The following is a 144179-nucleotide window of genomic DNA, read 5'->3' as shown; positions in this document are numbered from 1 at the left end:
CTCTGCCACTGTCAAGGAGCACTGAAGAATCTGGCTCCAGCTTGGCACAGGGCATTGTGCAGAGCCTGTAGTCCATGCTTTCCAAAGTGAAAGTGGTGACCAACTCAGTGAGGACACTTGTACACAACCGTAATGCAGCATTCGATGGTCAATGTCTCAGCTTCCATTGCAGCTCAGGCAGAAGCCACGCATAAGCTGAATAATATGAGGGTCGAGGGGGGCGGTGGGGAGGGAGTGGATGTCAAGGCCCTCGTGCCCTCCCCCATCCGGAAACCACCAGTCGGCTCCACACCAAGCAGCACCGAGCCATAAAGTGCTGCGGGGCTCATTAACCGCATCTGAGTGGGATGGCGGAAGTCCCGCCCTCTGGACCTGCCGGCCAAACAGATTAGATTGTGTCAGTGGCAGCTGCCAGGACTGCAGGAGAGGAGTAGATCCCAAGATCTAGGATCCCCGGAGAAGCTAAGTCTGGGATCTTGGGCCAGGAGGGCTTGGGAGTGTTTGGGACAGGGGCAGTGGGAGGGGAGGGTGTGGGTTTAGGAGAGATGGAGTGAGTAGGAAGGGGGTGTTCAGTCTAAGGTTGGGGGGGGCACCCCCTGATTGCCAAAGGGTAGCCCCAAAGAGCGACAACTGCCCCCCCCCGCAAAATCTTGCTTCCCACCCTTTAACCACTTCAGGTTAAAAGTCAGGCTTCCCACTCTTGCCCTGCTGCCCATGCCAAACATGTTATGGCAAACATATTATTAGGGTCAATAGGCTTGATAACAAGCCTAATTAACCCTAAACTGGTCATTTTAATTTGGTGGACGAGCTGCCGATTTCGGCACTTGTCCACTCCCCAGTATAATAGGAATGAGCTGCGGGTTGAGCAGGAAGGTGGTGGGATGGGTGCCCACCCTATTTTATGTGCCCCCCCCCCACCCCTCCCTGGCACAGGAAACACCCCTGGCGGGGGCATGTTAAATTCAGCCCAATATCTGAGTGGTTTGTTGGAAGTCAGCCTGTGGTCATGAGATCTCTGTTTCTTGCCATGCAAGTCCCACATGGTGCCATTGTGAAAACCTGGCTCGTGATTCATATGTTTTAGAATATAAATTTTAGTTTCGGGAATATGAATTTTAGGTTGGAGGTTAAAGTAGTAAATATAAGTATTAAAATTGATTGAGAAGCTGACATCTGATGTAAACACAATTCAAACCTACCTGGGTTTTATTACATTTAAAATGTAACCTATGTTTATATTACAATGTCAAAGCTGATAGTGAAAAAAAAATTGAACAATGATTAACCTATCTCTATTCTTGTAATGGAGCCAGAAGGTCTGGAGACAGGGTTGTAAACTACATTAGCAACACAAATTATTCATTTGGGTTACAGAATCAAAGAGTAACATTGAAGGTAAAATCATTTGTTTGTATTTCTGTTTGAACTATCCCAAAGCATGTCATGTTGCCATAGAGATGGTGATTCAGAGTTGAGCCTTGATTAGAAGTTTATTTTGTTTAATTTACCTGTACGTATTTGCTGACAGAAGAAAGCAGTTCAATTTGGGAACAGACAGAAGCAGTTGCAGCTTTGCTTTGATGTAGACTGCATATCATCAGGTTGAGGGAACTCACAGGTGATCATACTCAGTCAGGTCTACATTTCAAGCAGAGAAAATACCAACCTTATTGTTCACTGCATGGAATGCGATTGGGGCTCTATCGCAGTTTGGATTTTGTGAGGGAAAAGCAGCTGAAAAATTTGCTCTAGCTTACAGCTCATGTAAGAAATCTATGGGGTCCTCATAGAGCCTTGTGGCAGAAAGCAGTCAACAGAGTTAGCTTAGAAAGCTTTGGAAAGTAGTTGGGTATCTGCCAGCAACTGAACAAGGAGCTGAGGCATCTACAGTCATGAGTCTACAAAGAAAAGATGGAGGGTCGCAAGGCCAAAAAAAACTTAATGGAAGAAACCCCATATAATCGCACCTTGGAGGAATAGCTGGAACATTGAAGAGAGTTAAATTGAATTCTGGAGGGCTGTGGCATACTCGGGGGACAGGAACTCTGAGGAGAGTAAATTCGGAGAGTGGTGGCATAACTTTGGGTTGATCTCTGGAGAAGTGAATGCACCTTCAAAATTGTTGTGATATATAAGGGAATTCTTGGGGGGTGGAGGGAAGAATTCATAGTAATTATAAACTATGGTGTTAAGTTAATAGTGCTTGCTTTATTTAATGCTTATTATATACAATAGAGCTAGTTTTTTTTGTTTAAAAATATGAAATCTTATGGCATTATTCTATTAGTTGACTGTTGGGTGTTCAGAATTCTTTCTAAAGGCTAACAGCCCCTAAAAGGATCATAACAATTGGAGGCTCTTGCGGGATCGCAAATGTATAGACTGGTATGGGTACACTGGGATATTGGCTAAGAATTAAGCTAACAAGAATTCACAGTGAATGTTACTACGAGACAAACAGCAGAATGGCTTTTTCAGTGATAAAGACTTTTCTGGGGAGGGAAGATTTATCCCTGAGTGATTTGCAGCAATTAACCAAAGTTAGTTTAATATAATTAGCAGGAAAATTGAAGTTAGAGTTAAAAGCAGGTGCTTAAAAAAAGAGATATTGGATGCAATGGTACAATGTTTGGAATTGGAAGAAGAAAAGATTGACCCAGGTCCAATGCAGTTTGAGTTGGCTAGGATGCTGTTGCAGGTGAAGCAGCTAGAAATAGAAAACATGAGAAAAGGCAGCAAAGGAGGAAAGAGCAAAGCAAATGGAACTTAAAAATCTTGAATTAGAAGCTCAAAGAAAAAGGGAAGAAAAACAGTTTGCAATGGAAAAAAAGGGACAATTTACAGGGTGAAAGAAAAACTGGTTTTGTCTCCAGGTGGCATCTGCAGCACACGCATATGTGATGTCAGATGCTATTTTAGCGGGTGTGTGCAGGGAGCATCCACCAGATGTATACCGAGCTGCACAGCATGCCAACACTGCCATTTTGGAGCTCAGTACTTCAGCTAACACCCTTTCTCAACTATGCACCACTAGACATTCATTCAGTAGCAGGAAGACCTACAGTATTTAAGTATAATGTCTAGTACGTTTGCTCTTGTTGAACTGTTTTGTGGTTTCCAGAATTGATTAAAGTTGCTAAAGTCGACAGGGAGGGGTGTGGCATGTGCTGATAGACTTTGCCCTGACTTCAAGGATTCTGCACAAGCAACTTGTTCCCACCAGGGCTGCCAACCTTATATCGCTATGGGCCCACTGACTGGGCCTGCAGGTCAGGACCCCGCCCAGAATTCTTCATAGGGTGGCAAATACCAAAGCAGCCAATTAGGAGGCTGCCTCTTGGAAGGTTGCACTGGGAAGCATGCTGATGGCATGGTTGGGCTCAGGACACAGATATGAGCCTGACATTGGGGTCCAGATGCCCTCCGGAAAACCCAGCCCAACATTTCAGGCCTATGACTGTTCTGTTCAGCTGAAAGGGCACAGACCTGAAACGTTACTCTATTCCTTTCTCCACAGATGCTGCTTGACCTGCTGAATATTTCCAGTACTTTCTGTTTTTATTTCAGATTTCCAGCAAGTGGAGTATTTTACTTTTGTGTTGTTGTAGGATGAAGATAACATTGTCAGTAACTGTGAAGATGAACGTGGAGCTGATGATATTTGCAATACCTTCTAGTTTGCTATCCACTCTTGTATAAGGGAGGTCACAGAGGCTTTCCATGAAAAATGGAACAGAGTATATTTCATTCTCTCTTGCTCGAGAGCAACAGGCTGAGTGACCACGCGCTTCACAAGGATTACAGGCTTTCTCATGGTGCCATTGGCTGCACACAGGTCACTTTGCCAGTGCTGCATGTCATCGTCATGTCATGTACCAGACCAAAAGGGATTCCAATATGCAACACATCATGTAGGTCAATGCCCAATATCCTGGCAGCAGTCATGATTTCTTCATTCTGTGGCAGTTGCTGTTCCATCTGCATTTGAGCCACCACGATAAACCAAAAGGTGGCTACTATGCGACATGGGCTATCCACTGACGACATGGTTGATGAGTTTGATGTGCAGTCCATGCACATGTGCATAGCATACGCATAATAAAAGCCATGCTGCCAAAATGAAATGTGATAAAAGAGACCATTGCGATGCTTAAACAATTAATCTGCTGCCTGGACAGCTCTGTAGGAGCACTGCAGTACTCGGCAGATCGTGTGTCAAGATTTTTGGTGGTCTGTTGCATGCTGCAATAACTTCATCACCATGAGTTATACAGTGACTAGATGAGGAGGAGCAAGAGGAGAAAGGGAGGAGGCAACCAGCACAGCCCCATTCTAGCCGCACTATTTTTGATTGATTCATCCGAGTGAGATGCCAGTAAATGCAACCCAATTTCTCATTCAACAACAGTCCCACAGCTTATGTTCCCTCTATCATTGACCATCACAGTATCTGTTTGACCACAATGCAAAAATCAAAGCCACTACAAAATAAACATTCCAAACCAAATTTACAAATCACATCATGCCATAATGTATAGAAATGTCAACGATCTACTATTGACCATTCCCTCAGCAACTTTCTTCTGTGTGCCTCTTCCTGTCCTAGTGCTGTGTTCCCCCAGTATCTCCAGCATGGTTGGTGGAAGATTGTTGAATTTCAGTCGGGGAGACTATAAATGACCTTGCAAGACAGCTTTGTGCCTTGAGGTTCTGACTACAGACTGCAGAATATTAACATGAGGAGCAGCAGTCTGGGCTGGCTATCTGAGAGGCAACAGTAAGGACATTGGCAGAGTGGCAGTGGTAGGAGGACGAATGCTGATATCCTCAGAGAGGACGGCAGAGTTGTGCTCGAAGGAGCCATCGACACTCCCCCAGGGCAAAGCCTCAGCAATTCGATTAATCTGTTGTAGCACAGATTGCTGGACTACAAGCCTCTTTGCGCACTGGAATCCACTGCTATTATGGCAGCAGCCTGAGCTTGCATGACTTCAGTCCATGCAGGCATGAATTGCTTCAGTATCTGAGGAGTTGTGAATTGCACAGAACATTGTGCAAGTGTTAGTAACAATTCAGACATTTGACCTTATGATGGATGGAAGATTATTGATAAAACGGTTTCAGATGGTTGGGCTTCGGACAATACCCTGTGGAACTCTTGCAATGATGCCCTGGAGCTGAGAAGATTGGTTTCCAAAAATAACAACCATCTTCTTTTGCGCATGGTATGACTTCAGCCAGTGGAGAGTTTCCCTCTGATGCCCGTTGATGACACACTCAGCCAAATGCTATCTTGATTTCAAATGAATTTCTACCTCTATGAAATGTTGGAACAAAGAGTATCATCAATTATTGATGTTTTAGGCATGACTTGCACCAGTGGAGGAATAACAGCTCCACCTTGCCAGAAAACACAAGAAGCTGGATTTTTGTACATCAAATCGGGTTGGCATGGAGGTGGGCAACCAAAATAAATGGCGCTGACGGTTTGCATGCTGGGGTTTGCCACCTCCATTCCCAACCCTGCCAACATTCACCAGGATGAAAAAGGGAAGTCACCCACATCGTTAATTGGGTGTATTTCTATAACTAAGGAGCTTGTTAAGCATTTGCCTTCTAACATCCTGAGATTTTCGCAGTGGCAAGTGGTTGCTGGGAGCTGGGAAAAGCTGAAAAATTCCAGCTTGCGGGGAACAGGGTTGGCAACATTAAAAAAAAGTTTTCTGTGATTTAAAAAAGTGGAAGTTTTGAGGAAAATCTATGGCACAGCAATTAAATTTTGATAACACTGACCCTTCCCTACATTAATCCAGGCTCCAGCTCTCCATTTGTTCTGGCCATTTTGACAATGCAGGTTCTTTCCTTTTTAAAATCATTCACAGGCAGCAGCCACAGCAAACGACCTGCTTCCCTGGTGTCCTTCCTCCGCTCCTGCCTTCCCGGCCACTAATTGGACACCACTCCCAACCTTCACCATTTAGGCTTCTATCTTGACAAATCAGTTCCTGCTTCATGACTTGGAAATGAAACTGTTTCCTCCACAAAAATTCAGCCCAAGAAGTTTTAAATTCTTTTAATGATTATTAAAGTAGCTCAGTAGGAAACTGTGTCAAAAAGCTATTTATCAGACTATAAGTTGTTATCAGAGATAATGGCTCAGATTTTGCTGCACTAACAGTGAAGCTGTCCATGTTGGATGTTACCATAGGATAAAACTGACAGCACTCCTGGCGTCACCACAATCATAGATAAATGTGGAAATCTTGCTCCACCACAGGTTCCCTACACAGCCTTCTCTGATAGACAAGATGATTTGTGACTTGGACGGGAACATGCAGGTGGTGGTGTTCCCATGCATCTGCTGCCCTTGTCCTTCTAGGTGGTAGAGGTCGCAAGTTTTTGTAAGGAGGCTTGTAGCTGCTGCTGTCACTGACTATCAGTGGTGGAGGGAGTGAATGTTTGTGGATGGGGTGCCAATCAACCAAGCTGCTTTGTCCTGGATGGTGTCAAGCTTCTTGAGTGTTGTTGGAGCTACACTCATCCAGGCAAGTGGAGAGCATTCCATCACACTCCTGACTTGTGCCTTGCAGATGGTGGACAGGCTTTGGGGAGCCAGGAGATGAGTTACTCTCTGCAGGATTCCTAGCCTCTGACCTGACCTCATAACCACATATGGCTAGTCCAGCTCAGTTTCTGGTCAATGGTAACACCCAGGATGTTGATAATGGGAGGATTCAGCGATGGTAATGCCATTGAATGTTAAGGAGAGATGGTTAGATTCTCTCTTGTTGGAGATGGTTATTGCCTAGCACTTGTGTGGCATGAATGTCACTTGCCACTTATCACCCCAAGCCTGAATGTTGCCCAAGTCTTGCTGTGTATGGGCATGGATGGTTTCAGAATCTGAGGAGTCTCAAATGGTGCTGAACATTGTGCAATGTTGTTAGAGATATGCAGAAAACAGTTTTGGGTTCAACTTTTAAAAGTTCAAGCATGAATTGGCATATTTGGTTTTAATTTCATACAATATCATCTTAATTAGAAGTTGACAAGTCACTATAATGAAATATCCTCCACTAATCGATCCTCCATGTACTGTACTCCTCATCTGATTAAATTTTGGGAGGCTGAAACTATTGTTTTCTGTCTTCTGTAAAAGCTTTGCTCCCTTGACACCACTCTATCCTTCTCCCTGGCAACTGCCTGGATGAGCCAGATTGTTCACAACCCTAGTGCTGTATTTAATCCTGAGAAGAACTTCTAACCATACATCCATGCCATCACTAAGCCGGCATATGTTCCGTAACATTGTCCGATTGCATCCCTGCCTCAACTCATCTGCTGCTGAAACCTTCATCCATACCTTTGTTACCTTTAGACTTAATTATTTCAATGCACTCCTGGTAATGGAGTCTCCCACATTCTATCTTCCATAAACTCTACTAGAATCTGTGTCCTGATTCACAACTGGGGCAGAATTTTCACCTTAGCGGGCGGGGGAGCACCCAACCTGCTCGAGTATGAAATGATGCGCGATGACGTTGGGCGAGCATCCTGACGTCAATGCACAGACGCACAATGCTTCAGTTGGCATGCACGCATGGGAATCGGCAGCACGCCCGCCGACAATTAGAAGGCCTATTAAGGCCATTAAAGTATTAATTAATTCAAATTTTTCACTGCCAGTCTAACGTTATGATTGGCGGGCATACAAAAAGGCCAAGCAGCCTTTGCACTATTTAGGAAACCTCATCCACGTGCGGGATGAGGTTTCCAACAGCAAATAAAAATAAAATAAAAAAATTTATGTCTCATTGATAACTTGACCCTGCTCATGCAGCAGAGTCACATGAAGGGACATGTTTTTTAACATTTAAAAATTCTTTATTTTTGTTTTTCGGAATTCTTCATCTCCATGAGGCAGCTCTGTGCCTCAGGGAGCTTTTCCAATGCATACCTGTGCACATGCACAAAGTTCCCTGCCTGCCCTCCTCCCTCTCCTTCCCACCCCCACCCCCCCTCCCCCCACCCCAGGTGTGAAATGGTGGTCTGACCCCGATTGTGGGTGGCAGTCGCCTTCCTGACCACCCCCACCGAGCCCGCCTGACAAGGGAAAAATTCTACCCTTGGTTCCGTTCAGCCATTGCCCCTGTTCTCACTGACCTACATTGGTTCTTGATTAAATCACACATTGATTTTAAAATTAGCATCCTTCTCCTCAAACCCTCCATGGCCTTGTACCTCCCTATAGCCATATTTTCCTCCAGTCCCACAAACCTCCGAGATATCTGCATTCACCTAATTCTGGCTTCTTGAGCTTTGCCAATTTTAATTGCTCCACCATCGGTGGTCGTGTCTTCAGCTGCCAAGGCCATAAGTTCTGGAAACCCCTCCCTAAACCTCTTTGTCTCTTTATCTCTCTCATCTACTTAAAACTTATCTTTTTTTTTAACCAAGATTTTGGTCCTCCACCATAATATCTCCTCATGCAGCTTGGTGTCAATTTTTTGCTTTATAACACTCCTGTGAAATGCCTCAGATACTTGATTAGGTTAGAAGTGTGATATAAATACAGGTTGTTGTTATACTAATATTTCTGCAAAACACAGAAAAGTCCTAGAAGTTCCTGTTACTGGCAGGGAGCTTTCCCTCCTGACAACACAAATTGAATTCAGTCAGGCATGGTACATGATTTTCTGACCATGTATAACATGTAGCTGACTTTCCAAAATTGCTGCCAGCAGGCGAGGCTTCTGACTGACAGCCCAGAGTCAAAATATCTACCCTCATACTCAACCGGTTCCAAGAATATCAACAAGACAGAAATCTCTTATTGCAAATTTGTTTCTCAAATTCTGCTTCAGAGCAGTTCCGTGGCTCGGTTGATTAAGGCAGCATCTGGTTGAGATGCACAGATCAGAATATTTGGAAGCTTTAATTCCTGATCTGTTCTCAGTTAGCTAACATCAGCTGGAAGGACAGTAGGGACACAGCAGTTGGCTTCAGCGCCCTGGGCAAGGCAGGAAAAAATTAGGACAATTGCAAAATACTGTGAATGCTGGAAATCTGAAAAAAAAACAGAAAATGCTGGAAGTACTCAGCACATCAGGCAGCATCTGCAGAGAGAGACAGAGAAACTGAGTGAACAGCTGGATTTTATCAGAAGCTGGGAAGTCCCATGGCCAGGACCAAAAACAGGTCCCAAGCCTGGGCAAATGGACAGCAGACTCCAGGTGGGATTTTACCGACAGATCCCAGTTAAGAGGTCACTGCCTGAACAGCTGTCCAATTGAGGATAGTGGTCTGCCTCTCAGATCTGCCAGTTCAGTTGGAGGTGGCTGCTGCTGAAGCTGCAGGGAGAGGATGAGCGCATTTGCATTTTGAGCACCCATAAAGGACATGCAAGATTTTTATTTACTATACTGGGGACAGGCAGGCAGGCCTCAGTGATCAGACGGATGAAACCTCCAGCGGCAGTATTGGAGCCATGGGGGTAGCTGTTGCTGCTGGGGCTTCCTCCATAGACCATGGATTGATCATCAAGGAAGTGTCTCCTCCAGGATCCTGCTGTGAGGCCACCAAGATTTACTGGGCAGTGTCTTCACAGGGTGAGGGCCCATCCTGATGCCGGTGAAATACTGGAGGGGATGGTATGTGATTGTTAGTTGGCGAATTAATTGATTTGATTGGCAGCCTGCCTTTTGTTGGCAGGCAGCAGCACCACTGACATTCCTGCCATTGAGAATATCCCATTGCAGCGGGAATATGTCAGACTCCCCTCTCCAGGCCTTCCCCCGCCATTTTATGAAGCTTTCTGCCTTCCCACCCATCTCCAGAGAGCTGATAAAATTTAATATAATTTGAATTCAATAAAAATCTGGAATTAAAAGTCTACTGACATCCATAGAACCATTGTTGATTGTTGTGAAAACCCATTGGGTTCACTAATGTCCTTTAGGGAAGGAAATCTGTCACCCTTACCTGGTCAGACTCACAGCAATGTGGTTGATTCTTAAATGCCCTCTGAAATGGCCTAGCAAGCCACTCAATTGTAACAAACTGCTACATAGTCACAAGGAAGGAATGAAACCAGATGGACCAGCCGGCATCGAATTAGGCACCAGAAATGACAATGGCAATCGCAGACTGGTCGACCCTGCAAAGTTCTCCTTACTAACATCTGGGGGTTAGTGCTGAAATTGTGAGAACTGTCTGACAGACTAGTCAAGCAAAAGCCTGACATAGTTATCCTCTCAGAATCATATCTTACAGATAATGTCCCAGACTCCACCATCACCATCCCTGGGTATGTCCTGTCCCACCGGCAGGACAGACCCAGCAGAGGTGGTGGCACAGTGGTATACCGTCGGGAGGGTATTACCCTGGGAGTCCTCAACATTGACTCCAGACTCCATGAAGTCTCATGACATCAGGTCATATATGGGCAAGGAAACCTCCTGCTGATTACCATGGACCGCCCTCCCTCAGCTGATGAATCAGTGCTCCTCCATGTTGAACACCACTTGGAGAAAGCACGAAGGGCGGCAAGGGCACAAAATGTACTCTGGGAGGGGGACTTCAATGTCCATCACCAAGAGCAGCTCAGTCGCACCATTACTGACCAAGCTGGCGGAGTCCTAAATGATATAGCTGCTAGACTGGGTCTGTGGCAGATGGTGAGGGAACCAACAAGAGGGAAAAACATACTTGACCTCATCCTCACCAAACTGCCTGCTGCAGATGCATCTGTCCATAGAGTATTGGTAGAAGTGACCACCGCACAGTCATTGTGGAGACGAAGTCCCGCCTCCATATTGAGGATACCCTCAATATAGGTTTTGAGCAGATCTAGCAACTCAAGACTGGGCACCCTTGAGGTGCTGTGGGCCATCAGCAGCAGCAAAATTGTACGCTAATGCAATCTGTATCCTCATGGCCTGGCATATCCCCCACTATCATTACCATCAAGCCAGGGGATCAGCCTTGGTTCAATGAAGAGAGCAGGATGGCATGCCAGGAGCAACATCAGGCATACCTAAAAATGAGGTGTGAAACTGGTGAAACTACAACACAGGACTACATGCATGCCAAACAGCATAAGCAGCAAGTGATCAACGGTTCTAAACAATCCCACAACCAACGGATCAGATCTAAGCTCTGCAGTCCTGCCACATCCAGTCATGAATGGTGGTGGACAATTAAACAACTCACTGGAGGAGGAGGCTCCACAAACATCCCCATCCTCAATCATAGGACCAGTGCAAAAGATAAGGTGGGAGCATTTGCTACAATCTTCAGCTAGAAGTGCCGAGTGGATGATCCATCTTGGCCTCCTCCGGAGGTCCCCAGCAGCACAGATACCAGTCTTTTGTCAATTCAATCCACTCCACATGAAACAAGAAATGCTGAAGGCACTGGATACTGCAAAGCTATAAGCCCTGATAATATTCTGGCAGTAGTACTGAAGACTTGTGCCCAAGAACTTGCTGCACCCATTGCCAAGTTGATCCAGTACAGCTACAACACTGGCATCTACCTGGCATGTGGAAATTGCACAGGTATGTCCTATACACGAAAAGCAGGACAAATCCAACCCGGCCAATTACCACCACATTAGTCTACTCTCAATCATCAATAATGTAATGGATTGGGTCATCAACAGTGCTATCAAGTAGCACATGCTTCGCAATAACCTGCTCACTGATGCCCAGTTTAGGTTCCGCCAGGGCCACTCAGCTACTAACCTCATTACAGCCTTGGTTCAAACATGGACAAAAGAGCTGAACTCCTGGGGTGAGGTTAGAGTGACTGCCCTTGCCATCAAGGCAGCATTTGACAGAGTGTGGTATCAAGGAGCCCTGGCAAAACTGGAGTCAATGGGAATCAGAGGGAAACTTCTCCACTGGTTGGAATCATAAAGGAAGATGTTTGTGGTTGCTGAAGGTCAGTCATCTCAGTGCCAGGACATCACTGCAGGAGTTCCTCAGGGTAGTATCCTTGGCCCAACCATCTTCAGCTGCTTCATCAATGACCTTCCTTCCTCATAAAGTCAGAAGTGAGGATGGTTGCTGATGATTGCACAATGTGCAGCACCATTCACAACTCCTCAAACACTGAAGCAGTCGATGTCCAACTGCAGCAAGACAACATCCATGCTTGGGCTAAAAAGTGGCAAGTAACATTCGGAGCACACAAATGCCAGGCAATGACTATCTCCAACAACAGAAAATCCAACCATCATCCCTTGATGTTCAATGGCATTACCATCACTGAATCCCCCATTATCAATATCCTGGGGGTTACCATTGACAAGAAACTGAACTGGACTAGCCATATAAATACTGCGGCTACAAGAGTAGGTCAGAGGCTAGGAATCGTGCAACAAGTAGCTCACCTCCTGACTCCCCACAGCCTATCCACCATCTACAAGGCACAAGTCAGGGGTGTGATGGAATACTCCCCACTTGCCTGGATGAGTGCAGCTCCCACAACACTCAACGAGCTTGACACCATCCAGGACAAAGCAGTCCCCTTGATTGGCACCACATCCACAAACATTCTCTCCCTCCACCACTAATGCACGGTAGCAGCAGTGTTTACCATCTACAAGATGCATTGCAGGAATTCAACAAGGCTCCTTAGACAGCATCTTCCAAACCCAAGACCACTACCATCTAGAAGGACAAGGGCAGCAGATAGATGGGAACACCATCACCTGGAAGTACCCTCCAAGTCACTCACCATCCTGACTTGGAAATATATCTCTGTTCCTTCACTGTTGCTGGGTCAAAATCCTGGAACTCCCTTCCTAACAGCACTGTGGGTGTGCCTACACCACATGGACTGCAGCGGCTCAAGAAGGCAGCTCACCATCACCTTCTCAAGGGCAACTAGGGATGGGCAATAAATACCAGCCCAGCCAGCAACACCACATTCAGTGGATGAATAAAAAAAAATTCAGCCCAATGTTTTAGCTTGATCGCCTTTCATTAGAACTGGAGAGATGAACAACTTTTAAGTAAATGTAGATGGTTGAAATGATGGCACGGGGAGGAGAAAGCTGCAGCACAGAGGGATTTACAGGTCCTCGTGTATGAATCACAAAAAGCTAATACACAGGTTCAGCAGTTAATAGGGAATGCAAATGGAATGTTGACCTTTATTTCAAAGGGAATGGAGTATAAAAATAGGGAAGTCTTGCTAAAACTAAACAAGGCACTAGTTACACCACATCCAGAATATCTAAGGAAAGATATACTGGCATTGGAGGCAGTCCAGAGCAGGTTCACTAGGTTGATCCCATGTATGGAGGGGATGTTCTAATGAGGAGAGGTTGAGTAGGTTGCACCTGCACTCATTGGAGTTTGGAAGAATGAGAGGTGACCTTATTGAAACATATAAGATTCTTAGTGCCTTGAGAGGATAGATGCTGAGAGGCTTTTTTTCCTTGTGGATCGGAGGGCATAGTCACAGAGTAAGGGGTCGCCCATTTAAGACAGAGAAGAGGAGGAATTTCTTCTCTCAGAGGGTAGCCAATCTGTGGAATTCTTTACCGCAGAGGGCTGTAGAGGCTGGGTCGTTAAGTATATTCAAGGCTGAGATAGACAGATTTTTAATCAGTAAGGGAATCAAGGTTTATGGGGAAAAGGCAGGAAAGTGGAGTTGGGGATTATCAGATCAGCCATGATCTCATTGAATGGCGGAGCAGGCTCGATTGGAGGGTAGCTAATGTAACCCCACTATTTAAAAAGGGAGGTAGAGAGAAAACAGGGAATTGTAGACCAGTCAGCCTGACATTGGCAATGGCGAAAATTCTAGAGTTCATTATAAAAGATTTAATCACTGAGCATGTGGAAAACAGTGGCAGAATCGGTCAGAGTCAGCATGGATTTATGAAAGGGAAATCATGCTTGACAAATCTACTGGAATTTTTTGAGGATGTAACTAGTAGAGTTGATGATGGGGAGTCAGTGGATGTGGTTTATTTGGACTTTCAGAAGGCTTTTGACAAAGTCCCACATAAGAGATTGGCGTGTAAAAATAAAGTTCGTGGGATTGGGGGAAGTATATTGAGATGCATAGAAAACTGGTTGGCGGACAGGAAACAAACAGTAGGAATAAATGGATCTTTTTCCGAATGGCAGGCAGTGACTAGTGGGGTACCCTAGTTATTCATAATATAATAGTGACTTAGATGAGGGAACTAAATGTAATATCTCCAAATTTGCAGATGATACAAAGCTGGGTGGGAGGGTGAGCTGTGAGGAGGATGCAAAGATGCTTCAGTGTGATTTAGCCAAGCTGAGTGAGTGGGCAAATGCATGGCAGATGCAGTATAATGTGAATAAATGTGAGGTTATCCAGTTTGGTAGCAAAAACAGGAAGGCAGATTATTATCTGAATGGCTATAAATTGAGAGAGGGGATGTGCAACCAGACCTGGGTGTCCTTGTACACCAGTTGCTGAAGGTAAGCATGCAGGTACAGCAGGCAGTAAAGAAGGCAAATGGTATGCTGGACTTCATAGCTAGAGGATTCGAGTACAGGAACAGGGATGTCTTGCTGCAATTATACAGGGCCTTGGTGAGAGCACACCTGGAATATTGTGTGCCGTTTTGGTCTCCTTATCTGAGGAAGGATGTACTTACTATAAAGGGAGTGCAGTGAAGGTTTACCCGACTGATTCCTGGGATGGCAGGACTGACATGAGGAGAGATTGAGTCAGTTAGGATTATATTCACTGGAGTTCAGAAGAATGAGGGGGGATCTCATAGAAACCTATAAAATTCTAATAAGACTAGATAGGGTAGATGCAGGAAGGATATTCCCAATGGTAGGGGAGTCCAGAACCAGGGGTCACAGCCTGAGGATACGAAGTAGACCATTCAGGACTGAGAGGAGGAGAAATTTCTTCACCCAGACAGTGGTGAGCCTGTGGAATTCGTTACCACAGAAAGAAGTTGAGGCCAAAACATTCTATGTTTTCAAGAAGGAGTTGGATATAGCCCTTGGGGCGAAAGACATCAAATGATATGGGGAGAAAGTGGGAGCAGGCTATTGAATTGGATGATCAGCCATGATCATAATGAATGGCGGAGCAGGCTCGAAGTGCTGAATGGCCCACTTCTGCTCCTATGTCTTATGGTCTTATGAAGAAGAACAAAAGGGGAGGTCTGTGATTGGATGGGAAGCAGCAATGATTAAATGAGGATGGTGTGAGGCAAAATGAGGTTCCTATGAGGCAAGCATAAATAGGTCTTGAAGGGTGGAAATGGTTACAGCAGAATAGCAGAGGAGGGAAGAATGGAATATTTGGCAGAGAAAACTTCTTGTCCTGCCCAATAGTCAGCTGCTTTTCACCCATTTCAGGCAGGTAGCTGACTGACAGTATATGGGTGAACCTGAGTGTTAAAGCACCCAAAATTTCAAAGTTGGGTCTGCAAGTGCACTTTAACTCTTGCCCCACCTCCTGTCCATCTGAAACCAGCAAGGTGGGGCGGGGGGTGAGGGAGGTTAAAATTGATCCATCAGTTTGTTAGCTGTGTTTAGTTAAAAATCACATCCAACTTGGAAAATCGTGTCTTATCCATATTAGAGGGTGTGATTTTTGACACCATGGTCACTGTATAGCATTTACTGAACATCTGTTTTAAAAACCAAGATAGACATTGAACGTGATTCAACTACTCTGCTGGGCAGCAACGTTGTGGAGCAGTTCACCTGCACTTTGGCTAGACTGAAAATCAAGTGGTTTCTATAGCTGATGTGTGTTGCATTCAGCCAGGACACCGCCTATCCCATACACTTTAAAGCAATTGGCATTCTAATTAAAGCTGCAATTTTAAAAAAGAACATTGCCATTAACTATTTATTAGTTTTTAACAGATATTTAAATATTTCACTGGCAATTCATTTTGTTTGAAATCTATTTGTGTAGCTACACATCCTGTGTGCTTCAGTGTTTGTAATAAACGCTGATGTTTTCAATTACATGTTCCGGTGAGATATGTTCTGATAGTAAAGACATCACATCATCAGAAATGAAAGCAGTAGCATATGTGTAAAGAGAAAGCTGCATTTACTTTGTGTAACATGCACGATCCACATTTTGTCATTTTAAATTTAAATGATGAACAAATTATAATTGATCCCTGTGAATAAAAAGATGACATTTTAACTGACCATTTATTCAAACTCTGAATATAGTCTACCCCTCTCAGAACAACATTTTGCACAAGACCATGTATTGACCAATCATCACTTCAGTATATCTGTACAAACAACGGTTCATCAGTATTGTCTGAGTCAAGTTGACAATTTTCCTCATCCACAAGTTACATCAAAACAAAGTAATGTTCAAAGCATAGCAGCTATGATTAAATGGGTAACAACAAGTTTGATTTGTATTATATTAGAAAGCTAAAGACAAGAGGCCCAATTAAGGGTTTGACTGAAATATCTTTTTTTAGACTAACTTTCCTTTCCTCAGTTCTCTCGTAAATTGGCCCCATTCATTGTGACACAATGAGATACCTGCAGTAATCCCTTAGTAAAGTATTAAATCATTTTGTACCATGTTAATTCTTCTAATAAAATGTACTTCATCACAAAGAAATACGAAGACAGTGAAAATAAAGGATCCACAGTCCTTTATAGCATGTACACTAGAGTTTCTTTCACTATCCTACTGTACCAGCAGTTTTCTGCATGGTTAGAGCAAGCAATTTTAGTTTTGGAAATGGAAAAATTTGCATTGGAAGCTCCTTTTGTAGATGATTTAATTCCTTGTTTACTTTACAATTCCCCAGGATCTAAGATTTGGAAGCAGATTTGCTTTACAATTTAAAACGTAATAGTATGGATTTCCCAATGTGAGTGATCTGGCAGGGTTCAGTGGAATATTTGCCCAGTACCCAGCATAATTTCATGGTTTGGGTTATTAAGGAGTTTAAAACAGGCCCAAAGTGCACCAGTTTAGCACTGGAATGTTCTGCATCCAATCTGTACAAATATAAAGCCCACTGGAAAATTCATCAGACCTTTTATTTTAGGCGGTAACCCAAGAAAATAATTATAAATAATAACTTTCTGTGGAACCAGAAGGAGCAGAGATACTACCCCCTCCTACACCTCTACAGTCCTCATGTTCACACTGCTCTATTGCTCCCTCCACCATCCACTGGATGCACCAGCCCCTCTCCCAGAACTTAGTTGAGGCCCACTACTAACAAGACACACATCCTGACATTGGGCTACTTGTTGAGTGGGCTACTTGTTGAAGCACAGCTAGCACCAACAGTTCACCCTGAATATGTAGATAAAGCTCCAGGATCAATTTCCAGTGATCTTAGCCCTCTTAGGTCCAATTTTCTGTGTTGAAAAATGAGTCCAGATGAAAACCTATTTTATAGCTTTATTATGAAGGAAAGCAAATGAAGTAATGGGGAATATTAAAGTAGGAGACAGTATATGTTAGAAAATGCAGAGTACAATCTTTGGCAGATTGTACTAAAATATTGGTCTTAAAAGGGCTATTGATTGTGAGCGCCCATAGTACAGAGACACACCAGGTCCAGGTGACCCATAATATCTGACACTAAAGTCCAAGCCCTACTATGTCCATGTTGTGCAGTGTTATATGTTATGTTTGAAAAGGACCAGTGGCACAGAGGGCCTGTATACCTGTTGTGCAGTTGCCACATTGATGAGGTATTAGCAACATAGGCCAGGATTTTACAGTCCCGCCCCGACTTGTCTCCCTCCGGCATAGGCGGCAAACTCCATTCAGTTTAGCAGGACCGTAATATCCTGTCGGGTGCAAGGGGCTGTAAACTGCTGGCCATAATGTCGTATTAGCACCTAAAAAGTGCTGCAGTCGTTCAATGCCTGTATGAAACAGGTGTTGTATATAATGCTTCAAAGCCAGCAGTATTGAATCATTTCTGTGAAAGAACAGTTTGTTCTATTGATATGTGGGAGTAGCTAACTTTTGACTCATTGATTTCCCTGCTGCATTACATATCATTTTATTCTTTAGCTTCTCTAAGTTGTCTACTATCTAGGTGTTTGCCAAAGGAACTGACTTGTACAGAGAATATATAGTATGAGTATCCCACAGGAAATCAATCTCTATTAGCAGGTTCTGAAGGAGGTCCAGTGGAGACATCAGGGAAGATTTCCATTTGCATCTAAGGTGCTCACTGAGAAATTATCCATACATCATCAGGCACAGGCCAAAGTATTTGTACCTACACATGTTCATGGAGTATATTCTCAAAGATTAAAGCTTCAAAATTGCATTTTATGCAATTTTCTTAGCGTATAATGTTGGAAAACGCAACCATTTTCATTGAAAGAAGAATTTTAGACCCTTAGCGATCGACATTCTAAGATGAAACTCCCTGAGTAGTTTCACCAATCCCACATGCCCAGCTGGCATTCACACTCAAAAGGAAGATGTCAGAGAACCAACAGTGAAAGGTACATTACACTGGATGTTCCCCAAGAATATATCCTTGACTCCCTCCAATTTCTTACCACATACTGCCCCACAGCAACATCATCTGAAAGCACAGCGTTAGTTTTCATATATACATTGATAATACCTAGCTCTACATAACCAGCCCCTCTTGACTCTTCCACTATTGCTAAATTATCAGACTGCTTATCCGACATCCTGTCCTGGATGTGCAGAAATTTCTTCCAGGTAAAGAGTGGGAAGATTGAGGCCATCATTTTCAGTCCCTGCTCCAAACTCTGTTCCCTAGCTGCCAAGTCCATCTCTCTCCCTGGCTGCAGTCTGGGACTAATCCAATCTGCTTGCAACCTTAGAATCATAGAATCACAGAATGGTTACAGCACAGTAAGAGGACATTCAGCCATCATGTCTGTGTCAGCTCTCTGGAAGAGCTGCTTATCAAGTCTCACTACCCCATCTTTTCCCCACAGCCTTGCAAATTTTTGTCCAATTCTCTTTGAAAGCCACATTTGAGTCTGCCCCCACTACACGCTCAGGCATTAGATTCCATATCCTAACTACTCACTGCATAAAAACTTTTTTTTTCACGTCATAGAATCGCGGGGGAGAATTTTCCCCATGTTGGGCAGGCTGTGAAGGGACGGGTGCGGGCAGGTGTGGGCGGCGATTGGGTCCGTGCTGCCATTTTATGTGGGTGGGCCAATTAAGGGGCACCCAGCATAGTTCACAACTCCCGAGCATGGCGGAAGTGGGTGGGCGGCAGCGGGCGTGCACAGACCACTGGGTCCAATGGCAACCCGGCAGTCTGTTTAAATGAAGGCCTGGCAGCCTTTGCAAGGCTGCTCACAATGGCTGGGGGAAGAACACATCAGAGTGGTAATGCGCATCACCTAAGTCCAGAGGATAGGCCACTGGAACAGGCTAGTCCAGAGGATAGGCCATCGAGGCAGGCCAGGCCGGAGGGTAAGCCAGCGGGGCAGTGTGCCCCTCGTTTCTCTGATGAGTGCCTAGCAGCCCTCCTGGAGGAGGTGACAGCACAACAGGAGTTCCTTCTTCCAAGGGCCAGGAGGCGGAGGCCTCCCCACCTGACCAAACGTGTGGGAGGAGGTGGCCAAAAGTGTCAGCTCCCATGATGTGGTGCGGCACATATGGGTCCAGTGCCATAAAAGTTTCATGAGGTTTCCTAAAGCTAATACTAATGAAATAAAAACTTGATTTTGAAAATAAAAACATGTCCCATCTCATGTGACACAGTTTCATTAAATTTTTATAAAAACAAAATAACTGCGGATGCTGGAAATCCAAAACAAAAACAGAATTACCTGGAAAAACTCAGCAGGTCTGGCAGCATCGGCGGAGAAGAAAAAAGTTGACGTTTCGAGTCCTCATGACCCTTCGACAGAACTTGCGTTCGAGTCCAAGAAAGAGTTGAAATATAAGCTGGTTTAAGGTGTGTGTGTGGGGGGCGGAGAGATAGAGAGAGAGAGAGGTGGAGGGGGTTGGTGTGGTTGTAGGGACAAACAAGCAGTGATAGAAGCAGATCATCAAAAGATGTCAACGACAATAGTACAATAGAACACATAGGTGTTAAAATTAAAGTTGGTGATATTATCTAAACGAATGTGCTAATTAAGAATGGATGGTAGGGCACTCAAGGTATAGCTCTAGTGGGTTTTTTTTATATATAATGGAAATAGGTGGGAAAAGGAAAATCTTTATAATTTATTGGAAAAAAAAGGGAAGGGGGAAACAGAAAGGGGAAGGGGATGGGGGAGGGAGCTTACGACTTAAAGTTGTTGAATTCAATATTCAGTCCAGAAGGCTGTAAAGTCCCTAGTCGGAAGATGAGGTGTTGTTCCTCCAGTTTGCGTTGGGCTTCACTGGAACAATGCAGCAAGCCAAGGACAGACATGTGGGCAAGAGAGCAGGGTGGAGTGTTGAAATGGCAAGCGACAGGGAGGTTTGGGTCATTCTTGCGGACAGACCGCAGGTGTTCTGCAAAGCGGTCGCCCAGTTTACGTTTGGTCTCTCCAATGTAGAGGAGACCACATTGGGAGCAACGGATGCAGTAGACTAAGTTGGGGGAAATGCAAGTGAAATGCTGCTTCACTTGAAAGGAGTGTTTGGGTCCTTGGACGGTGAGGAGAGAGGAAGTGAAGGGGCAGGTGTTGCATCTTTTGCGTGGGCATGGGGTGGTGCCATAGGAGGGGGTTGAGGAGTAGGGGGTGATGGAGGAGTGGACCAGGGTGTCCCGGAGGGAGCGATCCCTACGGAATGCCGATAAGGGGGGTGAAGGGAAGATGTGTTTGGTGGTGGCATCATGCTGGAGTTGGCGGAAATGGCGGAGGATGATCCTTTGAATGCGGAGGCTGGTGGGGTGATAAGTGAGGACAAGGGGGACCCTATCATGTTTCTGGGAGGGAGGAGAAGGCGTGAGGGCGGATGCGCGGGAGATGGGCCGGACACGGTTGAGGGCCCTGTCAACGACCGTGGGTGGAAAACCTCGGTTAAGGAAGAAGGAGGACATGTCAGAGGAACTGTTTTTGAATGTAGCATCATCGGAACAGATGCGACGGAGGCGAAGGAATTGAGAGAATGGGATGGAGTCCTTACAGGAAGCAGGGTGTGAGGAGCTGTAGTCGAGATAGCTGTGGGAGTCGGTGGGTTTGTAATGGATATTGGTGGACAGTCTATCACCAGAGATTGAGACAGAGAGGTCAAGGAAGGGAAGGGAAGTGTCAGAGATGGACCACGTGAAAATGATGGAGGGGTGGAGATTGGAAGCAAAATTAATAAATTTTTCCAAGTCCTGACGAGAGCATGAAGCGGCACCAAAGTAATCATCGATGTACCGGAGAAAGAGTTGTGGAAGGGGGCCGGAGTAGGACTGGAACAAGGAATGTTCCACATACCCCATAAAGAGACAGGCATAGCTGGGGCCCATGCGGGTACCCATAGCCACACCTTTTTTTTGGAGGAAGTGAGAGGAGTTGGAGGAGAAATTGTTCAGTGTGAGAACAAGTTCAGCCAGACGGAGGAGAGTAGTGGTGGATGGGGATTGTTCGGGCCTCTGTTCGAGGAAGAAGCTAAGGGCCCTCAGACCATCCTGGTGGGGGATGGAGGTGTAGAGGGATTGGACGTCCATGGTGAAGAGTAAGCGGTTGGGGCCAGGGAGAGAAGGGAGTCAAGATAACGAGAAATGAGTTCTGTGGGGCAAGAGCAAGCTGAGACGATCGGTCTACCGGGGCAGTTCTGTTTGTGGATTTTGGGTAGGAGATAGAAGCGGGCCGTCCGAGGTTGGGCGACTATCAGGTTGGAAGCTGTGGGAGGGAGATCCCCAGAGGAGATGAGGTCAGTGACAGTCCTGGAAACAGTGGCTTGATGTTCAGTGGTGGGGTCATGGTCCAGGGAGAGGTAGGAGCTTGCTCCTGCCCCACAGAACTCATTTCTCGTTATCTTGACTCCCTTCTCTGCCTGGCCCCAACCGCTTACTCTTTACCATGGACGTCCAATCCCTCTACACCTCCATCCCCCACCAGGATGGTCTGAGGGCCCTTAGCTTCTTCCTCGAACAGAGGCCCGAACAATCCCCATCCACCACTACTCTCCTCCGTCTGGCTGAACTTGTTCTCACACTGAACAATTTCTCCTTCAACTCCTCTCACTTCCTCCAAATAAAAGGTGTGGCTATGGGTACCCGCATGGGCCCCAGCTATGCCTGTCTCTTTATGGGGTATGTGGAACATTCCTTGTTCCAGTCCTACTCCGGCCCCCTTCCACAACTCTTTCTCCGGTACATCGATGATTACTTTGGTGCCGCTTCATGCTCTCGTCAGGACTTGGAAAAATTTATTAATTTTGCTTCCAATCTCCACCCCTCCATCATTTTCACGTGGTCCATCTCTGACACTTCCCTTCCCTTCCTTGACCTCTCTGTCTCAATCTCTGGTGATAGACTGTCCACCAATATCCATTACAAACCCACTGACTCCCACAGCTATCTCGACTACAGCTCCTCACACCCTGCTTCCTGTAAGGACTCCATCCCATTCTCTCAATTCCTTCGCCTCCGTCGCATCTGTTCCGATGATGCTACATTCAAAAACAGTTCCTCTGACATGTCCTCTTTCTTCCTTAACCGAGGTTTTCCACCCACGGTCGTTGACAGGGCCCTCAACCGTGTCCGGCCCATCTCCCGCGCATCCGCCCTCACGCCTTCTCCTCCCTCCCAGAAACATGATAGGGTCCCCCTTGTCCTCACTTATCACCCCACCAGCCTCCGCATTCAAAGGATCATCCTCCGCCATTTCCGCCAACTCCAGCATGATGCCACCACCAAACACATCTTCCCTTCACCCCCCTTATCGGCATTCCGTAGGGATCGCTCCCTCCGGGACACCCTGGTCCACTCCTCCATCACCCCCTACTCCTCAACCCCCTCCTATGGCACCACCCCATGCCCACGCAAAAGATGCAACACCTGCCCCTTCACTTCCTCTCTCCTCACCGTCCAAGGACCCAAACACTCCTTTCAAGTGAAGCAGCATTTCACTTGCATTTCCCCCAACTTAGTCTACTGCATCCGTTGCTCCCAATGTGGTCTCCTCTACATTGGAGAGACCAAACGTAAACTGGGCGACCGCTTTGCAGAACACCTGCGGTCTGTCCGCAAGAATGACCCAAACCTCCCTGTCGCTTGCCATTTCAACACTCCACCCTGCTCTCTTGCCCACATGTCTGTCCTTGGCTTGCTGCATTGTTCCAGTGAAGCCCAACGCAAACTGGAGGAACAACACCTCATCTTCCGACTAGGGACTTTACAGCCTTCTGGACTGAATATTGAATTCAACAACTTTAAGTCGTAAGCTCCCTACCCCATCCCCACCCCCTTTCTGTTTCCCCCTTCCCTTTTTTTTCCAATAAATTATAAAGATTTTCCTTTTCCCACCTATTTCCATTATATATAAAAAAAACCCACTAGAGCTATACCTTGAGTGCCCTACCATCCATTCTTAATTAGCACATTCATTTAGATAATATCACCAACTTTAATTTTAACACCTATGTGTTCTATTGTACTATTGTCGTTGACATCTTTTGATGATCTGCTTCTATCACTGCTTGTTTGTCCCTACAACCACACACCCCCACCCCCCCTCCACCTCTTTGTCTCTCTATCTCTCCGCCCCCACACACACACCTTAAACCAGCTTATATTTCAACTCTTTCTTGGACTCGAACGCAAGTTCTGTCGAAGGGTCATGAGGACTCGAAACGTCAACTCTTTTCTTCTCCGCCGATGCTGCCAGACCTGCTGAGTTTTTCCAGGTAATTTCATTAAATTTTTAATGTCCTTAACTATTTCTTAAAAAGCGCTTCAATTTCCCTGAGGCAGCTCCGAGCCCCAAGGAGATTGAAGCACTTTTCCGCGCATAAGCGCGAACTGCGTGCGAGGCCCGGCTCTCCCTCCTCCCCCCGCCCCCACAGGTAGCGCTCAGGACTACCACTCGCGATCCACCCAGGGCGGGCCTTAATTGGCCCATCAGCATGAAATTGCGATGCGGAGCCAATCACGAGTGGCGGTCAGCTTCCCGACCATCCCCGCCTGCTCCCGCCAAGTCCACCCGATGACTGGAAAATCCTGGCCACTGTTTCTCGACTTCTCCTGGCTAGGTGAAAAATTTTACCCCTTCTCTGAATTCAAGCTAGCCTAGTTTATTTAAAATGCAAATGTTCCCTCTATACCTATGTTTACCTACTTAACATTTCAAACCTAGCTTATCTTCTGTTACATCAAAGTCTTCAGACCAGCTGCCTTTAATTCAGTTAAGCCACACAAACACATACACAAACATAGACACAGACCTCACTATTACTCTACTTCACCATAAATTCCAATAACATTATGAAAAATATTATATCTTCCTGACAGCAGCTGGTATGTGACCACCAGAAACGCATCCTGCAGGTGTATGCAAGGTTTTCAGATAGTGTGCACAACGCCTACATCCTGATTCATTGGCCCATCAGCATGAAATTGCGATGCGGAGCCAATCACAGATTCCTGGAGTCTTCCAGGGTCCACAGAGGCTGCAGGTATGGCTCCTCGGGGACAAGGGCTATCCACAGAGGCCATGGCTGATGACACCCGTGTGGCAGCCTCAGACTGCAACAGAGCGATGGTATCATGAGGCTCATCTGCAGCTCGCAACTTGGTGGAGCAGACCATCGGGATGCTGAAGATGAGATTCCGGTGCCTGGACCGGTCTGGTGGAACCCTGCAATACAGTCTGCAGAAGGTCATCATCATCGCCTACTACACCCTTCACAACCTGGTGCTGCAACGGGGGGAGGAACTGGCTGAGGAGGAGATGGAGGAGCTAGAGGTCTCTTCCAATGAGGAGGATGCTGCTAGGGTTGAGGGTGAGGAGGTCCTGGGAGGCGATGATGATGGGGATGAGGTCCTCGCTCTGGGTAGATGAGGCAGGCGCTCTCTGGAGGCCCTCATAGCGGCTAGAATTGTGGAGGATGATGACGACATGCAGCGAGGTGACCCATAGATCCTCAAATTGCATCTATGAATGTTTGGCTCCAGTTTGGCTTATGGCAGCACCAATAGCCTTAGTGAGAATGCTCCTGTCAAGGAGACCCAGTGGAGACCCTAATAGTCGCTCGATCGCAGGAAGATGATGACAACATGCAGTGAGCTTGCACCATAGATCTTCACATAGCTTCTGAGAATGTTTGACTCCTGTCTGGCCAAGGGCAGCTCACTTGCGCTCCATGATCAGGGCCATCTCAGAGACGCAGACATGAAACTTAAGACGCACCTGATGCTGTATCCATCTTCAGCACCTCAGCCCTTCAGATCGCAGATGGGGGCCAGCTCCATCTTAAAGGTGCTGAGAGCACACCGAGGGATTGGGAGATCGCTGTGGTGCCTGCCTGCCTGCTACATTCTGGCAGCAATGACCATCACCGCCGAGGTGCAGGCATCAATATGTTTCTGTGGAGTATAAGGCTGGACCATCATTGTGGTCTCAAGGCTGACAAAGCACAAGGAAGAGGCCCGGGACTGAGACACCTGCCTTTATCTTGTGCAGAAAGGTTTCACGTCTGAGTGACAGGAACACTGCTCATCAGAACAAGGAGCTATAGGCAGAGAGACATTCTTGGGAGTTTATTGACAATAGTGAATAGTATGTACAAGTGATTAACACCCGTGCCCAGGCTGTGCAACTAATTCTCCTTAACTTTCCTAACTCTGCCGCTACATCTTGGTGATCCCCGGACATCCACAGAAGAGGTGGAGGCAGCCTGCTGACTTCGATGGCCTGTTTGTGATGACCTTGGCAGGCGTCCTGTGGAGACCCGAGACTTTGAGGGTCCTGGCCTGCTTTTGGGGTCCTGCTGTGTGGCATAGGCACGCTCCTCGGCCTGTGGAGCTGGAACTACAGTTGTCACAGGAAGTTGGTATTTGGCTGGGCCAGACACACTTAAGAGTCACCTAGATGGATGTGCCCAGAGTGTGCACCTGCTGATCCTCCTCCCTATGGGTGCCTGAGGGTCCCTGGCCAACGTCTTGAGGAGCAGGAGTAGCTGCAGTAAAATCAAGCTGCCCAGCACCCGTCTCACATACACACTGTTGGAGGCCAACTATGGCATCAGTGATGGAGTTGAGCCTGTGCAGCAGGGCAAGAGCAAATGCGAGGACCAAGGTCTTCATGACAGCTGCCATCCTACCAGTGTTGACCTCAGTCCGTTGGCATGCCAGTGCTATCACCTCAGAGTGAAAGAGGACAGGCTCCTCCATCATGCCTCGCGATCTGAGGAGTGCAGCGGCCATCCCTTCCTGATGTTCCCGAGCTTGCCTTTGCAGCACCAGCAACTCTGACATGACCAAGTCCAGAGGCTCGTCATCTGACTCGGACTCTGCAAACTTCTAGCTTCCAGCAGTCCTCCGAGTACCGGATGCCAGGGAGGTCCCTGCCTCCACCTGCTGTGGATAAGACAGTGCAATGTACTCACCAGATTGTGATTCCAAAGCTGTCCTAAAGCTAGGTCCTACTGAGGTGTGTGTCTCTGCGCTGGTGGAGAGTGTAGGTGAGCGCTGTGATGGGACTTCAGGGAGGGTGCCTCCAGATTCCTCTTCAAAGATTTCTTCAGGGCTTGATTGGATGCCCTGGCTCATAGACTCTATCGGCTGTTTGGCAGATGTGCCTGCGGAAGCAAGGGGACATAATTAGTGCACGGCAGTGGCTTGTGAAACAGGACATGTCACTCACAGCATGGTTGTCTGTTGGATTTTGCACTACCGGACCCTCACTTGGTACATCACCACTGACCTCACTGTCAGCAGAGGACCAGCCTCGATGGCCAGCTGGATGGCTCTGTTTTCAAAGTCCGTAAAGACCTTGGTTTCGGGCATTCCACCATCGGTCTCCAACCTCTCTCTCTTGTTGAGTGCCAGCTTGTCCTGCATGAATAGAGATGGAGGAAGTGTAAGCAGGATGCCTGCCAGGCCAGATGATAAGTGTGCCTGGCCTGTGCAGGGTCCTCACTCACTGTCACCTATCACCCCTCTGCTCGCTGGCCTATATTGGATTCTGGTCAAGCAACACTTTGATTTTAAAATTTACGTCATTGTTTACAAATCCTTCCAATGCCTTGCCCTTCCCCATCTCTGTAATCTCCTTCAGGCCTACGGCCCTCCGAGATATCTGCACTTGTCTAATTCTGGCTTCTTGAGCAACCCCAGTTTTAATCATGCCACCATTGCTGCCCATGCCTTCAGTTGCCTCAGACCTAAACGCTGGAATTCCCCCCCAACACCCCTCCACCTCTCTAACTTACTTTCCTCCTTTAAGACAACCCTTAAAACCTATCTTTGTGACCGGCCCTTTGGTCATGTGACCTAATATCTCCTTATGTGACTCAGTGTCATATTGTGTTTTACAATGCTCCTGTGAAATGCCCTGAAATGTTTTATTCCATTAAGCTACCATATAAATGTAAATAGTTGTTGTTGTACTGTAAGTCCTGGATTGTTGAATCTGCCATTTTGTCACAGTTCTAACTGATCCTTCAAGTCATTTGTCTTTAAGTTTCTTTTCATGGGTTGTATTACTGGTGCCCATCCCTAACTGCCCTTGAGAAAGTGCTGATTGAACCACAGCAGTTAATGTGGCGTTGGTACGTCGGAGATGCTCTTGGAGAGTAAGTTCCATGGTTTTGACCCAGCGACAGTGAATGAATATCAATATATCTCTAATAGTCAGGATGATGTGTGACTTGGACAGGAACTTGCATGTCGTGGTGTTCCCATGCATCTGCTGCCATTATTATTCTAAATTGATTTGGAAGGTGCTGTCAAAACTCCTGGCTGATGATGAGTTGGTGAGTTGCTGCAGTGCACCTTGTATATGGTGCACACTGCTGCCACTGTGTGCAGATGGTGCAGGAGTGAATGTTTAAAGTGGTAGATGGGGTGTCAATAAACCGGACGGCTTTTTTCTGGATGATGTTGAACTTATTGAGTTTTGTTGGAATTGCACTCATCCAGGTAATGATGAGTGTTCCATAAAACTCCTGCCTTATGCCTTAGGTGGTGGATAGGCTTTGGGGAGTCAGGAAGTGAGCTAATCACCACAGAATTTTCAGGCTCTGACCTGATCTTGTCTGGCTCCAGACCTCATTATGGCTTTGGCCCAAACATGGGCAAAAGAGCTGAATTTCAGAGATGAGGGGAAGTGAGTGCCCCTGACACCCCTTGTTGGAGACAGTAATTGCCTGGCACTTGTGTGGCATGAATGTTATTTGCCCAAGCTTGAATGTTGTCCAGGTCTTACTGCATGCAGGCACAGACTGCTTCAGTGTCCCAGGAGTTGTGAATAGTACTGAACATTGTGCAATCATCAGCAAACATCCTCACTTCTGACCTTATGATAGAGGGAAGGTCATTGATTAAGCTGAAGATGGTTGGGCCTAGCATGCTACACTGAGGAACTCCTTGCAACGGCATCCTGGGGCTGAGATGTTTGGCCTCCAACAACCAGAACTATCTGCCTTTCTGCTAGTTATGACTCCAACCAATGGAGAGTTTTCCCCCGATTCACATTGACTTCAATTTTACTAGAGCTCTTTATGCCACACTCAGTTCAAAGCTGCTTGATGTCAGGGGCACTCACTCTCCCCTCACCTCTGAAATTCAACTCTTTTGCCCATGTTTAGGCCAAAGCCATATTGAGGTCTGGAGCCAAGTGGTTCTGGTGAAACCTGAACTGAGCATCAGTAAGCAGATTAATTCAGAGTAAGTGCTGCTAGATAGCACTGTCAACAATATTTTCCATCATTTTGATAATGATTGAGAGTCAATTGATGGTGCAATATTGGAGGGGATTGGTTTGATCTTGTTTTTTTGTGGTCAGGACAAAACTGGACAATTTTCCACATTGTTGAATAGATGTCAGTGTTGTAGTTATACTGGAACATCTTGGTTAGGGATGCACCTAATTCTGGAGCACACGTCTTCAGTTCTGCAGCCAGGATGTTATCAGGACTCACAGCCTTTGCTGTATTCAGTGCATTCAGCTATTTCTTGATATCAATTGGAATGAAACAAATTGGCCAAGTACTGGCATCTGTGATAAAGGGAATCTCAGGAGGAGGTTGAGATGGATCATACGTTCAAAACTTCTGGCTGATGATGATTGCAAATGTTTCAGCCTTCCCTTCTGCGCTCATGTGCTGGGTCCTCTATCATTGAAGATTAGGATCTTTGTGGAACCTTCTTCTATAGTTAATTCTTTAATTGTCCACTACCATTCACAACTGGATATGGCAGGACTTCAGACTTTGATCCGATTCATTGACTGTAGAATCATTTAGCTCTGTCTATCGCATGCTGTTTCTGCTGTTTGGAATGCAAGTAGTCCTGTGTGGTAGCTTCACCAGATTGTCACTTCATTTTTAGGTGTGCCTAGTGCTGGTTTTTGCATGCTCTTCTGCACTCCAGAGTGAACCAGGGTTGGTGCTCTGGCTTGATGGTAATAGTAGAGTGAGGAATATACAATGGCATGAGGTTACATATTGTAGTTGAATACAATTCTGCTGCTGCTGATGGTTCACAGAATCCCATGGATGTATTTCAATCCCCTTGCATTAAAGATTAACATGTTATTTGCCTTCCCAATTGCTTGCTGTACCTACATGCTAATTTTTTGTGTTCCTTGTAAGAATGCACCCAAGTTCCTCTGAACATCCACATTTACAAGTTTCACATCTTTTAAAAAATATTTTACTTTTCTATTCTTACTACCAAAGTGAATAACCTTACACTTCCCCACATTATATTTCATTTGCCATCTTGTTGCCCACTCACTTAACCTGCCCATATCTCTTTGAAGCCTCTTTGTCTCCTCCTCAAATCTTGCATTCTCACCTAGCTTTGTATCATCAGCAAACTTAGATAGATTACTCTCAATCTCTTCGTCCATGTCATTAATATAGATTGTAAATAGCTGAGGCCCCAGCACCGATCCTTGCTGCATTCCTCTAGTTGCCAACTTGAAAAGCTTTGTTAATCCCAACTCTTTGCTTCCTGTCTATTAACCAATCATCTATCATGCTAATATATTACCCCCAACTCCATGAGCCTTATCTTGTGTATTAACATTTTATGTGACACCTTCTGGAAATCCAAGTATACAACATCCACTGATTCCCCTTTATCTACCCTAGTAGTTACATTTTCAAAACACCTGAATAAATTAATTGAACGCAATTTGCCTCTCACAAAATCATGCTGACTTTATTTGGTCATACAATGATTTTCTAAGTGCATGTTAAGAGTTTCTTTATGATAGATTCCAGCACTTTCTTGATGACAGATATCAGGCAAACTGGCCTGTAGTTCACTGTTTTCTTTCTTCCTCTTTTCAAGAATAGCAGTGAGGCATCCGCTAGCTTCAAATCTGCTGGGACAGTTTAGAATCTCTGGAATTTTGGAAAATCATAACCAGTGCATTCAGTATCCCTGCAGCTATCTCTTTTATAACCCTAAGATATAGGCCGTCATGTCCTGGGGATTTGTTGGATTTTAGTCCCTTAAGTTTCTCCAGTGCTTTTTTTCTGCTGATATTAATGACCCTAATTTCCGCATTCTTATTAGTTCCAACATTACCCTCTATTTCTGTTATGTAATTTGTGCCTTATACTGAGAAAACGATGTTAAGTATTTCCTAATTGCCTATTTTTCATCATTCCCTATTATAATTTATCCTGTCACTGCCTCTAAGTGACCAGCATTTACTTTAGCTGCTCTCCTCCTTTTTATATACTTGTAAAAGCTCTTACAGGACCCAGCGGGAGTGAGGTAGGTTTAGGTTTCCCTCCAACATTAAGCACTGAGAGGCCCCTGTGTCCCTGAACAGTACCACGGACTTGCTCACATTGTGAGACGGGTAGGGGGACAATGTTCCTGAAAGGACAAAACTTCGCAAGCTCTGGGAGTTTTTCCAGCTCAGACACACATAGTGCCATGCTCTCCGAGAGGCTCTGTCTGCTCTGTTGCACTACCTATTGAGGCATTCTTTGGGGGACTACTCATGTGAATCCTGACTAGGCCAATTGGCTTGCCTCGCAATCTCCTGCATTTGGGTTTGGGATGGCCTATTTTGTTGCTATGAGAACACACCAGCCTCCGGGAATTCTCCTTTCTGGCTGTAAGGGGCTTCTTGCGCCCTCTTTTGTGTATTCTGGGTGGGGGGTTTTTCCTATCTAGGCCATCCTGCTTATCTTTCTAATGCTCATGGGTAGGGTTTGGAAAGGGTCAGCCTGAGTTTCCAGGCCCCTAGGTGAGAACATCGCTGTCTGCTCTGATGGTTGCGTCCCTAGCTGTGAGGATTCTGTGCTCCTCTAAGTTCATTCGCAGGTTTGAGGGTAGGCAATTTTTGAACTCCTCCAACAATACTAGCTCACGTAGCCCCTCATGGGTGCATGGGATTCTTAGCCATCGTCAATACTATTTTCTTCAGCTGTTCAAACTCGAAGTAGGTTTGTGTGGGCTTCTTATGAGCATTCTGGAATTGTTGGCGATATGCCTCCAGGAATACCTTCTAGGCACTGAGGATGGCTGCCTTAATCTGCCCATAATTCAGAGACATCAGAAGGCCGCATGGAGTAGACCTCTTGGGCTTTCCTGGACAGCTGCCTTTGAATTGAAAATGTCCAGATCTCTGAGGGCCATTTTAGGTGTCCTGCTATTTTCTCAAAGGTGGTAAAAACTGACTCCACATCACTCTCTTTGAATTTGGAAATGAGTCTTGCATACTTGAGAGCCTCAGAGAGTAGTTCCGGGTTAGGGGGATATGTCACTACTGGGTAGAGGGAGATTTTCCCTTGCTGCTTCCAATTGTCTGGTCTCTCACTCCCCTTGAGATGCTAGCTCTATTTCCAATTTTCAGAGTTGGAATTCTCTTTCCTTTTCCTGCTCTTTTGTTCTTTCTCTTTCTCACTCTCTTTCCTGAGCATCCCTCTCTTTCTCTCTTTCTGTCTTCTGAAATGCTAACTGCAATTTAAGCTTTTCCAGCTCTAAATTGCCGAGGGGCAGGGCATCAGAGTCATGTGTGAGCGCTTCACTTAACTGTTCTGCTGGTAACATGAGATCCAAATATTCTACCAACAACTGGAGCAGTTCATTTCTTTTGATTTTACTGGGCAATTTTGACTGTACCTCCCTAGCTACAGCCTTCAATTGCTCTGTGCTAAGGATTGCCAAAATTTCACCTGTTAAATCCCCTTGCTGAACAAACATCTGGGCATCAAGCTTTGCTATTTTCTCAGTGTTAGGAAAAATGAGTTTGCTGTCATAAGTTACTTGTACTTTAAAATTTGTTCCAGCCACCGAGTTATCCTCTTAACCTCTTTCCTCTTAGTTTATTTTTACACACACTCAAAAACCTGGGAAGTGGGTTCACAACGCAGCCCCCCAGTACATTCACACAATAAAAGGATAAGGGAAAGAAAGATGCACAGGGAAAAGACCACAGACAAAATAAGAATTGTTTCACGTGAGTCCAGAGTCCAGAATCAAAAGTCCAATGGTGTATTCCCCCAAGAGGTTAGCAGGTTGAAATTGATGCAGGGTGATCCACTTTTCCAGTAGCACTGATGATGGGAGAAGCACAGTGAGATGAATCAGTGTTGCCATAGGTACTGGTACAGAAGTGTAGATGAGGGCCAGGCAATTTAAACTGGAAAGAGCGCTGTTTCTACTGCTGCTTTGTTGATGGAAGATGACAGGCTCATTGGGTTCAGCTCCACAAGGCAATATTACAGACTCTAGAAGGTTGGGAGGGCCATGTGAGATAATCCTACTTCTTCCCCTTGGTTTGGACAAAAGATGTATATTCCTGGTCTGGATTCTTAAGATGGTTAATGTTGCATCCATTAATAAGTTTCAGCAGTTTGTCCTTGCAGGCATATTGTCTCCATTGGCCAGAGCTCGGCCTTAGAAATGTAAAGGGTCTTTGTGCATTTTTTGGAATTTGATTTCTGCAGTCACAGGGAGCATTAGCGTCTCTTTGGAGATAATAAGATCCTTCTGTTTTCTGAAGGCTAGAAATTCCTTTTGTGTGAGTGTAGCTAGTCAGGCTTTAGTCAGTGTAAAGCCTTCATCCATTTTAAAAATAATAATTTTATAAAGTAGCCAGGATGGTATAGACATATATATATATATATATTTTCCCACACCACCCATGCTGATTCGACTTCCTGATTTTCTGAGCCAAGATCCTTTCTCACTAAAGTTCTTATGCCATCCTTCACCATCAAGGTTACTCCTCCTCCTTTTCTGTTCTAACTGTGTTTTTGAAATGATGTGTACCTTGGAATATTTATTTGGCCACCTTGTAACCATATGTCTGTAACAGTGATTAGATCTAAACATTTTTGTGTCACTAGTTCATCTATCTTATTGAGGATGCTTCACACATTCAGATAAAGAACCTTTAATTTTATTTTCTGATTACTATTCACCACATGGACCTTATTCACTGGTCCCCTATTACTGTTAAATTCTCTGCCCCTTCCTGTCCCACTCTGATTGCCTTTACCTAAATCTCTCTGTGTCTCAACTTTTGTCTTTGGATTTTTAAATCTCCCTTCACCTGAACCTTTCCCCCACAACCCGTTAGATTAAATGTTAATACTGGTAGTTAAACTTCATGCTACATTGTTGTTTTTGCTCCATGATGAATATGTTATTATTAAATACCTGTATGCATTGACATTTTTTTCCCCAGATTTTCTTTTTAAAATCCTGATACATCTTATGGTCTTGATGCATCTTATAGTCCAGTAAATATGGTAGTCACATAAGACAGAAAGCCCAGTTGCTAACTTTTCCATGGTCTTGCTTTTATAAAACATTTAGTTATGCAACCATATATGAATAAAAATTGACACAGTTGAGGAGTTCCAGAAACTATGCAAATCCATTACAAAATTACAAGTAATGAAGAGAATTCACGGTATGAATCTGTTGAGAGAAGACAAGCTGATGATATAACTTTATATTTTTAGAAGTGGCATATTTACAATTTCAGTCATCAACAGGTTTGCTAAATTAGATGCAACCAAACGTTCACAGTGATACAATAACCTTTCAGCTTTTCCACATGTATTATTAGGGTGAAGTCATCTTTCTTCAAAAATATATAATTTTTCATTTGAATCAGTCAAAATGTGTAAAATGTGATTTCCACTAGTGATAGAAGAGTTGGGTTCTGAATTGGAACCAACACATCAGGAGTGTTCACAATGCCTTTGAAGAGGTCTAAGCTGTTCAAAACTGGAATGCAGCTCATATATCCTATACAGTTGTGCTAGATATGTGAAATGTCATCAAAGTTGCTCTCAGATACATCACTCCTAATTAAAGCAGATTAAAAAGAGTTCAGGAGTAGGCATTATCAGATGGTCAAATTCTGAACTAATTGCAAGGTGGAGTCATCAGTGAGAATGAGAACCGATTCACGTAATTTCTACAAGGCAAATTACCACAAAAGCTTATATAAAATCTTTATAAAAGATTTTGAAGTAAAACGGAAATATTTGGACCTCATCATACTATAGTTCATCTTCTGCCAATGCATCCAGGTAATCAGCATCAGGATAAAGTAAAAACCCAGAAAATAAACTGTCAGTCCAATTTGGATCAGAAAACAGACCATTTTGTTCATAATCAAAGATCTCCAGCCACACTTCATCTTCTGGCTTCAGGTACATGACTGTAGATCCCGAAGATACATCATGATTTCCTGTATTGGCATCAAAGGTTTTTATACGATACTCGCCATTGTGCACCAGTGCAAGTGCAACATGTTTATTAGCCAGCGTAATGTCATATGAAAAGTAATAAATCCCTGGAATGGCACAGATAAACTTTCCAGAGGAAGAGATGTAATGACCACCCTCATTGAAAAGGATTTTATTGAATATAATGGGTGTTTTCTCTGTAGGGTAACTGGTAGTTATGCCAACAGAAAAGGCAGATTTGAGCACTAAACTACCACATTTACAAACACCTGATGTCCCAGGGTCACCTTTCTGTCCTTTGTTTCCTCTAGGCCCAGGAGTTCCTGGTGGTCCTGTTTTTCCTTTAAGGCCATTCTGTCCTCTGAGTCCTGCTTTACCAATTGGTCCTTTATCTCCTTTAAAGCCCACATCTCCTCCACGTCCTATTTTGCCCCTGAGTCCTGGGATAAAATACAATGATTAAAGTTATTATGGTAAATTTTAAATAACTTATGTTCAGAAATTGCAATCTATCATCAAACGTTTTATGTGGAATTCCAATAACAATGAACACTAACCAAAATAAAAAGTAGTTAATTTCCTTTCTGTTTCTTTCATCTCTTTATTTCCACTAATGATCACCAGTCCAGAATTTGATGTTTTATTATAATACGTAAAACCTTTTACTATTGCAGCTTTCATGTATTTCAGAAGGATCCTCAATAAGGCTCTGTTGAATGTGACTTTTTTTTTCCATGTGTAAGATACAGAGAGCTCCTTCATAGGTGTGAATAAAACTGTTAACCAATGACCAACAGCGCTATTTAAAGGCATCATCATTCAGCTTGCATCTGTGGTGCTTTTGACTGTCTACTTGTTGCTGCAGAATTTGTGGAATTACTGTTTTGCTGGAGGAGTTGCTAGAAGTTCTTTCAGTCAGAAAGGAGTGATGCTTTGGAAGGAGTGGTATGGTTTAGAAGTCCCTCTGAGTTCACCACTTGCCTCCAATCATCGGGCCTCTAGTTGCAGTTCACCTTGAGCTGCAGCATCACAAGGACATGGCACAGGAGCAGTAAAGAGGAGAAGCTGTTCTCCGAAGGAGGTGAAGGAGGGTCTCAGCAGGAGCCAGACCTACCTAGGGTTCTCAGAGAGCACTTTTCCTACCTACACCTCAACCAGGGGCAGTGTGTTCGCAACTACATTCCACCAAAGAGTGATAACAAAACTGTGTCAACTCCTCGAACACAACCGGCAGCCTCAGAACAGAATGAGGATAACATTTCTAGAGTTTGTCAAGGTCATTGTGGCACTCAATTTCTATGCTAATGAATCCTTCCAGTCTGGAGCAGGTGGCGTTGCCAACGTGTTGCTGGTCATTGTCCATCACTGTATCTGAGAGGTGACAGAAGCTCTTTGTGCCAGGAGAGGGAACTTCATTGATTTCCTTTTAAGCAGAGAAAAACAGGATAGTGGGCTTTCCAATAGTGCAATGTCCCATCAGCTACAAGCATGTGGCCTTGCAGGCGCCACAACTCAATGGAGGGATGAACTGAAACTGTAGGGGTTCTGCTCACTGAACGTCCAGAACATCATGTCGGTGAATGTCAGCTATCCTGGCAGCAGTCAGGACACTTTCATCCTGTGCCAATCCAAAGTTCCAGCAATCTTTGAGTCACTACCTGTGAGCAAAGGGTGGCTGCTTGGCAACAAAGGCCATCTCATGTACGCATGGCTGATGACTCCCCTCCACCACTCACCCACATGTGGCCAATGCTCCTACATTGAGGGACATGCTGCAACTAAGGATACCATGAAGCAGACCATCAGCATCCTCAAACAACAGTTCCACTGACCAAACTTCCTGAGAGGGGGCATCCTGGGTACTCACTGGAGCGGGATCCCGATTCATGGTGGTCTGCTGCGTCTTTCAAAACCTGACTACCATGAGGCCACAACCCTTACCCACAGGGCTTCAGAGACCACCTCAGGAGGAGGAAGAAGTGGGGAGGGAGGAGACAGTCAGCATACCCACAGTCCAGACAGGCTGTCCATGAGCATCCCATCAGACTTTATTCACTTCAATAAATCCTCAGATCTACGTTGCTCAACACTTCCCCACCTTACAATCTCTCTGTTATGGACCATCACAGCATTCTCTCAGCCACAATCTGAAATAAAAGTCACCATAAAGCAACCGTTCCATGTCATCTTTATACAACACATCCAGTACTCATACAATACTCAACTACTCTTGTGCATTCCCTTAGTCTGTATCTCCTGAATGTCCTTCCCTATCCTGGTGCTCCTATGCAGTGCTTCCCCAGTGGCTGCAGCATGGCTGGTGTAAGGCTGCTGACTTTCAGTGGGGGTGAATGCAGATTGCCTTACAGGATGTCTCCAAATATAGTCCTGGGCCTTGAGAACCCAGCTGCTTTGAACGGCAACAACTTGGCCTGGCTGGCAGCAGCAGCCTGCGCTGGCTGGCTGAGATGCAACAGCAGGGGCATTGGCGGAAGAGAATGAATACTACCATCCTGTGAGTGGGCTACTGATTCATGCTCCACAGAACCACCCAAAGAGGCATCTTAACAATCCTAGTCATCTATTGCAGGACAGATTGCTGGACTGCTGTGAGAGCCTGCCAGACCCTTTTAGAACTGGTGTCTGAAGCCATGATCGCAACAGTCCGAGTCTGTGATACAGGGCTCAATTTTCTGGGGTGGGGGGGAGGGGGTGAGGGGGTATTGTTTGTCCCCCACCCCTCCTCTCCTCTCTCATTACAGAAGTCAGTTTCAAACTGACCAATTGAAAAAAAGCCCACCCTGGAGCAATAAGCTGCCGGGGGTGGCCTAAACCAACTCACAATGGGACTTCTGTCCCTGACTGGGAGGAGGTCCCACCCTTGAGACCTGCCAATCAATCTGATTGGCCGGCAGCACCAGAACTCAATAATGGGCACTGCTGGGACTGCAAGCAGGCCCATGAGGAAGAGCAAAGGATCTGGACTGAGGTGAGTCCCAGGCTTTTAGGGTGGGGAGGGTGAGGAGGTGGGGAGGCACAAGGTTGGGGGTATCATCTGGGGGAATACTCCTGATGTGCACAGGGCACCTCTCAAAAGGTGCAACCCCTTCCTTCCTGCTTTTCAAGCAGCTGTGCTAATACAACTGAGTTCTCACTCTTGCTTGCCTATGCCAACTATTATGGCGGTGGGCCGCATAATATTTGGGTCAATTGCTTTGTTAACAAGCTCAATTGCCCGTTCATTTTTTAAAATATAAATGGCTCCCCTGCTGAAACCACACCCAGTGGGGGGACTGAAAAATCCAGCCCATCAAGCTGAATTTGTATGAAACAAGCAGATATTTCATGAGATCAGCCTGAGCTTCCACTGTAACACTCAGATGTTGTATGCTTCTGCCTGTGCTGCAATAGAAGCTGGGACATCATCCATTAGATGGTGCACCACAGTTAGGTCCACAAATGCTGTCATGGAAACACAGAATCACAGAATTTTATGGTGTAGAAAGAGGCCATTCAGCCCATCGTATCTGCACCAGCTCTCTGAGCATTTTAACTTAGTGCCAATCTCCTGCCCCATAACCCTGCATATTGTTTCTATTTAGATAATCATCCAATGCCCTCTTGAATGCATCAACTGAACCTGCCTCCACCACACTTCCAGGCAGTATATTCCAAACCCTAACGACTCGCTGTGTGAAAATGTTTTTTCTCACCTCACATTTGCTTCTTTTGCAAAATATTTTAAAACTGTGCCTTCTGGTTCTCGATCTGTTTACAAGCGGGATTAGTATCTACTCTGTCCAGGCCCCCCATTATTTTGAAAACTTCTATCAGGTCTCCTGTCAGCTTTCTCCTCTCCAACTTCTCCAATCTTTCCTCATAACTGAAGTGTCTCATCCCTGGAACCATTCTTGTAAACCCCTTCTGCACTCTCTCCAATGTGTTCACATCCTTCCTATAGTGTGGTGCCCAGAACTGTACTTCCACCAGGGAAAGGATGGGCTCCATGCTCTGCACAAAGCCCTGTGCAAAGTTGGAGTTGGATACCTCTGTGCTCCTTAACAGTGACAGCAGGCTCTCTGGCAAGCTTGCCAATGCACCAAGTATTTCATCATGCATATCTATCAGCCTTTTCCTATACATTGCCTCATCAAAGACCTCATCTAAGACCTCTGCAGTAGAAAACATCTTTGTCCTCGCCCTCTGGGAAGCTGGCATAAATACTATCCTTTCTCCCTGGCCTGGCTGCAGCGCACTCATGCCTGGTGATTTATCACTTGGAGATCCTGCCTCTACACTACCCTTTGAGATATGCACAGTGCCAGTTTCTGAATTAGTAGCTGCAAGCGTCAGAGGAAACTAGGGTGCTTCTTCCTCACAAAGGCCTGCTGTTCCTCTGGGCCTTATCCTCAGGCAACGGCAGTTACGGACATATGAAATAGGATCAGAAGTAGGCCATTCGGCCCCTTGAGCCTACACCGCTATTCAAAAAGGCCTTGGCTGATTTGTTTATGTTTTGAATTTTATGTTCCCATCTACCCCCAATAATCTTTGATTCCCTTACCTAACAAGAATCTATCTACTTCTGCCTTAAAAATATTCAGTAATCTCACTTCCACTGCCTTCTGAGGCAGAGAGTTCCAAAGGCACACAACTCTTTAAGAGAAAAAATTCTCCTCATCTCTGTCCTTTAAGGCTGACCTTTAATTTTAAAATGCTGTCCCATAGTGCTGGACTCACCCATAAGAGAAAACATCCTTTCCATGTCCACCTTGTCGAGACCATTCAGGATCTTATACACTTCAATCAAATCACCCTTCACTCTTCTAAACTCCAGTGGAAACAAGCCAAGCCTATCCAATCTATCCTCATAAGACAACCCGCTCATTCCAGGTATCAATCTAGTAAACCTCCTCTGAACCGTCTTCAACGCATTTACATCCTTCCTTAAATAAGGAGACCAAAATTGTACACAGTATTCAAGATGTGGTCTCACCAATGCCCTTTATAACTGAAGCTTAACATCCTTACTTTTATGTTCAATTCCTCTTGTAAGAAAGGCTAGCATTCCAGTAGCCTTCTTAATTTCTTGCTGTACCTGTTCAGTAACGTTTTGTGGCTCATGCACGAGAACACCTAGATCCCTCTGCACCTCGGAATTCTGCAGTTGTTCTCCATTTAAATAATATGCTGCTTTTTTATTCTTCCTGCCAAAGTGAACAATTCCATATTTTCCCAAATTATACTCCACCTGCCAGATTTTTGCCCACTGACTCAACTTACCTATATCCATCTGCAAACTCCTTATGTCTTTTTCACAACATACTTTCCCACCTATCTTTGTATCATCTGCAAAGTTGACTACCAAGCCTTCACTCCCCTTATCTAAGTCATTGATGCAAGTTGTAAAAAGTTGAGCTCTTGGGTATCTGATAGCATAAATGCACTAGGGGAGTGTTGGGGAGATGGAAGGGTGGCACTGGGGGGAAAGAAAGAGATGCATGGTTAGATCCTCCGCAGCTTGTACATCACACCAGGTTGGACACGGCACGAGGGAGACATCAACCAGAGGTGGATCAGGCAGGAGCACACAATCATTCTGGATGGTTTCAGCAACACTGGTTGCCACAGCCTCAGCGATTACAGCATCAATTATGTCAAATGCAGTCTGCTCCAAGGGGGTGAGGACAAACAGCTATAGCTGTCCTCTGCAGTTCATTGCTGCTGTTATAGACCATCCTGCTCTGCAAGAGAGAGAGAAGTGTGTCAGTGAGTGTGTTGCAAAGTGTTTGAAATGCCTGTCATAGCTGAGGATAAGTGGAAGCAGCAAGATGTGTGTGTAAGAAGCTTGCGGCATTCGTGTGCGTGTAAGGGTGGAACGTATGAGTATATGGCATGTGTTCTGATTGCCCTAGATTGCTGATTGAGGGTGTTGTTATCCTTCCTCCTTTCAATGTCACCTCCTGCACTAAGAGCTCCAGAGCTGCATACAGAAACCTAGGAACCCTCTCTCTGGCCTAGCTGCACCATTCAGGTTTCTTCCTTCACCGAATGTTTAGGATTGGGGTTAAATCTATTGCATGTTTATAATTGATTATGGAACTTAGGATTTAAAATAAGATCTCAATTATACTTGGTTATAATAGTACCTAAAAGGGACCACCTTTGTGTATAACATTCTTTCATGGTTAAATTTCCTGAAGAGAAGGATTCTGGTTTCATTGCATGTCGAACGAACCCTTATTTCAATGGATTTGAAGGAATGTTGCATAACCTTGTGACTTGTCTGATTCACATTTATTTATGTGAAGCAAAACAGCAGATAGTTCATGAGGTCTTGGGCCACGGTGTACTTGTATTGAGATCAACACACATATCAAGAACAAAATACATTCTTGTGTGTTATCTAGTGAGGTTATACATTGTGAGTATTATTTAACATACTTAAATATAATTTGCAATCATCAAAATATTTTATACAATTTGCATTTCACTTGTAAAAATGACCAATGGAAATTTAATTTCTAATGCTACAATGATTTCTAAAGTTTGAACATTTAGCTTTTTAATATTTTTGATGAGTTTCTGTACACAGCAATGTGAGGGATGTCAGTTTCAGAAAATGAAACATCTTTAATCACTCAATATTAGCATCATGTATTCCAAGGTAATTAATAGCATGTCTTTTTTTAACTGAGTGCCTTCTATTCCAGTGTTGTAAATACTTGAACATCACTGGGTTCTGAGCATGACTGTCAAAGCTATGGTGGCCAATCAGAAGAACCACAGAGGAAATGTCCTCTCTTTGTGCTTTGTGCTGAAGGTCAGATTTTGCTGAAAAATAATTCTACCTGAACTACACACACCATTACTAAAATAAAAATCAGCCAGCAATTGTTGCAAGGATACCCTGTGAATTGTGAATCAGCATAAGTCACTAGCCAATTTGCTCTAATCTGCATTAGCTTTGCGAAAATGGTATCCCACATGTAACCTTCCCATTATTTTCATAATGTTGCTGAATTTACACTTTAAAATTCTCAATGGAGTCAAGCTCCAACAACACTCAAGAAGCTTGACAGTATCCAGGACAATGCAGCCCGCTTGATTGGCACCCCTTCCACAAGCATTCACTCCCTCCACCACTGACTTAGAGTGGCAGCAGTGTGTACCATCCACAAGATGCACTATAGGAACTCACCAAGGCTCCTTAGATAGCACCTTCCAAAACCATGACCACTACCATTTAGAAAGACAAGGGCAATAGATGAATGGGAACTCCCCTCCAAGCCACTCACTATCCTAACTTTAATCTATATTGCTATTTCATCACTGTCGCTGAGTCAAAATCCTGGAACTCCCTCCCTAACAGCACTGTGGGTGTACCTATGCCACATGGACTGCAGCGGTTCAAGAAAGCAGCTCACCACCACCTTGTCAAGGGCAGTTAGGAGATGGGCAATAAATGCTGGCCTAGCCAGCGAAGGCCCACATCCCATGAACGATTAAAAAAAGATTAAACTTGCCACAGAAAGTTAAGGCTTGTAATTAACAGTATATGTGCCCTTTTAATGATGTGATAATTGTTAATCAAACTTTCTTGCCCAGAAAGTGAACAATTATAAGTGTGAAGTCTCCAGTTAATGGCCAACCAGCGTGAATGCTCAGTGCTGCCGGGGTAGGGGTGGGAAGAGGATGGGCATCGATGTAACCAAGGGTGTGGGTGAGCGCTTCGAGAGAGCTCCTGGAAGACAGACAGCTGCCCCAGGAAGCTGAAGACCTTCACAGACTAAAGGACATGACAAAAATGCTGCAAAATATGTCCACGCAGCACAATCATTCACCTGAAAGCAAACCTCATGTAAAACCAGTCCCCAGGTATTTCCTTTTATTTCATTTCCTCACAGAGATTTCATCCCACCCTGGATCAAGGTTTGAGCAAAAATGCGAATGCCGCCTGGGAGAATGGCCCACCACCAACCATAAATGTGGAAGGGCCATGTTAAATCATTGTTAATTCCATCATTAATCAGCTTAATTGCCCACTTAATTGTCGGCGGGCGCGTGCAGCACTCATCGCACACGCGCGATATTTTGCTCAGTGGGCACGCAGGCATGCCCGACCTCACCTCGTGCTATTTCATGTCCATTCAGGCCTCCGCCTCTTTTCTCTCTCTCTTAATATAATCTTTATTTTCCTCTTGTTTTCTCTTTCTGTACCTGATTTGGCATTGAATTCACCCATAGTAATTTGCCCTTCTCAGTCCTTCTGCTGTTTATTTCTCAACCCTTTAATCTCATTGATCAAGGTGATACACTATTTGTCCTGCTGTTTACCAAGGTCTCAGATACTCTGTTGCCCTTGCTGCACTGTTATCAGTTTGTACTTCCAGTAAATTTGAGGGCAAAAAATTTTAAAGTTTAAATGTTCACAAACAGGTCTAACAGGGCACACTGGAGGATGCCTCAATCCAGATAAATCTGGCTCAAATATATTTTACAGCTAGAGATGGGAGATTTTTATCCCATAAAAAAAAGATTTCAGGCCCTGAAAAAATGCTATCTCCAGAAAAATAATTTTCTACCTATACAAAAGTGCCCAGCTCTACAATTGAGTCATTCTTTGCTAGTTTAAAACCCAGATCTTGGAGATTAAATAATAACATGCAATTGACTGTGTCACTTAATCCTTCATATTGCAACATTATAATTGACTAATTTACTTTCTGAAATGTTGCATTGTGTACAATTGTTATTCTCATTTTGTAGTTTATATAGAATCCATAAAATACCTTCCTGTTGCATCCAGCATCTCTTGCTCCACTTCAGCAACTGCTTGGCACACAGAGCAGTTAGGAAGCCCATTGTAAAACGCCTTCTCACCTTCACCCTCAGTTACACATTCCATTTACACTGAAGATCAAAAGGCTTCACAAAATTTGGTGATTTTGACTGGTTGTGACAGGGAGATGATCTGCTTCAGCACTTCTGGTTGATGTCAGGAATGCATTTTGTGAAATTAAGCACCGCAAGCTCCTGATTTTCTATCCATTCATCTTAATGTTCAGTTTGCTAAGATGCACTCTTGAACCTGAGAGATTAGGTCATATAATTGCACCCAGTTTATGAGCCTACAACGGCACAAAATGACAAAGTTATTGGGAAGGCCTGAACCTGATTTGCAAGTGTGCCCAGGCCAGTGTGGCTATGCCCTTTATTTAGGCAGCCATGATGGCCATCTGACTTGAGCCTCACTTCAATACTTTGTCATGCCCAGTATAGGCATGTCATATTATGAACTTTCAGTCAATACTTTTTAAAAAATGGATACAAACAAGCTGTTAATATGGTTGCCACAAATCATGTGACTTTTGGCATTTGGACTACAAGCAGTATCAAGTTTCTGGCAAATACCTAGTTAAATATGGACATAGGTGAGGGTACCTTACAGCCATTTGTGGAATTCACATATCTCATTGTTTAAGGAAGAGCCAACACCTAAAGACTATGCAGCTTCCAGACTGCCTGTATCCATGTCTCATACTGGACAAAAGGGAAGACTGAAACTCAGTGGCCACTATCAACTTCCCATCGTATCACAATAGCTTTCCCCATCCAAATTGGATTGAGTAGGCCTCAGAAGTGTTCCAAAGTCATGTGATCATGGTTTCAGGGACTGCAACTTTATTACCCAGGGCCCAGCTGACCCACCATAGCCAACAGTCGTCAGCCAGTCTGAGAATCAGAATCTGAAACTAGCTGCAAATCATTAAGCAGTCAAGGTATTAACCTGTTCCAGTTTCAAAGCTCATCTAAGAACCAACTTCTGGATATCCACCTACAAGAAACCTTGCAATCTGCTGTGGACCCTTCACTTTACAAAACCCTCATTTCAACTTTAAACCATCAAATCCTTTCAAGAAACCACAGGCCTGGCAGATGGCAGACCGGAAATCAGAAATCAGAGACCAAATTAACTGTAATCTACAAAACGGCATGATATTTATCTGTATCCTAACCTTGTGAGTGTGTTTGTGTGTGTGAGAGTGCATGCGTGACACTGTGTTAATTTACAGTAAGTGTATGGGAATAAATAACTTTTTTTTATTTTAAACTCATTAACTTGCTGCTGAATTATTTAATTGGAATGCACACTCCAAGGGTAAGAAAAGATATACCTCTTTCCATACAGAACATACCGATTATTGGAAATAAGAAAGCTAATGCCTTCTGTCTGTGATAACTTATTCCCAAAATTGGTTAAAAAAAAAGTAATTGAAGCTTGTGTTACTATTCCTTCAGCCCCTTCAGTGGCCCAAATAGCAGGCCTTTCACTGAAGGCCTTGGAAGAAGCCAACAGCTAAGTTTATTTTAACTTACCGTACTGTAGCTCCAGGAAAAGCGGACTGCCTGCCAGCCGCCTACTTTCCAAACCACCATCCCACCCTACGAACATCAAGTGACTCCCCAACAGCACCACCACAATCCCCCCCCGCCAAACCCCTGCCTGCCCCAGCATTCACCTGCGCAGATGCCTGCTGAAATTTGAAAGACTCTCTAATGTGACACCTGAGGACAAAGTTAGGACATCCTTGGGCCTCTGTGTTCTGGTGCACCTTGGTTGTGCATCGCATGATTTCAGTTGTGAATGAATTTAGGTTCTGTTATGCCAATTTGTATCCCCCATATTTACTCCATTGGCAATAATGCAGCTAAATTAAGCAGAAAAAAACAGTAGTCAAGAAAACATATAAAGGAAAAAGATCAAAATAATTACCTGTAAAAAAGGGACTATGGGAAAAGGAATTCCTGCAATAAAGGGCGGCATTTTCCCAGCCGCTGGTGGCGGGTGTGAAAGGTGGCGTGTGCAGAAAATATGGTGGGACCCACTTCACAACGGCGTGAAGGCTGGTCGCAATTTTCCGCTCAGCCCGCCAATGGTCAGTGGGCAGCTAATTGTTATGTATTAGCGTATAATTAAAAGGCCATCCAGCCAGGGTCTTGGAACCCCTCCGTATCGGGCAACCTCATGCAACTGCTGAAGGTGGAGGGGGGGTCAAATGCTGCCCTGGAGCTGCATCCTGTGCACAGGCAATTGAGGTGGGGGGCAGAATAAGCAAGGGAAGTGGTCACACAGTAGAGACACCTGTATAAACTGACCATGCCTCAGCAACTAAGACAGATCAGGCGCAGCCACAGTGATATGAGTGGGGTCAGGCTTCTAGTCTACCCGCCCATGCAAGCATCACGGAGGAACCAAAGGGCCGCCAAGCGCTCCATACCATACTCCCTACCCCCGCCACACCCCCCTACCGTGCCCCCCCAATCCCCGGCACAGACTTTGAGTCCACCACCACTTTATTGGACCGCGGAGCAGTTGTACAGTCTCCTCGCCAATGCTGGCCATGTACCAGTCACTGCTGGAGGTGCTCACAGCCCCTTGCAATCTCAGCATCCCAGTTTGGACCAGTGTCCCCCATGTCGCAGGTTGACAGGGCAGACATGCAGCGCACTCATCTCTGGCCATCCAAGGGGTGACCAGCACTCTCCAGGAAGCATTAAGGGGCAGTCACACAGGGCCAAGATAAGTGCTAAGTACAGCCATAACCACGTCTCTCTCTCTCTTTAATGCTGCAGGAGGACCACGTCAGGATCATGGATCCTGGTGACCTAGCTGTATGCATGATGTTCTACACAGACCCTAGAAGATGGAAGAGAGAGCGACTGAGGGTCCTGGCCATGCAAAGGCAGAAGCAGAAACCTTATGAAGAAGGAGCAGCAGGGGCTCCTGCACACGCTGCCCAGGAGCAACAGCGAGCCATGGCTGGTCGGCACCTTGCGACACCCAGGATCTATAGACTACGCCCGCCATTCCTGCAGATGTCTGAGAACCAGTGTCACAGATGGCTGTGCATGTCTTGGGACCTGGTGCCTCACATCTGCCACTTACTGCAGGACTTGGCGCCAAGGGGACATGGAGGGCATCCACTGCCAGTGGCTGTGAAAGTGACTGCAGCGCTCAATTTCTATGCCAGTGGCTCCTTTCAGGGCTCCACAGATGACCTTTGTCGGATTTCACAATCTGACACCCACAAATGCATTCACGAGGTCATGGATGCCATCTTCTCCATGACACACAACTTTGTGCATTTCGCCCAGGACTGGGACAGCCAGGATACAAGGGCCATTGGATTCACTCTGATCTTGGGATTCCCACAGGTACAGGGTGTGATTGACTGCACTCACAGCTCAGGCCTTCATCGCTACGCTTAGTGGACTTCATCAGCCACATGGGTTTTCACTAACTGCATGTACCACCAGAAACGCATCCTGCATATATGTGCATGGTTTCCAGGGTTGTGCACGATGCCTACATCCTGAGTCGCTTGCAGATCCCTGCAGTCTTCCAGGGTCCACAGAAGCTGCAGGGTTGGCTCCTTGGGGATAAGGGCTACCCACAGGGGCCATGACTGATGGCACCTGTACGACGGCCTCTGACTGCAGCAGAGTGATGCTATAATGAGGCTCATGCAGCAGCTCACAATTTGGTGGAGCAGACCATTGAGATGCTGAAGATGCGGATCCGGCGCCTCGACCAGTCTGGTGGAGCCCCGCAATACAGCCCACAGAGAGTGTCACGCACCATCGTCGTCATCTGCTATGCCCTTTACAACCTGGCACTTCAACGGGAAGAGGAGCTGGCTGTGGAGGAGATGGAGGAGATGCATGTCTCCTCCGATGAGGAGGGCGCCGATGGGGATGAGGGTGAGGGGGTTCTCGGTTGTGATGATGACGGGGATGAGGCTCTTGCACTGGCCAGACGATGCAGGCGCCCTCGGGAGGCCCTCATAGCTGCCAGATTTGTGGAGGATGATGACGACATGCAGTGAGGTGTCCCTGTAGATCCTCACATCGCAGTTGTGAACGTTTGACTCCAGCCTGGCTTATGGCTGCACCAATACTCTGTGAGAATACTTCTGTCATGGAGATGCAGTGGAGGCTCCAATAGTTGCTTGATCGCAGGAGGATGATGACAACATGCATGAGGACACTCCGTATATGTTCACATAGCCTCTGAGAATGTCTGAGTCCTGTCAGGCCGAGGTCAGCGCGCTTGATGATCAGGGACATCTCAGAGACGCAGCCATGAAACTTTTGATACATTGGATGCTGTGTCTGCTTTCAGCAACTCAGCCCTTCAGGAGCTGGTGCACAGCATCACTGGTCACAAATGCTGGTGTGATGGGGACCAGCCCTTAAAGATGGTGAGAGCACACAGAGAGAATGAGAGAACTCTGTGGCACCTGCCCACTACATTCTGGCAGCAATGACCAGCACTGCCGAGGTGCAGGCACCAGTAATGTTTCCAGGGAGTGTGAGGCTGGACCATCCAGGAAGTGTGGGGCTGGTCTGAAGGCTGCACAGAGCACAGGGAAGAGGCCCTGGACTGAGAATACCTGCCATTATCTTGTGCAGAAAGGTTTCACATCTGAGTGACAAGAACACTGCTTATCAGAACAAAGAGCCACAGGCAGGGAGACATTCTTGGGAGTTTATTGACAATAGTGAACAGTATGTACAAGCGATCAACACCTGTGGACAGGCTGTGCAACTACTTTTACCTAACATTCCTAACCCTCTTGGTGGTCCCCGGACATCTACAGAAGAGCTGGAGGCAGCCTGCTGACTGTGACTGGGCTGAGACTTGGTGGGCCCCGGCCAGCTTTCGGGGTCCTGCTGTGTGGCAGGGCACCCTCTTCAGCCTATGAAGCTGGATCTGCGGAGGTCACAGGAAGAGGGGGGTCAGATGGGCCAGTCACTCCCAGAGTCATCTGGGTGGATGGACCCGGACTGTGCATCTTCTGATCCTCCTCCCCATGGGCGCCTGAGGGTCCCTGGCTGACTCCATGAGTGGAAGGGGCAGCTGGAGTGAGATCGAGCTGCCCAGCACCCCTCTTGTGTATACACTGTTGAAGGCCAATTATGGCATCAGTGATGGTGTTAAGACCGCGCAGCAGTGCAGGAGTGACATCCTGGACCAAGGTCTCCATGGCGGTCACCATCCTGCCAGTGTTGACATCGGTGCATTGCAATGCCGGCGCTATCACCTCAGCCTGAAGATGGATGAACTCCACCATTGTGCCTTGCAATCTGAGGTGTTCAGTGGACATCCCTTAATGTTGTTCCCGAGCTTGCCTTTGCAGCTCCAGCAACTGTGACATGCCCGAGTCCAGAGGCTCGTCAGCTGACTTGGAATCATCGTTCTGGTCTTCAGGAGTTCTCTGAGTGCCAGGGACCTGGAAAGTCCTTGCCTCCCCCTGCTGTGGATCAGAAAGTGCAATGTGCTCACCAGATTGTGATTCCCTAGGTTACTCTAAAGCTAGGTCCCACTGGGGTATGTGTCTCTGTGGCGGTGAAGGGTGTGGGTGATCGCTGTGATGGGACTTCAGGGAGGGTGCCTCCAGATTCCTCTTCAGAGGTTTCTTCGGAGCTTGATTGGAGGCCCTGGGTCATGCACTCTGTCGGCTGTTTGGCAGATGTGCCTGCGAAAGCAAGGGGAGATAAATTAGTGCATGGCAGTGGCCTGTGAAAGAGGACACATCGCTCACGGCATGGTTGTCTGATGGATGTTGCACTGCTGGATCCTCACTTGGTAGAGCAGCGCCAACCTCACCGTCAGCACAGGACTGGTCCCGGCCATTGCCGGCCAGCTGGATGTCTCTGTTTTCAAATTCTGTCAGAACTTTGAATTCAGGCATCCCTCCACCTGTCTGCGACCTTTCCCTCCTGTTGTGTACCAATTTATCCTGCATGGATAAAGATGGGGAGAGTGTATCAGGTCACCTGCTGGGCCAGATGATAAGTATGCCTGACCTGTGTGGGTGGTGAGTGGTCCCATGGACAGGATGAGGACAATGAAGGTGTGAGTGAAAGAGTGAATGGTGATGTCCCTTGCACTGGCAGTGAGTGAGGGCTCTGTGGATATGTGATGAGTTTGTGAATGAGAGAGTTGGGAGTGATGAGAAGAGTGACTTACCCTGGTGGAAAGGAAGAGATCATTCATCCTTTTGCGGCACTGGGTGGCTGTCCTCCTCTGCAGGCCGTTCGCGCTGACCACCACTGCCATTGCCTCCCAAGCCGGGTTGGTGACATTGCTACCCTTCCTGCGGCTGCAGTCTTATTGACTTTGCTGGCCATTTCTCCCAGACAGCCGTGGTGAGCTGGTGACGATGAGCACTTTGCTGGCAGCTGCCTTTTAAAGATGGCGGCCGGCGTGATGCAAAAGCGGGGTGATGGCGAACGGGCGAATGACAGCCCGCCCACCATGGAAATGGCGTGTTTTGCGGGCGTGAATATATATTAAGGCGGGCTCTGGAAGACACGGCGTGAAAACCATTTTCATCAGCGGGTAGGACTCCATTTTATCCGCCCACTAATGCACTTAGTGCAAATCTGGGAAAATTCGACCCAAAGTATTATTTGTGTTGAACTGCTTTTAAAGTCTCGTGAAAGACAATCTAATGTATAAATTGCTCTTTACATTTTAGCAGTGTAATAGGATTTCTAGTTGTAGCTGCAATAAGTTTCACAGATTTCCAAACAAAAAAATATTATGAGCACATACAGCATAATTAGGATTGGCAGAATAGTCATTTAGTGAGATATGACTCTATAGAGTCTACAGAGGGATATACACAGGTTAAGTGAGTGGGCAAAGGCTTGACAGATGGAATATAATGTGGGAAAATGTGAGGTTATGCACTTTGGCAGGAAGAATAGAGGAGCTGAATATTATTTAAATGCAGAAAGACTGCAGAAAGCTGCAATATAGAGGGATTTGGGGGCCCTTGTACATGAATCATAAAGGGCTAGCATACAAGTTCAGCAACTAATAGGGAAGGCAGATGGAATGTTGGCCTTTATTTCAAAGTGATGGAGTATAAAAATAGGGAAGTCTTGTTAAAATTATGCAAGGTACTAGGTAGACCACACCTAGAATACAGTGCAAAAACAGAATTACCTGGAAAAACTCAGCAGGTCTGGCAGCATCGGTGGAGAAGAAAAGAGTTGACGTTTCGAGTCCTCATGACCCTTCAACAGAATACAGTGAACAGTTTTGGTCCCCTTACCTAAGGAAAGATATACTGATATTGGAGGCAGTCCAGATAAGGTTCACTAGGTTGATCCCAGGTATGGAGGGATTTTCTTATGAGGAGAGGTTGAGTAGGTTGGGCCTGTCCTCATTTGAGTTTAGAAGAATGAGAGTTGACCTTATTGAAATATATAAGATTCTTAGGGGGCTTGACAGGGTAGATGCAGAGAGGCTGTTTCCCCTTGTGGGAGAGTCTGGGACGAGAGGGCATAATCTCAGAGTAAGGAGTCACTCGTTTAAGACAGAGATGAGGAGGTATTTCTGCTCTCAGAGAGTAGTGAATCTGAAGAATTCTTTACCGCAGAGGGCTGTAGAGGCTGGGTTGTTAAGTATATTCAAGGCTGAAATAAACAGATTTTTAATCAGTAAGGGAGTCGAGGGTTATGGGGATAAGCCAGGAATGTGGGGTTGCGTTTTATCAGATCAGCCATGATTTCATTGAATAGTGGAGCTCCTACATCTTATGGTCTTATGGTCTTACACATATTAAATTAGCACTACCTTCGTCAGGGGTGCCTTCCAAATTTTGTGTCTGTCTTAGATAATCTTTCAGTGCCGGCCACTCCTGTACGTAATCCATGTGTCTTATGTTCAGGGCTGTGCCAGCATTGCACATGATCTCATTATACAACAGCATAGCCTGGGTGTAACAATAGGATGTGCCCTCACACGTGCTTCTCCAATCTTGGCACACATGTTTCCCACTGGGCCTATGTCCTCATCTCTGCAATGGAGTTATTCTCAAAATTGCGTTTATTGAATTTGTTAAATATTTATAGAGCTTTTGGAATAGCTGTGATCAAAGCAACTTAGACTAGACTAAACATAGCAGAACCAGAAACACATAATAAGAGTAACAAGAAAATGTCTTAAACATCAGGGATGAATCAGTATCTGATTATTGTCCACAGACTTATGGAAACAATTCCAGCAGTTTATAAAAGCCTAAAAGCTGTGCTCTTAATTATGAAGAAGAAATGTGCATTTCTTAATCTAGATAGTGAATACTCCTAAAAACTAGCTAGGAATTACAACAAATTAGTCTCCAGATAAAATAATTGATATCCATCTAAATGAGGAAATATCTAACCAATAATTGTCACAAATGGTTCAACAATGCACCCATAGGCAGGTGCAGATACACAGCTGACCCAAACGAGCGCCCCAGCATCAGCACGCTCTTGTGCCATATTGCGGTCAGCGGACACACCCAGGAGTCGAAAGCAAGCCTGCCAACAATTAAACAGCCAATTAAGCCCATTAAAAAGCCAATTGTCTCGAACTTTAAGTTGCCCGTTCAATTTTATGGTCATCGCACAGCCAACACAGGCAGGCGGCTATTGCAATTTGATGGATTTCTCATTCCAGGGCAGGATAAAAGGGGACCGGAGCGCTGGCAGTGCGAGTACTTAAGAGTGTAGGTGAGGGTTTGCAGTTGGTTTGTTTCTGAAAGTTCATAGCTTTTTCTGTGTTTTCTGCTGGACACTTTGCATTGTTAGCTATCTTTTTGAGAATTCTTTTGTCTCTCCAACTTTCTCAAAGGCTTTCTGCTGAGTGCACGCTGAATGCACGAGACTGCCATTTGCTTTGCAGCAAATGTGTACAGTGTACTCTGCTGGTGGGACCTCCTCTGAAGAGGACGAGATGGGCAGTAGGGAGAAGAGGCCAGGTGTCCACAGGCAACGTCTCGGGGAGCAACCTGTGGGAGGATAGCCACAGCCACGTGGGGTGCAGGGCCAGCAGGGAGTCCAAGGCGGAAGGGTCTGCACAATACGCCACTATCCTGCATCCAGAGTCTAAAGGCAGCGCTCCAGCTACCTCAACATGTCTGAGATGCGGTGCCGAAGGAGGCTCCGTCTCTCTAGGGAGACTGTAACCTCCATACGGGGGATGATTGGGCTGGAGATCGCCTCCAACTGTGTGGGTGGCCACTCCATGCCAGTGGCTCTGAAGGTCACAGTGGCCCTTAACTTTTTCGCCACCGGTTCCTTCCAGGGGTCAATGGGGGATCTATGTGGAGTGTCCCAATCAGCTGCCCACAGTTGCATCAAGCTGGTCACTGATGCTCTCTTCAGACGGATCATGACCTTCATTCATTTCTGGGCCGATGAAGCCAGCCAGGCTGAGCGAACCAAAGGCTTCGCAGAAATTACAGGGTTCCCCCGCATCCAGAATGCTATTAGCTTTATTTTTGTGGCCATCAAAGCGCCAGTGGGTGAGCCAAGTGCCTTCGTGAACAGAAAGTGGTTCCATTCCACGAATATGCAGATAGCTTGCGATCATAACACACAGATTCTGCAAATCTGTGCAAGATTCCCTGGAAGCACCCATGATGCCTACATCCTGCGACACTCCCAGGTACCGAAGTTGTTCATAGCTCCAGCTCAGCTGTATGGTTGTCTCCTGGGTGACAAAGGGTATCCCTTGAAAAGGTGGTTGCTCATGGCGCCACTCCGACACCCAAGGACAGAGGCGGAAGAGAAGTACAATAGGAGTCACGCCTCCACAAGGGTGGTGATTGAGAGGACCTGCTGAAGATGAAGTCCAGATGCCTGGATGGATCAAAGGGGAGCTCTGCAATACCATCAAGAGCGCATGATGCTTACGGTCATTGTCTGCTGCGCTCTGCACAATCTGGCTCTGTCAAGTGGAGAGCTATTGGAGAATGAGCGAGGCAGCTCCATAGGCCACTGAGGATGACTCAACTGATGGTTCTGATGAGGAGCTCGGGGAGGTACAGGGTGAGGACGTGGAGACGTGAAGAACCTTCAGGGAGCAAGAGACACCAGGGAAGCCTTGATTCTTCACATATTCAGCTAGGCACCCAAGGCATGACTTAAAACTCATGCCAAGGGCACCTCCTCCATCCTAAACATTCCTGATGGGGCCATACTGTGACCCTAATGTCGAATCACACCTCTGTAATAAAGTTTGCAACCCTTACCATCTACCATAAGCTGCTGTCATCCTGAGCTGATACTCAGTCCATGAAAACAGAATCAATATTTATATCATCTCAAGAGGAGCATCACATTATATAGTGTTAACAGTCACACAGAAATAAGATATAAAACTGATCAAGTGAAATAATCTCACCCATGAAAACCACCCCCCTTGTGCTCATAGCGACTTAAGCTTACAATTGCGAGTGCTGCGCCTTGGTGCCTCCATCCCCCTTGCTGGCAGCGACATTAGAGGCAGCCTGCTGACTGTGATGTCCTGTCGGCCCTGATGACCTTGGAGGTCGCCCTCTGACTGGCGGAACCAGTGCAGGCACTGCCTTGGAGAGTGCATCCAGCGCCATGGCTGAGCACTGCTCAGTTGTTGCAGCCTTATCAGATGTCACGGTCACTGGCAGAGGGCGGAGGAGCTGCTGCCATTGTCTGGAGTGCTCTGCCAGAGTGACAGCTCTGACAGCAGAGAGATTGGTGCCTCATCCATCTCTCAGGCTGGCAGTGACCTGCTGAAGCTACAGCCTGTGTGAGGGCTTGCAGGCCTGAGCACAACCCAGAAACCCCTGATTCTGTTCCTGGAGCTCCCTCTCCATGAGAGTCACCACTCTTTCAATGGAGGAGGCTGTGTACTCAGAGCTCCAGATCAACTCATTGCTCACACTCTACATGGACTCCTCCAACAATGGGGGAGACGGTGGTGTAGTGGTAATGTTGCTGGACCAGTAATCCAGAGGCCCAGGCTAATGTCATGGGGACATGGGTTCACATCCTATCATGGCAGCTGGTGGAATTTGAATTCAGTTAATAAATCTGGAATATAAAGTTAGTCTCAGTAATGGTGACCGTGGAACTATCATCATTTGTTATTAAAAACCCATCTAGTTCACTAGTGTCTTTTTTATTTAGTGTATAAAATTATGAGGGGCATAGGTAGGGTAGACAGGAAGGAACTTTTCCCCTTGGTGGAGGGATCAATAACCAGGGGGCATAGATTTAAGGTAAGGAGGTTTACAGGGGATGTGAGGAAGAATTTTTTCACCCAGAGGGTGGTGGGAATCTGGAACACACTGCCTGAAAGGGTGGTAGAGGCAGAGACCCTCATAACCTTTAAGAAGTATTTGGATGTGCACTTGCGATGCCATGGCATACAAGGCTGTGGGTCTAGTGCTGGAAATAGGATTAGAATAGTTAGGTACTTGTTTGACTGGCACAGACTCGATGGGCCGAAGGGCCTTTTTCTGTGCTGTAGACCTTTATGACTTATGACTCTTTAACACAGAGACCATGGCATGCAAATCCTCAGGCATCACCGCCAGATTCTCCCCTGCATCCCGTTGGACATCCAGCATCTGCTGCCTGATGGACGACTTCAGAGACTCATCACCAGGTAGCAGTGCATGTCATGTTATCATACCTCACCCTTTAATGCATCCAGGCCAAGGGGATAGATTTCCCAGTCTGGGCAGGCACAGGTTTCAGCACCATTTGGCACACACACTCGTACTCTCCTGAGCACTAAGAGGAACAGCCATCCACATACCTCGATACAGTTCCATGCCAACTCAGTACTCACCCTTGTAGCATGCAGAAGATAATTGAAGTGTTTGTGGCACTGCACCCATGTGCGTCGGGCAATGCCATGCCCTCTTACTTCAGCTGCCACCTCTGTCCAGGCCTTCTTGGTCAGGTGCGGGGGCACCTCTTGCCATCCCTGGGCATTGAGACCTCACGCCTGACACTCTATGCTGGGACAAGATTGTCCCAGCACTCATCAGAAAAGCAGTGGAAAGAGTGCCCACTTGGCAAACCTTCCCACGTGGTGTGTCCAGCAGGTGCCACTGACATTGATGCTTTCAGAGGGCGTTCTGAAATGTATAGCTCCCTCTGTGGAGACTGACAGCCTTCAGGGAGCTGACTCCGGTGTTTTTAAATCCCCCACTGGGTCCCGATTGGACCCAGCACCCGAAAAGCATTCATCCCCGCACAGCCCAAAAAACCAATTAGAGGTTGCAATTCATGCTGGGCGGGTCGTAATTGGCCAGCCAGCATGAAATCGTGTTTGCTACCCCAATTTTCCAGGGATTCCACATATGCTTCTGGGCCTGCCGATAGCGGGCACCCGACATGCACAAATTTCAGGCCATAAAATAAATGTGCTCATAAATCCAGTTGCTAGGCAATGTATCTATGGTGCGTGCTTGAAAACTAATGGACAATGTAGTGAGAGTGGCAATTGTAGAGGCACCAGCCATAATTTTTCAGTTTTTCTTAGGCTCGGGGTGGTGCCAGAGGACTGGAGAAATGCAAAGGCTACACCCTTGTTCGAAACAGGGTGTATGGATAAGCCCAGCAATTACAGGCCAGTCAAGTTAATATCATTGATGGGGAAATTTCTGGAAACAATAATTCAGGATAAAATGAATAGTCACATGGACAAATGCAGTTTACTTAAGGAAAGTCAGTATTTTAAGGGAAAATCATATTTAATTAACTTGCTGGAGATTTTTGAAGTGGTAATGGAGAGTGTTGATGAGGGCAATGCTGTTTATGTGGTGTACATGGACTTCCAAAAGTGGTTTGCCGCAGTGCCGCACAATAGACTTGTGAGCAAAGTTATAGCTATTGGCAAAAAGTGGACAGTAGCAACATGGATAGGCAATTGCCTGAGTGGCAGCAAATATGGAGTAGTGGTTAATAGATGTTTTTTCAGGCTGGAGGAAGGTTTGTAGTGGAGTTCCCCAGGAAGTCAGTGTTGGGACCCTTGTTTGTCCTGACCTAGACCTTGGTGTACAATTTCAAAGTTTGCAGATGATACAAAACTCGGAAGCATTGTGAACCGTGAGGAGGATACTGTACAACTTCAAAAGGTGGAATGGGCAGACAGATGGCAGATGAAGTGCAATGCAGAGAAATGTGAAGTGATTTACTTAAGTAGGAACAAAGAACAAAGAAAAGTACAGCACAGGAACAGGCCCTTCGGCCCTCCAAGCCTGTGTTGATCATATTGCCTGTCAAACTAAAACATTTTGCACTTCCGGGGTCCGTATCCCTCTATTCCCATCCTATTCCTGTATTTGTCAAGCTGCCTCTTAAACACCACTATCGTACCTGCTTCCACCACCTCCTCTGGCAGCAAATTCCAGACACTCACTACCCTCTGCGTAAAAAACTTGCCCCGCACATCTCCTCTAAAGTTTTCTCCTCTCACCTTAAATCTATATCCCCTTTTCCACCCTGGGAAAAAGCTTCTGACTATCTACTCTGTCCATGCCACTCATAATTTTGTAAACTTCTATCAAGTCGCCCCTCAATCTCCGTCGCTCTAGTGAGAACAATCCAAGTTTCTCCAACCTCTCCTCATAGCTAATAACCTCCAGACCAGGCAGCATCCTGGTAAACCACCCCTGCACCCTCTCCAATGCCTCCATATCCTTCTGATAATGTGGTGAGACAATATAAAATAAAGGTACAACTCTAAAGGGGTGCAGGAGCAGAGAGATCTGGGTATATATGTGCATAAGTCATTGAAGGTGGCAGGACAGGTTGAGATTGATTAATAAAGCATACAGTATTCTGAGGTTATGTTGAACTTGTATAAGTCATTGGTTCACCCTCAGATGGAGTACTGCATCTAGTTCTGGGTGCTGCGCTTTAAAAAGGATATGAAGGCACTGGATAGAGTGCAGAAAAGATTCACGAGAATGGTTCCCGGGATGAGGAACTTCAGTTATGTAGATAGATGGGAGAAGTTAGGATTGTTTTCCTTAGAGGAAAGAAGGCTGAGCAGAGATTTGATAGAGGTATTCAAAATTATGAGGGGCCTGGACAAAGTGGATAGGAAGAAACTGTCCCCATTTGTGAAAGAATCAAGAACACGTGGGCACAGATTTAAAGTAATTAGTAAAAGAAGCAATAGCGATATGAGGAAAAACGTTTTCACACAGCGAGTGGTTAGGGTCTGGAACACTCTGCCAGAGGTTGCAATGGAGGCAGGTTGAATTGAAGCATTCAAAAAGTCAAAAAGAAAGAATATTCAGGGCTGTGGGAGAAAGCAGGGAAATGGAACTAGGTGAGTTGCTCATTTGGGGAGCTGATGCAGAAACGATGGGCCAAATGGCTTCCTTCTGCGCTGTCACACTTCTGAGGTTCATTTCCAACCATGCTTGCCCTAGCTCTACAGGAAACTAGCAAGATGTGGCCATAAACTTAGGCTTACTTTTACAATTAAGAAAATAATTACCATAAGGACACGTAATGAGCAAATTGCTATCATTTGGTGAGATTAAGTGATGTCTATTGGTCTGAACATGAATAGAACCCAATAGGATAAATTTGAACAGTTCTGTTTAATGTTGCTCAGTTTTAGTGAATTAAATGAAATTTCAGTGTATTATATTGCTTGGAAAGTTTTGTGTGTTGACTTTAATTCAGCTTTAAACTTGTAAAAAAGCATGCTCGACCTTTAACATACTTATTCATCTGTATTATGATGTTTATCACCACCTGGCATAGGCTGTCTGCAGCTTGTGGAATTCCGTTACAGAATCCCTGACTGAGTTCAGCATCCGGAGGGTCTGGAGTCAACAAAACCGCTTCACCGTATACTAGCTAAAGATCAGTGAAAGTGTCGATATGGCTTGTCACACGGTCTTTCAAGAGGCAGCAATATTGTGGGCGATAATTCTGTATAAAAAAAAAGAGACAGGTTGTGTAGAAATTATGGTTTGGAAAATGTTGGACTGTAGCTTTAAGAACAATTCTGTGCTGTAAGATCACGCGATCTGTGTAAACCAATGTGTTAGCAACCCAGGGAACCTCTATGGAGGGGAGTACTTCTTAGTTATGGGGCAGAATTTAGCCCGTATTGGGCGGGCTTGGCAGGGGCGGGTGGGAGTGGTCAGGAAGCCGACCACTGCCCGCGATCAAGGCTGGAAGGTGATTTCATGCTGTGCGGGTGGGGTGGAGGTGGGGCGGGGGAGTGCAAGTGGGGCGAGTGCAAACTTTGCATATGGGCGCAAGTGTGCACTTGAGAATCTCCCTGAGGCACAGAGCTGTCTCAGGGAGATGAAGTGTTTTAAGAAAAAAAAATTAGAAAAATGTTATAAAACATGCCCCCTCATATGATTCTGTCACATGAGCAGGGACGTGTAATTAACTAAATTTTAAAATTTTTATTTGCTTTAGGAAACTTCTTCCCGCCCGTGGATGAGGTTTCCTAAAAAGTGCAAAGGTCACTTGGCCTTTTCGCCTGCCCGTCAACCGTAGAGTTGGACAGGCAGTGAAGAGTTTCTTTTAATTATCTTTTTATCTTAACAGCCTTTCAATTGTTGGCGTGCGCACTGCCAACTCTGGCGCGTGTGCTGAATGAAATATCACGCTTCTCTGCGTTGATGTCAGGACGCTCACTTGATGTCAACGCACACCACTTTACGCTCGAGCGGGTCAGGTGTGTGCCCACCCACTGAGGTAAAGATTCTGCCCATGGGGTTTGATGAACGTGTGTAGTTGCTACTGCTGTCTTGTAAATAAAGCCAAATGTTTCCACTAAGAAAAGTTGTCTGAAGAACAACTCTATAACAAACTGGTGACGATTGTGAGTGTTTAAGTTAGTTAAAAATAACAGAAGACATACTCATCCAAAATGCCACAGTTTAGCAGAATCGATCCCTTTGTGCCAGCCACAGAAGATTGGTCTCAGAATATAGAATGTCTTGCATTCTTCTTTCAAGCTAACAAAATCATGGGGGAAGAGAAGAGGAGAGCGATCCTCCTACGTGCTTGTAGGAGAAAAACCTACTGTTTGATTCCAAGCTTGACAGCCCCCAGTGCCCCAAATTCATAGACTTTCAGTGATCTGGTAGACCTCATTAAGAGACATTTTCAACCCAAGCCCTCAGTCACAATGTAGAGGTCCACGTTCAATTCACGAAGTAGAGCCCCGGGTGAGACAATCGCTACCTATGTGGCAAAATTAAAGCAACTAATGGAGTATTGTGATTTCAGTGAAACTCCAAATGACATGCTCATACATCATTTAGTATGTAATGTGCAGGAAGACACTAACGCTGCGAACAGTTTGGCTCAGTCTGAAACAATGGTAAAGGAGGAGGAATGGATCCAGTGACAAGGATGTGCAGCGTGTAACAGAGGTTAAAGATGATGGTTTTAATGCCCTCAATGTTAAAGTGGATGAAGTTATAATTCATCCAAGCAGGAAACCAATGGTTTCTCTAAGTTTCCCACTCACCTGCAGTGTGGGGAAGGGGAGTTCTGAGGGTGTTACAGTAGGGAAGGGGAGGAAGAGTCCAGCACAGGGGAGGCCTAAATCTTCCTTCTCCTCCTGACCTTACAGAGGAAAATTAAAAGTTATCTAAAGGCCTTCTTTATCTTGTTGATCCTCTTCTCACTGATGTTCACTTGGTGGGAAAGCCGCAGAAGATTCCTCACTCAGGTCAAAGTTACAATCACAATCAAGGGGCGATGATGTGATAGGCCTTGATTAATATGTGACAGAAAAGGCAAATGCTAGAGATGCTGGAAATCTGAAATAAAAACCGAAAATGCTGGAAATACTCAGCAGGGTAGACTATCTGTGGAGAGAAGCAGAATTAACATTTCACATTGATGATGACTCTTCATCAGATGAATGGTATTAACTGATGTGAAATAACTCTGTTTCTCGCCACGGATACTGCCTGACCTGCTGAGTATTTTCAGCATTTTCTGTTATTAATAAGTGAATTAGCATCTTGCTGGCTTTGAGCAAACAGCTTGACTGCCTGTCTAGAATCATTGGCTGAAATTTTGGGAACTTTCCAGCAGGTAATAACCCAGAGCATCTGAACTGCCGCCTGTCCAATTTTATCCAGGTGGGTAGAGTTAAAACTCACCCAGAGACATTGGACAAGCAGCCGAACATTAGAGAAGCAAAAGAGGGATCCAGAGAATTGGTGGTGAGTTACAGTTGGGTGTCATTAATGTGAACTTCAAAAATATCTGTTAATGTCACAATATAGTAATGTCATAAAGATAAATGAAGTACTGACTGACAGAAAATGAGTTTAAGGTCTAATGATTGCACTGATGGAGGCTATAGTTTACTTGATAAATCTTCTGACTATTTTAATCCATTATATTAAAGAATTGATAATCCATGTATAGGTTTTATATCTGGAAATCATCGTTAAGTGTGTGCAAGTTGCTCTCAGATTTGAATAAATATTTCAGCAGAATTTACCAAATATTCCTTCAGATTCCCATTGACCCACAACATTTCAAGGTGTCAAATATCCATATTGTGATCGGCATATTGCAAATGTAATTTAGCATTATTTCTAATATGGCTAGTTTGGTAAGAAATATATTGCTACGATAGTTGACATAAAAAGAAGTATAAATACTGTACCTGAGGTGCCTTTCTCGCCCTTTTCACCCGCTCTGCCATCTCTTCCATCTCTGCCTGGGAGGCCAATGCGTCCATGAGGCCCAGGGGTTCCATTTGCTCCAGGTGGACCTGATGGTCCAGGTAAACCAGGTACGCTACATATTAATTTTGAAAAGTTACTGGTGTATCTTCGATCTCCCTTGAGTTTGCTCAGAAGATCTTGGCCAGATACACAGTACACGAAGGCTGCCAGGTAAAGTAAGGCAAACATCTTGTGACCTATAATAATAAAATAATAAAAATCAATTAATATATGGCATGCTTTACTGTAGTTTGATAATTACACATTTTCATTTGTGCATAGAAGTGAGGAGGGATGGAGAAGAGGGAGGGAGGAAAGCATGAAGACGAAGGTAGGAAGTGAGTGGGGAGGGGCATGGGGCCAGATTTCAAAGGGAAGGGTTGGTTGAGTCAATGTTGAAATCCTGAGGAGAGAACTGAGGGTACCTATGATAGGAAGGGACAGTGCCTGTGAGAGGGGGTAGTGGGAAACAGTAGACTCATGGTTCGGGTATGGCAGATGTAGTTTTCATCCAGAGGGCCATTGACAGGGGCAAGAATGGTGGCAAAGGCTTAAGGAGTGAGAGAATCAGGGTGGGCATAGGCACAGTGACTGGGTGGGCAGGGCAGAGAAGGAAGACATGTCCAAATTCATCATGATAGGGTCCAGGGTGATGGGGGGAGGTTCAAGGGTTATTGAGGACAGAGGGGAAGGTGACATTGGGGGGGTCGATGGTAATGGGGGAAGTTGGTGTGTGACAGGGGGAGGGTAAAAGGTAGTGGAGACAGTTTGAAATGATGCATGCACCATCATGAGACAGAGGCAGCTCAACATCAAGGCAACACCCTCGATGTCCAACTGTAAAACACTGGGACTGCTCAGATTTGTGGAGCTGAAGGTCAGCACAACTGGACAACTAAAGGGAACCCTAATAATCATGAGGAGACTCAGAGTTTTTTGTTCTGCGAATCCTCAGTCCCTGGTGAAGGTCACATGGCAGCAAGTCTGGCCCAGAGTGTTCGCAATACAATCAGATCCCAACAAGGTGCAGAGCTGCCATTCATTCTAAGCCAATTGCCATTGGCTCCAGGCAGGTTTAGGTAAGAAGGGGCATTCAGGTGAATGGCAGCCAAGTTGCGCCTTGGGGAATGGACCTTCCTAAGGGTCCATGTGATTAATCTATCCACTGTGACAAGGCTTCTCCATAGATTCTCAAGAGCAGTGGAGGCAAGCAGAATAGTGTGAGTGAGAGACATCTCACACATGGCTCTCATCTCCCTTGTCAAAGAGCAATGTCTCCATATGCAGCCATGTACTGGGGGAGGAAGACCCATCCTTGGCTCCCCCCTGGAAGGGATGGAGTGCACGTGACCATTAAAACAACTAGCAGCAAGAATGAATCCAGGAGACTTCCAACAGTACAAGCTAACATATATTTAGAAGTGCCAAAACTGTATAAAATGATTGTACACCTATACCAGCAGTGTATATTTTCCGTACTCTACCACATTGTCTGAGTGTGTTCTGACAGGAAGCAGCCTCCAGGCTACTATGTCCTCTTGCCTGTGATGACTTTTATGAGCATCCTTTGGAGGTGTGAGGCCTGGTGGATGCCAGCCTGCTTTGGGTCTTCTGCTCAGGGGGGCTGGGTGACTTAATTAGGCAGGAGCTGAAATTTTGCTTTTCCAACAGTGGGTTCAGACTTAGAGGGTAACTCAGTGATGTGGCAGCTAGAGCCTCATAACATCCCGTGGTGAATTCCTACTTGTGATACATTTGCACGCCATGAATACTCATTATATTAAAACTTTTTATAATTACATTCTACCCTCATGGTAAAATCAGTGGTGCACGAGAATCTCATCGCACCCAGTTTACGAGAATCTCATTGCACCCGGTTTACATTTGTTTAAAGGTGGCATGCAACAGTCAACTTTGTGCAGTTGTATCTGAGTTCACTTGTTTTTCTTGTTGAACTCTGCAGCACAAGGAAGGGGAACAATTGAATGGCAGTTTGCATGGAGGCTCGAGATAAGAAAGGGTGAGTCAGTGGTGAATTGTGGGTGGTGGTTCTGAAGTGGGTTCAGGGGCATGGAGGAATGGTAGAGGGATCCAAGGGAGGACAGGCGGTGGGGTCAGGGGTATGGAGGAATGAAGTGGGAAGGGCCTGCCATCCTGGGTGTGGCGGGGTATGGCGAGGACTGTCAGTCAAGGTAATAAAATGAGGGGCCTAAAAGGTGGTGTCAGTACTGTCCACCTCAAGGTGCACCTACAACACTTCAATTATCCCCAGTGAGAGTGATCTCGGACAATGTTCTTTACAATGCATAGGAGGGTCAGCTGAGCTTGGAAGTTCAGTCAAGTCCTACAGGCACTGAGTACAGCATTGGACACTAAGATGAACATTCAGTAAAGAGTGAATGCAAAAACACATCATTGGTTATTGCACAATAAGGAAATGTCCCTAACTCCCTGAAACCATCAATGCGTGCCAACCATGAGGTGTGCCAGTATATTTAGCTCTGACTAAGTTACTCTCAACAATGATGATGCACACATGAATAAAATGAAACCAATTTAATATAAAATATTTACAAAGTACCACCTTTGTGCTCTAAATAAGTCTTTTGTTAGTGACAATGGAGTTGGCAGGAAAGTTGTGGTCGTGATGAAGAGCCTCACTGTTTGTTCAGGAGGCTCTTTTATCACCCTCCTATACCTGCAGCATTACCAGCTGATGGTGGCTTTCACCACTGAAAAGCTTCCCCTGCAGTATGATCACACGTTTCTCCCATCCACACCGTCGGCACTTTAAATTTTAATTGTAATCGCGTGGGAACCAGCAAAAGGAAAAAGAGTGGAAGTTGGATCCACTTCCTATCGGGAATGACACGCCACAGTTAAAATTTCACCCATTTTATCTATGTGTTGGATTTGAATATAACAAAGGCATACCCGGTACCCCTGCAAAATCTTCCTCGTTAACATCTGGGTATTTGTGCCAAAATTGGGAGATCTGAACCACAGACTAATAAAGCAACACCCTGACATAATCATGTTCACAGAATCATACTTTTAATTAATGTCCCAGAGTCCCATCACCATCCTTGGGTATGTCCTGTCTCAGTGGTAGAACAGACCCACCAGAGGAGGCAGCACAGTGATATACAGTCAGGAGAAAATGTCCCTGGGAGTCCTCAACATCTGTATGCCATGAAGTTTCATGGCATCAGGTCAAACATGGGCAAGGAAACTTCCTGCTGTTTGCCACTTATCGCTTTCCCTCAGCTGGTGAATCAGTACTTCTCCATGTTGAACACCACCTGGAAGAAGCACCAAGGATGGCAAGGGAACAGAATGTACTCCGGGTGAGGGACTTCAATATTAAACACCAACAGTGTCTCAGTAGCACCACTATTGAATAAGCTGGCCAAATCCTGAAGGACACCTGTCCCAGACTGAGCCTGCGGCAGGGGTTGAGAGAATTAACGAGAGGAAAAAACCCACTTGACCTCATACTCACCAAACTAGCTGTTGCGGGTGCATCTCTCCTTGAGAGTATTTGTTAGAGTGACCATCACACGGTCCTTGTGGAGACAAAGTTCTGCCTTCACACTGAGGACACACACCATCGTTTAGTGTGGCACTACCGCTGTGCTAAATGGGACAGATTCAGAACAGTTCTAGCAGCTCAAAACTTGGCATTCATGTGGGCCATCAGCACCATCAGAATTGTATTAAACAACAATGTTTATGCCTCGAATAACTGTTGATCCTGGAAGCTGAGTCAGGGATGTAATAAGATTAAAGAAGCTGATGGAAGTCCTTCCCACAACCCCCCTATCCAGCCGCCAGATGGAAAATCCAGCTCTAAATGCCACAGAAATAGTACATTCAGTGTATTTGTTACATATTTTTATGTTTTCTTTCCTATTCCAAGCAATCAGCTCTCAATTAAGTCATTCCACAAGTTTCACTTGCATGTGCCACGATTGTAAAGATGTGGGTGAGAGTGCAGCCAATACAGCAGATTTTATATTACATTGAAAAGCTTCATAACAACTGTATGAACCTTCAATTGCAACCAAAATTACTGGTTGTCATAAAGAACTTCATAGGCTACCATAAAAATATACAAACATATAAAAATACAGAAAGGGAAAAAATTTCATTTGGTAATCCAAGATAGTCCTTCTAACAAACCATGTACAACTATCACTAACGTTAATCTCTTGAGGGAAGCAAACCAACATTGGTAATAATTCCAAGAAGAAAACAGTGCAACATTGCTCTCTGAATTTTATAAAGGCTAACAATCATGAAAGAGGGAGACCAAGATCCCATGAAATTCCATGTTCTATACTCCGACAATACAATAAGCATTGTGAGGAGATAGTCTCCAGCGTAAAATGTACGGCAGAACATAGGAATAGTTGGATGATAATGAAGTCAGTGACAGTTCCTGACAAAAACATAGTACTATATGAATGGTTGCAGGCTCCATCTTAGAATGCAATGTGCTCACATCATCTTGATCAAATGCAGACATGCATTTAGCAACAAGGTACTGTAATGGACTTTCTGAATTATACATTTATATAAAGGGACTTTAAAATAAGAAAACATCTCAAGGCACTCCAAAAATTGACACTGAGGCAGAAAATGGGATATTAGGGTAGTTAGCAACAGCTTGGTTAAAGAGGAGCATCTTAAGATAGGGAGGGGTGGGGAAGTGGAGAATTTTAGAGAAGAAATTCCAAAGCTGAAGGTACGACAACCAATGGTGAGGTGAAGGGAGTGGGTGATACAGAAGAAGCTAGTTTTGGAAGAGGGCAGTGTTCCTGGAGGGTTGTAAGGCTGGAGGAGTTTACAGCGATAGGGATGGGTAACATGATGGATTGACTTAAACAGGAATTTAATATCAAGGCATTGACCAGGAGGCAATGTCGGTCAGCAGGCACAAGGGTAATGGGTGGAGCAGCTTGCTGGAGCCTCGGCAGTCAGCTCCCTCAGCTGCAATTGAATAATTGCCTTTCCTATTTAGTTATGCTACAGGTCTTTTGGTAAGCACTTAAATGGCTACACAGACAGTCAATGATGTGGTAAAATTGCAAATACCTCTGCTGCTGCTTGCTGGTGAATGGGATATAAGTGCATTTGTGACAAAACAGGGCTTCCATTACTTATGTAATGAAGCCATAGCCCACAACTACTCTGTTGTATGCCTGGAAGAATCCTGAGAAGATCTGAGAAGATGCCATAGGTAGTACAGGGAACATGGCTGACCTTCTCTGCAGGCTTCATGGACCACATGACACACCTTAGCCATAATATTCCTGCTCAGTCTGAGATGCCAATGTAGCTGTCCTGATTGTGAGAAAGCCACTGACACAGGTAGTGTCTTAAATCTGGCTATCCAAAAACTGGAGTTGGCTGAAAACTGGACTTTTTTATAAGCTGCCATGCATCAATTTTGTAATGACTTGACGGAGCAGACAGGTTTCAACAAGAATCAGATAAACTTTATTACAGAGGGTTTTTCAGGTGCTGCATGCTCGATCAGGACTCTTGTCAGAAAGCCCCACCCCATGGATTGCCCGCGTTTAGGGCTCATTGGTCAGAGCCTCCTAGGATATCACATGACCCCTGTTAGACGGCAAGAGAGGATATACCAAAAGTTACTACATTTCTTCCCCTTTAGCTTTTTCACAATTTCTATTTACAGGGAAACATTGAATATCCAACAACATATACACATGTGCAATTTCAGGTAATTAAAGATCAAGTCTCTGAGGTGCTCTCCTTATATGGCTAGAGTGATGTAGCTCTATCACTCGAGGTTCCTCAATATGATTGACAGGATCTAAAACTGCAGCATGAGACACATCATTAGAAAGTGACAGTTCTGGATTTAGCAACTCTACAGAGACATTGGACATGTCTATTCTAGGTTGATCTGTAACCTCAGGAATTGACATTTCGATGTTAATCACAGGCAAAATAGTTGGTTGTTGGAATGTCTCTCTAACACGAATATGAGCCTCCAGCTTACGGATGATTCTATTTTCCACATGTACTTGGAAAGATAATGGACAAGTCTCTGAGACAATGGTCCCAGATACCCAACAAGGTCAACTTCTGAAGTTTCGCACGAATACTGTGTCACTTAAACTGAATGTGCGAGCTTTGCTGTGTATGCCGTGATTCAATTTTTGATTACTTTGATTCCGCTCTACCTTCCCCTCTAAATTTGGAAACACCAGGCTTAATCATCTGCGTAGGCAGCATTTCATCAATAATTCAGATGGTGTTGAACCTGTAGACTAATGTGGCATTTTATGAAAAATGAGAAGAAAGAGGGAAAGTTGGGATTCTAGAGTACCTTCTGATAACCTTTTCATACTAAAATTGAAAGTTTATACAGCTCTCTTGGCTAAACCATTTGATAAGGGATGGTAAGGGGCTGTTTTAATACGTCTGATTCCATTCAGATTCATGAATTTCTGAAACTCTGTGCTGAAAAGGCTGTACCATTATCAGAAATGATGATTTCAGGTAGGCCATATATGCTAAAACAGTATCGCAACTTCTCGATAGCTGTGCTCGATGTTAGTGATTTGACTTCGTATACATCCATCCATTTAGAATGTGTATCTACGATCAACAAAAACATGGTACCTAAGAATGGTCCTACATAATTGATATGTAGTGTAACCCTTGGTCAACCAGGCCACGTCCACAGATGCAGGGGAGCTGAAACAGGCAACTTCTGTTGTTGCTAACAGTGGAGACAGTGCTTGACCATGCTTTCAATGTCACTGCCTATGCCTGGCCACCACCATAGATTCACGCAGGCATCTTCATCTTCAATATGCCTGGATGCGCACAGTGAAGCTCTGTCAAGAATGGTTCTCTACCTTGCGAAGGGGTGATAACTGTTGAACCCCACAACAAAATTCCATCTTGACAGCTTAACTCTGTTTCTGGTATGGAATGGTCTCAAATCTTCAGATACAGGTGAATTTGACCATCCTTGTAAAACAAAGTCTCTGACTTTCGACAATATTGGATCCCTGTTTGTTCGATTTCTAATTTGCTTCACACATTCAGGCAAAGAATCCAGGAAATTCAGTTATAGCACAACTTCATGTGGAACAGGAGCGTGTACAATGCTGCCTGGTAATGGTAGATGACTGAGTATGTCCGCATTTGCAATATGTAAGCCAGGGTGGTGCATCAAGGTATACTCATACGCAGATAATATCAGAGCCCAATGTTGTATTCTTGGTGATGCTAATGGTGGAATAGCCTTAACCTCACTGAATAAACCCATTAATCGTTTATGGTCGGACACAATGATGAAATGTCATCCATGCAGGTACTGGTGGAATTTCTTCACTCCGAATACCACCATTAAAAAGCCTTCCTTTTCTAGCTGGGAATAACCCTTCTCGGCTGTGGAGAGGGTTCTCGAGATGTAACCATTGGATCTTTCTGATCCATTTTCCATTCTGTGATAACACGGCTCCTACACCATAAGGAGAAGCATCACATGTTAATACCAACTCTTTTGATGGGTTGTATTGAACCAATAAACATAACAAATGCAGCAGTTTCTTTACTTTCACAAAGGTTTCTTCCTTGTGAATTCCATGACCAATGGTGATTCATTTTTAACATCAAGTGTAATGGTGCTAACACAGTTGATAAGTTAGGCAAGAAGTGGCAATAGTAGTTGGTCATACCCAGAAAGGACTTAAGTTCCGTTACATTGGATGGTGAGGGTGCATCATTTATTGGCTGAACTTTCTCTTCTAATGGATTCAAACCAATGGCATCCACCCTGTGATCCAGGTTACTTACCCAGGTAAGTAACTTATGGCACTTGAAATGTACATTTTCCTTATTTAACCGTATGCTAGCTTCCATGAACCTTCTTAGCACCCCCTTCAGGTTGGCCACGTGTTCGGTCTTGTTGACCCTGTGATCAGAACATCATCTAAGTATACAATCACTTGGGGAAGTCCTTACGAAAGATTCTTCATTGTTCTCTGGAAGATAACTCATACAGATGATACTCCAAAGGGTGGGCGAGTGTACTGATAAAGACCCTTGTGTGTTTTTAAATCACACATTCGCTCGACATGCTATCCAGTTCTAATTGTTGGTAGTTGTGGCTTATATTCAATTTTGTATAGCACTTGCCTCCAGCTGACTTTGCATATAAGTTGTCTATCCTTGGAATGGGGTACTTGTCTAGTTTTGCTGCCTTGTTCATGGTCAATTTATAGTCCCCACAAATGCATATGGTTTGGTCAGGCTGGTGCTGCCCATTCAGAGAATTGGACAGGTTGGATGAGGCCCAGCTTTTCTAACCGACACAGTTCTGCATCCATCTTCTCCTTCAATGCATAAAGCACAAGTCTGGTCTGAAAGAAATGTAGTGCTGCCTGAGGATACACAAATATCTTGGCCTGCAGGCCTTTTAGCTTCCCTAATTCATCACAAAACACCACCTCAGCTGGGCTGCCTGTTGCCTGTAGGACACTGGTGGTGATACCCTTTACTTGAATAGATTCTCCAGTGTATGGCTTTAATTTAGCGTTTGTCCGCTCCAGGTTTACTGGTTTTCTATCTTTGTTAAGGTATTTGAAGGTGTGCTCTCGCACCACTGTATTTGAGGTACCCGTATCCACCTCCATTATTAGTGGCTTCTCATTAACTTGGAAGGTGACAGTGATAACTTCAGTTTTTACAGCGGTTACATTACATAGGGAATAAATGTTGATGTCGGCAACTTCAGGTTCTGCTGCATTCTTTAATTCAATCACGTTGTTTTGCTGCTTTACAGGCTGTTTCACTTTTACCCTGCATTGCCTTACTATGTGACCATTCTTATGGCATTTTGCCTCCTTAAATTTATGGCTGTTCAGTCCGTGGTCACCTCCACATCTATAACAACTTACTCCTGGAGTCACTACTGAAGTGTTTCTACTAGGCCTTTTCATGTTTATGACAGCGGACATTGCATCTCGCTTTGATGCTGTGAGTCTGGTTTTCACGCCACACTCAGGGGTAGGTTCCTGCCCCACATGAAGTTGTATGTGTTGCAAAGCCTACAAGCCTCTTGCAGCGCTTTCCATAGAGAGGGAGGTTCCTCGGGCACACTTAAAGTCGATGTCGACTTCGGCAAGTAAACAGTGCTATATGGCATCATCCTGAACTCCACAAACTAATCGGTCCCGCAGCCTATAATTTACTGTGTCCCCGAAGTTGCAGTGTTCTGCCAACCGCTTTAGGTTCGTGATGGACTCTCCTGGAGCCCTAACTCTGGAATTAAATTTAAAACGCTGCATTATTACGAACAGCTTCAGCTGGAAGTGCGTTTTCATGAGGTCCTCCAATCCATTGCAGGACTTTGAATTGGGTCTATTCGGGGCCATCAGGTTATGAATGAGGTTGTACGTTTTACTGCCACATACAGTCAAAAGGATGGCTTTCTACTTTTCTTCCATGGTAATTTTGTTTGCTATGAAATAAAAACCAAGGTGTTCTGCATACTGGCTCCAGTCTTCCATAGTCGCATCAGAAGAATCGATTCCACAGAAGAGTGGCATGACCGGTGAGCAGTCTTTTGTTTTTCTTAAGATTCAATGTGCTCACGGTAACCAGGCGAGGTGCAATGTCAGAGCTATTTTACCCTCGTCGCCAAATGTAATGACTTGATGGAACGGACAGGTTTCAACAAGAAACAGATAAACTTTATTGCAAGAGCTTTTCAGGTGCTGCATGCTCAGGGCTCTTGTCAGGAAGCCCCACCCAATGGATTCACCCACGCTTAGGGATCATTGGTCAGAGTGTCCCCGAACATCACGTGACTCCTGATAGACAGCAGGAGAAGCTATATCCAAAGTTACTACAAACTTTAATTGCTATCAAATGAGTAAAATGACTTACCAGGACAAATCAGCAAGGTGCTGCATTGGTGCGGTGGCGCACCGGCCTAGTTATCGGTGTCGCATTGGTTTATTCTGCACAATAAGTGGTCCAAGCGACCCTTCACCCCACCCAAGCTTGCAAGTCAGTCTTATTTAGCTTTATATTTTTTTTCAAACATTATTTCTTCACTACTTGGTAAGCTTTTTTCAAAATTTAATAAAAATAAACGTATTTAGTTAATTCAATGTGTCTCCTATTAACTGAATTAAGGTTCCAATTTTCTTCTCGAAAACCAGCAAGATCCAAAATCCAGCATGACTCGGTCTCGAGGTGGCCCCTTTCAAGACGCTGAACCTGTAGGTGCTGTGAGTCCTATATTCTCTATTTACCCAGGTTACTTACTCCTCAAAATCCTAAAGCACGTACTTGAAGTAAATAATAATGGCTGCTACTCCACACCATGGGGATGAAAAGTCCACTGAAAATTTCACGTTTGTCAAGCTGTGCTGGGTCTTTAAAATCTTGCTTTTGGTTTGTAATAATTAATTTTAAAATTTGACTGTGAATTGTGACCACTGGTTTTACTTTATCCTCCCTGCGCAACTCTGCAAATGGTTGATGTTAAGGGGGCCATAATGGTCCTGAAACAGAAAACATTTAGGGTGTTTATTTTCATTTTGGAGGAAGACCCATGGTGGCTGTAATAATGACTGAAAGTTCGGTTCCCATTTTCTACCAGTCTTGATGACCTGTTTGCTCACATCTACTTTTTACAGCAGGGAGGCCAAGCTCATCTCAAGCTGGCACCACTTAAAGTTAGTCTGCATTACTTAAAGAGACCCTGCACCTCTTAGAGGGGAGGTGCATTCCGGCCACAGCAGGTGTTGGAACTAATTTGGAAAAGGGTCTGTGCATGAAGAAGACCGCGAGCTCAAAGATTCTCTGACACTGCACTGGATGCCTTGGAGTATGAGGTGGTAAGAAGTAAAAATGTGCCCTACCACAGGAGTAAGAGGCCTCCAAACAAAGTTTGCAAAGGCAGTGAGACCAGATAGCCATGGAGGTCAATAGCAGGAATCGAGCCCTGTGGACCTGGATGCAATGCCCCAAAAAGTTCAAGTCCAAAAAGACCTCACACGAGTAGCCAAGATCAATGAATATGTCTCCAAATGCCTACTAGCTCACATACTGCTCAATGTACACCACTCCCATCACTCACCTACAAACAATCCCTTTCAGTCACGACTCATACCTAACCTATATTGCTCACCTCATCCATACACACTTAGTCTCACACTCGCATCATGTAGCTGACACATACTGTCAGCTATTCAAATCACTCAAACAGATTGTCCCACATTTACTGACACACTTCTTGTAGAACAAGGTAGTGTAGAAAGGACACGAAGAGCAGGAGGGACTTCAGTTTGAAAAGAGCATGGACAGCAGGAGCGATTTCAGTTTAAACAGCAGGTGGAGAGCGGCGAGGACTTCAGTTTGAAAAGGACGCAGTCCAGGAAAATGGGAAAAGCAACTGCGACATCACAGGAAGCTAGTAAGTTGATTGGTCAGTAAGTGCTCAGTCTAAGGGACAGTGTGTGAGAAACCAGCCTAGGACAGGCGAGTTCAGGTTGATCCATAAATAAATAAAAACACATACTTTGTAGTTCAGAAGCATATAACGTTTAGTTGTCAGTGGTACTAGCATTCAATAAACACAGTAAATTGTAGCATACATAGGAAGAAAGTAAGTAAAGTAAATTAACTAAATAACCAGCTGGAATGGTGGGACATGTGTTATGTTGCAGCTTTGAGATGTGGGAGCTTTTGGACATCAAGGTGATGAGGTGCTCACAGCCTGTGTGGATGAAAGCGAAGTCTGCAAGGTGGATGAGCTGGCTGGCCATGGCACTGTGGTACACAAAGCCATCTAAGCGGTGGGAGCAAGAAGGAATGTAGTGGTAGTAAGGGGTTGTATAGTGAGGGGGATTGACACTTTTTTGCAGCAAAGAGCGAGAGTCCAGCCGGCTGTGTTGCCTGCCTGCTGCCAGGGTTCAGGACATCTGCTCAGGGCTGGGAAGGAGCTTGCAGTGGGAGGGGGAGGATCCAGTTATCGTGGTCCCTGTAGGTACCAATGACATAGGTGGAACTAGGAAAGAGCTTCTGCAAAGTCAGTATGAGGAGCTAGGAACCAAATTAAGAAGCAGAATCACAAAGGTAATAATCTCTCGATTATTACCTGAGCAACATGCAAATTGGCATAGGGCAAATGAGATTAGAGAGACGAAAACTGGCGTGGAAGAAGTGGATTCTGGTTTGTGGGGCACTGGCATCAGTACTGGGGAAAGTGGGGGCTGTACCATTGGGATGGTTTACACCTGAACCATGCTGGAACGAGTGTCCTCGCAAATCGCATAACTAGGGAAGTAGAGAGGGCTTTAAACTAAACAAGAGGGGTGAGGGATCAAGCTTGGGTAGAGGTGGCAATTCAAGGTGTAGAGTTAAGATAGGAGAGCAAAACAGTAATATGAGAAATGGGGGTCAGAGAATGGCAGGGACAGAGAGAAAAAAACCCAAAAATACATCAACAGTCAAGACTAGATGTTTCAAAGATTCTTGTTAGGCCAGGAAATCAAAGGTTATTGGGGTTAGATGGGAATGTGGAAATCGAAACACAAAAAGATCAGCCATGATCATCTTATTGAATGGCGAAGCAGGCTCGAGGGGCCGAATGGTCAACTCTTATTCCTATTTCTTATGTTCTTCGGACCAGAGATAGCAGAATGTAACCAGTTGGGATGGGCACAGCTACAAGTCATTACCCTCTTGGAGGGAGTGGTGCTCCCCATCATTGGAGAGCTCATTGCTGAGGCTGTCAGCATCAGCCAGGTGTATGCCATGGTAAACGACAGTATCCTCATTTCTAATACCCCTTCTCATACTCCACTCATCCCACAATCTTTTCTGATTTACAAGTTCAGATAGTGCAAGCATGCACTCTCGTTTCCTCCATTGCTCTCCACAAACTGACCCTTGTGCTTTTCTCCTTTCAGGGAACCAAGAACTGCAACCTAGCCGGACAGTAGTGGAAGAGCAAGAAGACAGGGATTAAGAAGAAACACCAAGGCAGGATCTGTACATGTTAAGATACTGGACACAAGTGCGCTGCAGAAAGAGCAAGCGGAGTGCATGTGCCAGCTTACCTGAGGCTCAGGTCACACACAGGCTCTGCCTCAGTGGATGCAGTTGAGGATTTTGATGTGAAAGCCTGAAGCAGGTTGATAGTTATGTCTAATGAAATGTTTTGTGCATTGGCAAGCCTGTCAGAAAGCCTATGTTCAATGTCAAGGAGCATGGAAGAGTCTGGCACCTTTTCACCTTTAAATAGCAATGGTGGGGGTTCCATCCTGCTGCTGAATGTTCAGACGGTGTTAGCTGAAGTGTGAGCTCCAAAATGGCAGCACTGGCGTCAAATCAATGCAGATTGACATTATGATCTGTCTACTCTGCATGTTTTCAGTGCACACTTCCTATACAATGTTAACGCCCTCACGTAAATGGTTTTCCAGTGCAATTTGGACCAGAAGTGTGCACGTGTGCCACAGACACCATTTTGCCAAAGCAGCATTCGTCATGTTAAAAAACAGGGCACCAAGCAGTCAAACTTTGTGGCTATTGTCTTTATTAAGCACTCAATCTGCCCTTAGTGCTCCTTTGATATTTTGTGTATTATGTTTTTTATTAACAAGCGACTTACCAACCTTCCTACTTGTTATAGATTCCAGACCTAGTCGGATGGGTTCTGGAATTACTTACCATTTTTATTAAAGACTGACATGAAGAATTACTTTATCACATCTGTTATTTCCTGGTTTACCATACTATTTCCATCTATCTTAATCCTTTCTATTGATGCGTGACTTTGAAATCAGGTCCCATCTGAAGCGAGAGTGGAAACTTCCTGGCCCCGGCGGCCAGCAGGATCCGGGGAAATTCAGCCTGGGGTACCTCAGTTCTACTCCCTGACCTTCTCCCAGCTCCAGCAGATTTTCCAGGAGATGGACTCCCTGCTGCCCACTCGTCCGTGACCGGCAGCTGATCAAGATCTGCAAAAGGACAATTAGTCCCGTCACTGTGCCCAGCAGACTGGAGGGGACCTCGTGCCGGGAGCTCAGGGGCTGCGATCCGGGTCGATCTCGTGGAGCCGCACTGTGAAAAATGGGCGCCGCAGCGTTCAAACGCATTCCTGTGGAGGAAGGGGTTCACTGGTGGCCATGGCAGCTGTGGGCCTTCCTTCTTAACAAACGCTGACAGTGCCTCCATTTCCAGCCTCCCCCCGTGTTTCTGCTTCTTCACTGAGACAGTGAGTCTCTGAGGGCGTTAGAGGAAACCTCAGACACGAGCAGGATCAGGACCCGCAAATGGTCCCGGCGGCTGGATTTCTTTTCAAATGGAGAATATTTCAGTAAATGATTGAAAATAACCTCGCAGAGTTTGTATCACACTGCTTGGTCTCGGTGCTGTATGAAATAGAACTCCATACATGTGACAAGCTGGGTTTGAAAAGTGCTCTGGGGCAGGAGTCTTGCGGATACTTCATAAACCTAAACAGTTTAGTTGTAATGCTTTAAAACGATGAACGCTCCCCCTGCACACAACCGTTTAAAATATGTCCATTGGGGAGTGGAGTTCTGTGTTCACGTTAATGCTCAATGGCTCCTTCGCAATGACTGGTGTCAGACTGGTAGCAACACAATATCAACACAGCTTTGGTTACTTCCAGCAGCAACACTGTGCACTCTCATCGTCTTAATGTAAAAGTAAATAAGCAGAATAGAATCTTATCAAGGGGTGGCACAGTTGCGCAGTGGCTAGCACTGCTGCCTCACAGCTCTAGGGACCCCTGTTTGATCCTGCCTTCGGGTGCCTGTGTGGAGTTTGTACATTATCCCCGTGTCTTCATCAGTTCCCTCCAGGTTTTCCAGTTTCCTCCCACTATCCAAAGTTAGTGGATTGGCTACAGCAAATTGTCCACCAGTGTGTGTGTGTGGTGATGGACTAGTGTCCTGTCCTGGGTGTACCCCACCTAGCACCCATTGACTATCAGGTTAGGCTCAACTCCCTGAGACCCTGAATTGGATGAAGCGGTTCAGGAAAAGTGAGTGAGCAAGAATCTTATCAAAAAGACTCAAATAGAGAATTGGTCCAAAGAGAATCCCTTCAGAATGATTTGTAAAATAGCAAAAGAGATTGGTCAAATCACTGGGAATTTTTCAACTAGTACTGCCAGCAGAAAGTATTGGCTGCTGAAGTACATATTGGTCATTTTGCAGTGCATGAGCTTGCTTTTATCATTATCAATCATGCGTGCTCGATATCTGATACACTTTAGTGTTTAAAGGGGCTGCAAGCTGGCATCCAGAAAATGAAAAATTCACAGAATCACAGAATTGTTATGGCATAGGAAGAGGCCATTTGGCCCATTGTGTCTGCACCAGCTCTCGAATGAGCCATCCACCTAATACCATTCTTTGTCTGTTCCCCATAACCCTGCACATTCTTCCTTTACAGATAACAATTTAATTCCCTTTTGAATGCTTTAGTTGAACCAGCCTCCATCATGCTCAGGCAGAGCATTCCACACCTTAAAGAAGTTTCTCCTTATACCACTTTTGCTTCTTTTACTAATTACTTTAAATCGGTACTCTCATTCTTGATCCATTCACGAGTGGGAACAGTCACCTGTCTTGGACTGTCATGTATCTGTTATGGGCTTCTGAACAATAGAGAGGAAATGGAGGATGAAATGTGAAGACAAGTTAGTGAGATACATATTAACAATAGAGTAATAATTACAGGAAATTTTAGCAATGTAAAGAAAAAAGATTGGAATAAAGGAAAACGTTGCAATAAAAGGGGAAAGTTTTTCTTCAGTATGTTCTGGACTGTTTACTTAGTCAATATGTAATTACTCCGATAAAGGAGAAAATACTATTTTAATCTGATTCTGGACAATAATCTGAAGTAAATAGGAAATCTAAAAATATAGAGGCCTCTCAGGAATTAGTGACCACAATATAATTAGATTTGGCATAGGAATAGAAACAGAGTAAAAGAAAAGTTAAGAACAAGGGTACTTAATTGGAATTAAAAAAAATTATGAGATATAAAGGAAAGTTGTCCGGATCAATTGGAAGGAAAAATTGGGAAATAGAAGTGTAGGTTAGCAACAGAAAATACTTAATCCTCTCAAATTAAAAAAATAGTATACCAAATGCTAAGATTCTGCAGATGAGCAAGGAAATTAGATTAAATTTGAAACAAAAAGAAGCATGTAAGGGTAAAAAAAATGCAAATCAGAACAAGTATGATAAATATAGGAAATCCAGCAAAAGGAAGTTTAGAAAGATTCAGACAAGATTAAGTGTGGGGGATAACTGAGGAAAAAAATATAAAGGGCTGTAAAAAGCCATTAGTATAATAAAAGGATTGTCAAGTTAACAGGAGGGCTCCTAAGAGGGAACATGTTTGGTCATAAATTGGTAAGGACTAGGATGAAAATGAGTTAATTAGGGTTAATCAACTGAATGTGATTGTGATAGTCAAACATTGACCAAATTGTGGAGAATGGGATTAGACTAGGGTAATTTATGTGGAGAAAAATACGAGCAAAAACCTAATGGGCCTGTTTTCCTTTGTAGTGTGCTATGATTCTCTGAAAAGCTATCAAGCATTGTGAGTCTATATTTATAGCAGGCTGTTGTGCATTTAGATATGAATTAATACTCCAGATACATACAAAGCATACAAACAATGACAAACAGGAAAAGATCCTCTGACTCATCCAACCTGTCTCATACAACTCCAATACAAAACCCCAAAAGTCCAAGCATAATGGCATGGCCTCAAGTTGCATGAAACCCAGAAGTGAGCCTATTTAAAATACACACACAGTACTCCAGGTGTGGTCTCACCAATGCCTTGTACAGTTGCAACAACACTTCCCTATTTTTAAACGCTATTCCTTTAGCAATAAATGCAAAAATTCCATTTGCCTTCCTTATTACCTGCTGTACCTGCATACCAGCTTTCAACGGTTCATACATGAGGACACCCAGATCCCCCTGCACTGAAGCATTTTGAAGTTTCTCTCCATTTAAATAATAAGTCACCTTTTTATTCTTCCTTCCGAAATGGATAACCTCATACTTATCCACGTTAAACTCCATCTGCCAAATTTTGGCCCATTCACCTAACCTGTCCATGTCCATTTGTAATTTTCTTATTTCTTCATTGCAACTTACTTTCCCACCAATTTTGGTGTAATCTGCAAATTTAGCTATTGTACCTTCTATTCCTGAATCCAAGTCATTAATATAGATTGTAAATAGTTGGGGCCCAAGGACCGAACCCTGTGGCACCCCAGTTTGCCATCCAGAAGAAGACCCATTTATCCTGACTTTCTGTTTTCTGCTTGTTAGCCAATCTTCTATCCAAGCTAATATATTACCCCTAAATCTGTGTGATCTTATCTTGTGTATTAATCTTTTGTGCGGCACCTTATCAAAGGCCATCTGGAAGTCCAGATATACTACATCTACAGGATCCCCATTAAAGAACTCTAGCAAATTAGTCAAACATGATTTACTCTTCATAAAACCATGCTGACTCTCAGGGCATGCAGATCAGGCTGAGGTTAAAGGTGGAAATCAATGACTTGCTGCCAGCTTCCTGACACACCAGAATCTTCAGTCCTTTTAACTTGCCAGCTGCCTGCAAAACCCACCCACCTTGTCAGTTTAAAAGTCTCCCTGTGGTTAGGGTTAGGGTTATTTTGGTCAAAAGGTGAAAACAAGCGGTGAGCAGCTATATGATAAGACATGCCTGTTTGAAAGTGTGGCTTTAGTCTGCAATTTCAGAGCTAATTATGAATTCCCTTAATTGAATTTGCCTGCGGGTGCTAAAATAGCCGCCTGTGGGTTTAGCACTCAAGTGCAGATTAGAAGCAATTTTCATGCAGCAGTATACGTAGCCTCCACTCACCCGCTTCCACTGCGGTGTGGAGTGTCCTGCTGATACATAATGGAACAGCCCAAGGTAGGTGAGTGAGTGCTTACAGAAGGTCCTGCTGGAAAAGGTCCAAGTGATAAGGATGTCTTGTACCTGCAGAGAGTCAAAAGGAGCCCTCCTCGCACTCCTTTCCCTCTTCCATGCAGCATCTGGCAATGCCCTATCTGGTCTCATGCCCTCATCCCATTCATTCCCTAGACAAAATAGAACGTGCATCAAAATGCCCAACAGCACTCCCTTTGTCCTTGGACACCTATACGTTGTCTAATAAGATAGTGCAGTACGGTGTGCAGTACGGTATTCATTCTTTTTAGGTGAAATTCTCAGAGAATTTCCAGAATAAATGTTGTTAGATTGTTGGTGAAGTCTTGGCAAAGGGGCCTGATGTATCTGAAAATTCTCCAGCAAACAACAAAAGCTGAGCACAACTTTAAGCATAGCTCAAAATCCTCAGCAATGACTTCTTTACTCCTGTTCAGGTGATCACTGTTAGGAATGGTCATTAATTGAAGAATTAACCAGCAAATTCTTCACAGTCTCTTTAATGAATGCTACCAGGTTAATTAATTGTCAATTAGATCCTTAATAATCCTGTAGGCAGCTGTTCCTAGCATGTGCTCTGACTCCTTTACCAAGTCAGATTGCTTTAAAGATGGATTAAATCAGTGTTGCAGCTCAAGACTCCATCTCCCCATCTTGGTCACTTGGAAGCTTTTTAACATCTAAGGTATGTGGGGATCAATCAATCCCACCCCCGCCATGCTGCCTAAATGGCAGCTGTGGAATCAATAGCATCAGCTTTTATGGATGCGTAAGTCTGCACATAAGATGAACTGTTAAAGGAAATTTAAGTGCAAAGACATCTGACATTTATTTTAACGTAATTTACCTTACTCTTCTGTCTTCAGCAGCTGCCATGTACATCAATCTTAAAAGCCATTCAGGAGCAATTCTATTCGGGTGCTAAAAAAGGATCAGCATACAATTTTCCTGTGCTTACTATCTGTTTGTCCAGTGCTATTTGACTACTAAATCCAAGAAAATCAGCCCTGTTGCAGCCATTAGGCCCTTCCTCTGCTTTAAGTGCCAGACTTAGTTCACAAGAAATATTCCAAAAGTGATTACAGTTCAAAAGCACTTCACTGGCAGTGGAGTGCTTTGGAACATTGAGTTTATGAAATGCACTTCTTAAATGCAAGTTCTTTCTTTTGATACCACCTTTTGAACTTTAGCAATTCAGATTGGCCTGCACTGTCAGGCTCCAGGGACATGTTTTCTTCATCTGTAAACATTTCTGTGTTTCTGGACTTTATTCACAACGGAGCTCCGCCTCTCACTCCAAAGTATTGTTCATTCCAATTTTTCCATCTGCTGTTTGAAACTTTTCTCCGTCACTGAAAACCAGTTTGTACAAACCAAGGGCTCAGTTCCTCCTGGGTTGTAATTTAATTGGTTACTTAATCGGTTGCTGATTGTACCAAGAGATTACAATAGGGGTATTTTTGGCAAGACTACCACCACTCCCAAATGAATACAGCCATATATGTTATGGAGTTATCGGCTAAAGCATTGTGTAAAGTTACCATTTATGATGTCGAATATTTTTCTAACTGATTAAATGAGTATGATTGTATTTACATGTCCTAGCAAGAGTTTCATTCTACAAAAATTGTTTTTACTGGAATTTATTTTCCTCCTTTTTTATTTTAGAAATAGACTAGATGTTGTTTTTGAAGCTTAAGTGACCGGAATAATCATTCAGATTATTTCCTTTTGGCAGCAATTAACTGGCAAGGCAATATTTTTCTCCTGTAGTGAACATCATGTATTTTCAGACATCTTGATGCTCTATCTGTGGGATTTATAGACCACTACTGAAGATATATATGATCAATGAACTGCTGAAGATAAGCAGACACTAACACAGAAATAATCTCCCCCAGAGACAGTAGTAATAAACAACGTTTAATACCATGATTCTGGCTTTTCCGTAAGAGTTTTTAATCCAAATCCCAACTTTAGGACTAACTCGATGGTTACTGGCAATATCTGTTGAAATATATTCTACACAGTGAATTATTATGCAACTTAAGTAAGTTCAGATGAGTTTTTTAAAAATTAGACATCGTTCCATGCAAGCAAATCTGTTTCTCTTCAGACAATGGAGTTAATTAAAATGCTGAAAATAATACAGCAGTATTAAATAAAGGAAATAGATTACATAAATGTGCTGGAGTCCATTTCTGCTCCTTTGGTGTTAAAATGTGACATCAAAAATACAGATGTTTTGCTGCTTCTTAAAGACTGAAGGAAACTTTCTTTGCCACAACATTTTGTTAAATACTCTTTTCATTACTGTAACTGCTTCCAACTTGAAATTGCCTTCCCCTCACCTTTTGAAGAACACCAAAATTACCAGTGACAGAAAAAAGGTCAGTTCAGTAATGCACCGGACGTGGTTTGAACATTAATTTCTGCTTAGAAGCTTCAAGAAAGATATAACAAAACATCAACAGCCATGTCACAGGTGTAAAGATTCAGGAATGCCCAATGTATAGGGTACATTCCTTGTGCCTGAATGGTGAAACCCCAGTTACCCCTGGCTTTGGGCCTTAATTCAATGAGCATGATTGAGGTGTATAAAATTATGAGGGGCATAGATAGGGTAGACAGGAAGGAACTTTTCCCTTTGGTGGAGGGATCAATAACCAGGGGGCATAGACTTAAGGTAAGGGCAGGAGGTTTAGTGGGGATGTGAAGAAGATTATTTTTCCCCGGAGGGTGGTTGTAGTCTGGAACTCACTGCCTAACAGGGTGGTAGAGGCAGAAACCCTCATAACCTTCAAGAAGTATTTGGGTGTGCACTTGTGATGCCATGGCATACAAGGCTATGGGCCTAGTGCTGGAAAATGGGATTAGAAAAGTTAAGTACTTGTTTGACCGGTGCAGATTTGATGGACCGAAAGGCCTTTTTCTGTGCATAGAGGCAGTAGGCCTCTATACCTCTATAAGCTGGTGGGGTACAAAACTTTTTGAGGCTGCCCCACTAAGACAGATGTGCCCTGAGGCAGCCAGCACCTGTTGCACTCAGCTTGGAACCAACTGCTGTCAAGAAGTTTTGAAGTTTACATACCTGAACATGGATCCAAAAGAATCAGGAATTGTGCTGTCACTGGGCTAGTAATCCAGAGGCCCAGGCTTTGCTCAGGGCAGCTGGTGGAATTTAAATCCAATTAATAAAATCTGGAATTGAAAGCTAGTCTCATTAATGGGACCTATGAAACTACCATCGATTGTCGTAAAAACCCATTTGGTTCACTAATGTCGTTTAGGCAAGGAAATCTGCCATCCTTACCTGGTCTGGATTACATGGGACTCCAAGCCCACAGCTATGCTGTTGACTCTAACTGCCCTCTAAACTGACCTAGCAAGCCACTCAGTTCAAGGGCAATTAAGGATGGGTAAAAAATGCTGGTCTTGCCAGCAATGCCCACTTCCATCCCATAAAAGAATAAAAAAATGAATGCCTCCCACAAACACCTCTTTTTAAAAAAAGAGACACAGTTCCCCCTTCTCCTACCTATTTGACACTATATCCCAACCCAGACACCGAACCCTATCTCAGCCTGGTTCTACCCCCTGGCCCCCTAGCTTCTGATTCACAGCATTCAATACCCCCCACCCTCCTCAGCCTCCCTTCTTTCAGCATCCAATTTCCCTTCCCCCACAACACGCCCCCAGCCTCCTATTTCCCAGTCCTTTCCCAAGGGCTACCGTGATGCTAGATCTCAGATCACTCATCATTGGTTGCCTGCCTGCCTTATATGCAAAGGACCAAACATCTGTTTCAGATGTGGGATCTGGGCACCTTTTTACCCCCGTTATCCATATGACCAGCAGTGCAGTTCCATCCAGAAATGTGCACACGTTCCTGAAAAGGACCCATTAAAAAAAAATCTTCAGCTGTTGTGAAAGCATCTGGTTAAGTGTTGCCACTATAGGTGCCTGATGCCTGCAGCAGTGTCTCTTCTCACTCTTGAGTTAGGAATTTGCTAAAAATGGCACAAGTCGGGTTTACTCTAGAAACTTTTGTTTGGGTCAGTAGTGGGACAAGGCTGACCCAATAAATATTATGTTAGGTTTCTGCCAAAGTGGAAAATCCCAGCTGTACTTTCATGAGTCTGTAATCCTGGTGTCAGGATGAGGGAGTTGAATTTATTGGCATTGTGTCTGCAGTGGACCGCTGCAAAGACATTATACTCCCGTCACTTAAAGAGAAAGACTTGCATTTATATAGCACTTTTCATGACCACCTCATGACGTCTCAAAATGCTTTACAGCCAATGAAGTGCTTTTTGAAGTGTAGTCACTGTTGTAATGTAGAAAACACAGCAGCTAATTTGAACTCAGCAAACTCCCACAAATAGCAATGTGATGCTGACAAGATAATCTGTTTTTTGTGATGTTGATTGAGGAATAAATATTTACCTGAACATTGCCGATAACTAACTCACTCTTCTTTGAAATTGTGCTATAGGATCTTTTACTTCTACTTGAGCAGGCAGATGGGGCCACAGTTTAGTGTCTTGTGTGGAAAGGGGAGGCGGGCAGCTTGCCCCACCCCCCCATCACCAGAAGCAAAGTTGATGTGCAGACAACCAGCTGCATGCCAGTCGACACCAGAGCCTCAATGGGCTGCGGGCAGGCTAATTAGAGGCAGCATGGGACTTCTGCCCCTCACTGGGGAGGAAGTCCTGCCCAGAGGAGCAGCTGGCAAATCCGATTGGCCGGAAGCTCCACCAGTCCTGGCAGCACCAAGAGTGCATTAGTGAGCACTGCCAGGACTGCAACCAGGAACAAGGAGGAGGCCCAATGGATCCTGGAGTCAGGTAATTCAGAGTCTCGGGTGGGGAGGGTGGTGGGTAAGTGGGTAGGTGGGTGTATTTAATGTAACAGGCAGGTAGGAAGAAAGGGAGGCTTCTATCTTAGGGGCTGTGCCCCTCCCCAAATCTAAAAAGGGCACCCTCTGAAGATAGTAACCCCCTTCTGCCCTTTGCAGAAGTTTTTTAAAAAGCGGCCTATCCACTCCCACCCACTGCCCATGTCAACCATTTTATGGTGTTAAAAAGACCTTGATTATTTATTTAAATATTGCGGTGGGCTGCTACATAATGGGGGGGAGCTCAGCGATGGGTGGAAAAGTGGTCAGGTGGGCACCTACCCTATTTTACGTGCCCCTCATCCCTGTCAAAAACACACCCCATGGGGGCACATAAAACACAGCCCCTCATCTGAAAGATAATGCCTCCAACTATGCTCCCTCAGTTAAATAAAAACAAAATACTGTGTATGCTGGAAATATGAAATAAAAACATAAAACGCTCAGCAGGTCTGGCAGCATCTGTGGAGAGAGAAACAGAATCACCATTTCAAGCACGTATGACTCTTTCTCAGCTCACTCTGTATACTCCCTCAGTCTTGCACAGGAGTATCAGCCTTGGTTTCTGTTTTTGAGCCCTGGAGTGAGATTTGAATCTAGAACCTATTGATTCAGAGACAAGCGTGCTACCAAATGGCTGAAATATATATGTGATGGGCCAGAAAGGCATAAAAACACATTTCCTTTATTGCAGGCTATTCCAGGGTGCGAGGTATCATAGAACCCACCGTTTTCCCCCCAACTCCCATCCCCTTTACCTAATGCTCATCATTACCATCCTGGCATTTTTCTAAATAGAAAGGGATTCCACTCCCTTGACGTCTGGCTTGTTTCAGACCACAGACAACACATCAGTCCATGCCTAATTTCCTGGCAGCTACTGGCATCAGATTCAAAAGAATTCTAGCAGCTCAAAATTGGGCATTCATGAGGTTCTAAAGGCCATGAACAGCAGCAGATTTGGGGTCAACTACAATCTGTAATCTGGTGGCCCAATATATCCCTCATTCTACCAATACTATCAAGCCAGGGGGTCAACCCTCGTTTAGTGAGGAGTGTAGGACAAAATGCAAGTACCAGTACCAGGCATACCTAAAATGAAATGCCAACCTGATGAAACTACAACTCCAAACTACAAGCATGCTTCTCAGTGTCAGAAGCATGTGATAGACAGAGCTAAACAACCCCACAATAAATGGATCAAATCAAAGCTCTATAGCCCTGTCACATCCAGTCATGAATGGTGATCAAAAGTTAAACAACTAATGGTAGGTGGAGGCTCCATGAACATCCCCATCCTCAATAATGGCAGACTTCAGCACATCAAAAGACAAGGTTGAAATGCTGAGTGGATGATCCATCTTAACCTCCTCCTGAGTTTCACAGCAGATGGTAGTCACCACCAAGTTTGGTTGATCCCATGATGTTTCAAGAAAAGGCTGAATGCATTGAATACAGCAAAGGCTATGGAGCCAATAACATCCTGGCTGTGGGGCTGAAGACTTGTGCACCTAGAGTAGCTGTACCCATAGCCAAACTGTTCCTGTACAGCTACAACACTGGCATTTACTCAACAAGTGGAAAATTGTCCTCTCCAAAAAGAGGACCACAAATCCAATCCAGCCATCCAGTGCCCTATCAGTTTACTCTGATTCCCCAGAAGCACTATACATTGTGTAATCGACAATGCTATCAAGTGACACTTGCACAGCATTACTTTGTTCACTGACACTCAATTTGGGTTCTAACAAGATCACTTGACTTCAAACCTTCTTACAACCTTGGTTCAAACATGAACAAAAGAACTAAACTTAAGAGCTGAGATGAGTCATTGGTTGGCCTTGACATCAAGGTGGCACTTGACCAACTGTGACATCAAAGAGTCAATGGGAATCAGCAGAAAGTTTTTGTTGGCTCGAATCATACCTAGGACATGACCCTGAGGAATTCCTGCTGCCCTGGGACTGAGATGATCAACCTCGAGCATCCACAACCATCTTCCTTTGTGTTAGGAATCATTCTGCATGATGGCATGGGCTGCTTCATTATCTGAGGAGTTATGAATGGAGCTGAACATTGTACAATCATCAGCGAACATTGCACTTCTGAATTATGATGGCAGGAAGGTCAATAATGAAGCAGCTGAAGATAGTTGGGTCTTGATGATTGCACAGTGTTCGGTCCCATTCATAACTCCTCAAATAATGAAGAGGTCCATGCCAGCATGCAGCAAGACCTAGGCAACATTCATGCATTGGCTGATAAGTGACAAATAGCACTTATTGAAAAAGTACCAGGCAATGGCCATCTCCAGCAAAAATGAATCTAACCATCTCCCCGTGACATCCAATGGCATTACCATCACCAAATACTCCGCCATCTGCATCCTGGGGTTTACTGTGATAAAACCAAGAAGAAAAATATTTAAACTTACCTTTGAAAATGGAGACCCGACCCTGGGAGGCCGAGGACTACAGTTCCTAATGGGCCCCAGCAGTCTCTGCACATGCATTGGATTTGAAAAAGCCTCACATGTGCAGATTATTCTTTTTTACAGCCGGCAAATGGCTGCACGTGGGCAGCTGGTCCGTTTTCTCATTGCTGAGCAGGTAAACAGCCCTACTACTTGGACAGATCATTAAAATGTTTTTTTTTTCAGATTGGAAGCCAGCTCTGTGCCTGCACTGCAGGGAAATAAGAAAACAAAAGTAAAACAGTGGGAAAAGAGAGTCAGGTGACCTAGAAGAGAACGCCATTCGGAAGAAAGTGCCAGAGGAAGCTGGACACAGGACAGCAATCAGGACCAGGTCCTAAAACAAAGAAGTCCCAAACCAGGGAGTGGGGCAGAAAGAGGTCCCAGGAAGACAATAAAACCAAGGGACAAAGACAGGAATTTGAAACAAATCCTGTTAAGTGAAGTTAAGAGTGAGGAGCATGGATAAAGCTCCAAGTTAAGGAGACAGAGTTGCAGGGAGCAAGCTTAGAACGAGATCAGCTTGCAAGAAGCCAGAACATCTGAGGAGATGTCTGAAGGTCAGTGACTCCTTACTATGGGCTTTTGGAGCAGTGGTGTTCTGCTTGGCATGGCCAAATACCTGGGAGTGTGCATGGAAGGTTCAGCTTGAGTGCACATTGTTATGACTGGTCCCTGGGCGAGGTCCGCCAATTTGTTAACTTCCCAAATGGGACTGCAATTTTGTTATACTCCGGGGTGAGGAGAAAAGAAATGCCTCCCCTTCTTTATTCAACCCCCTCAGCTGGTCGTAACATGGTTAATTTAAGAGATCTCCCCCCACCCACCACCACCCCACCTCCCCCACCTGTGGATACCTTTTCCCAGTCCAAATGTATTTATATTTTAGGTGCCAATTTAACTAGGCTTTCTTGAGTCAAAGAGTAAATTTGTTAATTAAAAACCCAAGAAAATAATAAAAACACAACATACATACACACAGATTAGAAATAAATCCAGAATCACAGAATCTTTGCAGTGCAGAAGGAGGCCATTCGGCCCATTGAGTCTGCACTGACTTGCTGTATTAGCATTCTACCTAATCCCACTTCCTTGCCTTATCCCCATAACCTTGCACATTCTTTCTTTTCAGATACCAATCCAATTCCCTTTTGAGTACCTCGATCGAACCTGCCTCCACCACTCTTTCAGGAAGTTCGTTCCAGACTCTAACCAACCTCTGGGGGAAAAAAAATTCTTCCTCACATCACTTTTACTCCTTTTGCCCATTATTTTGAACCTGTGCCCTCTAGTTCATGATGTTCTCTTGAGTGGGAACAGTTTCTCACTATTTACCCTGTCCATACCCTTCAGGATCCTGAATACCTCTATCAAGTCTCCTATCAGACTTCTTTTCTCCAAGAAAAACAAACCCAACTTCTCCATCTAACCTATCCAAATAGTTGCTGTTGTTTAATCCTGGAATAATTCTTGCAAATGAAAAGTTGAGTCCAAATATAAGTTTAAAAAAAATATGATTCACTCTTTGGCTTGTCTGTGAGGCGTAGATAGTGGTATGTTGCGGCCATTAAGTTGGGTGATTCTGGTAGTGCTGACTTTGGAAGTTTTGCAGTTGGTTTGGGGACACTTGATTTTTAAGGGTAGCTGAAGATGCTGTCCTAGTTCCTTTTTGATTGTGGCTTCTGCTGAGCCTTTCCTCCAGCAACAGAGAGAGAGAAAGAGACATTTTGCCTGCAACTGCATATGGGTGACTAGTTGGTCTTCTTGTGCTGTTATTCTCACAGCACACCATCACATGCTGCACTGCTCTGCAGCTGGCTTTTTAACCCATTTCCCTCTGTATTCCATGAGGGGAAATAGCCATCTTGCATCCATTTCAGAACTATTTACACTTTCTGAGATATAAATCAACAGGCAATGGATATTTGGGTGACTGCTGAGACAGTCTTTTGTATCTTTCCTATCTCCCTTTCAAGTGTCTCTGCTTGAAGAAGGCCATGATACCCATGTTCTTTCAGGATAGGTTTGTCACTGTAATCCACATAGGAATTCTCCAGAAAGTGGTCACTTTACATGAACAGCCATCTTTTGCTCAGTGTCCTTGTTTGTATTTCTTTAAAAACACACACATCTCCCTTAAAAAGCTCAATATGCCCGTAAATAATTTGTGGCTGTAATCGGCTTTTCATGACAATGTAGAGATCCAGGGGAAAGGAACCTTGGAAAGAGAAGTTGAAACCCTGGAGGTGGATCCTTGTTGGAAATGTCTAAGTGAAAGCATAGTTTAGGAGAGAATTCCGGAGTGAGTTTTTCTAACGTGGAGATTGGAAACCCTTGTGAGAGAGACAACGTTTCAGTGAGACCGGTTGGCTCATGGTATGACAAGCATCTGGGGTTTGATGAGAAATCCATAGAAAATTGGTTTTGGAATGTGGTGTGTCCAAGCTCAGTTTGCCTATTAGTTTACATGAACTGTAGTCTTACTGTGAACATTAGAGTATAAGATAGATTTGTAACTTGTGTTATCTTTATGAATTTGTATATATTTCAATAAATGTATAGTTGGAGTGAAGGAGTAGTGAAATATAGTTAATTTTTCCTTGTTTAATAAATGTTTTATTCTTTTATTAAAAGTTCATCAGCAGACTCCTGTGACTCTGTTCAGTAGCCACTCTCCACATTTCTAAACATAAAATAAATGTTAGGATCGATCAAGCCAGGTTTCACCCTGGGATCTGACTTGTCCAGTAGTAACACCAGCTTGGATCATAACATTACCAATGACCGGAAACTGAACTGGAACAGCCATATAAATACTGTGGCTACAAAGCAGGTCAGAGGCTGGGAATTCTATGACAAGTAACTCACCTGCTGACTCCCTGAAGCCTGTCCACGATCTACAAGGCACAAGTCAGGAGTGTGATGAAATACTCTCCACTTGCCTGGATGAGTGCAGCTCTAACAATACTCAAGAAGCTTGATATCTTAAAGCAGCCCACTTGATTGGCATTTTCTCCACCACTAGTGCACAGTGGCAGCAGTGCGTACCATCTACAAGTTGCACTGCAGCAATTCACCAATGCTCCTTTGGCAGCACCTTCCAAACCTGCAAGCTCTGCCACCTAGAAAAACAAGAGCAGCAAGTGCATGGGAACACCATGACCTGCAAATTACCCTGTAAGTCAAGCATCATGTTAACTTGGAACTATATCTCCATTCCTTCACGGTTGCTGAGTCAAAAGCCTGGAACACCCTTCCTAACAGCAGTATAAGTGTACCCACACCACATGGACTTCAGTTGTTCTAGAAGACCACCATATTCCCAGGGGAAATTAGGGATGAGCAATAAATGCTTGCTTTGCCAGTGTCACTCACATCTCATGAACTAATAAAAAGAAACAAAATGGCAGTCATGACTCCTTCGTGCTGCTCTTATTCTAGCCAGACTGTTAGGTCTCAGGCTGACTATTGAACAACAAGGTGTGTCACCTCTAGATATGGCTCATGATTCCTGACAGGAACTCAGGCACAGTAGACAATTGGTATGCTTAGCAACATCTACACTGTCTAAAAAAACTCAGTATTTTTTGGGTACAACTCTGGTTATCCAGGTTAATGGTTCTGTGATGCATGCTGCATAACTTTGCAATAATGAGGAGCCAGCCTTTACCTCCTTGATATCTTGAAGAATACTCAATGTGAATGAATTGGAGGCAGACTTGAGTGACAACTCCAGCTTCACCCCTATCTTGCTAAGGGATTATAAATCACAAATAAATCTCTCTCACCATTTCAGACTTTGCTGGCTGTCTTACCAATCTGAGATGGCCGACTACAGTGAATTATAGTATTCCAAAAGAAAATTGAGGTGGGAGGCCCATTCCCCCTCATTTTAATCCTATTTTTGTCAGTTGTATATTGCAAGCACCTGAGGGAATCCCAAGCAGGAGTGGCAGAGGCCCAGTTCAGGAGTCAAGGGTCTCTACCCTATTTTCCTTTTCTTTGAACCGGGGAACTTAGTATCCCCAGGCTGATAGGAGAATAACATTCAAGCCCAGAAATTTGATTTGTCCTATGAAGGCTTAATTCAAGGATATGAAGCCTGAAGTACCAAATCTCAGCTATAGTACATTCATTGTCTCCACACTGTAGTATCCATTGTATCTACTTGAAGCTCTTATTAACTGGGCTACGCAATATCCATTGCCCGCATCAGTGTTTACACAAATTCACAAATCAGAATAAAATGGCATGGAAATTTGTTGGCATTTTGTTCAAATTTTTAAGTATTGCTTATTTATAACGGTTCTGTTCTTTGACCAGCTTCCCATGACCCTAGGACTTACAAAATCTTTTGGCCCTAAATCACAATATTCAGCACACTAAGCCTAATTTCTAAACTATTTCGAATGCATTCTGTTACATTCAGACCAATAATTTTGAATCCATTCTCAGTGGAATCATATATCAGGCCCTGGAGCTCTTGCCCTACTGTTGCAAGTGCAGTCAAACAGATCCATGTCTGCCTAGCTTCACCCTGATTAGGAGATCCTGTGCCAAACCCTGGGAACAGGATCATTTAAATGACTGAGCCTCTAGTAATATGCCTGCAAAGGTGCATCAAAGGTGTCTGTCCCTTGACCACCTCACTGCTCCAACCAGGGAATATCAGATCCTTCCTGGGTTGAACAAATGCTGCACCTTCCTTTATTTGTACTATTGAGGTAACTAATCCCCTCTGGGATTTATAGGCCCAATATAAACAGGTGAGAATCCTGGCATAACTGGGTTCTGCCACAGATTCTTGCCCCTCACTAAGTGGGAATCTTGCTTTCTGCTCTCTTGGAGTTCAGGAGTGCAGAGGCCTTTGTGAATTCTTTTAATTTCCAAAAGGAAAACCGACTGGAATTAGTTGTGCATGGGCCAATTGGAAATGACAGTATTGCGACAAAGAAGGTAATCATGAGCAGAACTTTTCGCTCGGCATGCGGGTGTGCACTTGACACAATGGAGCATAAAGTAGCGTGCGATAACATTGGGTGAGTGTTCCGATGTCATCGCACACTCGCACAATATTTCGGTTGATGCATGCGCACCAAACTTGGAAGCGTGCCTGCTGACAACGAAGAGGGCTATTAAGCCCATTAACAGTGCAATTAACTGAGATTTTTCACTGCCTGTCCAACATTACCATTGGGGGGGGGGGGGGGGGGGGGGGTGGACGAATTGGTCAGGTGGTCTTTGCATTTTTCAGGAAACCTCATCCAAGGGCAGGATGAGGTTTCCGTCATTAAATTTAAAAAAAATGTTTGAACAGCATTTTCATGTTGTATTTGTTCAGATGACTGTTTCTGATGCGTGGGCATTTTTTCTGGATTTTAAAATCTTTATTTTTTGCTTTTAAATTCATCAGCTCCCTGAGGCAGCTCTCTGCCTTCAGGGAGCTTTCATTCCGCACTCCCCAATGCCCGTGCTGACTTCAGTGCTTTCTCTCTCTTCCCGCCCCTAACTCAGGCAGTGCTAATCATATCAGTGCACGCACTTCACGCTGTCTGGCTGTTAATTGGCCAGCCAGTGTGAAATCACTGTCGGGAGCCCATCGCAGTCAGCGGTCCATTTCCCAACCACTCCCCCGCCCGCTGATCACGCAAGCCCACCACGCTGAAAAGTCAGGCCCATGTCATGTAACCTAGTCAAGAGGTCTATTATTTGCATTTTTATGTAGGAACACGGCACAAATGAACATGGACCAATATTCAATAGTGAGAACACTGTTAATTCCAACTCAGAGCTGGATCATTTCTGAACCTTTTGACTGTTGCAGCAGAAAACTCATCGAAATTTACTGCAACAAGCCTTGGGAAATTAACTTTTCATTTGTACAACTTCCAAACCTGCAGAAACATGGCAGCGTCTGGCTAGCAGCAGTGTGGAGCTCTCCAAGAATGACGAGTTAAACAACCCAATGTTTAAGTTTGACAGTCATTACTTAGGACCTTAACAAGCAGGAAGTAGGCTTTTTGGTCTCATAGGAAACAATTCATCTGTAATCTGGATGCATGAGCCAGAAACTTGTGAAATGTAAGCATGAAAAACAAGGAGGGTGGATTTTACAGATATGGAAGTGTTCTTCTACATCCAGGAGTCATGATTACCTCTGCACCCCGTAGCCAGCTCCAATTAGCTCCCTCACCCTCAGCTCTTACCTACTGTTGGCAAGACAGGTGGATCGACACCTTCGCTCAGTCGAGCTACCAGTGGAGGTATGACCAGTACTGCCAACTCGTGCTGAGTTTGTTAATGAAACCAAAGGACCAGTTTCAATGTTTTGAGTTCTCATTCGGTTGGCACTGGTTGCACAGTGCTGAGTCAGGCCTCAGAACAGCACATAGAGATTGGCCAGAGGATTGTCCAGAAGTGGTGCTCAGGCCTCATTAATGTGAGTTCTGGCAGGCTGTGGACAGTAAACAGGTATTCCCAAGCAGCTCACCACTTCAATCAAGTTCTGGGTTGGGTCACTGTCAACGTGGAGACATTAGCTGGAGTTATGCATTACAAGCTCTAGGCAGTTATGACGAATTTCAGGCCAGGGTCCTTAAACAAGCAGTAAGTTCCTATTAGCATATGGAATTGAACTACCACATGCTTAAGATGGTCACCAGGAACATATGTAAATCACCAAAGCCAAAGTGTCCTTAGGGGTGGGATATAGCTGCATGCAATTGCATCTTTTCCTCATCTTGCATCCGAGAAACAGATGAAATGAGGTTCAGTTTCTCCCTTATGACCTTTGATGATAGATCCAGTAACTTCCCCAGAACTAGTGTTAAATAGGCCAGTCACCTGATTTGTTCTTTCCAAGTTTCTTAAATGATGGAGTGATAGTTATGATTTTTTTGATCCATAGGGATAATTCCTGAATCCAGAGAGATTTAGAAAATTGTTTTTAATGCACCTGTAAATTTGTTACCAGTGTTCAAAGAGTTTGAAGGCTTTCACCGCAATCTGTGCTTTAGCAGATTACTAAGATTGCTGAGGTGCTGGACTGGGGAAGAGGACAGTGGCACTGTGATACATGAGCCTGTTATCATCTCTTAGGATAATAACATTCATGCTCCCACCGCTGCCTCTCCATTAGTGCCCCAGCTTCTGCCTGTCAGCCAGCCAGACCAGGCTGCTGCTATTCATGCCGAGGTGGTGTAATCTGAAGCCAGGCCTTCCAGGACCCATGGGCATCCTCCAAGACCATTTCCAGTCTACTACACTGAAATCCAGCAATCTTCTAGCAGCCATGCATTGGATCGCCGGAGTCACATTGCATAGGAATTCGAGGCCAGGCAAAGGTGCCCGCAAGAGAGGCATTAAGGGAAAACACAAGGGTGATTAGTTGACTATTATATATCAATTATTGGGATTGTAGTATGTTATGGAATGGTTGTTTAGTGGTGTCCTTTATTACAGGATTTTGCCAAGCCGATGTTGTGATTTTTGATAACAGAGGGATGGTAAGGTGAGTAAGTGTGAAGCAACAGTGATCTGGGGATTTTTCCAGAAGAAATGGAGACTGATGAGATGTTTTTGGGCAGTCAGTATGGAACTACGATGTCTTCTACTCTTCCTCCTCCTCCTCCTGAGATGGTCACTAAAGACCTGGTGCCAAACGTTGTGGAAGCCAAGAGGTGTGAGTTTACACCATCTGCAGCTTTGCCTCATATCAGATTGTGGGATGAGGGTGAAGTGGGATTGCAGAAGTTGCCTAACACAGGAAAATATATCATTCTAGATGGTTTCAGTGACACCGTTTGTCACGGCCTCAGGGACTGCTGCAATAATAATGCTGAGCACCATCTCCTCCAAAGGGGTGACAAAGTCCAGCCATGTGAATCCCCTGCTGGTTTATGGCTGGTCCTTTCTATTATAGACCAATTTGTCCTGCAAGCAAGAGGGAAAGGTGCCAGTGACTGTGTTTCAATGTGTTTGGGTAATGTGCTTGTCATAGCTGAATAGCTAGAACTATGTGGAAGCTGTGAGATGTGGGTGTGAGGGTTGTAGCAATGGTTAATGTATGAGGGTGAGGCACAGAACACAAATGTTAGGCATGAACCCTGGTTGCAAGGGATTGTTGATGGGTCAGTGATGGGGATGTAGTGCACTGAGCCTTGTATAAGGTTGTTGATGCAACTACTGGGATGTGGGATTTGAAGATGCATTCACTGAACTTGCCCACTCAAGTCAGGTCTTTGAACTTCCTCTAGGCACTGTCTCCAGGTCCTTAGGGTCAAAATCCTCTGCGGCCCTCAGCTCCCACTGCTTTTGTGGCATCTGATGGCACTCTAGCCTACAACAGAGTGAGAACCTCCCTCCACTTTTCAACCTCCTGATAAAGGCTTCTAGTGTTGCATCAGAGAATGCTGAAGCCTTCTCTCTGGTCAACTTCCCCATTACCCTAGTTTGTTCCTGCTCCATAAATGTTTCCAGTTGATTGAACCAACCTTTTAAGATCCTGTCTTTAAGAAGTGCAGGCTAACTTTATTTAATGCTAGCCTTGCACAAAGTTGGGCACCCTGCTGAGTGCAGCCATTCAGCAGCAATATTGTGCTTATCGTTTGATTGCACCATCATTGTGTTGCCTACATGAATTTCAACAGACACAGGTTAACCATATTTCACAATTCTGGTATCCGTTAACAAGCTTATCTAATTGTTGTTATTTCATTCCTTCAACAATTGCTCAAGGCATTCCTTAAGCTTATATTCCACTAACAGAGGTTTTTGTCGGTCATCCTTTCATACCAATTAGGTAAGACACCTTCCTCCTGCGTACAAGTCTCAGAAAAGGAGCATGGAACACAAACGCATATAGTAATATAGAAAATAGGAGCAAGAGTAGGGCATTCGACCCCATGAGCCTGCTCCACCATTCAATATAATCATAGCTGATCCCCTCTCTCAACATCATATTTCCGCGCTCTCCCCATACCCCTTGATGCCCTTAGAATCTAGAAATCTATCTATTTCCTTCTTAAATATATTCAGTAACTTGGCCTCCACAGCCTTCTGTGGTAGAGAATTCCACGGGTTCACCACCCTCTGAGTGAAGATGTTTCTTCTTATCGCAGTCCTAAATGTCCTACCCCGTATCCTGAGTCTGTGTCCCCTAGTTCTAGGCCCCCCCCCCACCGCCCCCCCGCCCCCCCAGCCAGAGGAAATATCATCCCTGCACCCAATCTGCCCAGCCCTGTCAGAATTTTACATTTCAATGAGATCCCTTCTCATTCTTCTAAACTCCAGTGAATACAGGCCTAGTCGGCCCATTTTCTCCTCATACAACAATCCTGCCGTTACAGGAATTTGTCTGGTGAACATTCGCTGCACTCCCTCAATGGCAAGCATATCCTTTCTTAAGTAAGGAGACCAAAACTGCACACAATACCCCAGGTGTGGTCTCACCAAGACCCTGTACAGCTGCAGTAAGACATCCTTTTGCTGTACTCAAGTCCTCTTGCAATGGAGGCCAACATACCATTTGCCTTCTTAACTGCTCGCTGCACCTGCATGCTTGCTTTCAACGACTGGTGTATAAGGACACCCAGGTCCCTTTGTATACCCACATTTCTCAATCTATCACAATTTAAATAATATTCTGCCATTCTGTTTCTCCGACCAAAGTCGATAACTTTTCACTTATTCACGTTATTCAGGACACTTAGAAAAGAACAGCGGGATTAGACAAAGTCAACATGGATTTATAAAAGGGAAATCATATTTGACAAACTTACTGGAGTCTTTTGAGGACGTAACTAGCAGAATAGATAAGGGAGGACCAGTGGATGTGGTGCATTTGGATTTTCAGAAAGCTTTTGATAAAGTCCTACATAAGAGGTTAGTGTGTAAAATTAAAGCACATGGGATTGGAGGTAATATATTGGCATGGATTGAGAATTGGTTAGCAGACAGGAAACAGGGAGTAGGAATAAATGGATCTTTTTCAGAGTTACAGGCAGTGACTAGTGGGGTAACACAGGAACCAGTGCTTGGGCACCAGCCTCCTTTCATACCCTGGGATGTGGATCATCATGCCCTGGGGATTTATTGGCTTTCCGAGCCATTAATTTCTCCAGCACTATTCTTTCAGTAATATCAATTTTGTTCAGTTCCTCCTTCTCACTAGACCATTGGTTCCCCAGTATTTCTGGAAAGTTATTTGTATCTTCCTCCGTGAAGACAGATCTAAAGTAGTTGTTTAATTGCTCTGACATTTCCTTGTTCCCTATTATAAATTCTCCCATTTTGCACTGTAAGGTAAAAGCAAAATACTGCAGATGCTGAAAATCTGAAACAAAAACAAAAATTGCTGGAAAAACTCAGCAGGTCTGACAGCATCTGTGGAGAGAAAGACAGAGTTAACATTCCGAGTCCGGATGACTCTTCTTCAGAGCTGTTTGTGTAAGGGACCTACATTTGTCTTCACTAATCTTTTTCTTTTTACATAATTATAGAAGCTGTTACAGTCTGTTTTTATGTTCCTTGCAAGTTTACTATTTTTCCCCTCTTAATCAATCTCTTGGTCCTCCTTTGCTGAATTCTAAACTGCTTCTAATCTTCAAGCTTGCTACTTTTTCTAGCAACTTTATTTGACTCAATTTTTGGATCTAATACTATCCTTAATTTCTTTTTTTAGCCATAGTTGGGCCATTTTTCCTGTTGTATCTTTGTGCCAGGAAGGAATGTATAACTGTAGCAATGCATAAATTTGTTCCTTACACTAAACGGTGAGAAATACAAGGATTTCATGGGGAAAAGTCACCTGGTACATATATTCAGCAAACATTTAAAAAAGGTAATTAAATTGTTTTACATTTTCATCTGTGTTTTGTTCTGTGTTACACATTGAAGGTATGGAACTTTTAACAAATTGAAATGGATGCCGGTGTTACATGAGAAAGATATGAACCCCAAATTCTTGCAGAATATCCGGTACATTCCTGCTGCAAGTCCAGCACAAGTGCAGCAGAAGACCTGAGAGGTAGTCCAGAACCAGATTCTGGACTCTGCCAGTTTCTGCAATACCTTTATTTGGGTGGAGCCTCTATATCAGAAGGGTGGTGGCCAAGGCGAGAGGGCACTAGGCTGAGTGTTTTCTCACCACTGACCTAGTATCTGTTAGTTGATCTTTACATTGAGTAAAGCATATCAGTCTGCCAGCTGGTGCAAGTGATGGCAAATAGTTGAGACCAGACTTGGGATGTGTTCCAAAAAAATCTAAAAAAAGATAGCAGTCTCTGTCTCAAAGAAAAATTAAGTTTTTTTTAATCATTTCATGGCATGTGGCTGTCACTGGCTAGGCCAGCATTTATTGCCTATCCTGAATTGCCCTTGTGAAGCTGGTGGTGAGCTGCCTTCTTCAAATGCTGCAGTCCATGATGTGTAGGTACAACCACAGTGCTGTTAGGGAGGGAGATCCAGGATTTTGACCCAGTGACAGTGAAGGAACGGCGATATAGTTCCAAGTCAGGAGTTACTGGGGGAAATTTTAATCTCAAAACACAGGAGGTTTTGTGTCAGGTGCCATGTTAAAGTGTCAAAAATCTGAATTCCTGACCCAAACCTGCCTCCAATGTGACAGGCTAGAGGAGGGGTGAGGAGGCTATGATGCCCATGGTTATTTAACATCTGGAAAGTAATAGTGGCGAGTTTCTTGAGCAGGAAAACCGGTAGTTAATCTCAGGTGAGGACTATCCTATCCAGTGGGTGACAGCTTTTTCACTTGCCTGCTGGATACAGCACGCCTGCTTGGACAATCTCCAGTGATTGTACACCATCACTGCCTCACCACTCCCGGCCTGACCCTTCCAATCCCACCCCGACCTACCCTACATGGTTTCCGACACCCACCAGAGGACACCTAACAATGCTCCCTACCTCAAGATACCCCTACCCAGACACCCAGCCTCTCATCCTGTTCTCCAGGCCACTGATGCCCCCATGTAGGCTTAGGCTAGGCTTATGACCACCACTCCCTCCTATCGGTTCTCCATGCTCCCGTCAGGCCTCTGATTCGCCCTCCAACCACTGACCACACCTCCCCAGGCTCCATTTTCACTCACCCAGGCCCCTGTCCCTACCCCCACCTCCCACTCACAGACCTCCAACCATTCCCTCTAAGGCCCCTGATCTCCCCTGCTGCCTAACCACCTGACCCCCTAAGGATCAAGCAGCCCCCCCCCCCTCCTCCATTGGGAGCTGCCACCCCTCAAATCAACCCCTTACCCTGGAATAGCCCCCCCACTGGGGCCCACTTCCCACCAGACCAAATCCCCCCACACGATCAAACCCCCTCTCCAACACAGATTGTTTCTCCCCACACCCCACTGTCCCCTTGCGCCCCCTTCTGAAGGAGGACCTACCTTATGATGCTGCCACCACTGATTTGCTGGCTGTCTGACTGGAAGTCAAACCTATCAAATCAGTCTGGCTTCCAGATGGAGAAATCAGTCAGCGATGTCACCTGCACGAGATCCAGAGTTCCAGGTTTCCCCCATTCCCCTGCCCCACACCATGTCTCCCCCCCAACCAGATCCTGGTGGGTCAGCTAAGTTAAAATGTTAAAATGCATCCCATTATCTTGAAAGAGAGTGGAGATCCTTTAACGGTGCCTTCACAGTGAAGAAATATCGCTGAAAGCAATGGCACAGAGGACAGCATGAAGAAACAGCTAAATCCAATTCAGACAGAATCCAAAAGGCAGCAGTAACTCTCATTTTATCAATAAAACAGTCACTTCATCAATGTTAACTCTCAATACTAATTCACCAAGTTGTTTTGTGCTGGCCATAATTTTGGTGCAAGAAATTTTGCTAGAAAAAGTGAAAAAAATTTGTTAATGATTAAATAATTTGTATTGGTGTGGCTGCTTGTGTTCTCACTGAATGCCCCAAGTACAGTATTTAGTGCAACAAATAATTACTGGCTCAGGTTACAACCTGCAAAAGATCCACAAACACTTCGTGCATCTGTTCTTATTGGGTTTTGATATATTTCTCCAACTAACCTGCATTTCCAAAGAGGTAATAAAATGTATGATTCCCAGCAATATTTTAATTGTCAAATATTCATTACAGAAATAACATTTTAACAAGTACAACAATCTTTAACATGAATTCTTTCCCAGTGAATGGCAGGGTTACAGTTCTAATCTGTTCTTTACTGATAATAGTGAGTGTCTCCTAACAGCCCAGAACAATATAATTTGACCTTGTTTCTTTTTGCCCATAGCACATTCTTTTGCAGATAAACATTTAATAATTATCAGAACAAATAAGCAGTACAGCAGTTACATGTGCTGACAATTGCTTCAAGTCTGTCATAAGTGCTTAAGTTATTCTGAGAACAAGGAAACATCAGTCCAGCTGTGGTCTGTGCAATCGCTGAGAAGTCACAGCTGGACTTGTTTTATTTTACAGTTTTCTCCAGAGATCCAAAGATTAAAATTGAAATCTAGCGACATTCTTTAAAACTTTATATTACAAGCATTTTTTAATTTACTAGACTTATTAAAATCACTTACCACTTTCATACAGCTCTTCAACTGCTGTAAGCGAGTGCCGTTGAACCCAGCCCTCAGAAGATCATTCACAAACTTGTGTTTTGCTTCAGAGTAAAGGTCATTCCTAGTGTTTCTTTAAACATTTGTAAACACGCCTGTTACCTTCACCACCATGGGTAGAAAAGGACTAAAGAGAGAAACGGGTTGTGATATACTTATTGTCAGAATGACCATTTGCATTACTCACGACAGCTACAACCCATGCTATCCTTTTTCCTTCTCCTCCATCCTCCCACCCTCCCCCTACCTCAAACCAGAAACATTTCCACTACCATTTTTGGCAGATTAGTTGGTTGCATAGTTTAAGAATAACATAATAATGGGCCAGATTATTTCATCAAAGGATAGCATGTAATGACAGAAGAAATTAGGATTGCCTGAAATAATTCAAGCAATGCCATAATAAATGGGAGTAACCATAGAAAATTTTAAGTTCACATTCAAAACCAGTATCAAAGTTAGCATAAAGAAAGAACTCTGCAGCTTATTATTTCATTTCCAGTATGTTCGAATGTAGTCTCATTCTTCTTTTATAAATGTCTAAAATCTATACGTGAAAATGCGACAGCATAATCAAACTTACTGTGTAGTAAATTCTGCCACCAGCTCCCACACATGCACCCTCCTGACTTGCAAAGGCAGGAATGCAAATGTACACAGAGCTATTAACATAGCAAGTCATAACATAGTGTCTGCAGCTCTTGTCTGTTGAAGACAAATCATTTCACGACAATGTCTTCGTGTCCCTTATGTTATAAGGCACTCAAATTAAATCAAACTGCAAAGCACAACCAAGTGCAAACCTTCTGGGTCACTATCTTTTGTTTAGCTGCAAGAATAAAAATAAGTGCCGCCAGTTTTTTGTATAATTGAATAAATCAAATACTAATCTACACAGATTTGTAGATGTTCCCACAGAAAAGATTTATGCTGCTGGAAACAGTGCCCAGGATATTCATTGGCATACATTTTACAGGCATTTAACAGGCAGCTTATACAGCAAAAGGTGCATGAGTGTATCTGCATTGTAAGATTGTGACTGCCGTATTGGATTGGGTGCCTCCGTAGGTCTCGAGGCTGCCACCAGAGGTATGTAGAATATAGACAAAAATGTTTAAATAAGGATACTATACTTGTTGTAGAGCTCTCTCTTGGAATCATATAATAGCTTATTGTTTTTCATATCTTCACACTCTTTTCCCCTTGGAGAACAGTGTGCAGTATTGCAAAGATAGATGGCTGATTAGCAACCCAATAGGCCACAACTTGAATGCTCCTTCCATGGCCATCTTCAAGTCCTGTGGCAGAATTCTCCACTCATTGGGCGGGTGCTGCTCAACATAAAATGATGCGTGATGATGTCGGGCGAGTGTCCCAATGTCATCGTGCACTCTTGCGATATTTCACTCAGCGGGTGCGCGCTGGAGTCGGCAGTGTGCCAGCTGACAATTAACAGGACTATTAAGGCTATTAAAATATCAATTGAATAAAAATGGCCTTTGGAATTTTTGCAAAACCTCATCCATAGGCAGGATGAGGTTTTGTTCAGTGAGTAAAAAAAAATTTTTCAAACTAATTTCTAACATGTCCCTGCTCATGTGACAGAGTGACATGCGGGGGAATGTTATAAACATTTTCATTGTTTAAAATCTTCATCTCCCTGAGGTTGATCTGTTCCTTGGGGAGCTTTTCCTGTGCGCATGTGCAAACTTCCGCGCTCGCACTCCTCTCCCACCCCCACCACACAGGCAGCGGTGAGTGCTGTAGTGTGCCTTTCACACTGGGTGGGCCTTAATTGGCTTGCCAGTGTGAAATGGCAGTCAGACCCTGATCGTGGCCGGCAGTCGGCTTCCCGACTGCTCCCATTGGCCCCCGCCCAGCCCACCCAATGAGGGCAAAATTCTGCCCACGGAATGAGACTTGAACTCAGAGCCTTTTGTCTCAGAGACAAAAGTACTGCCAACTGAGCCTCGCAACCTTCTATACAATATTCATAGCACAAAAGGAGGCCATTCAGCCTGTTGTATCTGTGCTAGCTCTCTGCACAAGCAAAACATCTTGTCCCAACCCCTCCTGCTCTTTCCCAGTTGTCCTGCAATTTTTTTTTCTTCAGTTGCTAATCTAATTACCTTTTGAAAGCCACAATTGAATCTACCTCCACCACGCTCTCAGGCAGTGCATTCCGGATGCTAACCATTTGCTGTGTGAAAAGTTTTTCTCACTTCACCCCGGTTCATTTTTCATCCACTTTAAATCAAAGTGCTGTGCTCCTCCTGACTTCCGACAATGGGAACAGTTTCTCTCTATCTACTCTGTCCACACCCCTCATGATTTTGAGCATATCTATCAGATCTCCTCTTAGATTTCTCTTCTCTAAGGAGAACAGCCCAGCTTTTCCAATCTATCCATGTAACTGAAGTTCCTCATTCCTGAAACCTTTCTTGTAAATCTTCTCTGCACCCTCTCAAAAACCCTCACATCCTTCTTAATGTGTGCTGTTCAGAACTAGACACAACACTCCAGTTGTATAAAGGTTCATCATAACTTCCTTGCTTTTGTAACTTATGCCTCTAATTATAAAGCCTAGGATCCCATATGCCTTTTAATTCCTTTCTCCATCTGCTCTGCCACATTTAATGATTTGTGCACATAACCCTTCAGATCTCCCTGTTCCTACACCGGCTTTAGAATTGTATCCTTTATTTTATATTTCCTCTCCTCTTTTGTCCTGCTAAAATACATGGCTTCTGCCACGCATCCGCTTATTCCACCAGCCTGTCTATGTCATCCTGAAGTTTAACACTATCCTTCTCACAGTTCACAATACTTCCAAGATTTAGGTCATTTGTAAATTTTGAAATTCTGCCTTGTATACTCATGTCTAGCTCATTAACATAAATCAGGGAAAGTAGTGGTCCTAGCATCGGCCCCGGGGGAACCCTAGTCTATACCTTCCTCCAGTCCGAAAATCAACTATTCAGATTTCAGAATACTTGGAAGTGCATGATAAAATATGGCAAAGTCAGCATGGTTTCATCAAGGGGAGGTTATGCCTGACAAATCTGTTAGAATTCTTTGAGGAGGTAATGAGTAGCTTAGACAAAGGAGAGCCAAGGATGTTATCTACTTGGACTTCCAGATGGCCTTTGACAAGGTGCTGCACAGGAGGCTGCTCAGTAAGATAAGAGCCCATGGTGTTAGAGGCAAGGTACTAGCATGGATAGAAGATTGGCTGTCTGGCAGGAGGCAGAGAGTGGGGATAAGGGGGTCCTTTTCAGGATGGCAGCCAGTGACTAGTGGAGTTCTGCAGGGGTCAGTGTTGGGACCACAACTTTTCACTTTATACACTAATGATCTAGATGAAGGAACTGAGGGCATCCTGGCTAAGTCTGCAGATGATACAAAGATAGGTGGAGGGACAGGTAGTAATGAGGAGGCAGGGAGGCTGCAGAAGGATTTGGACAGGTTAGTAAAATGGGCAAAGAAGTGGCAGATGGAATACAACGTGGGGAAGTGTGAGGTCATGCACTTTGGTAGCAAGAATAGAGGCATAGACTATTTTCTAAATGGGGAGAGAATTCAGAAATCTGGAATGCAAAGGGACTTGGGAGTCCTAGTCCAGGATTCTCTTAAGGTTAACTTGCAGGTTGAGTCAGTAGTTAGGAAAGCAAATGCAATGTTGGCATTTATTTTGAGAGGACTAGAATATAAAAGCAGAGATGTGCTGCTGAGGCTTTATAAGGCTCTGGTCAGACCACATTTAGAATATTGTGAGCAATTTTGGGCCCCATATCTCAGGAAGGATGTGCTGGCACTGGAGAGGGTCCAGAGAAGGTTCACGAGAACGATCCAAGGAATGAAAGGCTTAATAAATGAGGAACGTTTGAGGACTCTGGGTCTATACCCGATGGAGTTTAGAAGGATGAGGGGGCATCTGATTGAAACTTACAGAATACTGAAAGGCCTGGATAGAGTGGACATGGGGAAGATGTTTCCATTAGTAGGAGTGACTAGGACCTGTGGACACAGCTTCAGAGTAAAGGGAAGACCTTTTAGAACAGAGATGAGGAGAAACTTCTTTAGCCAGAGAGTGGTGAATCTATGGAATTCATTGCCACAGAAGGCTGTGGAGGCCAGGCCATTGAGTGTATTTAAGACTGAGATAGATAGGTTCTTGATTGGTAAGGGGATCAAAGGTCATGGGGAGAAGGCGGAAGAATGGGGTTGAGAAACGTATCAGCCATGATTGAATGGCGGAGCAGACTTGATGGGCCAAATGGCCTACTTTCTGCTCCTATGTCTTATAGTCTCTCTGCTTCTTATTACTCAATCAATTTTGTACCAATGCTGCCATTGTCCCTTTTACTTCAGGAGCTTCAACTTTGCTGGCAAGTCTAATATGCAACACTTCGTCTAAAGTCATTTAGAAGTCCATATGCACTACATCAACCATAATACACTTATCAATCTCACAGTTACCTCATCAAAAAAGCTCAAGTGAATTAAAGACAATTTGCCTTTAAAATAAACTCTACTGGCTTTCCTTAATTAATCCACAGTTGTTTAAGTGTATGTGAATTTTGACCCAGATTATCATTTCTAAAAGCTTTTGCACTGCCGAAGTTAAACTGGTCTGTAGTTGCTGGGCTTATCCTTATACCCATTTTTGAACAAGGGTGTAACATTTGGAATTCTTCAGTCCTCTGGCACCACCCTGTATCTAAGGAGGATTGGATGATTATGACCAATACTGCTACAATTTCCACCTCACTTCCCACAGCATCCTTGGGTGCATCCCACTGGTTCTGGTGACCCAACAACTTTAAGTGCAGCCAACCTTTCCAATACCTCCTCTTTATCAATTTTAGTACAACCAGCATCTCAATTACCTTCTCTTTCACCATGACTTTGGTAGCATCATCTTCCTTGGTTAAAAAAAATAGTGCAAAGTGCTCATTTAGTACCTCAACCATTTCCTCTGCCTTTATGTGTAGATCCCCTTTTTGGTCCCTAATTAGCAGCACGCCTCTTTTTAATATGCCTTTACTATTTCTATGCCTCTCAAACCTTTAGATTCCCCTTTGGGTTAGCTGCCAATATCTTCTCATACTCTCTCTTTGCCTCTCTTATTTCCTTTTTCACTTCCCCTTTGAATTTTCAGCCTGCTTCTCACTTGTATTATCAATCTAATATTTGTCATTTGAGCCTTTTTCTGCTTCATCTTATTCTCTATTTCATTCCTCATCTAGAGAGTTCTGGCTTTTTTTGCCCTAACCTTCCCCCCACCCCTCAGGTGAATGTACCTTAACTATACCCAAATCATCTCCTCTTTAAAGGGAGCCCATGGTTCTGTTACAGCTTTGCCTGCCAATCTTTCATTCCAATTTAACCAGGACAGGTCCATTCTTACCCCATTTAAATTGACCTCCAATTGACCATCCTCCAATTAAGTATTTTTACTCTACAATGCTCATTATCCTTTTCCGTGGCTAATCTAAACCTTATGATACTGTGATCACTGTTCCCCTACTGACACTTGACCTATCTCATTCCCCTAAACCAGGTACAGCAATGCCTCCTTCCTTGTTGGGCCAGAAATATAATGATAAAGAAAATTCTCCTGAACACACTTCAGAAACTCTTTCCATTCTCTGTGCTTTGAACTATTACTATCCCAGACTATGTTAGGATAATTAAAATCCCCCATTATCACTGCAATTGCATTTGCACTACTCTGTAATTTCACTCCTCCACATATTTTCCATTAGTCAGTGGCCTGTAGAATACACTCAGTAGTGTAATGGTACCTCTATCGTTTCTTAACCCTTCCAAAAGATTCTGTCCTTGACCACTCCAGAGCGTACTCTCACTTGACTGTAATATTATCCCTAATCACCCACTGTGATTAGTGTCACCCACACCCCCCACCCCTCCTTTCTTTCCTTCCTTATCTTTGCTGAACACCTTGTATCCGGGAATATTTAGTGTCTAGTCTCACCCTTTTTTTGAGCCAGGTTCCCGTTATCGCCAACATGTCACATATTCATGTGAATAATTGTGCCTACAGTTCACCAACTTTATTTATGTTTTGTGCAGTCATACATTTTACTTTACTGTGTTCCCTCTTATTCAGAGCCCACCTAATACATTACTATTTCTTAACTCAGGGTTTTCTGTCTCTCGATAATCCTCTGTACACCTTGTTTCTCCTTTCTAATGCTACATCCTGATTTGCGCTGCCAAATTAATTTAGTTTAGATCCTCCAACAACCCTGGCAAATTGCCCCATGAGGACATTGGTCCCAGCTCTGCTGAGGTGAAACACATCCTGCCTGTATAGGTCCCACCTCTCTCAGAACTGGTCCCAGTGTTCCAGAAATATAAAGCCCTTCTTCCTGCATTATCTCTCCAGCCAAGCATTCATCTGCACTCTCCTACCATTTATAGCAAATGACGGATTTGGAGATTACTCCTTTGAGTTCCTCCTTGCTAGTCTCCTTCCTAAAATCTGCTGCAGGAGCTCATCCTTCTTTCTATCTATATCATTGGTACCAATATGGGCTTTGAGCTGTGGCTGTTCACCGTCTGCAAACGCTCAGTGACACCCTTGACCCTGGCACCTGGCATCCTGGAATCACGTCTGCAGCCATAGAAATGCCTGTCTGTTCCCCTAAATATAGAATCCCCTAACACTATTGACTTCCAAGTATTCCTCCTGCTCCTTGCTGAGCCAGCCGTGGTGCCATGGAGTTGGATCTGACTGCAGTCCCCAGAGGAGCCAACACGTCCAATAGTATTCAGAATTGAATACCAGTTGGAGAGTGCGATACACTCTGGGGACTTCTGCACTACCTTCCTGGTCGTCCTTGACTATCTGGCAGTCAGACATTCCCTCTCTTCTTCTACACCTTTACATTGTCAGGGGACAACCTCTAGAAATGCGTTAACCAGAAAATGCTTAGTCTCACAGTGACACCAGATGCTGCTCAAGTTCAGAAATGCAGAGCTTGAGCTCCTCTAGCTGATATTCCTGCACATGTGCTTGTTCAGAGAATGAGAAGCGCCCTAGAGTTCCTACATGGTGCCCTACCAATTCTGTTTGTTGCTGTTTAATGTAACTTAAGTCTTTAAAAACAATATTTACGATGCAATTGAATTATTTTAGTTCCTTATCATAGATCCTTATTTCAATAATTACCCCTCCATACTGACCTTAGCTGCTTCCTCTCCTCACTGACCTCCAATGTGACTTCACTCTTTCAATTTCTGCCTATGCTCCTCCAGTTCCGGCCACGCCTTTTGTTCTGCTTTGCTCTTGTCAGTTCCCACTCCTCCTGGTCTCCTAGTCCAGCGCTTTACTTGCTACATTATAGGCTCACTCAGCAATTCACAGTGCTAATGAGTAACAATTTGCTCACTGAGATGCCAGTATCTGCACTGGTGCCTGCCTCACAGAAATGGTGTGAAGCAGGTGGCAGATGAGCGTCCTCAGGTGTGAGAGGGGGCATCTGCAATTCCTCCTGGTGGACACGCTCTGATGATGCTGAACTTAACAACAGGGACAGTGGATCAGTTAGCATGCACACAGTGACACACTTCATCCCTTTCCCCCTGGCTCATTCTGCACTCAACCTTCCAGAACCTATGGAGACGAATATTGGTGGGGTGGTAAATAGTCAGGAGGATACCCAAACATTACAGGCAGATACAGATGCGCTGGTCAGATGGCTTAAGGAATGCCACATGGAATGTTATGTGGATAAGTGTGAGGTGATGCACTTGGTCGGGACAAACAAGGTACGGGAATACACGAGGAATGGTAGGACCATGGAAAGTAAGGATGATTAGAGGGACCTGGCTGGGCATGTCGACAGGCCCAATATGGTAGCGGGACAGGAACATAAGACGTTTAAGAAGGTAAATGCCATACTTGCCTTTATTAGCCGAGGTGTAGAATATAGGAACAGGGAAGTCACGTTGCAAGTACAGAAAATGCTGCCTAGGCCACAGCTATAGTTCTGCATGCAGTTCTGAAATGTGCTTCATGGGAGGGATGTGATTGAAATGGAGAGAGTGCAGAGGTCATTGACCAGAATGCTGGCTGTGCTGGAGAGTTTGGCTTATGAGGAGAAATAGCATAGACTGGGGTTATTTCCCCTGGAGCAGAGGAGATTGAGGATTGACATTATTGAGGTTCATAACATTGAGTGGCATAGATAGGGTCAACATAAAGGAACATTTCCCCTAGGCGGAGGGATGAGTAACCTGGTGCTTGATTTAAGGTAAGGGGCATGTGTTTGACAGGTGATGTGATGAGCAACTTTTGCACATCCTAATGTGGGACCCACTGCCTGAAAGGGTGATGGACACAGAAACCCTCCTAACATGTAATAAGTATTTGGATGTGCAGTTGTGATGCCATGGCATACAAGGCCATGAGGATAGTGGTCAGAAATGGGACAAGGCGATTTTGAAAGGTGCTTGACACGCGCATCTTCGAAGGGCTGAGGGACCTTTGTCTATGACCCACACGTCTGACTCTATCAGTCTGTGACTGAGCAATGTCGTAACAATAACGATTCGAACAATCATCAGTGCTATGGATGATGGGAAGACATAGCGGATCTCACTGTTGACCTCAAATACCTGGCCGTTCCACCCCAGCCTCACCGACACCAGTGGACCTGGGCGCATGGAGCTTCTCAAGCTCCAGGGCCTCCTGCTCGAAATGGCTTAAAATCATGAGCTGGGCCTGGCCGCCTCCAGTCCGTGAACACTCACAGGCATTGTCAGCATTATTCTCCTAAAATCGCACATGGACTCTGCACGCGGAGGCTGCACCCCAATCACAATGGCCCATCTCAGGCCTGTGGTGCCTCCTCTCCCCGTTACTGCTGATCAGTCACACAAAGATAGTGCGCCTGCTCCCAACAGCCCGCCCCCCCCAACGGCTACCTTGGACACATTCTGCGTCCATCACTTCAGGAAACACATAGTCTTAGCTCCCATAGCAAGGAGGCGCAAGTGTGTGCACCATCGAGGGCAGCAGATGGCTCTTGGCCACGAGATCTTGAGGCTCCCCTTCCACAATCTCATCACCGTGAACAGGACACGTGTTGGAGTTCTGAGTATGCGCCTAGCTGCATCTGCTGCAGGTTGCCCCCAGACTAGTCATGTGCAACTAAAAGCAACACATGGTGCAGGGGAGAACTCATCTCCTCATGAACCACTCAGGCTGATCTAAGCATGGGTACTATCTGCTTGCCCACCCAGCGTACGAGAAATGCCCAACATGATTCAATGCAGTCACGACAGTAAGACTTGGAGAGGGAGGGCCCTCAAAGGTTAAGGCTACCTGCTGGGTTTAATGCCCAGTGTCAACATGGTACTCACCCTTCCAGAGCGCAACAAATCATTGAAGCATTTGCCACACTGGATCCAGGTGCGCCGCACCATGTTGCAGGAGCTCATCACTTCCTCCCAGGCACGTTTGGTCATGTGGTGGGGGGCTTCCTCCTCCCATCCTGGGGGACCAACACCTCCCGCCATGCTGCCACCCCCTCGAGGGCAGCAAGGCATTCATCAGAAAAGCAAGGAGCACATTGGCCTCCTGCTGGCCTACCCTGCAGCCTGGCCTGTTCTTCTGCCCTTCCCTCCAGCGTGCCCTGCTGAGCAGACCCCCTATGGTGTGACCTCGAAGTGGCCATTGTCACCAGCCTACAGGAGGCTGCCAGGCCTTCCTTTAAAGAGACTGCTGGGTGGCCATTGGACCCGACCGTCTGTGCACGCCCACCACAGCCTGCACACTCCTGCTATTCACGGGAGTCGGAAATGCGCTGGGTGGGCCTTAATTGGCCCGCCCGCACAAAATGGTGGCGCGGACCCGATCGCGGACGCTGATTGGGTCCACAGCTGCTCCTGCTCTGCCTGCCCGACAGGCAGAAAATTCTGCCCAATGTTCCAGTGAAATGCCTTGAGATGTTTCAATATATAAAACCTACTAAATTAATATAAGTTGTTGTTATTCTGTAATTGTTTTCTGACTTCCAATAAGAAGTTTCTGTTCGTGCTGTGCTGCTTTTGGCTGCTTTCAAAAACAGTTTGACTGCAGTCATGGGTGGTCTGGTAGGGCACAGGATGAGCAGCCAAGAATGTAAAAGAGAAAAGGAGCAGCTGGGAGAAGATGGAGGAGACAAGTACACAGGAGTTCATACCCACAATGAGTCTCAGGAAGCACTTCTATGTCAACTTCATCGAGCAGCAATGCCTAAGCCACCTATCCACCAAGGACACTATTACCAAAACTATATCAACTGTTACAGCCAAAACTCGAGCCTCAAACCATGGCATGACAGCACTGCCTTAGGTGTCAATGTAACTGTGTTACATAGCATTTATGCAATTGTCTTCTAGGCTACAGGCAATGGCATCAGCAACATCCCCTATTACTTTATCAAGGAAATCGCCAAGGATCCCTACCCCAAGAGGAACATCTATCTCTCTTTTCACATGGACAAAGCAAGCAAGACAAGAGAACACTATTGATTGTACCGTAAAAACTTCACCACATAGTCTTGAGTGCTCCCCATCATCATCCTAGCATCATCCTGAACACTTCCCAAAGTCCAGTTTGTTTGTGATCATAGACAGCACATTGTGTACATCTGTACCCTGTTTCCTAGCTACCATCACAAGTTATTCATGTTGTTAGGAAAGATATCTTTACCATACAAAGTGATAGAAGAATAGCTTGAAACAGGAAATATATTTTTTTTAAAGTCAGCATGGACTCTGAAAGGCTAAATTATGCTAAACTAACCTGATAGGATATTTTGAGGATGTTTCAGCAAAGTCGACAAGGGTAATGTAACAGATGTGATATACTTGGATTTTCAAAAGGCCTTTGACAAGGGACAACACAGTAGGCTCATGACAAAGGCTGGGGCATGTGGAATCAGGGGGCAAGTAACTGTATGGATAGCAAACTGATTAAAATGCACTCCCGGTTTGGTATTATCTGCTAATTTTGATTGTGAGTTACTTCTAAGTCCAAATCATCAGTGCAATTTATGATAACAGTGGCTTCAGCATTGATCCTTGTGGAAAAATGCTTTCTACCTTCCTCAAATCTGAATAACTAATAGCTAATATTGAAGCAGAATGTAACACACTACAAGAATACGTTAGAAACATGGGAACATCACCACCTGGAAGTTCCTCTCCAACTACTCACCATCCTGACTTGGAAATATAATTGCCATTCCTTCACCGTTGCTTGGTCAAAATCCTGGAACTCCCTCCCTAATAGCACCGTGGGTCTATCCACACCACATGGACTGTAGCGGCACAAGAAGGCAGTTCACCACCACCTTCTTAAGGGCAAAAAGGGATGGGCAATAAATGCTGGCCTAGCCAGCGATGCCCACATCCCATGAATCAATAAATAAAAATCATTGCAGATTGGGTAGTTAGTGTCAAATGAACTTAACATATGTAAATGTGAGATAATGCACTTTGATAGGAAAAATAGAAATTTCAATTACACCATGGAAAATAATAAACTAAATGGAGTCGAAAACCAAACAATTCTAGGGATACAGGTAAATAAATCATTAAAAACAGCATTGCATGTTGGCAAAGCAATTAAAAATGCTGATAAAGCATTGGGAGTTGTTTTTAGAGGTATTGAGTTCAAAAGTAGTGAAGTTATGTTAAACTTGTACAGTAATCTGGCCAGGCCGCACTTAAAGAACCGTACACATTTTTGGCCTCCAAACTATGAAAATCGCATAGAAGTGCTGGAGAAAATATAACAAAGATTGACGAGGATGAGGCCAAGACTGAGAGATTACCGCAATCGACACAGATTGAACAGATTGGGGCTTTTTTTCTTTAGAAAAGAAGAAACTTAGAGCAGACCTGATAGAGGTCTTTAAAATTATGAATGGGTAAATGTTGGAGAGAATGTTTCCACTTGTGGGACAGTCCTAACCTTGTGGCCATAGATACAAGATAGCCACTAATAAACCTAGTAGGAAAATAAGAGTTTTTTTTTAACTTAAAGCATATTAGAATATGGAGCATGCTATCACCGGAAGTGGTGGAGACAAATATCATAGGTGTTTTCAAAGGGAAACTGGAATCCACAGAGAAAATGGAGTAGGAAGATATGCTGAAAGGCTGAGATGAGGTAGATGGAATAGGAGGAGATGTGAGTAGAGCATAAAGACCAGCACTCACTAGTTAGGTGAAGTAGCCTACTTGTACTTTATTTGTAATTCAATGAGGAGAAGGAGGTGAAATAAAGACGTGTTAAGAGAATAAAACGAAATGAGGAAGGAGATAATATAAATAGTGATGTTGAAGATGGTGGAAGTATAAGCAAAGACTAAAAAAGTGGTATTCATACTTTTACAGCTCAGGTGAGGACATTGAACTTCTTTCAGCTACAGTCTGGGAGCTAAGCTCTGTAAATTGACATTCCCAACAATCTCTTCTCACAGGTTGATGAGGTATTATCTGGTGGGCTTTCTGGTCCCTGGGGGGAACAGGATCTCCCTAATCCTGTCCACTGGACCAGGGCTTCCAACATAGCACCAGAGAACCTAGGAACCCTGTCAGGACCTCTTGCAACCATTTTCCTGCTGTCTACAGCCAGAATGGATCTCCTCTTTAAGAGGTGCTGAATACCTTCAAATAGTTTCAGAGATACCCAATTTCTAGTTCCTTCAAGCAGATGTACAGCCAATGAATAGCCTGGATAGCACTGTCTGCACACTGGAACCATTTTACTGAGGTCCCAGCACAAAGTTAATGTAGAGTTTGAGACCAATCGGACAGGAATGTGCAGCTGCACCCCATACATTGTGTGCCTGTGTTAAAACACATTTGAATTTGTGGACTAATAATTCTGCATGTGTGTTAAATTTAAACTTGTCCCATTTCAGTGCCAACAAAGCACAATAAGGTTATACACAATCATTCTCCTGACAATATTATATTCCATTGCTACAGGTGGATGAAATCAATTTGTTTTGTTTCTTTTATTTTACTAACTAGTAACATATATGGCATAACAGACAATTTAAAAAAAATTCAATAAAAGTCAGTTGATGGGAATGCTTTACATCTGAAATCTTGAATTTCCATTTACACTCAACAAACTCAACATTCAATTTATTAATGATCTAGAACCCTCACCATGATTGTGTGTAGATAAGAATTTCTAATGTTTTCTGTTGTCAATATTTTGCAAGCTAGGGAAGGGTAACGCACATTGTCATTAATCACATCATGAATAAGCTTGACAAAGGAAAGTTGGCTACATCAATATACTCAGTCGGAAAAACCTTAATGGTGAGAGCCTGTTTTATATGTTTTACAATGAACATGAAGCAATAACTAAAGTTGACCAGTGCAGACAGTCTGCACAATTGGTAGTTGATACATGTTTTCCAAGGAGCATAGACATGAAACCACAGCACTTTGGAATTCCTCAAAGCTCCTGCCACCCCAGCACTGGAACCATGGCATAAACCCCCTTTACGCACATAGGGCAGAATTTTGCCGTCGGCGAACAGGGGGTGGGGCCTGCTTGCTGACGCGTAAAATGACGCAGGATGACATCGGGCGGAACCCCCGACGTCATCCCGCCCCATTTAAATTTTCAGGAAGGCGGGGGCGCAGCAAAATCAGCTGCAGGCCCGCTGACCTGTCAATGGCCAATTGAGGCCATTGACAGGATCATTTAAACAATTAAAGGACCTGCCCGTCCAACTTTAAAGTTGGTGGGCAGGCCAGGAGCCCCGGCGACAAATAGAAAAAAACATGAAACCTCATCCACCGCTGGGATGAGGTTTCATGCAGGGTTTTAAAAAGTTTAATAAAATTATGAATATGTCCTATCTCATGTGACAATGTCACATGAGGGGGACGTGTTAGGGAATTTTTTTTTCTATTTTTAATCATCAATGTGGAAGCGATTTACCTGAGGCAGCACTTAGCCTCAGGGAGATATGCACTCTTTCAGAGAGCGCACTCTCGCTTTTGGGGAATCCCCCTGCCTGCACAGAAATTGCATAGCGCTTCCTGCTGGACGTCACGCTGCACGGGCCTTAATTGGCCTGCCCACGTAAAATGGCGGCGTGGCCCACTTCTCCGGCAGGGATCAGCTCCCCACCTGTCAGAGATTGGGTCAGGCCCCCCCACCCAACAAGCAGAAATTTTTGCCCATAAATATAGTTTGTGCTAAAATTGTAGTGACCAAGCGGGAAAAGCTCCAAAGAATTTCACCTTTAGTTGAGTATAGCAGATCAGGTTTGGGTCGGTGGTGAGGAGGGTAAATGTCTTAAAAATCAGATTCCAGGTGCAAACTGCACCAATCCATCCACTCCTGGCTTTAACTGAAGCAGGGAGGTAAGAAGGTGACCAACCCACTTCAAGGAAGGGGTTGGTCCTTTAAATGTGAAAATGAGGCGGTGCACATCATTGTCATTCAGCTTTTCAACTCCCGCTGTGGTTGGCTGGTTTGCCAAGCCCAGGAAACCTGACAGCTACATCCAGGCATGGATCTGGTAGATCCAGGAATTAAATGCCTTTATATCTAATTCCTGGATCCATTATGCTTACCTGAGGATCCCATGCGACTATACACTCTGCCATATCCTATCCCCTGAGGCCTCCGATCCCTTCCTCCCTGGCCTCTGATTCCCACCCGAGACCCCAGTCCTCCATCTGAAGGCCTGCAACCACACTCATTGGCTCCCAAGCCCCCTCAGCGAGGCCACCGACCTCACCAAGGTGTCCGATAACCGCACCTCAAGGCCTCTGATTGTCTCTGCAGGCCCCTAATTCCTCCATGGCTTCCCACCAACTACTGCCCCAGATGTTCGATTCCTACCCTTTTCTGCCTCCCCCTCTCCTCCACCCTCTGACTCCCCCCAGTCAGGACTCTTGGATCACCTCGCTGCCTATTCCACCTGCATCGAGAACTCTCCCCTCAATAGGATTTCCAAGCTGTAATCAACTCCCTCGCATCCTCCTTCCCCGCTCTGGGATCACCCACCGCCCAGAGACTGATTCCTTACACTCCTCTCACCCCAACTCCCCGTCTTTCTCCAGCTTTCAGATGCCCTCCTTCTGGCCCTAATCCCGGCAGGTCAGGTAAGTAAAAATCCAGCCCATGAAACACACAAACCCACCACCTTTCAACAGCTATTTCCTTGACTATCTTGGCTTGTTATATGACATGGCTGCACTGCCGAAGGTTTCAGTTCGGCTCCATCTCTCTCATTTGTTATCTTTAGGGTCCAAAATATGTTGACTATATTATCCTATAATATATTATCCTCTAATCTCTGCTTCTGACCATTAGGAGCACAGCTGTAAAGTTCCAATTATAATTTTCAATTTGGGAAAAGAGACCTTTAATCTTTTTTTGACAAATGCAAATTATTAGGGAATAAATTTGACTTTAGGCGATAATATAAATGGGCAGAATTGATTCAGCAACTTGGCATAGGTCTCTCCAGATTTCACTTCTTAGGCACCAAACGTTTGTTGTGACTGTTTATAATTTATATATATTACTGGCCACATGGAATTAAATCAATATGGTGGCTCACAGTTCTTTAGCTTTTAATATAGAGATGTTCTGCCCTGAGATAAACATTACGGGCTATTAATGAAATAATTCTTTAGGTCACAGAGCATGTGAAAGCTCTCATCTCTGAATAGCATTTAAAAAATACTATTCATTTAAAAATGAAAAGAAATAAAAGTCAGTTCTGGACTTCATAGCAACCACAGTGGTTACAGTATCCAAAGATTACTCTGAAAGCTAGAATTTACTCAATCAAAATGTTTTATTTTCTGAAATCGCATTTAGTCTTGACATTTTAATTAATTTTGTCATTAATAACAAAACAATCCCATTTTTTTAATGGTTGGAACACTGTGTAAAATTTGTTAACTGAAGTCCAAGATATAAAATTGAACTATTTCATCTAAAATTGAAATATTCCACAACATTAGTGCAATTTGGCATTCATCTGTCTAGCATTTAAGTATCTGTACATCATTTTGATTTCCATAGCTATTTGCTATGTTTAGCTTTCTGGACCAAGGCTATACTTATTAGCATTTTCAAATGATTTATTATTGTGGTTTCATAGCCAAGTCCTCAGGATTTTTTGGCAGTGGCATTCCATGTAAACATGGAAACCTAATTTCAGATAAGCAATTTTATAACAGAAATTTAAGACAAAGATTAAGAAAATGTTTATATAGAGAGGCAATAAAAGTTCACAAAAAAACCCGTCTTTCTGTTGGATGTATAACATTAAAAAAATTATTAATGGTTCAATTAGTTGAGGGAAGATTTCCTTTTTAGGCCAGGTGTAACAACATCATAAACATGCTCTTTATAAACTGGTTTATGGTATCACTGCAACTAGCACGTAGACAAGATCATCTCCCTAATCTATGCATTTTTGTGTTTAAATGAGGCCCTATGTATCTTGGAATGCAATCATAGTAGTAAAGTATTGGATCAGTCATTCTTGAGATCTTTACAATTACTAATGGTTGCTTGTCATAATTTCCTATAAAGGATAGAAATAAGATCAAGTTTTTAAATTTAACTTTTGAGGGATTTTGACCTTTTCTTTCCTTTGCACATTAATTGCTATGAGTAAGTAGATGTATGAATGGATTTTTGAGACGCTAACGAGCTATTGACAATAAAAACAAAAAAACCCCAAAATACTGCACTTGCTGGAAATCAGAAAACAAAGGAAGAAAAAATGGCAGGTGAAGCAGTACTTGTGGGAAACAGAAATTAGTCAGTGACATTTCAGTTTTGAAGACCTTCCTCAGGACTGTAAGATATTGGCTAAAAACTTGTGATAAAATGCTATCATCACACTGTAAAAACCAAGTAAATTGGACAGTAACTTCCAGAGTATGCACATGCACAGCTAAATGCAGAAACCTGAAATTGCTTTCCAATTTGCCTTGCTCTTCCACAAGTTCCTCCAGTCTCGTACAGCATTCATAGACTCATCATTAAAACACATATATGGGCATGAAGTTGCAGTATTTACTCACTAGATCCAAACTAAGTGTGTCAGAAAAAAAAAGACTTATACATTCTTTTAATGGTGTGTTAACCTTAATTACTGTCAAACAACCTCTACGGCACTGAAAATTAACTTTTGTGAGTGTGGCATTTCATTCCCACAGGTTTTAATTATTGTTGGAGATTTTTAAAAATTGAAAAATATTTCAGGACATCACTGCAGGAGTTCCTCAGGGTAGCATCCTAGGCCCAAACATCTTTATTTGCTTTATCAATGACCATCTCTCCATCATAAAGTCATAAGTGATTGCTGATGCTGGTTTAGTTCAATTCGCAATTCCTCTGCTGAAGGATAATCTGTGCCACATGCAGCAAGACCTTGACAACATTCAGGCTTGGACTGATAAGTGGCAAGTAACATTTGTGCCACACAAATGCCAGGCAATGACCATGTCCAACGAGAGAGTACATGACCATCTCCCCATGACATTTAATAGCATTACTATAGCTGAATTCCCACTATCAATATCTTGGGGGTTACCATTGGCCAAAAGCCTAACTCAACCAGCCATATAAACACTGTGGCTACAAGAGTAAGTGAGAGGTTTGGAATTCTGTGGAGACTAACTCACCTCCTGACTACCAAAGCCTGACCACCATTTGTAAGGCACAATTCAAGATTGTGATGGAATATTCTTCATTTGGCTGGATGATTATAATTCCATCAACATTCAAAAAGTTTAATACCATATAGGACAAAGCAGCCTGCTTCATTGGCATCCCACCTACACCTTAACCATCACCAGGACACAGTGACAGCAGTGTGTACCATCTACAAGATGCACTGCAGCAACTCACCAAAGCTTTTTCCACAGCAACTTCCAAACCCATGACCTCTACCACTTAGAAGAACAAGGGCAGAGATGCATGGGAACACCACCACCTGCAAGTTCCTCTCCAAGCCATCCTGACTTAAAACTATATCGCTTTTCCTTCACTCTCACAGGGTCAAAAGCCTGAAACTCCCTCTCTAACAGCGCTGTGAATGTACCTACAACACATGGACTGCAGTGGTTTAAGACAGCTCACCATCACCACCTCGAGGGTAATTAGGGATGGGCAGTAAAGGCTGGCAAAGCCAGCAAAGCCTACATTCTATGAACTAATAATTAGAAATATGAGTTTTTAAACATTTTTCTTTTAAATCTCCCTCTTAATCACATTTTGTTTCCTTTATCACTTTACTTTCTGCACATGATTTTACACTGAATTAAATATTCTAATTTACTCTTTCTGTTTTAGACTCTGCAAGGGGTATTTTAACCTGCAAGAAGAATGGGTTTCAGTTTGTGCAACAAAAAAATGCTGGCATGTCGGAAACCTGATATAACCCTGTTGAATTCCGCGTTTATCCTGTGCATATTTGGAGGCGTGTAGAAAACTGCCCTACAATAGGCAGGAGGGAGATTATAATATCTGATGTGGAAATCTAAAGAAGATTTAGCAGCCAATGCATTGGTTAAGCAAGCTGAATGAAACATGTCAGGGTCAACAAGGCAAGGGATTGAAATTGAAGTGGCTGGAAAGACTTTGGGCGGAATTTTGCCCTTGGTGTGCAGGATCGGCGGGGCGGGCGGGCGTGGTCAGGAAGCCGACTGCCTCCCACAATCGGCAGCACTCCGTGATTTTATGTGGGTGGGGCCAATTAAGCCCCGCCCAGCATGATACGCGAGCAGCAGTGCTGACCGCTGCCTGTGTGGGCGGGGTTAGGAGGGCGAGTAGTCCTAGTGCGCATTTTGAGCATGTGCACAAAAGAGTGCTGAATAGTCTCCCTGAGGCACAGAGCTGCCTCAGGGAGAAGAAGAATATATTGAAAAAATTATTGAACAGCACAAAACAATTAATGAAACATGTCCCCTCATGTGACTCTGTCACATGACCAGGGACACGTTTTTAATTAAAAATTAAAGTTTTTATTTTATTTGTATTTGATTTTGCAAACCTCATCCCACCTGTGGATGAGGTTTCCAAAAAAATGTAAAAGCCACTTGGTCTTTTCGCCTACCTGCCAACCATTAGGTTTAACAGGCAGTGAAAAATTCAGCACAATTGATAACTTAATGGCCTTGATGGGCCTTTTAATTGTCGGCGGGTACACTGCCAGCTCCTGCGTGCGCCCGCCAATCGAGCAATCGTATGATTGTTAGCACGCTTGGCTGATGTCGTCGCGCGTTATTTCACGCTCAGTCGGGTCAGGCGCGCACCCGCCCACCACGCTAAAAACCCTGCCCTTAAATACTGAACTACGACAGCTGATTTTTTATCCTAAGTGAAAGGCTTTTGCTCACAGGTCTTGTTCTGCAAGTTACTTTTCACAGTTTTGGAGGTGATTTCTAATACTTTGGAGGTCATTTCTGCTGCCTTGAAGTTTATTTCCTTTTATTTGTGTTTCCCAGCTGTCAGTTTTCTCAACAGCTTGGGAGCAGCTTATGGAGCTCTACCTTGAACCTTTGATGACGAACAAGTGGGGCTGTAGCAGCAGCCTTCTCCACAGCTACTTGGCACTCCACAGGAAAGAGGGGATGAACACACAGCTCCAGTTCCCAGGAGGCAGTACCCCACCACAGGGTATATGGGCAAAGGATTGGCTTTCCAGATATGATAGAGCAACAGGGTCTCAGGAGGCTCAGGTTTTCTCGGCAGGTTATTGCTGACATCTGCAGCCTCTGGAGCAAGACCTCTTTCCCAGTGTACCAGGTGGACACACACTGCCAGTGTGGTCAGGGTTATCCTGAATTTCTTCACCACTGGTGCTGTCCAGGCATCTGCTTTTGGCATCTGCAGGATTTCACAGTCTATTGCCCACACTACATCTGATAGGTGGCGAATGCTGTTTGTCAGGGCCACCAATTACATCCACTTTGTTACTGATGAAGCCAGTCAGATACAGAGAGCTCTTGGATTTGCTGTAGTAGCTGGATTCAGGGAGCCATAGGTTGCACACATGAGGCAGTCAAGGTGACCTCAGGTCAACCAGCAGTATCCATCAAGTGGAAGGGATTGCAGGGTATGAAAGGAGGTGGCCAGGGAAATAGTGGATGTGTTGGTTGTCATCTTCCAAAATTCCGTATATTCTGGAACAGTCGTGCTGGATTGGAGGGTGGCAAATGCAACCCCACTATTTAAAAAGGGAGGGAGGGAGGAAAGAGGTAATTAGCCTATTATCAGTAGTAGGGAAAATGCTACAGTCTGTTATAAAGGATGTGATAACAGGACACTTAGGAAATATCAATGGGATTAGACAAAATCAACATGGATTCATGAAAGGAAAATCATGTTTGACAAACCTACTGGAGTTTTTTGAGGATGTAACTATCAGGAAAGATATGGGAGAACTAGTGGCTGATCATCCAACTCAATAGCCTGCTCCTATATCATTTGATCCCTTTCACCCCAAGAAATATATATAACTCCTTCTTGAAAACATACAATGTTTTGACCTCAACTACTTTCTGTGGGAGCAAATTCCACAGGCTCACTACTCTCTGGGTGAAGAAATTTCTCCTCATCTCAGTCCTAAATGGTCTATCCCATATCCTCAGACTGTGACCCCTGGTTTTGGACTTCCCCACCATCGGGAACATCCTTCCTGCATCTACTCTGTCTAGTCCTGTTAGAATTTTATAGGTTTCTATGAGATCCCCCTCATTCTTCTGAAATCCAGAGAATATAATCCTAACCGACTCAATGTCTCCTCATATGTCTGTCCCACCATCCCAGGAATCAGTCTGGTAAACCTTCGCTGCACTGCCTCTATAGCAAGTACATCCTTCCTCAGATAAGGAGACCAAAACTGCACTCAATATTCCAGGTGTGCTCTCACCAAGGCCGCAAGACATCCCTGCTCCTGTACGCGAATCCTCTCGCTATGAAGGTCAACATACCATTTGCCTACTTTACCGCCTGCATGCTTACTTTCAGCGACTGGTGTACAAGGACACCCAGGTCTCGTTGCACAATTTATTGCCATTCAGATAATAATCTGCCTTCCTGTTTTTGCTACCAAAATGGATAACTTCACATTTATCCACATTATACTGCATCTGCCATGTATTTGCCCACTCAGCTTGTCCAAATCACACTGAATCATCTCTGCATCCTCCTCACAGTTCACCCTCCCATCCAGGTTTGTGTCATCTGCAAATTTGGAGATATTACATTTAATTCCCTCATCTAAATCATTAATATATATTGTGAATATCTGGGGTCACATCAATCCCCCACTAGTCACTGCCTGCCATTCAGAAAAAGACCTGTTTATTCCTACTCTTTGTTTCTTGTCTGCCAACCAGTTTTCTATCCATCTCAGTACACTACCCCCAACCCCATGTGCTTTAATTTTACACGCTAATCTCTTATGTGGGACTTTCTCGAAAGCCTTCTGAAAGTCCAAATAAACCACATCCACTGGCTCCCCCTCATCAACTCTATTAGTTACATTCTCAAAAAATTCCAGTAGATTTGTCAAGTATGATTTCCCTTTTGTAAATCCGATACTGCCACTATTTTCCAAGTGCTCAGCTATGAAATCTTTTATCATGGATTCTAGAATTTTCCCCACTACCAGGCTGGCTGGTCTATAATTCCTTGTTTTCTCTCTATCTCGCTTTTTAAATAGTGAACTTTGTAGGAAACCTATGTAATCCTTTTTCAAAGCATCAGAATAAAACTAGACAACTAGACTACAATAATACTGAAATATAACACATGTGCACTAATAATTATTCCAAGGATAAAAACAAACTATAAATCATTAAATAAACCAGGAAACTTTGATTGCCAAGAAAATACTGATTTCTTACACAGTAACAACAGATGTTCAACTTGTCTACAAATTCTAAAGTTTATAGGAAATAAGATATCATTAGCTGTAACCTTGAATATAGTTGAGGTGTCAAACATTAATTAATGTCAGCAGAGAAAATTGGTAGAAAAATGAAAGGGACCAAAATCCAACATATCCCAGGACCCGATAGTCTACATCCTCAGGTTCGAAAAGGGGTAGAAGCAGGAATAGTGGATGCACTGCCTATGATTTTCTAAAGTTCCTTAAATTATAAAAAGCTCCCAGTGGATAGGAAATTAGCAAATGTAACATTATTATTCAAGAATTGAGAAAAAGGAGAAACCAGCGAGCAACAGGCCAATTAGCCTGAGATCAGTTGTCGGGAAAATGCTGGAATATACTATTAAGGATGTCTTAACAATGTACTTAGAAAATCATCACATTACAGACAGAGTTAGCATGGGTTTATGAGAGGGAAATTGTGTTTGAAAAATTTATTTGAGTTTTTTGAGGATCTAACTACTGGGGAAGAAAAGGGGGAACCAGTAGATATACTTGGATTTCCAAATGACATTCAATAAGATGCTACAGAAAAATTTAATATGCAAAGTAAGGGCTTATAGAGTTGAGGTAATATATTAACATTGATAGAGGATTGGCCAATGGACAAGAAGCAGGAAGTAGGAATAAATGGGGCATTTTCAAGTTGGCAGGCTGTAACTCGTGCTGCAAGGATCAGTGCTGGGTCCTCACTTATTTACAATCTATCTTAATGACTTAGATGAAGAGATCAAGAGTAATGTATCCTCCAAGTTTGCTGATGATACAAAGCCAGGTGGGACTGTAAGCTGTGTGAAGGACACAGAAAGGTTGCAATGAGGTGTAGACAGATAGTCATTTGGTAGTACAGAACTTGAGTGTTGCTGAAAAAAGATGCATGTTGTTGAAGTATTTTGTCTTGTACTCATCAGCACAATTTGCAAGAATACCAAACATAAAGGGAATGTAAAGTTGTTCCCTTTGTATTTGATATTCTTGCAAATTGTCCTGATGAGTGCAAAAACTTTGACAGCATGTCTTTTTTTCTGCAATACTCAAGGTATAGATAGGTTATGTCAATGGGAAACAGAGGTAGATGGAGTATAATGTGAGAAAGTGTGAAGTTATTCATTTTGATAGTAAGAATAGAAAAGCAGAATATTCTTTAAAAAAATGTGAAACTTCTAAATAGTCATCTGGTAGTACAGAATTTGACTATTGCTGAAAAAAAACATGCTGTTGAAGCTTTTAGTGTTGCTCTCATTAGGGCAGATTCACAAGAATACCAATTGTAAAGGAAAAAACAACAATGAGAAGAGAGTGCTGATTGGTTGGCAAGTGGAGTCTAATTGGTAGAGGTGTTGCCATGGAGAATGCACCGGGGAACAGCTATCTGCCAAGCTTTTATTTAAATTCAAACCAGCCAGGTTAACTCTGATTGGCCAAGGCATTATCATGGGGAATAAACCAGGGAATCGCTGTCCCCAAGCTTATGTTGAAAAAGGCGAATGCATAGAAATGCTCCTTCTGTTTGCAAAGAATAGAACCCTGTGAATATATGTAACTTCTAGCACATATAATTTAGCCACACTGTGCGCCTGACCAATAATCTTAAATTGGTTGCCATGTAATTCTTAGCACAATTAGAATTGTTTAGCAAATGTTACCCAATTGCAGAATCACATCTAATGTTGCTTTGAGTTTTGCAAGGATGGGCTAGTTGGGTACAGTTAGTACTTTACCTGTTGTGAACAGCCAAAGGGATGTGCTGTTTGATATGATCCACCAGTCATTGGGGCATATGACCTACATACTTGGCATCGCACTGGCACTGAAATTTATATATCACATTACACATTTGTGTGATAGGCAGAACATCTTTTTGGCTTGACAACAGCATCCTGTTAGCAGAGAATTCGACTCATGCTGCTACTGCATAGTAGTAGCATGAAACAGCTAGCTTCGCCTGTTGTTCAAATTTTGAGACACCTTACCCTTCCAGGTAATCCGAGGTAGACTGGACACTTTTAAGGGCCAAAAATGGCAGCCTTAGACCCATTCATGAGTTTGTACCATATACAGCAAGCAATGATCTGATCAGGACAGCCACTATCACACAGGATGGCTTTGATGTGTCCTATTTCAGCATCAAGTTTGCACAGTGAGCTTGGGCCCTTGGCCTTATTTTAGTGTCTAACAAAGACACAATCAGCCCATGCTTATAATACTCAAAACATAGTGTCCTATATTAGATGTGATTCCACGATCAGACAGCACTTGCTAAACAATCATGATTGTGCTAAGAACTACATTGACAACCATTTTAAGATTATCAGTCAGGCTCGCAGTATAGCTCATTTTTATTTGCTAATGGGACATGGACATTGCTGGCTGGGCCTGCATTTATTGCCCAACCCCAGTTGCCCTTGAGAAGGTGGTGGTGAGCTGCCTTCTTGAGCCGTTGCAGTCAGGTATACCCACAGTGCTGTTAGGTAGGGAGTTCCATGTTTTTGAAATGATGACAATGAAGGAACGGGTGATATAGTTCCAAGTCAGGATGGCGTATGATTTATGCTTGCTAGAAGCTACATACATTCACACACACAGCCCTATCCTGTGCAGGCAGATGAATCATGTCCATGCATTGTGCCTTTTTCAGCTAAACAAAAGCATGGGGGGCAGCCATTCCCTGCTTCATTACTCATGACAATGCATTGACCAATCAGAGTCAACCTGCCTGGTTTGAATTTAAACAAAAGCTTGTCAGCTAGATTGTTTTTCATTTACTAATGGGATACAGGTTTCGCTGGCTGGACCAGCATTTATTGCGCATTCCTAATTGTCCTTGAGAAGGCAGTGGGGAGCTGTCTTTTTGAATTGCTGCAGTCCATGTGGTTTAGGTACACCCACAGTGCTATTAGGAAGGAAGTTCCAGGATTTTGGCCTAGATACAGTGAAGGAATGGCGACATATTTCGAAGTCAGGATGGTGAGTGTCTTGGAGGGGAATTCCAGATGATGGTGTTCCCATCTACCTACTGCCCTTGTCCTTCTAGACGGTACTGGTCGTGGGTTTGGAAGGTGAATTTCTGCAGTGCCTCTTGTAGCTGGTACATACTGCTGCTATTGTATGTCGGTGGTGGAGGGAGTGAATGTTTGTGGATGTGGTGCCAACCAAGCGGGCTGCTTTGTCCTGGACAGTGTCAAGCTTCTTGAGTGTTGCGGAAGTTGCACTCTCCAGGCAAGTGGGGAGTATTCCATCATACTTCTGACTTGTGCCTTGTTGATGGTGGACAGGTTTTGGGGAGTCAGGAGGTGAGTTACCCGTCGCAGGATTCCTAGGCTCTAACCTGCTCTTGTAGCCGTAGTATTTATATGGCTTGTCCAGTTCAGTTTCTGGTCAGTCGTAACCCCGAGAATGTTGATAGTGGGGGATTTAGCAATGGTAATGCCATTGAAAATCAAGGGGCTATGGTTAGATTCTCCCTTGTTGGAGATGCTCATTGCCTGGCACTTGTGTGATGCAAATATTACTTGCCAATTGTCAGCGCAAGTCTGGATATTGTCCAGGTCTTGCTACCTTTGGACAGGGACTGCTTCAGTATCTGAGGAGCTGCAAATGATGCTGAACATTATGCAATCAGCAGCAATCATTCCAGCTTCTGATGTTATGATGGAAGGAAGATTATTTAAGAAGCAGCTGAAGATGTTTGGACCCAGGACACTACCCTGATGAACTCCTGCAGTGATCTCCTGGAGCTGAGATGACTGACCTCCAACAACGACAACCATTTCTTTTTGTGCTAGGTATAACACCAACCAGCGGAGAGTTTTCCCCCTGATTCCCATTGACTCCAGTTTTGCTCGGGCTCCTTCATGCCACACTCAGTCATGTGCAGCCTTGATGTCAAGGGCAGTCACCCTCACCTCACCTCGGGAGTTCAGCTCTTTTGTCCATGTTTGAACCAAGGCTGTAATGAGGTCAGGAGCTAAGTGGCCCCGGCAGAACCGAAACTGGGTGTCAGTGAGCAGATTATTGCTGAGCAAGTGCCACTTGATAGCACTGTTGATTACCCTTTACATTACTTTATCGATGATTGAGAATAGACTGATGGGGAGGTAATTGGCCGTGTGGGATTTGCCCTGCTTTTTTTGTACTAGACATACCTGGGCAATTTTCTACATGTCCAGGTAGGTGCCAGTGTTGTAGCTGTACTGGAACAGTTTGGCCAGGAATGTGGTAAGTTCTGGAGTATAAGTCTTCAGTACTTTTGTCAGAATATTGTCAGGTCCCATAGCCTTTGCATTATCCAGTGCCTTCAGCCGTTTCTTGATATCACATGGAGTGAATCGAATTAGCTGAAGTCTGGGGCATCTGTGATGCTGGGGTCTTCTGGAGGAGGCTGAGATGGATTGGCACGTCTGGCTGAAGATGGCAGCAAATGCTTCAACCTTATCTTTTGCACTGATGTGCTGGGTTCCGCCATCATTGAGGATGGGGATATTTGTGGAGCATCCTCCTCCAGTGAGTTGTTTAATTGTTCACCACCATTCACGACTGGGTGTGGCAGGAGTGGAGAACTTAGATCTGATCCGTTGGTCGTGGGATTGCTTAGCTCTGTCTATCATTTGCTGCTTATGCTGTTTGGCACACAAGTAGTGATGTGTTATAGCTTCACCAGGTAGACACCCGATTTTTAGGTATGGCTGGTGCTGCTCCTGGCATGCCCTCCTGCACTCTTCATTGAACTAGGGTTGACCCCTGGCTTGATGGTAACGGTAGAGTGGGGGATATGCCAAGCCATGAGGTTACAAACTGTGTTCGAGTACAATTCTGCTGCTGCTGATGGCCCACTGCACCTCATGGACACCCAAGATTGAGTTGCTAGATCTGTTCAAAAACTATCCCATTTAGCATGGTGGTAGTGCCACACACCACAATGGAGGGTATCCTCGATGTGAAAGCAAGACTTTGTCTCCACAATGACTGTGTGGTGGTCACTCCTACTGATACTGTCATGGACAGATTCATCTGTGGCAGGCAGGTTGGTGAGGATGAGGTCAAGTATGTTTTCCCTCTTGTTGGTTCCCTCACCATCTGCCGCAGACCCAGTCTAGCAGCTATGTCCTTTAGGACTTGGCCAGCTTGGTCAGTAGTGGTGCTATCGAGCCACTCTTGTGATACACATCGTAGTCCTCCATCCAGAGTACATTCTGTGCCTTTGCCACCCTTATTGCTTTCTCCAAATGATGTTCAACATGGAGGAGCACTGATTCATCAGCTGGGGGAAGGTGGTACATGGTAATAAGCAGGAGGTTTCCTTGCCCATGTTTGACCTGATGCCATGAGACTTCATGGGGCCGAGAGCTGATGTTGAGGATTCCCAGGGCAACTCCCTACAGTATACCACTGTGCACCACCTCTGCAGAGTTTGTCCTGTCGGTGGAACAGGACATACCCAGGGGTAGTGATGGTGGTGTCTGGGACATTATCTGTGAGGTATGATTATGTGAAGATGACTAGGGGGGAGGCAATGGCATAGTGGTATTGTCGCTGGACTAATAATCCAGAGACCTGGGGTTATGCTTCGGGGACCCGGGTTCAAATCCTGCCATGGCAGATGGTGTGCAAACATTAAAAATCTGGAGTTAAAAGTCTAATGATGACCATTGTTGTAAAAAAACCCATCTGGTTCACTAATGCCCTTCCTTTAGGGAAGCAAATCTGTTGTCCTTAACTTGTCTGGCCTACATGTGACTTCAGACCCACAGCAATGTGGTTGACTCTTATATGCCCTCTGAAATAGCCTAGCAAGCCATTCAGTTGTAACAAACCGTGTCACAAAAAGGAAATGAAACTGGATGGACCACCTGGCATTGACATAGGCACCGGATATGACAATGGCAATTTCCCCTGTCGACCCTGCAAAGCCCTCCTTACTATCATCTGGGGGCTAGTGCTTGGGAGAGCTGTCTCACAGACTAGTCAAGCAACAGCCTGACATAGTCATCCTCAAGGAATCAAACCTTACAGATAATGCCCCAGACACCTATCACCATCCCTGGGCATATCCTGTCCCACCGGCAGGACAGACCCAGCAGAGGTGGCAGCACAGTGGTCTACAGTCGGGAGGGAGTTGCCCTGGGGGTCCTCAATATCGACTCCAGACCCCATGAAGTCTCATGGCATCAGGTCAAACATGGGCAAGGAAACCTCCTGCTGATCACCACGTACAGCCCTCCCTCAGCTGATGAATCAGTGCTCCTACATGTTGAACACCATTTGGAGAAAACACTGAGGGTGGCAAAGACACAGAATGTACTCTGGGTGGGGAACTTCAATGTTCATCACCAAGAGTGGCTCAGTAGCACCACTGCTAGCCAAGTCCTAAATGACATAGCTGCTCGACTGGGTCTGGGGCAGGTGGTGAAGTAACAAGAGGGAAACACATACTTGACCTCATCCTCACCAACCTTCCTTTCACAGATGCATCTGTCCATGACAATATCGGTGGGAGTGACCACCACACAGTCATTGTGGAGATGAAGTTCTGCCTTCACATTGAGGATACCCTCCATTGTGCTGTGTGGCACTACCACTGTGCCAAAAGGGATAGATTTCGAACAGATCTAGCAGCTCAAGACTGGGCTTCTATGAGGTGCCATCAGCAGCAGCAGAATTGTACTCAAACACAATCTGTAACCTCATGGCCTGGCATATTCCCCACTCTACCTTTACCATCAAGCCAGGGGATCAAACCTGATTCAATGAAGAGTGCAGAAGGGCATGCCAGGAGCAGCACTAGGCATACCTAAAAATGAGGTGTCAACCTGGTAAAGCTATAACACAAGACTGCTTGCATGCCAAACAGCATAAGCTGCAAATGATAGACAGGGCTAAGCAATCCCACAACTATGCTCTGCAGTCCTGCCACACTCAGTTGTGAATAGTGGTGGACAATTAAACAACTCACTGGATGAGGAGGCTCCACAAATATTTCCATCCTCAATGATGGGAGGGGCCAGCACAGCAGTGCAAAAGATAAGGCTGAAGCATTTGCTACAATCTTCAGCCAGAAGCTCCGAGTGAATGATCCATCTCAGCCTCTTCTGGAGACCCTCAGCATCCTGAAGATGCCTGTCCACGTGGTTCACTCCACGTGGTATCAAGAAACACTTGAAGGCAATAGATACCGCAAGGGCTATGGGGCCTGACAAGATTCCAGCAAGAGTACTGAAGACTTGTGCTGCAGAACTTGCTGCGCCCCTAGCCAAGCTGTCCCAGTACAGCTACAACATTAGCATCTATCCAGCTGTGTGGAAAATTGCCCAGATATGTCCTGTACACAAAAAAACAGACAAATCCAACCCAGCTAATTATCGCCCCATCAGTCTACTCTCCATCAACAGTAAAGTAATGGAAGGGGCCATCAACAGTGCTATCAGGTGGCACTTGCTTAGCCATAACCTGCTTACTGATGCCCAGTTTGGGCCACTCAGGGTCACTCAGCTCCTGACCAATTATGGCCTTGGTTCAAACATGGCCAAAAGAGCTGGACTCCTGAGGTGAGGTGAGAGTGACTATCCTTGACATCAAGACTGCTTTGACAGAGTGTGGCATCAAGGAGCCCTAGCAAAATTGGAATCAATGGGAATCAGGGGAAAACGCTCCACTGGTTGGAGTCATACCTAGCACAAAGAAAGACTGTTGGAGGTCAGTCAACTCAGCTCCAGGACATCACTGCAGGAGTTCCTCAGGGTAGTGTCCTAGGTCCAAACATCTTCAGCTGCTTCATAAATGACCTTCCTTCCTTCATAAGGTCAGAAGTGGGGATGTTCGCTGATGATTGTGCAATGTTCAGCACCATTCACAACTCCTCAGATACTGAAGCAGTCCATGTCCAAATGCAGCAAGACCTGGACAATATCCAGGCTTGGGCTGACAAGTGGCAAATAACATTCGCGCCACACAAGTGTCAGGCAATGACCACCTCCAACAAGGGAGAATCCAACCATCGCCTCTTGATGTTTAATGGCATTACCATCACTAAATCCCCCACTATCAATATCCTGGGGGTTACCATTGACCGGAAACTGAAATGGACTAGCTATATAAATACTGTGGCTACAAGAGCAGGTCAGAGGCTAGGAATCGTGCGACAAGTAATCCACCTCCTGAGTCCCCAAAGCCGGTCCACTATCTACAAGGCACAAGTCAGGAGTGTGTAGGAATACTCCCCACTTGCCTGGATGAGTGCAGCTTCCACAACACTGAAGAAGCTTGACACCATCCAAGACAAAGCAGCCCGCTTGATTGGCACCACACTCTCAAAAATTCACTCCCTTCACCACCTATGCACAGTAGCAGCAGTGTGTACCATTTACAAAATGCACTGCAGGAATTCACCAAGGCTCCTTCAACAGCATCTTCCAAACCCACGACCACTATCACCTGGAAGGACAAGGGCAGCAGATAGATGGGAATATCACCACCTAGAAGATCCTCTCCAAATCACCCACCATCCTGACTCAGAAATATATCGCCGTTCCTCCACTGTCACTGGGTCAAAATCCTGGAACTCCTTTCCTAACAGCATAGTGGGTGTACCTATACCACATGGACTGCAGTGATTCAAGAAGGCACCACCTTCTCAAGGGCAACTAAGGATGGGCAATAAATGCTGGTCCACCCAGTGACCCCCACATCCCATGAATGAATTAAAATAAAATGTCAGGCTGTTGCTTGGCTAGTCTGTGAGACAGTTCTCCCAATTTTGGCACTAGCCCCCAGATGTTAGTAAGGAGGACAGAGCTGAGTTTGCCATTGTCATTTCCGGGGCGTTGGTTGCTTCTGGGGGGTCTGTCCAGTTTTGTTCTTTTTTTGAGACTTTGAGACACAACTCAGAGGGCATTTAAGAGTCAACCACATTGCTGTGGGTCTGGAGTCCAGACCAGTTAAGGACGGCAGACTTCTTTCTTCTTTCCCATTACGACATTAATGAACCAGATGGGTTTTTACAACAATCGACAGCACTTTCATGGTCATCATTAGACTTTTAATTCCAGATTTTTATTGAAGTCAAATTCCACCATCTACCATGGCGGGGTTCGAACCTAGTTCCCCAGAGCATTACTCTGCAACTCCGGATTACTAGTCCAGTGACAAAATCATTATGCCATCACATCCACCTTGGTTCCCTGGTGCATTCTCCATGCCAACACTTCCACCACTCAGAGTCCACTGGTGAACTAATCAGCACTCTTTTCTCATGCAATATAAATTGTTGTTCTCTTTATAATTGGCATTCTTGCAAATCTGTCCTAATGAGTGAAAGATAAAAAGCTTCAACAGCATGTCTCTTTTTTCAGCAAAACTTCTAAATGTTAATGTTCAGAGGGACTTGGATGCACTCATGCAAGAACACAGGAAGTCAGCATGCATGTTAACAAACAATTAAGAAGGAAAATGACTTGTTGACATTTATTGCAAGAGAATTGGAGTTCAAGTGTAAGGAAGTCTTGCTAGAATTGTACACAGCTTTGGTACTCTGCACAGTTTTGGCTTCTATATCTAAGGAATAATGTACTTGCATTGGGGACAGTACAATGAAGATTTACTCGGTTGGTTCTTGGGATGCAAGAATTGTCCTATGAAGATCAGCTGAGTAAATTGGGTATAAATTGGAATTTAGAAGAATGAGAGGTAATCCCAATGAAACATTCAAGATTCTGAAATGACTTGACGGGGTAGACAGTGAGATGTTGTTTCCACTGGCTGCAAAATCTAGAACTTGGGGCTAGAGACTCAATTTAAGGAGCTGATTATTTAGGACTGAGGTGACAATAAATTTTTTCAGATAGAGGGTTGTGCATTCTTGGAATTGCCTAAACCAAAGGGTTGTGGATGCTCCATCGGTGAATTTATTCATCACTGAGATAGGCAGACTTTTGATATCTGGGGGAATCAAGGGGTATGGGGAATGGGCAGGGAACTGGAGTTGAAGCAGAAGATCGGCCGTGATCATATTGAATGTTGGTGCAGGCTCAAGGACTCATATGGTCTACTCCTGCCCCTTTTTTTATGTTTTTATTCTCTCAGTGCTCCCAAGATTTCTAATTCAGGACAAATGTGCCACAATGTAGCCTATGCACCAATCTGGAATCTTTTATTTAATAAAGATTTTTGTTTTTCTCTAATCAACTGATTTAAAATGAAACATTAATGGAATATTCTGTTAAATTTCTGGAAACATTTATTTGTTCTAAAAAATATAATTCCATGTTCCAACAATAATTTTCTAGGTTATGTTGTCATGTGGATGCACAACAGAATGTCTGAATTTGGAAAAGATTTACACTCATTACACAAAGCAGACTGGATTTCTATGTTGTGTTCAGAATAATTTCTGTGAAATATAGACTAGTGATGAAAGAGAGAGAATTCTTTCCATAACTCAAACATTTTGTAAATTACATAACTGAAAAACATAACTCAAGCATCAGATTATTCAAAATTTTTCCTACTTTCCTAAGCTAAAGCCCTATTATTTGGGGAATCGTTGCAGCTGTTTTGACCAATGATTAGATGGAGTCGAGTTGTTCAGATGGAGTCAAACTGTTGTCACCCTCATGGTTCTCCAAAGTGAAGAGAAGCATTTGAGTGACGCAGTATTTTGCTGGTACTTCATTTTTTTAAATTCATTTTTATGATGTGACAAGTTCAGCATTTATTTCCCTTCTCTGATTGCCCAAATATGGTATTAGTGGATTTTCTTCTGCACCCAAAAGGCCACTTCAGAGGGCTGTCTGGAGTCAACCACATTGATATGGTGCTGGAGTCACATGGCAAGATTCCTACCCTAAGGGATATTAATAAGCTATTGGGTCCATTGAGAGCTTTGTGGTCACTTTTATACTGATCAAAACATTTTATAATCCAATTATATCTAACTAAATTGAAAGACTCAGGCTCTCATGATTGAATATGAATTATGAATATGGCTTACCAGTCCAGTAACAAAGCCGCTGTCCGACCATAGCTATAAGCATTTGATTTTAATTAGTGTTAGTACATTATACAATACATCACCAATCTATATCCAAGCAGCTCTTTTCAATACCACGATAGTGTTGCATCATTAAGGAAAACAACTTTCACACAGGAATTGAACTACCTCTGGTAAAGCTTTATCAGCTGTGCGGAAATGGGTTTTGATGTATTCGGGAGGTAAATTTTTGAAAGTTGCAGGTCCAGTAAATGGCCTGGCATATTCATGCCTCCAAGAATCCTTGTTGGAGGTGGGTTCAAACTGACAACAGCCATCCACCCCCAACGGCAGCAGCTAGTCAATTAGTGGCAATTAAGTGCTTGATTGGCGGCAGGTTGGTGATGCTGCCAAACTCTTTGCAATGGCTGATAGCTCCTTGTTGAAGCACAAGCCTGGAAGATGTGCGTGTAATGGCCAGCAAGGCCCCCTTTAATTTTTATCCTCAGAGTCACGGGTGCCAGAGAGCCACAGCTGTGGCGACAGGCCATCCTGTGGTGGGATCTCCTTCCAGCCAAGGCCACATTTACTTTAACCTTTTCTGAAGTCTTCAGCGGGTGTCTCCATCAAAAGGCACCCTCGCCGTCTCATACCTACATCGACAACGTCCACATCCAGGTGGGGCTGTTGGTCACCCACTGCATTGGGCACTCCACCTGCCATCACTAATTGGTTAGAGCTCCCAGAGGTGGCCTGTTAATTCGCTCCCTCTAGGCAGGCCTAGGACACCATTGGGGTTGGGGCACGCATATGGTCCCAAGGCTTGAAAATGCTCAAAGTTTGTAAGATTCAGCTGACAGACTCATTAATGTTTAGCCACCTTTATAAGCTGGTGATATTCTTCAGTTTAAAATTATTTCTGTAATAATACTATTTAAATGTATAGCAATATTGAGAAATAAAATTATTATATGCTGTTTCTGTTCAGTGAATGCTAATTTTTCGGTAGTAATACCCTCCCTTGGGAATTCCCACCTGTAACCAATTTCTTTTCCCATCTCTTCCCCCTTGGCTGTGCATGGCTAATATGAACAGTAATCAAATAACCTAGCCATCACTCAGTTGGTGACACTCTTGCCTTTGAGTTAATAGGTCATCAGTTCAGGATCTGGCTGACTGTCCAGTGCCGTGTTGAGTGAGTGCTGCACTGTGTTTCAGATGAGATGTTAAACCAAGGCTCTATTTTCTCTCTCATATGGACATAAAATATCCCTTTGTGCTATTTTGAAGAAGAGTGGGGGATTTTCCCCAGTGACCTGGCCAAAATTTACCCCTCAGCCAATGTCAATGAAACAAACTGTTATTATCATATAGATAAAAATATTTCCGCCAACTCCAGCATGATGCCACCACCAAACACATCTTCCCTTCACCTCCCTGGTGGCATTCCGTAGGGATCCTTCCCTCCGGGACACCCTGGTCCACTCCTCCATCACCCCCTACTCCTCAACCCCTATCTATGGCACCTCCCCATGCCCGCGCAAAAGATGCAACACCTGCCCCTTCACTTCCTCTCTCCTCACCATCCAAGGGCCCAAACACTCCTTTCAAATGAAGCAGCATTTCACTTGCATTTCCCCCAACTTAGTCTACTGCATTCGTTGCTCCCAATGTGGTCTCCTCTACATTGGAGAGACGAACGTAAACTGGGCGACCGCTTTGCAGAACAGCTGCGGTCTGTCCACAAGAAAGACCCAAACCTCCCTGTCGCTTGACATTTTAACACTTCACCCTGCTCTCTTGCCCACATGTCTGTCCTTGGCTTGCTGCATTGTTCCAGTGAAGCCCAACGCAAACTGAAGGAACAGCACCTCATCTTCCGACTCGGCACTTTACAGCCTTCTGGACTGAATATTGAATTCAACAACTTTAGATCTTGAACTCCCTCCTCCATCCCCACCCCCTTTCCGTTTCTTCCCCCTTCCTTTTGTTTTTTCCAATAATTTATATAGATTTTTCTTTTCCCACCTATTTCCATTATTTTTAAATCTTGTATGCCCTGCTACTCTTTCCACCCCACGCCCACTAGAGCTGTACCTTGAGTACCCTGCCATCCATTCTTAATTAGCACATTCATTTAGATAATATCACCACCTTCAACACTTCTTTGTTTCTTTGTGTGACATCTTTTGATTATCTGCTCCTATCACTGCTTGCTTGTCCCTACAACCACATCCCCCCGACCTCTCTCCCCCCACCTTAAACCAGCTTATATTTCACCCCTTTCCTAATATTCAATCAGTTCTGTTGAAGGATCATAAGGACTTGAAACGTCAACTCTTTTCTTCTCCGCTGATGCTGCCAGACCTGCTGAGTTTTTCCAGGTAATTCTGTTTTTGTTTTGTTATTATCATATTTCTGTTTGTGGAAACTTGCTGTGCCAAAATTGGCCACCATGTATCCTCCACTTCAAAAATACTTTATTGGATGAAAAGTGATTTGGGACATCCTGAGGTTGTGAAAGGCACTGTATGAATTCAAGTTTTCCTTGTTCTCTTGTTTGACACTAATTTCCCCAAGCTCGCTAATGAAGAATGACCACTTGGGTGAAATGACAGGGGACTTATACTTGTACACAGCAAGTTGTCATCTACAGAGAGGGGCATGGTAACCACGAAAAGCAAAGAAAGAAAAATGTTGATGTGCTAATGTATTAATTTGCATTTAGGCTTTTTTTTAAAGCAAGGAACAAGAGGAAGACAGTTTTATTATAAGAAAGATGATTAATATATGTTTTTTCATAACATCAAATTAAAATAAATAATATGCAGTTTTAAAATAATAAAATAAATGAAGATATCTAGGAAGTTTATATTTTAATTTAGAATTTTGTTTAGCGTGGTATGTATGTAGCATGAGTGGATATACCTATGTCCCTGTTTCCATCAGGAGTCAGGAGATAAACAGATGGTGTTCTTCCACTGTCAGCAAATCCCTGACTCTAGTTATTACTCTGGGTGGGTGGAAGGCGAGGTAAGAGGGAAACTCAACTGCTAACGATCCATTTGGATTTTCAGAAGAACAATGCTCCAGATATAAAGGAGAGAAAAGGAGCTTGGAGAAAAGACAATTGAAATGAAAGAAAACAGAGACACCTCCTCTAGGCAAGGTTGACCAGATGCTACACAGCCTGGCACTAGTTTTGAAAATTTAGTACCCTCAAAGCGAGGGGCAGGTGATGGGAGTACACCTCAGAAATTTGGGCACAAAGGTCAGGATGTCCAGTTTGCAGCCTGCGTGATATTCCATGGATAGAAAATCATACAAGCCATGAATTGGTTGTAATAATCCCCAAGCCTGAATTCCTGATGTACAAAATGAACAGTAAAACTGAGCCTGACCCCGCCTGGCATGGTCTAACTTCCACACATCATTATCCCCAATCCCCCAGTCACCTACTATGTCCAGAGAGATGTAAAACGAAGAGAAAAATCTTAGGGCAATTAAGGAAACTCTTTTTTACCATTTATGTTGTTTCTCTAGAGTTCCTGTCAAAGTCCGAACAAAGTTAATACAGGATATTGGAAACCCCTGCTGTAATCTCAAATGGTCATTTATATAAACACTTCTAAGAGATCATTTTCTGACTTGGCATTCTCAGCAAGGAGCCTCATTTGCCATTATAAATTCTGGCACATACAGCACGAGATTCCAGCCCTAATGTAAACTGTCAGGAAATCATGTACTATGAGACCAAATTTGCGCTCAGAATGCTTCATGGGTGTTCAAATTTAGAAATACTGAATGGACTTGAACTTTGCTCTTTCTGATTGCCATGTGCTCATAAATTGAGCAAAAAGTAAATGTTTGAGCCAAATAGCTACATTTGACCTAAGTCAGGCTCAGGCAAATTTGAGTTGGCTTGAATTGTAGACAATCTACACTACATTCTCAATTGTGTTTAAAACAGGATATGGGACATTGCCAGATATCTATAGTAAATTTAATTAGTTATTGTCTGGGGTTCTGATGAGGGCGGAGTTATAAGCCATAGAATTGATTTTGACAGCTGAGGAAAAGGCAGCTCAGCACATTGTGACTCTCCCAGCTCTTTGGTAAAGTGATACATTTTGGTGCTTAGTTATATAAAAGGGCAGCAATTGTCATGGGTGACAGGTTTGTACCTTACAGTGCTAATAAGCCCGTTAACAGTTTGCAGTATTTTTTTCTTCGTATTTTATTGCTTACTTGGGCATTTTCAATGATATTTGTTATTTCACTGCTTTTTAGTTGCCCCATTAAGATCATATTTACTAGTTTCCATTTTTCTGCTTTTCCAGGAAATCCATTTGTGAATTCTACTGTTAATCTCTCTTCTTCCTCCTTTTTTTTCAGTTCTATTAATGAGCTCAATTATCCTCTATTTTTCCAGCTCTAATGATGGGCCTCCACCGAAGAGATTGGGCAGATTCTTTCTCTTCCACAAGCAGCAGGTGGGCATTTAACTTGGCGGGAGGCAAAATATCTGTTTCCCGTTGGCGGGATTAACTGTTGGAATTTTGTTTTCTTGATTTTCAAGGTAAGCTAAAAATGGGTTGAGCTTCCTGGCGAACAATGTTGGGAACCCTACTTGCATGCATTAGCATCTCAAGCATGCTCATTAAAGGCCACCTTGCTGGAATTAAGTTCGACCTCCAAATTAAGTTCCCCACCAGCGAAAATTTATGATGTTCAGTTTTACGACTGTACGTAAATGGCGTGTACCTGGTGAGCTTCACCTCTTTCATGACTTTGAGGCCAGTAGATACTGCTTTCGCCTTCTATGGGATCTCACCTAACTTCACTCGTATCGATTGCCAGTAGCAAAGCTGAGTCAAGGCTGGACACAGGAGGCAGACGAAGGCTGCAACGGGTGTGGGGTTGAGCAAAGGCTGGACAGGAGAGAGAGGCTGAGCGGGGAAGGGGCGGGGAGAGAGTGTCTTAGAGGGAAGGGTCGCTGGTGTCAATGGCGCGATCCTGGGGTGGTTTTATTTATTCATCCACGGGGTGTGGGCTTCGCTGGCTGGGCCAGAATTTATTGCCCATCCCTCGTTGCCCTTGAGAAGGTGGTAGTGAGCTGCCTTCTTGAACCACTGCAGTCCATGTGGTCTAGGTACACACACAGTACTGTTAGGGAGGGAGTTCCAGGATTTTGACCCAGCATCAGTGAAGGAATGGCAATATATTTCCAAGTCAGGATGGTGAGTGACTTAGAGGGGAGTTTCCAGGTGGTGGTGTTCCCATCTATCTGCTGCCCTTGTCCTTCTATATGGAAGTGGTTGTCGGTTTGGAAGGTGCTGTCAAAGGAGCCTTGGTGAATTCATGCAGTGCACCTTGTAGATGGTATACACTGCTGCTACTGTGCGTCGGTAGTGGAGGGAGTGAATGTTTGTGGATGTGGTGCCAATCAAGCGAGTTGCTTTATCTTGGACGATGTCAAGCTTCTTGACTGTTGTGGGAGCTGCACTCATCCAGGCAAGTGGGGAGTATTCCATCACAATCCTTACTTGTGCCTTGTAGATGTAGATGTCATGGGGCATTAGTTAGATTCTCAGGGTACAGGCAATAAAAGGGAACAGTCACAGTTAGAGGCAGGAGTGGGAAGCGGTAAGGTGGCAGGTGCAGGGTGATAGTTTGGTAGGTGAAGATGGGGTGTCACAGAGGGGGAACTAGACTGTTGACTCAGATAATGGGAGTGGGCAGGGTCAGAGTGGGCATGGGGATGGTAACAAGTGTCGACTCTTAGGGGAGGTGAATCGTAATAGGATCCAGAGTAATGGGGAAGGGTTCAAGAGTGATAAAGGTGAGAAGAATGGTGATTTTGGGTGGGTCAAGGGTGATGGGGGGTGTGGGTTGGTGGGTGCTGAGGGCAGGGTAGCAGGTGGTGGGCCAAGTTTGGAAGGTGACACACGCCATTTCTCAAATCTGACCATGACCATACAGTTAGTAAGTGAAATCCTCAAAACGGGGGGAGGGTTTTTTCAGGTGGGTGGCGTTTCAGGGCAGCGCAAGTGGCCAACTAAAGGGACACCTTAATAATTATGATGCAGCTGGATATCAGCCATGCTCAGTTGTGTCCTCTTCTCTATGGTGAAGCCCATACAGCAGCAGGTTTGTTCCCAGCTCATAGGAAACAGCTGAGGGAGTCCACGACCCAGGTCCTCAGCTCAAGCACCAAAGACACCTCAGAAGAAGAATCTGCTGAAACCCTCAGTGAAGACCCGTCACGGCGCTCACCCACACCCTCCAGCAGCGCAGAGACACACACCAAGGTGGGACCAAGCTTTAGAGTAGCCTCAGGGTCATAATCTGGTGAGCACATTGCACTGTCTGATCCACAGCAGGTGGTGGCAGGGACTTCCCAGGTTTCCAGCACTTGGAGGACCAGAAATCCGTTGAGTCTGAGTCATACCTCAGTTGCTGGAGCTGTAAAGGTAAGCTCGGGAACATATGTCCGCTGCACTCCCCCGATTGCAAGGTATGATGGAGGAGTCTGTCCACCTTCAGACTGAGGTGAGAGCGCCAGCATGACAATGCATTTGGTAGGATCACAGCTGCCATGGAGACCTTGGTCCAGGACATTGGTCCTGCATGCTGCGTGGGCTGAACTTTATTGCAGATGCCATAGTTGGCCTCCAACACTGTGTACATGAGAGGGATGGGGGGCAGCTCGATCTCACTCCAGAGTTCCGTCATTCTCTCTGTTTGCTCTCAGCACCTTTGAGGTGCGCTGGGTTCAAATCACAAAGGGTGCCATAGGATCAGGAGAAGTTATAGTTTCATGGCTGCATCTCCATGATATGACCCTGTTCACAGAGCACAAGCGACCTGCCATCAGCCAGACAGGAGTCAGACATTCACATAAGCTATGTGAGGATTTATGAAGTGTCCTCACTGCATATCATCATCATCCTCCTGGAATTTAGGGACTATGGGCATCTGCTGCATCTCCATGACAGGATCCTTATCACAGAGGGTATGTATGCTGCCATCAGCCAGACAGGAGTCAAACATTCACAGATGCAACGTGAGGATCTAAGTTGTCTCCTCACTGCATATCGTCATCATTCTCCACAAATCTAGTAGCTATGAAGGCCTCACAAGCGCACTTGCCTTGTCTAGCCAGTGCAACGGCCTCATCCCCGTCATCCTCGCCTTCAAGGACCTCCTCACCCTCATCCCCATCGATGTCTTCCTCATAGGAGGAGATTTGCAGCTCCTCCATCTCCTTCTCAGTCAGCTCCTCTCCCCGTTGTAGCGCCAAGTTGTGAAGAGTGTGGTAAGTGATGATGACGTGTGACTCTCTGCGGACTGTGTTGCAGGGTTCCACCAGACCGGTCCAGGCACCGGAACCTCATCTTCAGCATCCCGATGGTCTGATCCACCAAGTAGCGAGTTGCTGCATGCGCCTCATTATACCTGAGGCTGCCACATGGGTGTCATCAGCCACGGCCTCTGTGGGTAGCCCTTGTCCCTGAGGAGCCAACCCTGCAGCCTCTGTGGACCCTGGAAAATGTCAGGGATCTGAGACCTACTGAGAATGTAGGAGTCATGAACACTCCCTGGAAACCGTGCACAGATGTGCAGGATATGTTTGTGGTGGTCTCACACCAGTGAAACATTCAGCGACCTAGTTGACAATTGCAGTTGACATAGTTGACCGTTTGTTGCCACGGAGATCTGAGCGCTACATGAATGCAGTCGATGGCACCCTGACCTGTGGAAAACACGAGACCTGGGCAAATCCCAGCGCTCTCGCTTTCTGGCTTTTCAGATCCCGGGTGAAATGCACAAAGTTGTAGTAAGTAAGTGAAATCCTCAAAATGAGGGGAGGGTTTTTTCAGGTGGGTGGCATTTGAGGACAGCGCAAGTGGCACAAAGTTGTGTACATTCACGAAGATGGCATCCATGACCTCATGGATGCATTTGTGGGTGGAGGCTTGTGATATCCCACAGAGGTCACCTGTTGAGCCCTGGAAGGTGCCACTGGCATAAAAATTGAGCACTGTGGTCACTTTCACAGCCGCTAGCAGTGGATACTCCCCATGCGCTCTTGGCATCAAATCCTGCAGTAGCTGGCAGATGTGACTGACCAGTTCCCTGGACCTGTGCAGTCTTTGGCAACACTGGTTCTCGGCCATCTGCAGGAATGACGAGCACCATCTGTAGGTCCTGGGTCTAGCGAAGAACCAACCAGCGAGGGTTCACTGTGGCTCTTCAGCAGCGTGTGCAGGAGCCCCAGCCACCCCTTCTTGAGGATGCTGCTCCTCCCTCTGCCCAGCCTACCATCTCTATTGCTCTCTTCTCCTTTGTCTCCGCTCTCGGTAAGCCATGAGGCATACAGCTAGGCCACCAGGCTCCATGCTCCTGATGTACTCCTCCTGCAGGATGAAAGAGAGAGACGAGTGGGTTAGCTTGGGTGTACAAAGAATCTCTCTTGGTTAAGTCTGAAGCCCCCTTAATGCATCCCAGAGAGTGCTGGCCACGACTTGGATGGTCAGAGTTAAGTGTGCTGCACCCCTGCCCAAAACCCCACCCTCCTCTACCCCACTCCACCTGACCGATTGGCAGCAGCTTTGCCCACTGGACTGCATGCTGTGGTCTCAGCTCAGGCGCAGGCATTCTCCTAACCCGCACTGCAAGGCTGCACTGTTAGCTTGAACCATGGGGGAGACTGGTCCAAACTGGGATATGACATTGCAAGGGGCTGTGCAATAGAAAATATAGATATGTATCCACAACAACCTGTGATTTCTCCACATGAAATACATATGAACATATATATGTACATACAAACATACATATGAATGAGGAGCAGGAATAGGCCATTCGGCCCCATGAGGCTGCTCCGCCATTTGATAAGATCAGGCTGATCTGATTGTGGTCTATACTTTCCTGTCTACCCCATATACCCCTTGACTCCCTTGTCAGTCAAGAATCTAACAAAATCAGATTTAGAAATATTCAGTGACCATGTCTGCATTGCTCCTTGGGGAAGAGAATTCCACAGACTGATAACTTTCTGAGAGAAAAAATATTCCCCTCATCTCTTTCTTAAATGGGAGACCCCTTATTTTTTACCTGTGCTCCCTAGTTCCAGCCTCTCCCACAAGGGGAAACATCCTTTCAGCATCTGTCAAGTGCCCTCAGGATCTTATATGATCACCTCTCATTCTTCTAAATGAAGGAACATTCCCACTATTTCTGCCACAGCCTTTCACATTTTTTCAATGGTTCTGCTCATGATTGTACTGATCTCAGCAATGTGAAGAAAATAAATTTACATCAATTGATGTTACTAACCTGGGGTACATGAGTGAGCTTATTTCAACTGTGTATATTGCTGCCAAATCTGCTGCATAAGTTACTTTCAATTGTTATACTTTCATGTAATATCATGGGGGTAAATTTATAAGGGTTGGGCGAGGTGTGTTGAGGGCGTATTTTCCTACTCTTGCCGTAACTTTAGCGCTGGAGCCACAGAAATATCAGAAAAATGCTGTAAATACCATTTGAGCTATTTTTCCTGGACTTCAACAGTTCTTTTGCTGAAGTTATGAAAGTTGAGCAGGAAAACTGTATTGAAATTCACACCAAACCTTTGCCATCTAGTTAGAATCAAATCCAGGCAGAGTCAACCAATGTTAGGATTTAAATGTTGGGTGTGTAATTTGTTCCAGCCAATTTTTTTCAATGCCATCATCGTCTGTTGAAACAAAATTATTTAAAGAAAAAGATAATTAAAAAGGCAAGCCGGTATTAGTTAATCACATTTCTTTATACTCCTATAATTTAGAAGTATTGTTGTCAGGGCACCATCTTTAAATGGCACTCAGGTGTATGTCTTGGGTAAACTGTGATTTCCAAGAGTAAAATAATAGTGGACCATTCATTAAACAACTTCTGGTTGAACACAGCTGATAGCTGAATCACCTCCCGCAGAGAAAAGTAAAATAAATAAACTCCAGCACCTGGTGTGAATATACAAGCTGAGCAAAGAAGCATGGGTAGGACACTTGCTAAAGGCATTATTGTTTGCTTACAAAACGAGTAGACTATTATTCAAAATTTTAAAGTATGGTTCCCTGATTATTGTAAGCATGAGGTGGATGCTAACCAACCTACATCAAGGGACTATAATGTAGAAATCACCGATAAAAACAGAAAATGATGGAAACATTTAGCAGGTCAGGTAACTGCAGAGAGAAAAGCAGAGGGAATGTTACTGTTCGATAACCTAACAGCAAAACTAGAAGAGGTTAGAGAGCTTTTAAGTTAGTGCATGTTATGATATGATGCACACATATCTTTAAAGGAGTGTCCATCATCTTCAGTAGAATGTGATGTAATAACCACATGACCTGTTACTTAGTCTATAAGCAGCAGCAGTTGAGATCAGATGTACTATCCATATTCCTCCAGTTAACTCTATCTGTATATAGTCTTATCTTCAAATAAAGAACCCACATTATTGTTTCACCAATTCTTGTCATGTGATTGGTGCATTTACGTTGAATAGAGAAGAACATAGCATGGTAGCAGCATGAATTTTGAAGATTTGACTAAGAACTATACATGCCTCAACCCTTCACATGCAGCAGAAGAAAAAAATTGATACGAAAGTGAAACAATTATCAAACCTCACATTGTGAGTGAATCTGCAGCTCTGTAGGAATTCTATACTGTATACCTTCATTCTGTGACAGTGTCACACCTTACAGCCAGCAGACACCAGGTCCTGGTAAGATTGTTTGAATTTAGGAGAGCTCACTCAGTATGAGTCTACTTGCTACGAAGTTTAAGCAGGAACAGAAATTA

The 144179-nt window shown here is 44.4% G+C and overlaps 1 protein-coding gene across 3 annotated transcripts; it reads right to left on the bottom strand.

Moving 5' to 3' along the window:
* Positions 1–33876: 33876 nt before the first annotated feature.
* LOC121282837 (complement C1q tumor necrosis factor-related protein 7-like) lies at positions 33877–101027 on the bottom strand. 3 transcript variants are annotated; one of them, XM_041196660.1, is made up of 4 exons: positions 100960–101027; positions 100338–100503; positions 61310–61567; positions 33877–35237 (listed from the first exon to the last, which is right to left on the bottom strand). In XM_041196660.1, exons 3-4 carry the CDS (start codon positions 61557–61559, stop codon positions 34609–34611), a joined length of 879 nt encoding a protein of 292 aa, XP_041052594.1. In that variant the 5' UTR covers positions 61560–61567; positions 100338–100503; positions 100960–101027; the 3' UTR covers positions 33877–34608. The 3 variants fall into 3 exon arrangements, with proteins under 3 accessions (XP_041052594.1, XP_041052587.1, XP_041052602.1); XM_041196653.1 differs by lacking the exon at positions 100960–101027 and having other exon boundaries at positions 100338–100620; XM_041196668.1 differs by lacking the exons at positions 100338–100503; positions 100960–101027 and adding an exon at positions 80248–80378.
* Positions 101028–144179: the final 43152 nt, after the last annotated feature.

Source organism: Carcharodon carcharias, chromosome 1 (genome assembly GCF_017639515.1).
Source record: "Carcharodon carcharias isolate sCarCar2 chromosome 1, sCarCar2.pri, whole genome shotgun sequence".
Lineage (NCBI taxonomy): Eukaryota > Metazoa > Chordata > Chondrichthyes > Lamniformes > Lamnidae > Carcharodon > Carcharodon carcharias.
The sequence above is the reverse complement of the archived record's forward strand: the minus strand, read 5'-3'. Positions and strand labels throughout refer to the sequence as shown.

Bases quoted from the DNA above. Each gene is read 5' to 3' on its own strand.
- LOC121282837 (XM_041196660.1), bottom strand. From the start codon at position 61,559: ATGTTTGCCTTACTTTACCTGGCAGCCTTCGTGTACTGTGTATCTGGC. The intron at 35,238-61,309 runs GTACAGTATTTA...ATTTTATCCCAG, and splicing joins GGGCGAGAAAGGCACCTCAG to GACTCAGGGGCAAAATAGGA.